This window comes from Anopheles marshallii, chromosome 2 (genome assembly GCF_943734725.1).
Source record: "Anopheles marshallii chromosome 2, idAnoMarsDA_429_01, whole genome shotgun sequence".
In the NCBI taxonomy this organism is placed as follows: Eukaryota; Metazoa; Arthropoda; class Insecta; order Diptera; family Culicidae; genus Anopheles; species Anopheles marshallii.
The window spans coordinates 64,954,087-65,068,356 of NC_071326.1; the positions used below are offsets into that span (position 1 = coordinate 64,954,087).

General features: G+C 40.3%; 9 protein-coding genes across 9 annotated transcripts in view; 3 read left to right on the top strand and 6 right to left on the bottom strand.

Moving 5' to 3' along the window:
- The window catches only part of LOC128710345 (neuromedin-K receptor-like), a 2,781-nt gene extending 1,989 nt beyond the window's left edge, over window positions 1-792 (top strand). Inside the window, exon 7 of the mRNA XM_053805399.1 lies at window positions 64-792. Within this exon, the coding sequence (XP_053661374.1) occupies window positions 64-792 (729 nt within the window). The remainder of the gene's footprint in view (window positions 1-63) is intronic.
- A 3,018-nt stretch (window positions 793-3,810) lies between these two features.
- Window positions 3,811-7,877, bottom strand: LOC128719818 (fatty acyl-CoA reductase wat-like). Its single transcript, XM_053813456.1, has 7 exons — window positions 7,635-7,877; window positions 7,115-7,477; window positions 6,810-6,966; window positions 6,397-6,754; window positions 4,423-4,542; window positions 4,035-4,304; window positions 3,811-3,922 (listed from the first exon to the last, which is right to left on the bottom strand). The coding sequence occupies exons 1-7, from the start codon at window positions 7,875-7,877 to the stop codon at window positions 3,811-3,813; spliced, it is 1,623 nt and encodes a 540-aa protein (XP_053669431.1).
- Window positions 7,878-11,820: 3,943 nt separating this feature from the next.
- Window positions 11,821-15,047, bottom strand: LOC128708335 (prisilkin-39-like). Its single transcript, XM_053803309.1, has 4 exons — window positions 15,021-15,047; window positions 12,377-12,602; window positions 12,159-12,292; window positions 11,821-12,081 (listed from the first exon to the last, which is right to left on the bottom strand). Exons 1-4 carry the CDS (start codon window positions 15,045-15,047, stop codon window positions 11,821-11,823), a joined length of 648 nt encoding a protein of 215 aa, XP_053659284.1.
- A 7,885-nt stretch (window positions 15,048-22,932) lies between these two features.
- LOC128708909 (proteoglycan 4-like) lies at window positions 22,933-28,600 on the bottom strand. The gene is made up of 4 exons (XM_053803888.1): window positions 28,580-28,600; window positions 25,972-26,303; window positions 23,309-23,958; window positions 22,933-23,225 (listed from the first exon to the last, which is right to left on the bottom strand). The coding sequence occupies exons 1-4, from the start codon at window positions 28,598-28,600 to the stop codon at window positions 22,933-22,935; spliced, it is 1,296 nt and encodes a 431-aa protein (XP_053659863.1).
- Window positions 28,601-41,387: 12,787 nt separating this feature from the next.
- On the top strand, window positions 41,388-44,984 carry LOC128718405 (ras-associated and pleckstrin homology domains-containing protein 1-like). The gene is made up of 3 exons (XM_053812031.1): window positions 41,388-41,408; window positions 43,902-44,233; window positions 44,303-44,984. The coding sequence occupies exons 1-3, from the start codon at window positions 41,388-41,390 to the stop codon at window positions 44,982-44,984; spliced, it is 1,035 nt and encodes a 344-aa protein (XP_053668006.1).
- A 4,163-nt stretch (window positions 44,985-49,147) lies between these two features.
- On the bottom strand, window positions 49,148-51,063 carry LOC128707909 (uncharacterized). Its single transcript, XM_053802865.1, has 3 exons — window positions 51,043-51,063; window positions 49,752-50,083; window positions 49,148-49,673 (listed from the first exon to the last, which is right to left on the bottom strand). Exons 1-3 carry the CDS (start codon window positions 51,061-51,063, stop codon window positions 49,148-49,150), a joined length of 879 nt encoding a protein of 292 aa, XP_053658840.1.
- A 15,059-nt stretch (window positions 51,064-66,122) lies between these two features.
- LOC128718406 (leucine-rich repeat-containing protein 70-like) lies at window positions 66,123-67,193 on the top strand. The gene has a single exon (XM_053812032.1). The coding sequence runs from the start codon at window positions 66,123-66,125 to the stop codon at window positions 67,191-67,193; it is 1,071 nt and encodes a 356-aa protein (XP_053668007.1).
- Window positions 67,194-68,672: 1,479 nt separating this feature from the next.
- LOC128706983 (microtubule-associated protein futsch-like) lies at window positions 68,673-78,461 on the bottom strand. The gene is made up of 6 exons (XM_053801928.1): window positions 78,441-78,461; window positions 74,452-74,512; window positions 74,170-74,380; window positions 72,786-74,064; window positions 71,004-72,575; window positions 68,673-70,793 (listed from the first exon to the last, which is right to left on the bottom strand). The coding sequence occupies exons 1-6, from the start codon at window positions 78,459-78,461 to the stop codon at window positions 68,673-68,675; spliced, it is 5,265 nt and encodes a 1,754-aa protein (XP_053657903.1).
- A 5,612-nt stretch (window positions 78,462-84,073) lies between these two features.
- On the bottom strand, window positions 84,074-109,933 carry LOC128718407 (repetin-like). The gene is made up of 13 exons (XM_053812033.1): window positions 109,922-109,933; window positions 88,871-88,973; window positions 88,587-88,800; window positions 88,362-88,504; window positions 88,199-88,240; window positions 87,365-88,135; window positions 87,209-87,292; window positions 87,101-87,154; window positions 86,256-87,058; window positions 85,824-86,196; window positions 85,446-85,517; window positions 84,865-85,344; window positions 84,074-84,687 (listed from the first exon to the last, which is right to left on the bottom strand). The coding sequence occupies exons 1-13, from the start codon at window positions 109,931-109,933 to the stop codon at window positions 84,074-84,076; spliced, it is 3,765 nt and encodes a 1,254-aa protein (XP_053668008.1).
- Window positions 109,934-114,270: the final 4,337 nt, after the last annotated feature.

Consider the following 114,270-nt stretch of genomic DNA (forward strand, 5'->3'; position numbering starts at 1 on the left):
TTGATATTTTCTCTTTGATTTTATCAAAAAAATGCATACTGTCGGGCAACGCAATTCGGATAGGAGAAGTTTAAGCGCGAATTTCGCAAACGTTATCCATTTAAGCGTGATCAAACCTACAACCATGCCCATGAATCGGACAAAACGTCATCCATTTTCACGCGCGTCAGTTCTATTCGCTCCAGCTACGCTACATCGTCCATACGGAACAAGCTAAGTACCAACCGCTATTCAGCATCCAAGCAGCTTCCAGCTCAGTTCAAATTTCCACCATCCAATCAACATTTCCACCAACCTCCTTCCACCCACAATAACACGGCCCATATGCACGAGCTAACGTTTGGAACGAAAAAATGCCCCTTGAACTTTGACGGCACTTCAACGACCACCTTCGCTCAAGGGCGGCCGATAAGCTGGGAGCAAAAGATGGAGCAGCAGTTGGTCGAGCACGATAAATTGATTGGATCCATTACGGATCCACACCAGCAACAGATACTTGTGAGTTCCAGCATAGGCGACATTGAGGATCACCAGCTACGGACGAAAGAACCGATCTCTTTAACTTCCAACCGCACCGAAGCAGCAAGGCAGCGAAATGGTACGTCTCGGGAATCCACCCTAACCACCAACTATGTTGACCAGGTGGCACTGAAACATCCGCATCCGGACAGTGGAGGTGAGGGTGGTGATGGTGAACCAGAACCCGGAATACGCTCCATCCACGAAGGTTTGGACTCTGGAGGCCACCTGTATTGTAACGATTTAGAAGAACTTGGGCCATACTTTGACTAAGGACCCGAGTGACAGTTCCACGATGTTTTATAACCTTTTAGCACAAACGTCACCCAATGCGTGAAAGGCTGAAATGTACATATTTAGCTGCTTTTTATTAAGTACATAATGAGCAATGTATATTCACTGAAAGCTGTTTGCATTTAATGAGTTTAAATAAAGCTAAGGCCACAGCTAAAATATGTTTTAGTATTGCAGATCACTCATTTTTTTTTTTTATTTTGTGCGTAGTATCAACGATAAGTTTCAGGAGACACTAACCCCAAACAGATACGAAAATCACTTGATATAATAACTTAATGCTCTATATTGAATCACAAATATATAGTCCGGATTACGCTTTCATATGTCGTCATGACGTCATGACGTTACAGGTAAGCATATTTGAATCAAATTAATAAATTAATCATGACGTCATGACGTTACAGGTAAGCATATTTGAATCAAATTAATAAATTCTGCATCATTGCAAGTTAGTTCTACAACTTTTTGCCGTTTCATTTATTCTGTTATTGTTGTTGTTGTACGAAACTTTAGATGATTTAAGTTTTAATTGGAAAAGCAAAATACAATCAAGACTGGTAGACGATTAACGTTTACCAATTTACCAGTTTTTGTGGGGCGTACTTTTTGGAAACCTTTTCAATGTTCCGTGAACGTAATCGATTGGCTAACTTTCAATTTATGATTGATTTTATTTCTTTTCAAACATTTTTCACTATGATTTAATTCAACATTGCTATGAACACTGACGGCGCTTCTGAACTTCTGCTCTTTGTTGGCTAAGAGGGAACAATGGATTAATTACCATCGTTGTTTTACCAAAGAAGTTAAACATGTTTTACAACTTGCTCAGAGCCCAAATGCTTAGAAATGCACTTATGAATGAGTAAACAGGTAGCAGTTTACATTTTAATATATTCCATCATATATTATACAGAATGTATGCATCGGATTTTTAATTTATATTTTTTTGTAATATTATTAATAATATTTAATGGGGTGGCCCGGTGGCATGATGGTTGTGGAGCCGGTCTTCACACAAACGGACCGGACCATAATCCCATCCGGACCAATCCCTCGTACGCAAGACTGACTGTCCAGCTACAGGTAAACAAAGCCGCAGAATGCCAGAAATGGCAGACTTGGACCCCTTGAGGTTGTTGTGCCGATAAAGAAAAATGAAGAAATTTATTATATAATGGATGTAGGATGTATATTAAAGAGGCCAAGTCGGGCAAATAGATTTACAAAACATCACTTAGTTCTTAGTACTGCATGTAAAAACTGGCAATAAATAAATTTTACCAACGCTTCTAATATCCTAAGGAAGTCATTTAAACAACTGCATTAGTAGTAAAAAATGTCGTTCCTGTAAATACACATTGTGACAAATTATTAAAACATTGCTCCAAAACTAATTTTCCAATTAGTAAATCGCAAAGGAGAACTACTTTTGCTTCGAATCTTGTTTTTGTTCTACTTTTTTAATAAAACTACCGAGTCTACCTTGTTGGCCCACCGTCATTTATATTTAACTGTTTGTAACATTATGCAGATTTTGTAAGACGCAATGAAGAAAAACATCTTTATCTTAAGCTTAGAAATGACAGGAAAATCACTAAAATAATATGAAGTATTCTCGAAAATGTTAAATAATTGTGGATTTTTGCAAATATGCGAGCTTTGATTGTAATTTGATCATACGGAAAAGTGTAAGTGATAGAGTGATGAATAAAAAAAAAATAGAATATATGAAAATTTCAATATGAATTTTCTGTTCTATACACGGAAAACCTCGCGAAATGGAAGATTTTTAATTTTTAATTTACAAGATGTGATGTGTTGTTGCAAGTGTTTTTAAGTTTAAAAAGTATTTATTTTTTTCAACAGTTTTATGTGTTGTGTGATGTGTTGTTGCAAGTGTTTTTAAGTTTAAAAAGTATTTATTTTTTTCAACAGTTTTATTTTTTTCCTTTTCTTATTGTTTTATTCTATGTACATGGTTCAATTTACTTTGAACTGATTTAAATAGACTACACAAAAAGCACCCAAATTATAATTCTTATACAGCCTTTAAAATGAACAATCTCATGATAGAGGTGAGTAGCGCTACCGTCATAAAGTATAAAATGTTATACACATTTTACTTTATCCAAGCTAGACTCATGTAATCAATAATTTTAAACCACAAATCTTCCTTGTTGTTATTGGTTATGTTTCTACAATGCGTGTATAGTACCAAATCTCTACCTGAAAAGGACTTATCGAATGTTCCGAAATCAAATAAAAAGGGTTGGTTTATTGCATCAAGTACTAATCAAACTGTACGAAATGAAACGACGCGTATGATTGCATGGACCCTTTCCTTTTATTTTCCAACCGAATCTATCCACATCGATCGCTTTTCTCTTGTCAGTTAAATTCCAGAAATCATATCTCGATTGTCGACTTGCTCAATCGAGACAACTGACTGCCGGTGTAAATGCTTGTCATCTACCACATCGAGAGCATTTTTCTATTCCATTACCCATCGCTGGATTCATTACTGGACTGCTGAACAATTTCATTTTTGCTATTCTGATGAGATAATTTATTATATTGCCAATTTCGATGATTTTGATGAACCATGATACATTCGAAAATCGTTTCTGTAAAGTTCATCGATTTCGAAATTTTTAACTTAACAGGGTGCACCTTTTGCAAGGGTAATAATTCTTTATAGTACTCTGAATACACTACAAGCGAATTGTAAGTTGTTAGTCTAAATCAAGTGTTCAAATCGAATAAAAATCAAATGCGTCACAATTTTCCAAACACATATTGTATTTATTATTGACATAAAAAATACCCTACTTAGTATCGCTCTTTATTGAATTTATTTACTTCGTTCAAATTTTCTATTTCGTACATTCATCCTTTTTTGGTGCATTCACTGGACATATATCACTGGTCCATGCTTTTCCATCACTAACAAGACAACCTCACCCTAATACGAGTGCCACGTGTGTCAAATATTTACGAGATCAAAATGAAAAATAAATTTCGCACCACGTACAGCCGGTGGCCCAGCTTTAAGCAGAAATAAACCCATATCAGCTTGTTAAACAGTTGACAGAAAAACTGTATCCTATCGTGGCACAATGAGAAAGACAGAAAATAAAGAAAAAAATGTATAGATATTAATTCCTTTGCAAAAGAGGATCAATCCCAAACGGCTACTCCCAGTAAATCGGTCTCACCTCCGATGCCACGTTGTGCTTTTCACCTTCGATGGTCGATCCTTGAGACCGGGCTCGGCCAGCACGTATCGTCGTATGCCGGGAATGTAGGACTGAAAGTACTCGTCCCAGTTGACGGTGGACAAATCGAATTCAAGCATCGATACTTCGGTGGGCGTAAGCAGCGTCCGCAAACGGACCACGTTTTCGTTCGCAATGTGCCACTCTCGCAGTCCGAAATATGCCATCAATTCCAGGAATCGGTTCGTCTTCGATACCATTCGCCGATAGCTAGCGTAAGATTGAACATGAGGCAGGACGTAATTGTTTGCAAAAGCAACCGGCAGCTGTACGATGGTCGCCAGATTTCAAAATACAACAAATGTGCGACACGATTTTATGTACTTACAGGGGACGTTTGCCTTGAATCTGGCGCACGAGATCTAGCAGCCAGGCCGGAACTGTGTGACAGCAGAGGGAAAGGACTCGGAACAGTACTCTGTTCGATACAATCGCATACGCGTGATACCTAGAGACGGAATAGACCGGAAGAGAATGAGAAGAAGGAGTGAGCCACAACGAAGAATTGGTGCGTCTTATAGAACGTGTCCGTCATGTTGGACTAACGAGTGGGCGATTGAATATACGAAACATACACACAATTTTGCCTCGGTCTATTTCGGTTTCTCTTTTTCCTCCATAACATCCATCGCGAACGATGTCGTGCGCAGAATAATATATCATTCATTGGGCCCGCTGAGGGCCAAGCGGATCTTTGGTAAATGTTCTTTATCATTCTCTGCACAAAGTACTCGGTAAAACGATTAAGCACGCAGACACTGAGATTTCCTGCCATATCAACTAATTGTGCATACAATTAACATCCATAATTATATTATTAAAAAGCACCCTTTTTGCTCCGATGTTTGCTAAAGCGCTAAATGATTGTGAGCAATTAGTAACACAAGTAAACTTTAAAAAATGTCGAACTCAAAGGATAAGCTTTGAACCATTGCATATCTTTTTTTCAAATTGAATTGATTTTTTTTTAGATAAATCCATTTCGCTTTCGATATCACTTTGAAACATCCTGCAAAATCTCGAGCAAATTAGATATATTTTGCAACTTTCTTTATGAAAATCGAACGCCTGCCTCGGATATCAGCACGTAAATCAATAGTAAAACTAATTAGAAATTCACAAACTTGTTCGGCATTTGTTTTGATGCGCAATTCTAGCACAACACATATCGGTCATAAAACATCTCCTGTGTCCGGAAGCCATAGGATTATGTGTGGATCAACCAGTATGTGAATGTAAAAAATAACTCAGGAAACCCCAGGAAGCTGGATCCCTCTATCGTAAGATGAAATGCCTAACCAGATAAGAAAAATAAATTATTTTCTTCGAATTTCTGATCAAAGACAGAGCATAACAGTTGTTAGACAAGGGTAAAAAATACTACTTCATGCTCGTATTGCAGGATAGGAACGTTAGACACTGATAACGTCAAATAAAAATGAAATACTATACTCCCTAACAATCAGAAAATAAAAACCCTATAATTATACCACACTATATTTACCACAGATCAACAATTAAAAAAAATCGTTTTCAGAAAAAATCGAAACTCCTGTAACGACGAAGAAACCTGGTGTAAACTTTTAGAACTCACATACGCCTTAGAGACATGAAGGTTTGTCAAATGCAAACGACACCCTCTTGAGGGTTAGAGACAAAGATTTTCAGAAGGAGGACCACCTATCATGACAAACTGTACCAGTCAGTAAATCGATGACGTACGATGAATGAAACTCCCCAAACTCCTTTAACACTCCGGTGGTAATTATCCAATTAAGAATGCCATCGGACGACGTAAACTCCTTTTAAGTAGTCCACATGGACAGCGGCACGTAATGTCAACCAATAGTAGTAGTAGTAGCACTATTGTTGGAGAGTTTTATAAAAAAGTTAGTACAGTTTTTTCAGCTACATCATCAAAAAAAACCAATGAAATTGTTTTTTTGTAGATATGCTGTAAGTAAACATTGTTTGCATAAATAAATAAATGGTTTTGAACGCATGAAATATGGATAAAACTTATTCTGATACCGGGAAGGCACAAACAAATGTAGTGCCTCGTTTTGTTAATAGCATGGTGCAATTATTTCAAACGGTTTAACAATAGTTTAATAGCTCTCCACTACCATATTATTAATGTATCTCAAATAAAATCAATAGAAAGGACTGATGTTAAATCAGCAGTTAATAAAAGAAGACAAAAAACACCGCGGCAATCAACTCCCTTTGGTTTGGCTCGAAAAGTCCGTACGTACGTCCACCGGTAAGGTTCACAATTCTCGATATTGATTTTATAACTTACCAGAACAGCCGCTTGATCCACCCGTCGAATCCCATCGATACCGTACTCATGTAGCGTCCCCACGTAAGGCTTGATTGCGAGTACATGTAGTTGTACACCGGCACCAATTGTTGCGATTCCCAAGCACCAGATTCAGCCGGTTCCGGTTTGTGCTGCCGACCTATCGATCGGTCCGCCACATCAAAGCCCGCCACCAGCATTGCGTTCACGCAGTAATCCACCGGCACTAGGCTTGCCTTCTTTCGCCCATTGCCATGAATCACACGCACATAGCCCTTGACCGTCCACAGGCACAGTCCGGCCGGTCCGTTGAGATTATCCGTCCAGCCAGCGATCGGTTCCCGGTAAGTCGAAAGAACTGCAATAATACGGCATGATCAGAACCTCAATGTTGACATTCATGTAGAGCTTACCTATTGGTGGTCGGAAGATGCCTATCGGAAGGTCGGAAAATTGTTCCTGAATTAGTGATTCGGCACACTTTTTGCTGAACGTGTACGTATTGGGTAGGTCACCGACCAGACAGTGCTGCAACTGACTCATCTCATTGGCCGACAAGAGATTTGAAAGCTGGATGCCGCAAAATAGAAATAAGTATGAAAATAATCCTACTATGTTTAACGAATTTCGTATAAGCCAACAAGTTAACACCCAAAAATTTAGACAACTCATTCATTCCACATCAAACCAAAACACTCCATCATTGTACCATCCTTACCTGTAGCACACTGTCGGGGCTGAGCCACCGGTCCGTATACACCTTCTCCTGTATGTGTGTTCGATCACAGTTCGAGTAAAGCGTGGAAACGTGCACTATAGCTTTCAGCCGATGCATACGCCGAGCAAGTTGCAGAATTCGCCGCGTTCCTCCCACATTAGTGTCGATAGCATTTTTGATGCTTTCGTTAAACTTCACCGACGCCAGCACATTGAATACAAGCTCAGTGTCTTGTAGCAGCAGAGCTTCTTTGGAACCATCCATTCCTAAACCGGTGTCGTTTGCTTCCAGCGATATCTCAACCGCTTCGATGCGTTCAAGCAGCTGCTCGATGGAAGAGATCATCCGTAGCCTATCGAAAATCTGTCCACGAATTGCCGGCCACAAAGAACACACCAAACCCCACACGCAAACAAAAGGAGATCAGATTAATTCGATTCCTTGATGCTGATGCACTGTGGTCGACGAAGAGTTATCGAGGTCCAACTCGCTTCGCTTGTTTTTTTTTCGTATTACTTACCGCATCCTTAAGCAGGTCCTGCACACGTTCGGTAGGTTTCCGTCCATTCTTGGTACGCACGGCTAAAAACACCTTCCGAACGTTCAAACAACGCAGAATTTTCTCCAGCAGTACCTTACCGAGAAAGCCTGTTCCACCCGTAATCAGGATAGTAGCGTTACGGTAAAAATCCATCACCCGATCCGGTGAGGATTGTTCCGCATCGAACCCGTTTCGCTTAGTTTCCATACTACACGCGGCCATCACGGTGCGAAGCGTGTGACGATACCATCCGGAGCACCAGCTAGTGACTGACGGGAAGTTGGTGCCAGGAAATGTAATCAGGTTAGCGGATTATGGAGCCCACATACACGGTTGCCTTCAAGGAAGGAAGTGAATGTGCGTGAGTCATACTAACCCTTACGGCAGGAAGCTACATTGAAGCAACCATACAATATTGATCATGTCGGCTGGGAAATTTCACCAGCTGCTCCGCACAATGCCAGACAGACGGTGTGCCGTTGTTCAACTATTTTCTAGCTGTTGCCTTTGGCCAAAAAGCACACTACAAAATGCCTAATTTCTCTCACCCGTCCTGGTCTAGTTTAACTTACCGTGCGATGCTGTGTATAAAGCGAGCAAAAACTAATAGTGTCTATGGCTTAACTTTGCCTACTAGCAGCAAACTTCCTCCGTTAGTGGATCAATTCATTAGTCTGTGTGCAACGTAAGGTTAATTGAAATGGAATAAACCGGATGACGGATTTCCTTCGCTCACTATACTGTGCCGTAGGACCGGTTGGCGATTTGTTTACAATGCAAAACGTTCACCATGTTTACTAAATGTTAACGTTATTACGCTTAATGATGCTTTTGAAGGATAATCGAATTATAATAATTGATCATGTTTACTGATGTACCAACAATGTAGACCACATTTTTCTACACTCAAAATATTTATTTATGGTAGGAAACAAAGCGTAACCCTACAATGGATGGATTTATATGATAAAGCAGCTTAACTATACTGTACACGCTGATTGTGTAGTTCAGGTGAAACGGTTGTCGTTATTTTACCGGGCACAATTATCAGAATTCCTGTTTTCCTTTTAAAAAACATTGGTTTGAAAAGTCCTTAACAAATCACGAATGGTGTGTATTTCTTATACATGTTTTCGAATGCGTAACCGTTTGTTTTGACAGTGAAAAAGTGTCCTAGCTTGGCAAATCAGTTTTTCAAATCTTAATTCGCCTTGCAAAAGTCAACGGGTTCTCGCGAGATCTCGAAAAAAGAATTTAACGTTTTTTTTTATAATTTTTTGATCAATCTTTAAAGTTTGCTGGTTCATAAAAGTTCGCGTTTGCAAAAATATATACGGCATTATAGTAAACAAAACTTTAATTCATCGTTCTGACTCGAATTGACGATGACTGAAATTTTATAATAATTGCTCAACCCATTTTCTTCAAATCCTACGTATATTAAGTCTACTTCGTAGTAATCACTAGAAATCCACGGCTTTACGTCAACTCGTTCTTTGAAGACGAGAATGAAAAGCTAAACTTCAGCAAATGTATAAACTATTTCTTGTCTTTGTCGATCAACTACTCTACCGCCAAGACCGCAACATAAATGGAGTAGATCCTCCATTTGAAGTTCGGCCTTTCTTGTATTGATCGAATCTTTCAGAGGTTAACGATCTTCAACCGAACCATCAGCTTCAAAAATGCCTTCACCATAATGGGTTGAGCTCAGTTCCAATAACCAGGTTTTAATTCCCGCAAATGATTGCTTACCATGATGCAATAGACGATAACGTCTACTCGAGAGATGTATCAGTTTGATATATTAAAAAATCACAACTGAGTGTCTAACTGCCAGTACCTACCCTACCCACCACCTAAGTTATTTCTAATGGTTTTGGAGTTTTGGTGTTATTCTCATGAAATTTTGATTCAAAGTAGTTTAGAGTGTGTTGTTTACTATGTTTTTTAATCGAATCTGGTTTTCTTTCAGAATATTGGAAGAAAGTCGTGAAAACATTATATGCAAACACGTTGAAAATGGCCTCAGCACCAGATCCTGACGAAACCTAATTGTCTCTTCATGGATCCGGGTATATTGTTCTTTACCTTCAAGTGACATGTTTGATGCTACGGAGGAAATAAAAATGCAAAATCGTTAAAAGTTTTTCAAGAAATACATGATTTGACAATCGATCCGCTCATGTGCAAAACGAAGTTCATCGTTCGTTATTAAACATACGCAACTGAAAACCTCCAGATTTACCACAAGTAGTGTTAACAGAAGCGCCTGCTGATGGCCGCCGGGTTACCAGTTGATGGTCGCCGATTGACAGGCCGCCGAGTTTCTGGCCGTACCTATCTAGCTAAGTGCTTCTATTGCCACATGCAACTTAGCCAAGATAGTTTTTCTAGTATCCACAGACATGAATTCTCCGAACACCCAGTCTGTTGACGGACGCATATCGAAAAATGTTGGGCTATTATGAATCATGAACTACGGAAGTATCCCAAGCGGATCGAATCTTAGGTAAACATGAAGAAATGTTTGCAGAAGAAGCTGGCTGCAGATGTTGTACAAAGCCTAATGAGCGGATTGAGCGTACGGTTATGGTATTGAAGTAGAGTGAAATGAAAAACATGAAAATATCTTACCTACGCATTGTTTAGACTCCTTCTCTACTTTCTTTTAAAATATCAAAGAAAAGATTTGTTTTTAATTTAGTTGAATTACGTGCGATTTATTAATAAAAAGTTTTCAATTCATCATAACCATCAGTACAGACTGTTGATGAAAGAGAGGAAAGTTTTAGCGGTAATTTTGGCTGCATTCTTTGTTTATGCCATACTTTTAAAACACTGGCGCTGTGGAAATAAAAAAACAATATAAAACAAAATGTACACATTAATTTACGCTGATCATATCTTTCATCATCCACAACGTCCTACTTGAACAAAGTACTACAAGGAACAGAAAATCCACTCAACACAATGCGGAACGACGCTTTCCCATAACACTTAAAACATCTTGCACTATACGCAAACATACAAAACGAAGCAAAAATCAAGTTGCTTCTAAAGCGTTAGAGTATGAAACCAAGCGGACGATTAAATTTGCCATTTAAATGTGATGGCTTGCGAAGAGCGGAACAAGGCAAATGTGTCGATTCAAATGCCTTGCCAGCCCGGTACACAGCAGCAACAAAGATGCGACACCAGAGCAAGAGCATCCGAACGAAGGCGTGTGGAAAGCGCACCGAAACAGAAGGAAGTAACGCTTGAAGAGTTTCGTCTCGAAGCGCAAAATCTGTTCCGATCGAGAGCTTCCAACGGCGAAGCTTGCATTCTGCATCGGAACGACAGCGTTGATACGCATACGCTGCAGCAATCGCAAACAATGGCTGTGAAATTTCACATCATCCAACGTCAGTGCACTTTTGCTGCCAACTGGTGGAGAAAGAGCATTCCGAGAGTTTACCATCAGCGTTACTTCTAAAATTAAGCGTGCATCACCCACCATCTTACATAACGCCACGCTCAAACACAAACACGGATGACACGGGGTGCGCAAAAGCCATTCTGAAGCAAATCGAAAGCGACTTAACGAAGCGATTAATGGATGAATGCAGGGATGGAATTGGAACTAGGCGGCAAAACGACACATAGCAATGGGGTGAAGTAGCTTTTTCTTCCGACTCTGGACACGCAGTTTGTTTTCCATTTCACTCGATGGTGAATCTAGTTCTTCGAACGACATCTTTATTTACTCGAGCAAATACATCTCCCCGCCCCAAAAGCTGGGCTACAACCCTATGGGAGCGAGGTACCGTTCTTGCGTATGGCAAGGGTATGAAGGTGTTAAAAATATAAATAACTATCAGCGCCACCAGACCAGGGCGGAACGTTTTATCTACGCGCACTAGGGAGATAGACCTGACGCAATAGGACTGTTTGGAGATTTTTTTTCATTTTTGATTCGTTTCGTTTTTGGTTTCAAGCAGCGCAGCATTTTTGTATTGTATGGTATTGTATTGTATGGTTGTGCATTTTTCACCCCATCAACTACACATGCACACGCCATTTTTGGACATTCACTACAACGCCACATCACACACACACACGAAGCACGAGCACAAGTCAAACGATACAATGCGGGACATGCTCACGGGGTCGAAGTCAACTGTCAGTTATAGCCACGGAAACCGCTGACGAGGGTTGAGCCTACGTAGCCAGACGGTGAGGTACCGGTGTAGTAGCCGTAGCCCAGGTTGCGGTTACCGTAGTAGTTGTCGTTGTTATAGCCATAGTATGACTGCAGTCCACCATTACCTCCGAACCCGCCGTAACCTCCGTATCCACCATAGACGCCCCCACCGTACGTTGTCGAGCCGACACCGAGCGTGTTCGTTCCGGGGTAGTAACCAGCACCGCCATAACCGCCCGACTGTGGATACACGGAAGAGTGTCGTGCGTAAGTTTCGCCAATCAACACGCCGCTGGATCGCTGGTGAAATTACGTACCGGATAGTAGCCTCCCTGCGGTAGATAACCTCCTTGTGGGTAGTATCCACTCTGCGGGTAGTAGCCTCCGGATGGATAATATCCCCGATTGCCTGAATAGTATCCGGGCCGGCTCAGCAGCCCCAGATCGAACACTGACGCAACAGCATGCACGAAATTAAACGATAAGAAGGGTGTTGCTTTATACGGCAATATTCAACACCTCCGCAGCTACTTACATCGTTCGCTCGAACCTCCACCATAGTAGCTGCGCTGCGTCCTTGTCGAAGCTGCCGGACGCAACAACTCGTCTGCACTGCCACCGACCGGCTTGACATCTTCATTCGTCCCAATGCTCGCCGGTACCCGCACATCCGTGGACAATGGTTTGGAAGTTTCGCGGCGACTACGCCCCAACCGCTGACAGTGAACCACTTGCGACAGAATCGAGGTCAGCAGCAGCATCTGCAATGAATGGACACCAATCAAGGGTGAGAGAGTTCGCTCGGTTTATGTTCCTGTACCGCCCTCGCTGGGTCACTGGATCACTCCGGGCGGAATGTGATTTATTATTGGGAGCTTTATTTACATCGGTTTGCACTTATTGTACTTGGCGATTGATGCTTTGCAGTCTGTTGATTGAATTCCGAGCATGTAATGTACATACCATTACATCGGGTAACTCTTGTCAAAGACTGGCTGATTACATGAGTGTCACGGGTATCATTAGTAGCAATTAGTGCGTATTTGTACATTGCAGTGTGTTGGTATTCATTGACCGGCTTTATTAACATGTGTTCTATTTCCGTTTCAAATAATATACTTTATCAATTAACATGTGCTAAACCACTCATCGCTTATCTTATTTAAATAATAACCTTGTTGTGCACTTTACTATGTGCAGCTTTAACGTTTTCCCGATAGCTTTGAATATTTTCGAGTGAGAATGTAAAGAAAATTTATGTACATTTCTTCTCGGACATGTTCACTAAATGCAGCTAATTTTCCTAATTACGGGATGAATCCGATTTTTGATAATGCAATCGAAATTAACAGAAAATTTAATTTCGTCTTGATATAAAACGTGGTTAAGATAAATGGATTTAGCTATTTTTTTTTCATTTCTCCATTTTTCATTTTCCATTTTCCAAATTTATTTCAAATGGACCAAAATTAAATAAAAATTAGTGGCAATTCTTGCAATTCAAAATACCAAAATTCTGCCAAGTCTGTTTCTAACAGGTTGCTTATCGAAAAGTTAATTTGAAAAACAGTATTAACTTTGCCAGCAATTTATGGTATAGCTCTCAAATCACCAACAACCAAGTTAACAAAAAAAACTTCAAACTCTTAATTTCACACGGCATTCAGAAATTCACGGAGATCTGAGGAATTCATTGAAAAAATCATCGTTATTCTTTATGCCATTTACTAGTACTTATCGTATGCTGTTCTATTTAAAATGGTTCCTTATGACCAAAATGGTGAACCAAAAAACGGTTCCAATAGTAACCATAAATCAAGTATTCTTCTTCAAACATCAGCCATCCTTCAAGATATTACGAATTAACGCAACACATCGTGATACAAGCGGTAAATCCTGATGGATTTTTTTCAAATCGGCAAAAATGGGCATCGAGTTAACGGTTGTGTTAAGCAACGCTGCGAAGAAAGTCCTGTTAAAACTCCAATTGTTTCTGAAATGTTTTTGTATGTATTTTTTTTTATTTTCTGAAATAAATCTCTATTTAGTTGAGACTCTTCCAAACCAATACTAAAGGTATGTTTTTCTGTTAAAAATCTCTGAAATTTACTTTCCTCCAGCTTCAACCGGGTTGAATTTTCCAGACCAATAAAACGATGATGTATAAACTGAAGCAACGCAAATCAATCAATCATTTTCAAATATGTAAGCTTAAGTTAACTTAAGTTTTTTATTGTTGGTAAATCCTCAAACTTACAGTACTATTTGCGTACTGTGTAGATTTACCGAAATTGTGTAATTGATTCATTGTTCCGAATAACGCTACATGAAGTCACAACTTATTCTAAGCAACACAAATATCTTGTTCAATTGCTCATATTAATGTTGGAAAGAAGTCCCAGCGGAACTGAATTTGTCATGTAAGGTAATGTAAAAAAAATTAATGGAATTAAATTTGCAATGAAGAATGCAATAATCAACTTAAGTTGACCTCATTATTTCATATTCATAGTACAAACAAACATAATTAAAAGTGTAAACATTAATAATTTAAAACCCAATAATATAAAACAATGAAATATAACTTAATTTAACGTTTTGTGCACTCTGAACGAAAAACAATAGGCTACCCATAAGCAAATTAAACTAACAAACAAATAAGTATTTTTTCGTTTTGAACGGCCAGAAGGTAGCGATTTATTTTACCTCGTTGCCGAGGTACGGGTAAACGGATCGGATGGAATTTTCCTTCCGTTCCGTCGGTTGAAGACCAGTTCCGACTTAAAAGCTTTACAATCTCACGAATTTCTAAACGTGCTATTGATGTGGTTTCTTTTCACACTAGTCGAAAAGTAGACCAACGTTCTCGAAAACCAATGCGCTCCTCATGTTCGGAAACGATAAACAACATGTGTACTTAATGGCGACACTGTTTCTACAGGTTTCTGATTATTCACATTGTACTACAACCATCATGAATGTTTTACGAAATGACGAAAGAATCCATCTTCAAAGGGAGAGTTTAAACTTTACACGGAACACAGAACACGTGTATCCATACACCGTCAAAAAATCCTAGTGCATTGTGAAATAGTGTTTTAACTTTACTGCCCACTTCCATTCAAACACGTACACCCACTGAAAACGCTTAACGCTAACTAGAATACTCTATAACTCACCTTAAATAGCACGCTCGTAGTAAGCATTTTGCATCCAAAAGATATTTCCCTTGCAAAACAGCACAACACGTTACCCTGGAAATATAGCGAATCGTTTACTTTCCACTCGACTTTCCGGGGCACGGTATGATTAATAGCCGGAAAATGTCGAGCCCCGAAAATGGGCGGCACGGCACTTCACGACTTCGGTCGTGCGAACGTTGAACTAGTTGCTTTGCAAAAGACAGTCTTTGGCCCTTGAACTTGTTGGTGAATTTTGAATATTTGGTGAAAGGCACAAGAAAAGGCCGAGAGAAAAAAAACAATACAATCGATGTTATCCTACTTCTTGTTATGGTCGTTTGTACTAACAAAAAAAAAACAACCGACAAACCGCGCGATAGATGCTTCCTTTCACTATTTTTCACTTATTCGGCGCATCTTTCGCTTTGATGGATAAGCTTTTATGGTTTGTCTTGTGCTCAATGGATACAGCTTTCCGTGCTGTTTATCGTGAAACGTTTTGCTTCGATGTGCAACCACAGATACATATTTTCTTTTGCCTACTGTTCCAAATTAGTTAGATTTTCCTTGTTCTGATTATACACATGCACCATCACACACACACACACACACTCAAGCACTATCACTATCAGAACGGAAAACATTTCCATGGATGCATTTTCCATGGACTTTGCACAACATCACCTCACGCTGCCGGTCGGAAACAAACTTACTGATTAAAGCCACTTAAATCTGCCCCAAAGCTGAAGCTGTTGCGCGCTGAAACGTTCGGTTGGAAGTAATGGTTTTTCCCAGCGCCGGCATGATTTTATAGTCACCGTACTTTTTTTTCGGTGCGTCACCACAGCGAACGATCGTCGAGCTGTACGCACCCCGAAAGAAGTTTTGCAGCCAAAGGGTAGGCACACAATGGTTTCCGAATGTTTCGTCGCGAATGTAGCTTGTGGAAGCGAAGAAATAAGCAGGTTCGAGCTCGCGTTCGACCATAGCACGAGCGGGTGTGTACGAGATTAGGTCCAACGGGGGTATTTTCCATCCCCGGAGTGGTTCCAGGGATGGTAAGCGCGGGACGCTTTGTTCCGGTGCGATAGGTGGTGCGGGTACGAGCACCATCAAATGGCACGATGGTGCGATCGCTATTGATCAGCTTGCGTACAAACATTTGCGTACCGGTGACCGAGGCGATAAGAAGCCCATCATCGCACACGATTCGGGGATTGGTTGTGAGGTTAGGGAGTGGTTCTTCGGTTGAACTTGAACGTGCGTATCCATCCCAGGGGAAGAAGCATCGGTTTTGTTGATTTTTTTTCTTTTTTGGTGATGGAAATGATCCGTAAGGCTTGCGAACTTTCTGCACTCCCGTAGGTTTCTTTACGTAGCACATCGCACGAACACCAAATGTTGCCAAGCGGCCAGTCCTTTATTTGTCAACCGTGACAAACACAGCTTCCAATGTTACAGTGTTAAGGTCACTGGAGTGGAAAAAACCATGGTCGTTCATTACAACGGACAGTTTACGTTATTATCATGCCGGTTGTTTCGAAAATCGATACATTCTTTGTTTGCATAACGGCATTTCGAAATGAATTGTTCATCTAAATAGAACTGTGTGCAGAAAATATTCTTAAAGTTTATTCTAAATGGACCCAAACAATGATGTCTCCGACAGAACCATTTTTTGTAAGTTCAGAAAGTAGGTCATCGGGTTATAGTGGCATTTGAAGTTAGGTTGATAATTTTAACGCGTATTTCCGAAAATTTTAACAACATTTTTAAATTGTAATAAATGAATGTTATTTAAAGAAGTATATTCGTATCGTAGTAAATCAAAAATAACATAAATAACGCATCAATTATCAAAATAAAGCACTAATGCCACGGTAAAAGATCGACGTCACTACCTCACCTATTCGCCATTGAATATCAATATCATTGCTGGTCAAATGTTTAGATAGTTTCAAATTGTTTAGTTGAAAAACAACAACAGCTTTGCTAAAGCAATTCATTATGCTCAAGTTGTTGTTCGTTTCTAACAATTTAAGTTAATGAATTGTTATGACATTTTCCAAGATGAAAACAAGTCGTAATGTGACGCTTTGGAAAAACCCTGCAATTTGAAAACATACATTATTCAAGTTCTTTACTGATTGCAGAAGATCAAGTCATTTTGAGCATAATTCCCATTTCTACTTTACCTTTTCTTGTGTTCTTCGTTTCAAATTACGCAAGATCGTTTGTCTATTTTCATGTTTCTGCCAATTTGCTAATGGCCGGAATGTTTGGGGGTGTATAAAATTCTTTGTCTCTTTTGAATTACAGTACGTGACGAGAAACTATAAAGACCATTGACATCGTTTGGTGCGATGCTCATCATTTATCTCCCCGAACTTCATTTTCTCAGTCTACAACATTAGCCCGCCCCATGTACGATTGCAGCACATGAAGGAACCTTCTTGCTATTGGAAAATAACTCCCTGCACGAGGCCTGAAATGGGCCCATTGTACGTGCAACCTGTTTGATTCTGAAATTACCATCGGACAACGCAAATGGTCCGCTTGTCACACATTTCCGACCGATTGTGTAATTAGTGGGTGGTGAAGGATAATTTTCGGGGTGTATATTTAGCTTGGGTAAATAACCGCAACCAACCGGCCAAAGTGCACACGGGGTTTTCGTGCGCACCGGAAGATATGCTGACGGGAAGCGACCACAACGAGAAGCCAGAACGGTGAATCACATTTGCCTAGCCCTCTCGCCTCTCGATGTTTGCTATGCTTTATCGCTCTTCTGTCTGTTGTGTGGTGATTATTGTAAAACTGAAGGGTAAACCTCACCCGTAACCTTATTCTTGCAACCCCGTTCGTTAGGTATCATTGTAGAAACACCACTCCAAGGACACTGGGAATATCCAACGCAAAACGTATCTTGCGTAAAAGCGATGCATAACAACTTATAAGATATAATATGAAAGGTTTAATATTATTGTTGGTTATTTTGCGAAGACTCTGAACCGAGCGACTACATTTTTGCCCTGAAAAACGATTAATTCGAACAGAAACTACCGGTTCTGTCATTGTTACATTTAAGTACTGTTTAACTGTGATGATGGCTCAGATGTCGCGCAATCTGAGACCTGACCAGCAGGGATGGGCTTTTGGTCCAGTCCGTTCGTGTGAAGACCGGCGCCGCTACCATCATGACACCGGGTCGCGATTTGTGTATGGTCTATAAATAAATGAACGGTAGCTACAATTATATTTACGAATCTACCATTTCCACAGTGACACTCCTGATAAATCGACACGTTGCAAAAAACGAATGCCTTTTTTGTGCTGCACGCGAGCATAAATTTCATCTCAATGAACTATCGATGCCTTAGAACGGCTATGTAGCTTTTGGTGTACATACCTACCGACATCAACACTAAATCCCTTAGTCAATTGATTATTGTCAAACTTCCGTGTGCAAGTTTACCTGCCGTAAACTGGTGATGGGTTGGGAAAGAACATCACCAACCACCAACTGTCATCGGCAGGTTCACGTAGTACTTGTTGGCGAACATCACGATAATAAACGGATTACTAATCCAGAAAATGAAACGAGAATTCTCAGCTGGCTCAGTATGCTCCCAAGTGGCATACTTTCGCAAAGTGCTCTAGGGTATCTTATCCTTGGAGCGCACTGGTCCAGGGAATAGCAGTAATCGTTTTCCGTTATTCCCTAAACTTCCTTTTCCGCTTCTTACCTATAATAAGTAACATTAGTGCAACTAAGAGGAATCTAATCCTACGTTTGTTTGCAAATTACATCGTCCACATTGCTGGAAACAACAATCCCATGATTTCTCTTATAATCCTTAAATGTTCTTAGTAATCACTGTTCATCATTACTACATGTTTCGCATTCTGTTTGTATACTAGTATGTAAGTTTTGTTTGCAATAAGCACGTTGAGCACGAATTATTTAATAAACATTAAACATTAAACGCCACACTAAACCGGTTTCCCGTCTGTTTTTCCACTTAAACTCTCACAAGTGGAAGTTTGTCACAAAGAACATCGTGTTCGTAATGATAAACGTGAAAAATTATTGTTGTGTAAGTATTACGCAAAACTTATTGTAAAGAAAGTTGTTTTGAAACGAAGACCAAAAAAAAACAAAAAACCAAAACAAAGAATATAATTAATGATGGGGTATAATAATAACATCCTTCATCAAGTCTTTCCAGGATGCCGGGCTGCTGGTCAAATAATTCCTTTGGTTGGCAAAAAACAAAAATTTTAAAAAACTTATACAAAACCTGTGTATCCTACACATCATGGGGTCGGATTCAGTAAATGTTTCATATGCTAAGAACTTATGCTGAAATTGGATTTGAGTGAAGAGTGAAGATAGGTTGAAATATTTAATAATTTCGACCCCAATTCTCATCGATACTATTATTCATACATTGTATGTATTTTCATGGCGAAGAAAACCGCAATCAATATTTATCATGAATATTACATCAAGCTTCCTCGTTCATTGTATGGCTGAGAACAAGACACATTTAATAACTCGATATTAGTTTGTCTTATATTGTCATGATATTGATATATTGATAAGTTCATATCATATTGTACCGAATTCTATGCAATTTTAACAGTATTTTTGACTTGATAATATACGATCCATTTTTTTTCGAATCCTTATAGCATATCTCAGCATTGATTTCCCTCTAGCAACCCTCATAAATAATAACACCTGTTATGCTACAGCAATCGGCAATTAAATCCCCAAGCTACCATAAAACATCTGCAAATAATCCCACTGGAACCTGATACCACAGCAAACCGATGATTGTTGTGAAACAATTAAACGCTCATCACTTGCCCATCACGTCGATGTTTATCGGTCACTTTGTTTTCCACCATTTTACAACAACCAACCGCTCGAATGTCTCTTCCAATGCATCGCACGGTTCACACCCTTGGGCGAGTGAGTTCATCCAACGGTTCATAAACTGGTGGAGGAGAGCGATTTTTGACACAAAGAATCTAACACCCACATAACACACTCAGGCACCCAAGACACCTGCCGTGGGTGGGAAAACACACATCGTCATGCTTTGTATGCAAAAGAAAACTTACACCACGCGGACAACCACATACAATTAGCACGATACAAGCGTGTTTTCCTTTACTAATTTCGTCAAAGTAAGGAGTGCTGTAAAGTTTAACCACAAAACACACGCGACATTCATTTGGGCAGCGTGCGCACGATTAGTGGCGCAAGGAATGGCTTCATGGCGTTGCAGTTAAGACAAAACAGCAGAGTTTGGTGGGAAAACATCTTTGTAAAATTTATTGCCATCGCAATTGCGTGAGCAAGTGCGGGTTTGCTTATTTTTTTTTAAGTATTGTAAAGGAATTCTTTGGGTTTTAACATTCATTACATTTTTAGATCCATTTTCTAATTCTTACATTGTTACTAACCCCTTTAAATACTTATTTTGTTCGATTAATAAATACCTTTTTAAAGTCAATGCTACAAGCAAATTTATCAAAGACGAAAAAATCTATTGAAAATCAAAATAAACTACAAATTAGTTGGAAAACACAAAAAAAAAACCGTGCCCTGAGCGATGATATGACACATGTCTCAGTGCTCAGTGCTGTTGCCATGAGCTACAAAGCGTTTGCTGTTATGTAATCTTACTTACCCACGACACTGGCACACTCGAAGACCACACACGCCAAACGTTGACGACTGTGGAGACACCTGATAGACACTAATGGGCAGGTACAGCGGGAAATGTTGTGCTAATGCTCTGTCAAACCACAAACGAGTGCAAATGTGCAACATGAACGCATGAGGTACGACTACCGGCCCGGGCGATCAAACGATCGCTGTGAATCGACCAATGTCATGGATTTTCTCAATTGTTGCTATTGTGTTTGTAGCCGAGCGCCAAAGCTGGAGGTCATCCCAAGACGGAAAAATATATGACCGTTCCCTTGGCCGCAGTGTGCTTTTCGAAACTAGTACCAGTGGTCCGGGCCACAGTTACGAACCCCCGGCTACAGCGACACAGTTTTGAAACGAGCAGCCCTTTGGTTGTACTTCTGCTAATCAAGGGTGCAATTGTGGAGCATTATGATAAGTAGGTACCAACTTGTTCATTGTGCGTTGGTGCCATCTTTCGCCTTTCATCAGTTGGTAATGGGAAAATTACCAACGCACTTGGAAAGTTACCTAGATAATCTTGTACGATAAAGTTTTAGTTATCTCCAGGCTGTACTGCGAACTGCCAAGAACTAGACTTTAAAGAATTAAATATGCAACGGTTGTGCTAAATCACAATCAGAATCAGACTAAAAGGGCTTGGTAAGACTGGTCCTCAACTGCTTAATGACGTCATCCTCTCTTTTCATAGTTGCACCATCGCAAATACAATGATCATAATAATTGCAAGTTGAAGCCTGTAGGGCAAAAATTCCTTCAACTAGTAATGAGAGTATGCTCAGCTGCTAGGTTTTACTTTTACCCATTTCAAATGTTTTTCTTTGCCTACAGAATTAACCTAATTACAATCTCTTTGTGCATTTGCTTGCTATGGGCTTAAGATGTTTACAATTGTATTCTCTGTTTCATATTATTTAACTTGTTTATTGCTCAACCAAGTTGCGTTGCTGGCCAACACAATATTTATGCCATCACAAATATTATTCGCATACCGGCACAAAATATGTGATTCTGTTAAAATAGAGGGTACAATTTTTAGGAAAGTACTACTTAAATGTTTACATTTTCCTAACAAAAAGCTCTATCGCGTTGAACTCAACGTTAACGTTTTACAATAACGAATGCACCTAAAGGTTCTATTTCTAATTGTTAATTAAAATATATGTTTTATTCAAAATTATTAGTATTGAGTATTTTCAAACCCAAAAATGAATATTACCAGAAAATCAGCTCGATCGTTTGCAACAGTGCTAATATTTATCCCATCTGTAAAAAAAAACTTAATTCAGAAGCCAAAAGAATAAATATAAGCCTTAAATTACGATCCTAACCTCGAGACTTCGCTCGACAATACGGCACAGACCGTAATACATGAAATAAAAAAAACATGATTCTATAAGGATATTATCGGAATCTTTGAGGGTTCTTAAATTTTTTGAGAGTCGGTTAATGATTTGAATAGCTGCTCACTAAAAATTTATAAGAATGGCTCTTATATGGCTTAAGAGCTAAGAGCTTCTTGCAGCACAACACTAAATTACTGTATAGATTTTTGAAAATGCATCATGGTATATAGTTTGACAATGATTGGTCTAAATTGTTCTGCATAACAATTTTGCTGGGTTTTACATACTACAGTATGATACAGTCTACTAAAAAACGTGGTAATTATTTTCCCTCTTTCCAAATTGCACAGTGCCCGTCTTATGTACAGAACACCTGAAAGTATGCAATCCACTTATTGATTTTTACTAACAGAACGTAGTACTAAAGCAAGGGTAGAAGCAGATGGTGGAAGACGAGGAGAGGTATCCACTGGTAGTACAAAATATGATTACTTCCATATAAAAATCCACAAAAAATAATCTTTTTTGTAATCAAATTCATAGCAACAATATTTATGCTATTTATTACCGATTAAATGTGTCTTTCGATAATTCCCGGAAAATGAAATTCTCATGAATCCATCCCCCTAATTTACTCAACCCATCTTCAGAAAACAAACTTAACTGATTGTTTAACTAATTACTAAAGAAAACCAACGATTTTCCGCAATCATCTGGTGTTCCACCCTCATCCCGCATCCCCTTCATACCGCACACGATTTTACACAGTGTATTTTCCATTTATTTATTTAAAAAAAAACTTAAAAATACAATCGACAATACAGTTTCCTCTGTCTGGTTAACCGCAGGTATTACACCGTGACCCACCGTAACCAATCGAGGGAATGGCAAATTGACTGCCAGCGGGTAGACCACCAGTTGCTCCCTGCATCACTGGACCCCTGACTCCCGGCAGCGTATCCACAATGACCAGTGGAAGGAACACCTGCTTGGCGTTGGAATTGACCGGGCCCAGTGAACCGGTATCGTCACAGTCAGGTGCCGCCTTCGGTGAACTGTTGAGCGACTTCAGCAGCATCTGTAGCAGCAGCTTCAGTTCGGAAATATCCTGACCGACCGCTTGCAGGTCCTCTGAAGAAGGAATCAAAGGATAAAGTAGAAAAATGTTATCCTACTCTACGCATTCAAACCACTTAATTACGGTGAATACTTACGGGGTGGTTTCAGGGTTTCCGCGGTGTTGGTGGCTGGTGAGCCGATGAAGTTGTCCCGGTTAGTGCCGAATTTGTTACCGCTAGGTTTTTCAGATGGGGACGGAAGGCTGTCTGGTTTGAAGCTGTTCTTCGGTGCCGTTCTGGCTTGTGTCGTTTGGGCCGGTGCTGGTGAACGCGGGGTTGGCGCTTGCTGTTGCTGACGGGGCGAGGCAGTGTTTGGACGGAGAGTAACGGTACGTGCAGTGGTCGGTTTAGGCTTTGGTTTAGCGGTCGTTGGTGCTGCTGGAGTCGTTTTGGGAGGTGCAGCTTTGGGTGTTGGTGGTGTGGTTGCGGCACGTCGAGTAGCGGAGAGAGTCGCTCGCGGTGCGGCGCGAGTAGGAGATGCCTTCGCCGGGGTGGGACGTCCCGTCGTTGGCCGTTGTGGTGATCGTGTGGCAGCCGATGGTGCCGCAGTGCGTCGGGTTGTTGGTGCGGATGGTTTTGGTTTTTGTGTCGTTTGTGTAACCGTACCATCATCGTTCACTTGGAATCCTTTCGGGATAGACAGCTCGTTACGTTCCTCTTTGCTCTTTTGCAGTACCCGACAAACATCGGGGAAGTAGAGTTTTTCCCAGTCGTACGTTTCACCGACGGAATCGTAAATATTGGCCCTGAAATGGTAGTAAAACGAGTGCAGTGGGATGAGATAAGTTTACCTGTGCGATAGACGGGATATTCGAAAGGTATTACATTTAATGCTTTATAGCGTTTGATGCATTTCAATTGAAAACAACTTTCATGTAATAAAACTAGTTAAATCTCTGTACTTCCGAGGTATAATCAAAACAAACTTTACGTATAAATGACGTTCTGCTAGACTAATTAGATTATTCTGCTAGCAGTAATAGCGATGCGAATGCAACTAGCACAATGAAGCACTAACTCCTTAATCTCAATCATCTCAAGACCTACTAACTGAATGCACTTATTCATAAACCATGCCTTGTTTCGTAAGTGCCATTCATAAGACAGTAAAAAAAGTATTTATAGAATGTCATTTTTAACTCGGTTTAAACAACCGATCAACTATTTGACAGATAATATTTGCGGCTCTAAGTATTCGAAAAACTCAGGATTGTACTTCGTTCCGGAAAAAAACTAATGGCCAATAAAGAAGTGGTTTCATGTTACACTCAATTGTTTTGTCGACAATAAACCCCAATAATTTTACTTTAATTCATGAACTTACCATATTAATGGCAAAAGACTATTACTAACAATGGCCAAAACATTTAAATTCCACCTTAATAGAAATAAAAAAAAATCTTTGTAAAAATAAATAGCAAAGCGTGAATTTTATCTAGACGACCAAGATATTCAATCTACTAAAAGCAAAACTTATGGTTCAATTCTTTTTATATCTGATTAAGAAAGGTTCAACTGATTAGTGGTAGAGATGCTTATCTTTACATGTTAAGTTCTACACTTAATCCAATTCGGGCCGCTAACCTACAGCCAAAAGAGACTATAAGGTTATTTAAAACATAACTCCAGTAAGGATGTTATGACCTTGCAGGAAGGTAAGTAATTTTATATTTACAAACACGATCAATTCGTTAAATTTGCAAAACTTGTTAAATTTGTGCAGATAAAAATTTTGAAAATTTGATTGGATTATGTTCAAAAGAAACTTTATGCTTTCAACATAATTGTTTACGTGATTAAGATTCACGGTTTCGTTGGTGGTTAGTATAAAATGCTTTATCTTAATTAAGGCTAGAGTATATTATTTTACATTTTGGTCTTTGTTTTGCATAACAAACCTCATGATTTCTTTTGTAATTCTACCACCCCTGTCCATATACTTTACAGTAGCTTTACAAATCTACTAATGCTAACCCTCAAGGTGGATCGTTTCTGATACATTTTAAAAAAGTTAAAGTATTTGACACCTTACAATGATTACATTTTGCATTCAGTGTCCAATTTTCATGTTTTATCATCAATATTTGGTTGAATTAGAAGTACGGTCAAGCCGTTCTGAATAAATTAAACAAATTGCCTAAGTCGCATTCTGATATAATTCGCATCATTTATATTTTCTCAAGCTCTATTCCTTGAAGCCTTGGTACGGTTTTAATTCTTTTAAATACCTTGCCTTATTCTTCACGCATATCACGAGGGCATGCCATTGTGTCTTCCAGCATTTTCATGTGTGGCTGTTCTAATGGCGTCATCTATTCTAAGCTCATTGTTTACGATGTTTTCGGCATTTATGCCTTCTTTAACTAATTTATCTCTGTTTTCGTTGCCACTCGTCGCTAAGTGGCCTGGGATTCACATAATTTCTGTTTCAGTATATTTGCATTTCAATAGTATGTTGTCTATTAGCCACACGGCCATACTGTCCTTTTTGAAGTAAAAAAAATGTTTTGTTGCCTATTGATGTGATGAAATTCCTAAATGGAAACACAAATTGGAACAGTTGTTGAATTCAAAGATTTAACTCGGATGATTTGATTATTGATTGGGTTATTTGAAACAGGTCTTACACATACTTGTTCGACCGATCTATTTTATGTGCTTTGCGACGTCAATGCTTATCCCCAACCCAAGCCGGTAGTCATAAATTGGAAAAGTTATCAATATCTAAATAAGATTCCTAAAAAATAGACTCTACTTACACGCTGTTAGCCACCCGGTCGGTGTATACCTTGGTCGGTTGGTTCGGTGGCACCACCCGGTACCCCTTCAGATCGGACACATAGTGGTAAAGATGCGTTCCGTTCGTTGGATCGACGAAGCCGTAGCATCCGTACGTTACACCGTCCGGTCCCTTTACCTTGTGCTGGTACTGGTTGTAGTTCCGCCGGGGCACATTGTAGCCGTAGTTAAACGAACCCTCCACCGTCTTGCCCTGATGGTACAGCTTCGAGTCCGTGTCGACCTTGATGTCGATGTCGATGTTATCGTTCAGTGCAGCCCCAAACACGCTGCACACGCCACATAGGGCAATCTGGGTGGGAGAGGTGCAAGCAATAGGCAACAAAATGAAACGAACCGCCGATAACACATATTTCGGATGAGCTAGGCGACCAGGAATGCCATCAAATAGATTTCAATTTATCGATAACCCGACGACGGTTCATCGATGCTGAATTCGTTACAAATCGACATCAACGAAGAATCCCAGAGGCCTCGGTTGGGCCTCTAACCTAATCCCACGCACCGAACGAGATCTGCCTACGCATGGTAGCATCTCCAAATGTGCTATGCATACGATCAAATGCCATGGTTATGATACAGTATTTGTCACCCCCTTGCGTGGAACCTCCACCGGCCGACCGGGTATGCATAATTGAGCAGGAGCAAGAATTTTTAATGCTCGCGATGACACCTGGTGACATCAGTTGGTGGCCACGGCCGACCGACACCAACACCGTCGAGATACAGATACCGGTTCCGTGCCGTGGATGAAAAACGCAATCCGTCATCAAGGCCGTACCATGTAAAGTAATGTGAACGAATTTCGAATGCTGCTGGCCAGCTGGCGCACGGCTGTAGCTCATTAGAGCTGGAAAGCATTGCTAATGCTAACCTCCATCGTAAAACCCAAGCGAATAACATCTTCCCGTGTCAAACAGACGATGTGCGCGCGCTATCATATGCGGAAGTGAATCGCGGTGGTGCGTTTCGGTATCATTCCGGCAATAAATAATCTATTGTGCATAAATTAAGCTCCATTACAACCATACCTCGTGTGTGGCTGAGAGAACCTGTAATCCGTAGCAAATTCGTTACAATTCTTTGATGTTAATCTAGAAAAAAGATCTTCAAGTGATGAATGCTATTGGAAAACTTTCCATTTCCCTGCCGGGTTTAGTCCTTCCTACCGTGCGGATTTCCAAGGAAAGTGTTAACGCAGGTCATGTGTACATGATTGATTTGCTCCATAATTAATTGTAGCTCTATGCCTACATTGCCGTGCAGAGCGCATTTTTGGAATATCAGTTTCAGACAAAAGTCCAATTCATAGTGTTGGAATTTTTGATATAAAATGTTGTGTATGTTTATTAAAATTTAACTACAATCAGTTTAAATAGGGCGATTAATCCATACCTTTTATTATAAAACCCTTGAAATCAAACGAATTTTTCACTTCTCCTGAAAGCGTTTACAAACTTATCTACCATCGAATAAATCCCTTTTACCCCTTTTATTTCAATAGCAAATTGTGGAATGCTTCAAATGAATTTTTAATAGCTCAATAGAAAACACGTATTGTTGCGCTACATTCCTCAATAAAACCTCATTATAAAAATAAATGATTTCCACTAATAAAGCACGGTAGACCTATCGATAAAAAAATGCATGAAACCAACCATAAGGGAACGAGGGCCTACAAGGTTGAACGAAGAACTAGAGCTCTTCTGGTGCATCGCTCAGTTGTACTTTGGCTGAACTAACGTCTAATATAATCAAACGCAATGCAAGTAATGAAAATGTGATTTAAATTCAGTACATCCTCGAACCCATTTAAAAATCCATTACATTTCGAACTAAAAAAAGAATTCCCAAAAATGGTTTTCCTTGAATAGGCAGATATACTTATAGGTAAACTATTTTGTTTAAAAACAGAAGAGGATTGTGCAATAGATTTTATTTGGTTAAGTCCTTTTATTACGCACCAGAGTGAACATATAGCTCTACTGTAAGGTCATAAAACATAATTAATAAATTCTAACTAAGTCCAAGGACCGTTTTGAATGAATAACACACAGTACAAAGTGTGATTAAGTCTTAACTGAACCGGAAATTCCTCTGTCACAACACCTAACTAATCAATAACTATTTCCCATAACCTATCAGAAGATTGAGATATTTTTTTCTAAAATATAGTAAGTTCCACTAACAGGGAGGAATATACTATCAACAAAATATGGTGTTACATTTTTATGGTTTATACTTTGTCGCTATCTAATATGACTTTCTAAAACTAAAAATGCAACCATATTTTTAAGACACTCATCCTGTATTGAAATTAGAGTTATAACAACTAAATGCGTTTAAGAAAATTTTATTCCTTCCTTTGATCTAATAAATAACATTAACATAACATTGATTATAACATTTCAAAAAATACTATTTACACCCAGGAAAAAAGATAAGGATTATACAATTGGATTTTTTTAAATTAATGTTTTTTTGCAACATGTATCCATTCGAAGGATATCTAGGTTATCTATTTTGCAATTAATTAAACCTTAACAGGTTCTCCCATCATTCACTTACCACAATATTAAAGCTCCACATTGTCACTGATTTAAAAACTGATAAATTAGGTGCTTCACTTTGAACCGCTTCGCGAAACAAAAACGGTGTGTATAAATAATATTTTCCGCAAAAAAAACTCTTCCTTTGAAACGACCTCCACGTCCGTTATTAATGTCCAGCAATTTGCAATGGCAGCGCAACAAACGAAAATGGTCTCTAATGTCCACTGGGTGGTGCTCGTAACTATTCACCTTATCCTTCGAACACACGGCACGATGGTGAAAAACGACAGTTGTATTATTTATACGCTATATACACTGACAAACGTCTGGTCGACAGTACTGTTCCGGTTCCGCACAGACCGTCCGTGTAAGGCTCGGCAAACTTTCGACGGGGCGCGCTCCACACAACGTTCTCAATCCACCAGCCGGTGTCCGACTAAAGTTCGGGCTGTGGTTTGAAGCACTTTTAAATAGGTGACAAAAAAAGCTCCTCAACCCCTCCGAGCATGGATGGGTCTCACTCGCGCCGCAGAACACGCTCGATTCAAGATCCTAGGATGCTACCGTAGCAGGAAGATGCGAACGCTTTTTTTAACGAAAGAACGAGACACTGAAGAAACACACGTTTCTACACACATACACGCCGCTACACATGCTGTGTCATATCGTGACCGTTTTATATCGTCGTTTTTGCATTTTTGATGAGCACCAGAACGCGTCTGGGGCGCCCCAAGAGTGCGACTTATGGCCGAGGCTTACGACCATCCAAAAACCAGATCTTTCGTGTTTCGGCGATACGGCGCAGGGGAGTGACCCGGGGTTGAAAGAGATGTGGGTATCGCCCGCTGATGGTGGTTTGAACGATGATTTCCAATTATTTTTGAAGCTCATCTGCTAATAGAACTGTCTTCCGTCATCTTCCGGCGCGTTTATGCAAGCCGTACATCACACGGGTCGAGGTTGGTTTGCTCGAATTACTAATTTATGAGACAAATTGTCTCCTCCCTCGGTGTTTTCAGTATTTCGAATCGGGCCCTTTTGGGGTGGGAAGTCCTAATGGTCGTTCAATGTGTGTCAGAGGGCTCGCGGTTGGAGGTAATCGAAAAACCGGGCCAAGATTTACATCCCAAGGTATTTAATTAGCAACTTGTGGATATGGATTTGAAATGTTTGTCAGAAGAAGGACTGCATTGCAAAGCTGGAATTGAATTGCTGGTTGCTGATCTTACTTCCACCATAAGCGCACAAATGTTTACTATGCGCAAATGAACTAAACAAACGACACATAAAATCAATTATCAGACATAGACACCATCAATACCTGGTGACTGTAGGAATACACTCAAGTCAGCATTAACTGAACGTTATATTCTGTGTGTGGCATTAAACATGAAACATTCTTTAAGTTTCCTAAATCATATATATTATTTTTAGGGTGCCACTATTGACTATAAATCATATTTTCATGGCGAATAAAACCATGAAAATATAGTAAGGCTTCAATCTGATGATCTGTAGATTCCGAAGATAGGGGGAAAAGACTAAAGTTATGAATTTTATTGCAAACATCGTTGTATGATGATTCATGCAAGGAAACGATTTGCCTAATAATAACAGCATGCTACTAACGGTTGGTTGTTCCTTTCTCTGACGCCATCAAGCGCCGTCCTATGGCATTCGTTTATATTCGAAATTCTGAAGCACGTTTTCACATTTTCACGTTAGTACAGTTTTAACCTAGCACAGCTTCTTCCTGTTCCTGAACTATAGAAACGGAATATTGCTATTGAGCAGGCCTTTAAGTTTGGAATGGCCTTTAATGCGTGATCAGACCTCCAACGAACGAACTCTAAGTGACAATTTTATTGTCCATCATTTCCTCCTATCGTATTCTAGAACATGGACACTAGGATTCTATTAGTTTGAAACAGAGACTATTTCTTAAAGCATGAGAAAACCATGCCTAAGAGCTTAACTACAACACCTGGATAATGTTCGTGACAAATTTTACCATGGCTTGTTGGTCGATAGCAATTGTTACCTCATATTATACTATCATAATATGATTACCTTTACAATATCTACGCAATCAGACATAAAAACTATCTAGAATACATTTATTACGGACCATTGGCTCTAATGCTTTTTAAATAGTTTAGGAAAACATCTTAATAATGAAGCAAAACTAGCTTTCTAAATCTAGATTTCTAAGACACTCATTTTGAGGCTACATGAAAGATTATCTCGACAATCAGAACTTCCTCGGCAAAAAAAAACTAGAAAAAGCTTCAGTTCAGATGAACTCATCAACGAAACAAGGAACGATTAAAATGTCTAGCTCTTTTTACCTAATGTCAACACGATGTCGTATTGCTGTCCAATAAATTCAGCAACATACAAGACATACCAATCAAAGAAGATCTATCAATAATCGCACTGTTCCAACCTCATCGCGCTATCGTAAAATAGTTAAAGTCGATTGTTCTATTTCTTGATATGCTTTAATTTATGTGCCTCCCTCACCTTCATCAATATGCTAATGGGTTGCTTTGCAACATCATATCCACCCGCCACATCAACATCCCTGTCATCTATTCCAGATCGTTTCATTTCTCGCATGCTTCATTCTAAACACTCTCCTTCGGTGTAGTGTTATTTGCATAGCGCAGGCCAACCAGCCACCAGGAAACTATATTCGGTTGCCTGAACTGATGACATTTAACCATCAGCGGGCAGGTTAAGGCCAGTACGAACAACCTACGATCTTTGCAACGTGATCGGTCAGTTGCGAATTTTACCGATGCTCGATAATTATGAGCGAAGGATGAGCAGGCGGTTCTATCGGACCGGATGGTGCAGCATCACATATCAGACAGCTGAGTCATAGCTATTTTGCAAAACCGCCTAGCACGCCAAACATTTGAGCCTATAACCAATTGAAGCCAGGAGAAAGATAAAGTTCATCAAAGAAAACAACATTTCACTGTTAATAACCTGTAATGCTTTCATTTGTTATCGTTTTGGTTAAATCTTTATTGCCCGTACTAACCACTCCAGACCAGCCGAAGGTCAATTATTCATGCACGTTCCGCTGCATGAAACACATGCGACACGATTTAGCTGCTCATTTTCTATTCATGCTAAAACCGAACGCGTAAACAACTCATTCCCCCGAAACCGGTACTAGCACCGACTGCTCTCATTTAGCACGGCTCCAAATATATCGTATCTTAATTCGTTGCTCAAATTTCACGACGACAACCTTCACCCTGTGGCAGCCCTAAGTCACCGGCAGTGTCCGTCCTTGCCACTCCGGTGTTATCGCGAGCGTCACGAAATTCCTCTAAACAGTGCTCATTAACACTACCTTAAGTGAGCTACCAGCCTTTACGCACCGGTTACCTTGCTGAATTCGGAGTCCAACCCCCGGGTGGCAACGCCGATTTGTGGATGGAAGTTGAAACGCATCTCACATCCATCCGATGACGGAATACCGCTTACATACCGAGCATAGCAGAACGGATGCTGGGTCTCGCGAATGCGTGGGATGAAGCTGTTGGCTGTGGTTAACCGATTGACTCATCCATACCATTAGAAGCGAAATGGTCGCATGTTTGCCGGTGAAATAACGAACAGGCCCCAGAACATTGAACCGGATCTACTTATGCAGGTCCCGTGTCGCGTTTCCAGTTCTGATCCGATTCGTTAAATAATTCTTCTCCGGGCCGGAGGCAAACCGCATCCTGACGGGCTACGCAATAGCAAGGGAAGGCGCCGAACTGAGGGAAATGGAAACCGGCAACATATACAACCTCGCATCCAACCGTGCTGTAGAGTGAGAGAAAATTAAAAAGATACATAAATAAAGCTTCCACCAGAAATAAGGTTGCCCGGTTTGTTTTGAAATTTGGGTTTTTTTTTATTTCGCTTTAGCACTCGATCCGGCCCCAAGAACATGCCATCACAGAGGAAACTCATTTGCGAAAAGAATGCGATACGGTCGCGCATTTTTGCTCGCAACGTGCTGAACCGGGCCATATTCTTTATTTTGTTGTTCTCTTCTTTTATCCTACTAAACTACGGCGACCCATTCGCAGCAGAAATTAGCCGTAACCCATATCAAGATGAAGCACGGGAAGCGTATTGGTTCGATTTTAGAACTTCTCGTAAAAAAAACCTAGCTGCTAACGATGATAAGATACGTACCGGGGTGAAAAACATTGGACGGAAAGCTGAAATTCTAACCGTAACCAATGGACAGGGTCGACTTAGGCCATGGTGTGAATATGTAGTAAATATACTTTGTTGCACGGTATTATATTCGCAAAAATTCGCATGAAAGTTAAACTGCACTAGCATTTCAATCGTCTCAATATTATATATTATATTTTATATTTTATTTTTTAAGGTTAACGTTATGGCAAATCATGAAATTTTATTAAATATAAAGGCTCTTCGCCGTATTATCAGTACCATGTCTCAAAGCACCATGATACTTTTTCGTTGGTGGTCAGTTCTTAGTACGAGTAGTACGAGTCCGAAGTCTAGAATATGGTTTAAAAAAATGATTTATCGCTCCACTGAACCAGTGCCGTGTGTTGAAAGCCTGTGTAATATCGGCTTGTACCAACGAAAACGTTTTTACTGCAAGTGAACGCATGGTCCAATGTTCTCAAACGCATCACCTGTCTGCTGGTGCAATATGCTGTACTTTCCGTTTCGATTCACATCCATCCTTACAGAAACTCTAACAACACGTGAGGATAGACTAGATACGTCTAGTGGGTATGCTTGAAATACGTACAGATTGCAAAAATCCTACAAAAAACACGTTCAACATTTGTCATTCGAAAGGTAACGTTCTGAAAATCCACTAATACCTGATGACAACCCACTAGAACTCGCAAAAACTAACTGTTTGATGTTGGATGGAACTATTGCCTGCGTCCAACAAGAAGGTCTCATGCATGCCACAAAACTCGATTTACCTTGGCTTTATTGCATGAATGACCGTACGGGCAGTTACGTTTACGTTATGATGGTGTTACCTGACGATAAAACTCCGCTGTATCTTTTCACAGCGAAACCATTACACTATTGGTGGTCAAAAAGCGTCGGAAGTTCTAGAAATGGATTCTAGAATGCTAGTTCTAGAACTAATCCATTTTAAATGCTTTCAAATTCTGGGTACTGTAGGTTTGTACTGGCACTATAACGTTTAAATATAACATTTCATTCTTTCAGTCGTGAATTTCAAATAGATTTTTTCGGTTCGTTTAATTTAAGGTAGTTTCAAACTCTTTAAATTGCTTGCACAGACCACCATCTCATCGGAAGACACCGTTAATGGCCACTGTGCGACCTATGTTGCCGGTATGGGGTCAGATTGGGATCGAAGATTTGCAACGTTCGATACGCGTCAGATCCGCGTTCCTAAAGCCTTCTGCCGAAACCGGTCGTCATAAGAATTTTTGTAGTCCTGCGGAAACCCTCCACCGGTTGTTTTCTTCATTTGCAGGCCAAACTCCAAAACAAAAAACCTGAGCGACAAATGGGGGGACCATAAAAGTTGCAGTTAAGATGGAATTATCGACGATATCGCACGGTGACGAAAAAACACAATTAATTTCAGTCACTTTTACACGGTTTAGCCATTGTGTGTGCGGACAGTTCTAACGCCGATCCGGTATCGTGGGATATGCTCAATTAATTTGTTTCTATTTTTTTTTTCCTTGTTTCGTTTCCTAATCAGAACAATCATAATCATAATTTAAGATTCTTTTCTACGCGCAGAACTTGTTAGGCAAACGAGAATCAAATTAATCCCATCAAATGCTATTCATGCGAGCAACAAAAGCATTCTTATGCTCAGATAAAAACGGTGAACGTATGGGACAGTACAGCAATATGAATGAAATGAACCAATCGAGAACAAACGGAAATAGAGCCCTAGGGTCATTTCTCGTACGCGGGCAGAAGTTTGCCGAAAAATAGGTTAATTACAAACGAGCATCCATGTGAAAAAAATTTATTCTCTGTTTAGCAATGAATTAAAAATTCATAAATTGAATAATTAATCGTTTATTTAAATATCATTCTGATATTTAAATTTTAATCATTGCTTATAACTTGAAAACATTCCTTCCTTCCTTTCACCTACGCCCGAGATAAAAATTAAGAAGAATTAATCATAATCACAATTAACTTCCAAAAATATCATTTTGATTGTCCTTCCAAGAACTAAATGCTCATAAAAATCGTTCATTCGAAAGCTTAAAAATATTCTAGATAAACGTCGTCACAAATTGACAATAATCTCGCTCCGAGGAACTTTTCTACCCACCATTATATTTTTCTATTACTATTAATAGAATCAAGTTCGTTAGAAGCTTGATCACTTTTGGAAGGATAATTAATTTTACTGTTTCTAACGGTGTAGTAAAAACTAAATAAAAAATTGCCTAAAATAAAACCACAATGTAGTAGCATTCAATATCACCGGATCAATACGGATATGAGTGCAATATGTTTGAAAATTGCATCGCTGAAACAAATAGTCCTAGTGAACGTGCGATCTACACTTGACAACAACGAAAAATACATCTTTTGTATGTTTTTATAATCATTTTTGGATGAGCGTATTTTTTCAATCAAGTTGTGGAAACCCCGTCACAATTCAATCAATCGTGATGCAACAAATAAGTAAAGTTTATAATGCTTAACATTTGGATTTGTTTATTCAATGAGTAAAGATTCTAGATAAACTAATTGGTTCCCATTGCTATTTGCGGATTTTGCTAATCCGAAACCGAGTCGTGAAGGATTCTTGTGAAGTGGCATGTATGTTCCACCCGATTAGTGCAGGTTGTGGTGTACTTCAATTATCGAAAAAATTTCAAGAATGCACTAATTGGAGCAATCCATAATATTTATTAATTTCAAGAATTTCTTCAACTCGAAAAAATCGCAAACGATGTTCGAGTATCCACTCTGGTGAATGAGCACTTTTTCTTTACTCTGTGTATTATGGTAGTAAAAATCTGTTAAAATTGGCAGGAATGACGAAACTGAAAACCTTGGGTAAGGATTATTCAGTGTAATTTTAAATCTCAATATTGAACAAGAACAATAGTAAGAATGGAATTGTATACGGTTCAAATATTACTCTATTCAAATAAAACTTGCATAGTTGCTTAGGCAACGCAACTCAATAGTACAATCGTTTCTAACAATGGTCAGAGAAGGTTTTTTATTAGGTAACAGCGTTACTTTTGTTTACGTTCATTAAGTTTTGTTAAACATGAGGATGCCGAAGCATATTGCTTGGACGATCGAAGTAATTTAATCATTACCCTGTTAGTACACTGTTGCGAAACTACTTGAAGAAAGAAAACAACATTTTCCGAACAAAAACGACCGCAATTTTTCCAGGTATCATATTCACCAGACTGTAGCTCTCTGCATGGTAATTTCGTAGAAATCCCACCAATTGAAATATGGCTTTTCACAACATGTATTCCTGGAAACATAACCATGCATTGCCGATATAACCTTACCAATAGCAAACATGTGTGGGATCCATGGACAGTCCCAACAAACATTGCCCAATTACAGTGAAACCTCACTAGTAGCGATGTTTATGTGTGCCGACTAATGAGTTTGCACTCGATAGTTGCGTTGTTTGACATCCATCAATCAATTTCCATTGGTCCCGCAAAATTAGCATATAAATCAAGGAAACAACCGAATAACCACACAAAGTGTGCACGTAACTATCACACAGCTTTCGCACATATTCATAAAACATGACAACCTCGTTGGGATTTGCATTGGATCCTACTGTTGCGGTGCCAACAAAGGTATAACCCAACTAATATAGACTCAACTAGTGTGGTTCAACTGTGCGTTCATATTCCAGCGAAGAAGCAATCATGAATGTATCGATTGGTACAACAACGTCGATAAGGATTTGATCAATTATACAATCCCATGATAGTAGTGGAAAAGGTTTTCAATTTTTCGTTTAATCCTGATTTTGATAAAAGGTATTGGAATTCTTTTTTTAGTATACCACCATGTACTAATGTAGAATGACCCCCCCTTTGTCAAAATGACAGATATGAAGTGACATAATGGTTTTCGTCAAGAAAGAAAAAGAGAAGAAAGAGATTGAGGAAGAACGTCGCGATACCATATACGAAGTGTGCGAAAATTCGCACTAATGAAGTAAGTAAGTTGTAAGTAAAACTATTTTAATTTTCAATTTCATTATTATAGCTATTGTATATATAGCACTAACAAAATTGAAAATTCCTACGTGTACCTTCGCAAAGAACAACAAAGGAACGGACCAATAAAGAAGATTACACAATTTCGTAACCCACCCAAGACATTAGAATAGTCAAAATAAAGCATGCAGCTTAACGAAGAAAAATCTGTAGATTTGCAAAATGAAAATATCAACCAAGCGAATTGCTTCGAACTCTGTTTCGTGAACCTTTACGACGACTAACACGTAAATTGCGAACCTAATCGAACGAAGGTACATAACTCACCCTTCGCGACCGTATCGTTCGTATGTCATTAGAGGAAAACGTATTTTATTGTTATACCATACCCCGAAACATTACGATGCTAATATATCTTTTTGCTCCCCCCGCGCGTTCCGTTCTCAAGGATGCGGGTCTAATAGGTTGTCAAACATTAACCCACCATTCCGCTGACCGAAGCTAGAATGTAGCCGCGTATGGCTCCAAAAACAAGCGATCATTGGAAGCTGCCAAAACGTAAACCATCAACAAGATAGCAACAGGGGAAACCCGGTGCCTTTTTCTGTTCTGTGGCCCATCTTCCACACGAGCCAGAACACGCCGCACAGTAGTACACAATCGTCCATGTCAAGCCAAATTAGCCACAAGCGCAGGCTCAAACCCCTCGGCGTCGCCGTTAGAAATGAATATTAATAAAGGCCTTCGGCAGCTTCGACCGTGCAGGATGGACGGCTTTCCGGTTATAAGCTCGTCGCACAACCAGACACCTAACACCCCGTTCTGCAATCGAACTAGTTTAAATTGATAACATATCGTAAAGTGAGAGATGTTCGGTAGGGAAATAAAAAGCCAAACAACAACCAAAAAAATAACACATTCATTCTGATTTAGAACCGAGAACGAGACAAATGGCCCCAGTAAGAAGGGTAGCATCCTTTTCCACTCGCAATCGTTCACTTTTTCTCAAACGCTTGTGTATCCTGCCGTTGGTGCCTGGTAAGCTGATAAGCTGGTTTATATGATATCAGCGCACAGCTCGACGAAAATAGAATTTCGCTTTGATGATTTTAAGGAGGAAAAATCTGTTTTCTCTTTCTCCATCCCTCTCTCTCTCTCTCTCTCTCTCTCTCTCTCTCTTTCTCTCTTTCTCTCTCACTCTCTCTATCTCTCTCTCTCTCTCTCTCTCTCTCTCTCTGCTAAACCGATCGACATGTGCAAGGGATGCGGGCGTTTGCTCAAGAATCAAACAAGCAAGCCTAAATAACTGGTTCGAGCTGGTGCAAAAAAAATCGGAACCGGAATCTAGAACAACATAACAAGGCTATAACGAACTACATCACAGAGCTGAAGGCTCTAGCGTGTCGCACATATGTGAAAACATGTTCCTGTTCTGATGGAGAAAATTGACACAAATGCCTCTAGCGAACTCAAGACACAAGGAATGACACACGAACTACTACATTGTCTGTCTGTGAACCACTTTTGCAATAATATTGTTCGATGTTTTACTAATTAGCAATGAGAAGAGCTTGATTAGTTAATTTTTACATTTTTTGCTAATATCTTTTTGTCGGGAAGTTTCTAAGCTTAACTGCTGCATATATTTATTATACACATGATTATCAATTTCCTATCGTTCAAAAATATCTAATATTGATTTTAGATCGATTTCCGCAGCACAAAACAAAAAACGCCAATTTATGCAATTCGCAACACATCCCACGAGAATTTAGTTGTGCTCGATCAGTCAGGTTGGCTTGCTCTTCGAAAGCTTTTTTAATTAGATTTTAATTAGTATGAAGAAAAAAAACAGGTATTAAAATTAAATCAAAACGATACAATTTTTTGAGTATAACGAATCAGTTTTCTGTCCCAAGCATTTTTTTAATCAGTAGAACGACCAGGCTAGAATCAACTTATAGTCAGAAATAGTCGGAAAGTCAGATCTAGATACAGGGTGACGGTCTGGATGGGTTTTCGGCATTTGGCGCCGGCGCCACTACCAACTATACCACCACACCGCTCCGATTAAAAGATCCATTTCTGTTAATTATCTTAAATAAATTTCTACAATTGAACAATTTGCAAGTAATTATATTAAGAAAATACTACTACATTTACTATTTTTTTAAAGTTTTTTGTTTTAATTTTTTTTGCTTATAAGTAACTAGACATAATTTGAATCCAATTCACTAATTTATAGTACCACAATGAAAATGAGTGTTACTTGACTTCAAACATTAGTTTTTAATTGCACAAGCACGCTCTCATGGATTTGATTAAAGATCTGATGGTCGCCTTTTTAAATGAACTAATGGGTGTTGATGATTTTCGGCGAAACGTTTATTTTTAAATAATCCATCTTCTTCAGTGATTTCTGTGCTACGCACTGCTACTACATACGTAGTTTGCAATTACGATCGTTTGAAGGTAGCTAAACTACCTCGGTATCATCACCATCAACTGATATTCTGCGTTTCAGGCACCTACCATTACGATCAGAGCTTCCGACAGGCAAACAATTCGTCATCTTTGCAGTGATCCGCAACCCAATCCTTAAAACTCGGTATTTTGTCCAATGTGAGTTTCGTATACAATTGCACATGGATGTGTACATGCTGTCGAAAAAAAGTAATTGGAATGGGCAGGCGAAAATCGTGTCCCCCTGAATGGGATAACAGGCAAGCAGTGTCCCCCTTGATAGATAGTAAACAGGAGAGCTTGGGCAAACAGGAGAGATCCTGGAGAGATTCGATCAGTTTCGACCGCATCAACAACAACCATTACTCTGCACTCCATCCATTATAGCTCTGACCAGCCGCACTAGTTGCCCAAAGAATTTCCACTGCAGCATGTTCTTTCTTATACAATGCGGCGATAAACCGTATTCGTCAAAAATAAAACAAAGTTTCTTCCATTCCTCTGTCCGATACCATCGTCTACACTGTTGCCTGCTCCAACAACACCATATGTGTTTCGTTCAGATGATCATCGCAGCAATACTTTCGACTGTTGATCACTTCTCGCTCATCCGCATTATAACACATGGCGAATTCGAGAGTGTCTCGTTTCGTTTTCGTAATCAACATGTTGTAGAACTTCTCCGTATTAAGAAGAAGAAAGAGTTTACTCCTATTAACATAAGTGATGTATCAGTTGCACGTTCAAGCGATACTTTTTATCCAGGGGGGGTTATGTTTGCTGCCTTGCCAGTCATGTATAGTGCGACAAGCTGGAGTATTCATATTTAATTTGAAAATATGTCTACTGTGGTCATCTCCCTGGCAACGAGGTTAAAATCGATCCGAACTTCGTTATGAATCCTTAACGTTCTACAACGGCAAACCAAACACATCAATTCCCGTCATCACTTCGTTGTCACCTTCCAAAGAACTCACATTTATTTCATGCGAAATTGGAGACATCCGGTGTGTTTAATTTTCCGATCTTCGCTGCAAACTTCTCCTACCCGTTTTCCATTTCTTGACTGAAACAGTCGCAAGAATGAGAATTCGCGAAAGACAACGTACTCTGATGCATAATTCGTATTTTACGCTTTCCAGATTGTCGTCGTCCTGTTTCCGATGTGCCGCGATGGATGGAAAGCATAGAAAGATACCTTGCAAATCGGTTTTTTTAACACATTCAGCGAATATGCGACAGTTTGACGCCGGGGTTAACGCTGCCATTTCAAACAATCGAGATTCAAAGCATAAGAACCTGTCGAATCGTATTAGAATGCTAAATAAGGAAGGGTCAAAGCGAATGTAAAATAAAGATCGTTTAAAACAAAAACCAGAGGAAAAAAGCAACATCGAATAGCAAGTATAAGATGTAATAAAACAAAGCTTCATAAGACGAATGATGGAGATGGGATGAGAGGAGCTTTTATTTTACTTCTTTGCTTGATGATAAAAACAAGTTTTCGCTTTCATGCTTGTCTTCTTCCATTGGTTTGGTTTTACTTTGCGAATAGAAGGTGGGTTTAGTACTACGCGTCGGTCGTTCTAAATTAATAACATAAAGAAGATGGTCTTTGTCAGCGATAGATAACGCTCGAACTAACATATCAAGAGAACGAGAGTGGGATTGCAAATGCTATACGTTGAAACTGTGCCGCATGCAGTTCACCCGACCGGTCTCGTTTAAATAAGACCATCGGACACGGTACCAATCAGCAGCAGTTGTGTGCCAGAGGTTGAGTGACGCGGTTAAAGTTGAAAGGTGCCTTCTAACATCCAATCGTGCCGGGTCGCAGTTTCGCTTGACCACGACGACCGAACTGTGTGAAAGGATATTTGCTGCGCAATTCAGAAAGGAATTTACCTGGAAAATGATAGAAAAGTGATAGTGGAACCGATCTTGCTCGAGTCTAAGATCGTACAACGTATTTCTCCCAATCCAAGAGTGGAATAAATGTACATTTTAACGTGTAAAAAGTAGTGAAAGTTGCGAACAATCGCTAAGATTGTGTACAGTTAAGTGACCGAGCGATCTCTATGGTGTAGTATAACCTTTCAGTGATTATACATTATTTTACGAAAGAACATCAAAATGGTGAAATATTTTGTGATGGTAAGTAAAATTACCAACTTTAAGTGATCTGGTGATTCCTATGGTGGCAGTGCTGGGTTTTCATACAACAACATAAATACATCAAATAAATTCCGCCAAACTTTAGCTTAAAGTGCATCCCAAGCCCAAGAAGCCAAGCCTAACAGTAACAGTAGATATTCTACATGTGCTCGGTGCTATTATTTTTCGTGCTTCGTTTATTATTTGTGTTGCATCCCCCTTCAAGCGATCCTCAACTGCGTTCTGCAACAAAGAGCTTTTCCGTCATAATTGTTACGGTTCCTCCATGGTTGTTCCGCACACAAGGAGACAAGAATTCTTCTAAGCATTTTTCCTTTAGAACCCGGCTAAGACCGTTTCGTTAGACCCTTGGTGGTAGCAAAGGGCTCTGAATGTTTTCCATCCACCATCCCCTGGCATGTGACTTGATCGTGCTTGCCAGGTAAGTTTGACCGGGATTCTAACAGAGCTAATTGCGTTGTACAGTTTAAACCTAGAAGTGCGGTCTTGAAGTTGGTGAAGCTGCTCCAAGATCGGCAACATGGTGATTATTTGATCAGTGATTGATTTTCCGATTCGATATCCCTTCTGACAGTTTCTTGCTATCTCTTCTACGATTACGACAAGATAATCTTGTAGTATGAGGGAGAATATCTTGCAGGCCTCATTCAACACCGTAATACTACTGCTATTACTGCACCATAGCTTATCTTCCTTCTTGTACATGGGTGAGATGATACCAAGATTTTAATCACGAGGCATCGATTCACTATACCCACCTCAGTAATAATTGCAAGAATTTCGACTTCTAGTGCTGTACCTCCATTTTTGATCCGTTCGGCTACTATTCCGTCGGTGCCTGGTACTTTATTATTCTTGAGCCGACCTATGGCCTTTCGTGTTTAGTCAAGGTATGGTAAGGTGGCAGTAGCATGATGCCTACTGCTAGTGGATAGATTTGTAAATTTTCAATAATTCTAGATCCTTTAAAGAATCGTAGAAAGATCGTAACTGTTTAGATATTTATGAATCCAAAGGGTTTTATAAATCTTCAGAAATTCATGAATGGTCAGATACTTAGAGAGTCGAAACGTAACTCGAATGATTCTTCATTGAATTTCATTTATAAAAACTCCGTTAAATACAACCCTGGTTTATAGTCAAAGTTATGAAAACGTTTTTTTTTATTTTTAGGTTTTCGATAATTTAGTTTTAGTTTTAATTTTTTCAATAACATGATAATGAACTTGCGCACTATATTCGAAAGATATAATAAAGTCACAGAGCGCGACTGTGGTAATACAAAGAATGAAGTTAATGAGAAGTCACGCAAGAAAATGTGAATTTCCAATGCCCTGGAAAAAAAGAAGATAATCTGTTCTACTACAATGATAATTTGTAGATGCAGCTGACGTGAAGTTTGATGAGTTTGACAACGAAGCTCGGCAACAATGTTTGATTTTTGTAATTTATTGACTTGCTGTAAATAGTTGTAAAATTAAAATACGCACTGTACTCACAAAAAATCGTAGTACTAGCGCTAGCCACATAAAAAAGTTTGTAATATTGTTCAAAATGCCAAAGTACTTTTTTAAATATTAAATTATAATTCATATGAAGAAAATGTTGTTATCATGCAATATTGACAATTTTAATGATTAACAACCCTGTAGCAAAAATCATCATGCCTTCTCACTCTTACAAACTAACAACTAAATCTAACAAAGCAAAAAAATTTGCTGTTTTTTCCGCCGGAAATTAAAAGAGTGTAAAGATTGTAAAGAACACTCTAATGCTGAATGAGTCGAAATCGTGAGTATTCTACAAACTACTGGGCACCTCCATCGATCCCAGTTCTGTATACGCCTGCAATGATGAAGCATGACACCTTCTGGGTCTGGGACACCTTCTCCAGTCGATGGATGCAGCATGCGATGCAAAATGCCGTGTTGCTTGTGAATTTCAAGAGTTGATCAAGACTGCCTGTTGCATTACCGCAACAGACTTTTAGAATATTCGATTTAAGTATGCGCCTTCGACACCACAAGTTCTGTTAACACGTTTATTATCCTTTCACGAGGGTACACGAGGGTTAAAAAATTCACTTATGTTCAATTAGGAAAAAAAAGAGTTCGAATGAGCGCCGGCACGTGCTTATATCTTGTCGATCCTCGGTTGTCAACCCTGCCGCTCCAGTCATCGCTCCAACGCTGCTTCGGTCTCCTTCACGTTCTGCGAATCGACTGCGGTGCCCTCTGTGGAGAAATACCGCAACCTCGATCGGCTGGGTATAATAATCTCGGTCGGACTGTTTATAATTGTTAACCCTTTTCATTATCTGCAATATATCAAGTAACAGAATTTTCATTTTATTTTCCCACCACTAATCACTCAAATTAAACAAATCAAACGACGACACACAAATTACAACATGCATTGTAACCAATTATTTTGTTATAAACATTCTAATTGATGTATACCCCTATTTATCAGATGGCAACGGTTGTTGCAATCGCGCAAGCTCTAGACTCCGGGGAAGCGGGGATCGATGTGAAGATCAACGTGGAGAAGAATTCCAACTCGTACCTGAGTGGACGGCTATCACAAGGATCGTTCGTGTATGGGCTGAACGTGGATAAGCAGAAAGACAACCATTTCCAGCACAAAGTCAAGGGCCCGGATGATGTGACGTACGGTTGCTACGGGTTCGTCGATCCGGACGGTAAACCACATCTCGTGCACTACGTATCCGATCTCAAAGGATACCGTGTCGTACAACCGGACTCCGCCACCAAGATTTACGTCGCGCGTCTCGAGAGCAGCATGTAAGTAGATGATCAGTCCAGTGAATAGACCTGGATTATCTTAAAACATTTCTTCCATTCTTTTCTCAGAAACAACGTATATCAGGCACCACAGGAGAAGAACGTCCAGTGGAAGGATCTGTTCTTCCCGCCAGCCTGTAAGCAAGCGTTAAATGAAACGGAGCTAGACATCACATCGGCACCCACTACCACAACCACCACACCTCGTCCATTTGTGCCTAAAGAACGCGTGACACCAACCCCATCGCCTCCAACACCTGCCCCTGAAGAGGATACACCTCCCACCACCCCACGTCGTCCACCTGTAAAACCATCACCAACCCCGACGACCACAACACCTTCACCCTCAACACCTGAAGAGGAAATAGCACCCTCCACACGTCGTCCATCTTTGCCAAAATACCCCTTGACACCTAGACCATCGAAACCGCTGCCACCACCAAACGTGATAACAAACGATCCAGAGCCCAAGCCCAGCGATATGTGTTCGTCGGTTGTGCAGGCCCCACCGACCCAGCCCGCCTGCTCGAAGGTATGCGACGAGCTCAAGAACGAACTAGAGGACATTAAGGGGAAACTTAATACCCTGCTAGATACGTTGGCGGAGAAACCGAAAAGTGGAGCAGATGGTAGTGGTACCAAGTTTGCCTACTTCCCGGTCATGCTAAGTGATGGACTGCCAGATGGAGTGGATGCCAGCTCTTCCAAGTTTGTGTTCCCAGCGGCTCCACAACAGTGCGGTAATCAGTAACGCAGTAACATGTTCCCATTGGTTTTGTTAAACAAGGCATCATCTGCGTAAAAACCAAGTCATATGCCTATATGACTTAACTATCTGTCGTGTTTTGTTTGATATTTGGCAATAAAGCAGAAGCATTACGTTTCGTAACATTTGTCGTAAATTATTCATACTTAAATTATGACCGTTTGAATCAGCAAACGGTGCAGCAGAACATATGACAATTTCGTCCAAATATTTTTCGTCCTAGCTCTAAAGACGTCCTATTGCTTTGTGTTGGTTTTTGCAAACCGGTGCTATTGATTTTATTGATTGTAGTTAATGGTGTCAACAGTATTTCCCATGTTATAGTTATTGTTTACGATGAGGATATGTGGTGTGTGGCGGAATTATGCCATTTCTTCTCTGGAAAAAAAACCTTCTTTGGACTCTAACTGGACTGTTTACTATTCGTTAGATCGTTCAGTTCATGAGTTCAATTCTATTCCATTACATCAAATTACCATTTACTGAACATTGGTCCAACAGAATCGATCCAACGTTGATTTACCAGGGAAGCATTGCGGAACCTACGATAGCTGAATTTAAGTATACAGTGGAGTGCCAATTATCCGTGCTCATCGGGACTCGATGATTTCCGGATAATCGGATAACACGGAACAGGCACATCTCTTTTTTTGATAAGAAATAGTGTGTAATGTATCATGGGTAGGTCTTTTGTGGTGTATAATTTAATTATCTTGCCTGTTTTATTGTTAAAGAATCTGTAGTTGCTTTTTTGAGAATTTATTCTCTTTTTGGTTATCAAAATTTGGTCTTTCATTTCTCCTGTCATCGATGTTGAATAGAATATGTCAAATTTCCTTAGGAACTCTCATACGCAAGCTGCACGGATAATCAGACGCCCGGGTAAATGACACAAGGGTAATCGGCGCTTCACTGTATTATAAGCTGCTACTGGAGATGTTCCGCGCAAGGAACGAGAGATAATTCAAGGTCAGGATATGAACATGCGTTCAAAAGAGCTGTGCTTTAATAACTTTCAGTCTTCAGTCCCTCACGGGTATACGGGGGCCACTAGAAAAGCTTGTAGTGTGCGCTAATGGATGATACATTAATAAATAAATAAACACACATCAATTGCATTGAAGAGAGAGAGATCGAGAAAAACAATTGACTTAATTCATCCACTTCCCACATGCTCTACCATCATGACAGATAAAGTTACTGCGAGAAACTTGAAAAATCTTAGGATAATTCTGGAGATGCATAACAATGGAGACGCTAGGGATGATTCTGAAGGTGTATGCCTGAAAAACACATTCTGCCTTCGCATTATCAGTAATTACGGAATGACTAGTGAGCAATAGCTTTCTAAATGTTTTCTAAATGTCTTTGTTTATGCAAAATAACACCGCAATATACATCAACTGCGAGGCCGGTTATTATTGCTGAGAAAGAAAACTTATCCGGAATCCGCAAATACGTTCAGTCTTGTACCAAAATTATAAAACCTTAAGGGCAATCATTGAAATTTGCCAGAGTTTTACTGATCGAAGTACATGGCAGTACAGCAGCGCTGCAAGAAAAGTATCGTTATGCAACAATAAAAACAGTCCTGTTCAACGAATTTGAGTTGACGATCTATAAACGAGACACTGAAACGCGCTACTGCACGCATTCTGTATAGCAAAACATTCATGTGTTGGATTTGCAAACATCGAACATCAACAACTGCCCCAACCCAAGCTTAGATAAGAAAGCTGCAAAACTTAATTCGCCTAAATGTAGGCTTACTGATTACACTCCACCGAACACAGTTTCTATCGACACTACCGCACCATTGGTATTCAGCACGGCGGTACCCAAGGGACAAAAAGCAAAGATATTATAACGACTTCTCGCTTTTTCTTCGCCATCTCTCGCTCTATCTGAAAGTATATTGCCGTTCGTGTTCTGCGATGAGCAACTTTATTGATGGGATGGTGTCAGTGTAGGCCGAGGAAGGAAAACCGAGAAAGAGTTTAATTTATCGTAGCGACAAAGTGACATTCGCAACGATCATAGAAACAGCTAATATTCTAACAGTGTGGCAGATTCAAGAAAATTAACAATGGTTCCTAAGAAGTGAATAAAAATGTTCGGGAATGTTAGGGTTAATCTTGTTCCAAGGAATATTGTAAAGCTTGTCTTTCACCATTTTATGAATTAAGATAAAGTAATTACAATATTGTTTGACTGTTTAATCAATTTTGAATAAGCTGTATTAAAAATTAATGAAATTTTTCACTCTCATTTTTTCAAATATTTTTTTTCCGAAATTTGTACACTGCAAAACACTACATAAACAATCAAAATTCCTGGCACTAAAAACACTGTTTTAATTATCATCTAATTCCATTAAAAAAAGATAGGCCATGTGGCTTAAGAATTGTAGCATTTTAAAAAGAAAAGTGTATTTTTGTGTATGAAATTTCATGCGCTGCGATTCGTACAATCGGTTAAGACGAATGTTCAAGAAATGAAAGCGACGACGTGATTATAAAAATCAACCAATCCAACAGATCTGAACTACTTTAAACTACTGCTTTCAAACACTTTTTGAACAAAACACTCTGAAACACTGAAACACTTTTTGTCTGAAACACTTTTTCAGACTTTAAAAACAAAACAAAATCGAAATTTGTCTCAATCTGCACCAGAGTCAAAACAACTGCAACATGCACCCGTTGCTGTCTATGGGGCAAAACATACTTTATGTTAGAAAGCTTAAACTTTAATACGGTATCTGTTGAATAATCCTGGTAACATGTTTGATAATACTAAAGAGATTCATATTTTGACATAGTATTTTGACATAAAGAATGATAATAGTATCATTCTTGCAGAACTAAAGTTAAAGCAAAATCTTTTAAAGTTTAATAATTTAATTGTGAATTCAAATCATTTAAAACAATATCCAAACATAGTTGTTAAAATGATCCAATACTAAATTTTCGTAAATTCGGACATCAAAATGTTAAAAGCATGTGTAACTTATCCTCGAAATGTTAATTTTAATCGTTGTTTCAAGATGTAAAACAAATCAAATCAGTACACACTTTCACATTCACTCAGCGACTGCGATCAAAGTAAAAGAAAATAACGAAAAAGAACCATTGCATAAAGACGGGTTTTTATAAATTGAATATTTTACATGTTATTCGAAATACACAAACATATTAAGCTTATGCGATACTTTTCTTAAATTTTTGAATACATTTTTTTTTGCATGCGGGAAATATGGTCTAACATTCAGTTCAGGCCTGGTAGAAAACTGCTTTGTTTTGATATTCTTCGAACAGCTGATCAAAGCTCTCATTAGAAAATCAAACTAACCCTCTATTCGTAGAATAACTTGGATTGCCAGTTTGTTTGAGAAGCTGACAGCGGATAAATTTCCAAACGTCAAAACGGATATAGAAAAACTAGCTTAAAGTATGAACTGGCTCTATGATTTTGAGCTCCTGAGTTTTTTAGGTCTTGGGATGGGTGGAGTTCCAAATTTCAACTCAGAATTCTGATTTCTGTACTGATCACGGTGTGTTCGAAAATTAACTGGGTAGAACACCTTAAGTTACGTAGGAAAGAGTCAATCAGTAGTCTTTGGAGTTCAGGTATGATTTATGTAAGAATATCGTCACCGATTTCTTACTCATCAGCCCTTGAAACAAATCCATTTATGATGCCATTTAAGACAAGCATAACCACCTGAACTTGTGTATAAAGTAATTAAAAAGGAGAATCTCCTTATGCTTGTGGCTTTTATTTGTAACTCCTTTGTTTTGAACAATCATGAAAATATGATAAACCATGCTGCATATTCGGTTCAATATGAGTATGCTTTAAAAGCTTTGTCATAAAGAAAACTAAAATTTAGCTTTAAAACTAACAAATTATTACTTTACAAAGCATTTAACCAAAACAAAAAGACTTTTCCAATATTCAACCGAAAAAATAACTAAGCATCAACGGTTCAAAAGTATACATTCTTCTTTATTATCAAATATCTTACAAAGCAAAACTCGCACAACTTAACGCTAAGCCCTAACATATAATCATATGACTCGAATTCACACAGACAACTAACACCTTTATGCCTCGCTTAACAAAACAAAAGGTAACACCTTACTGACTTACTGATTGCCGCACTGTTGCGGAACCGCTGGGAACACAAACTTGGAAGAGCTGGCATCCACTCCGTCCGGCAGTCCATCACTCAACATGACCGGGAAGTAGGCAAACTTGGTACCGTCACCACCTGCCTTACCCTTCGGCTTTTCCGCCAGCGTATCGAGCAGCTTATTCAGCTTCGCCTTAATGTCCTCTAGTTCGCCCTTCAGATCGTCACACACCTTAGAGCAGGCGGGCTGTGGTGCAAGATCTGCCGGTGGGGCCTGTACAACCGACGGACACAAATTGCTGGAAGCGGTGAACTCTGGCTCTGGAGCAGCTGGTGGTGGTGGCGGCGGCAGGGCAGGTGTAACGCGGCGTGGTGTCGGTGGTGGACGACGTGTGGTGGATGGAGCACGGGGTGCCGGTCGTGGTGTGGTTGGTGGAGCAGATACCTTCGTTTCGGTGTACAGCTGCTTGCAGGCCGGCGGGAAGAACAGATCCTTCCACTGGACGTTCTTCTCCTGCGATGCCTGATACACGTTGTTTCTGTGGATGTTGGCCGATATTATAAGATCATGCGAGGTCTTCAAACGGAATAAAGACAAAATCGTTGCAAATACTTACATGCTACGCTCAAGACGCGAGATGTAGATCTTGGTGGCAGATTCCGGAGGTACAATGCGGTATCCTTTGAGATCCGATACGTAGTGCACGAGATGTGGTTTACCGTCCGGATCGACGAACCCGTAGCAACCGTACGTCACATCATCCGGGCCCTTGACTTTGTGCTGGAAATGGTTATCTTTCTGCTTCACCACGTCCAATCCATACTCGAACGATCCTTGTGGTAGCCGTCCACTCAGGTACGAGTTGGAGTTCTTCTCCACGTTGATCTTCACATCGATGCCCTCGTCACCGTAGTGAAGTGCTTGCGCGACTGCAACAACCGTTGCCAACTGCGTAACGGAGATACATCAAAGAAAAAGTTTATGAGAAATCACTTTACTGCAACATTCATTTTGAAAAATTATATTGAAAAGTTAGTTCAAAAAACAAGATAGACATTAAAACACATTGGGAAAAAACTATCGCCTTGCTGTCACTGCACAACCTTGATCCAATTCTAGCAACATTCCGATCGGTGCAACGGTTGCGCTGTTTCACCAACCTTGACAAGCAGCTTTGGATATCTTATCTGCTTCAAACGACCGTTTAAGGTGTCCCACACGCGACATTCCACACCACATTGGCCATGTTTTGTGGAAGCTAATCTCACCACGTCATGGTGATGCGTAAAGTGAGTTATGTAATCTCTTTCCCACTACTTCTACACGCTCTTCCACCATTCTCACGGAACCTTACGCGAACACGAGTAAAGATATCCTTCGATACCACATGATGCAGATCGATGCGATGGGAAATGGATGGTTTATCGTTCCGTTTTATCGCATTAGAAGATTATATTCTCGTTAATATGATTTACATCTAAATCGGATCTTTAAACGGTGCTTGTGGTGCTACGTCGTTGCATGTGTGTACAGCACTGGGGTCGTGTTTCGCAATGGAAGCGATGGAGGTGCCCAGTAGCTTGTAGAATGTGCATGATTTCAATTCACTAAGCATCACAGCTTACTTTATCAAAAAATGTTCAAAAATGACAAGATAACAGAAAACCCTTCATATAAAAAAAACCGTAAAAACATCCGTTTAAAAATTTTGAATACTCCTATTTCTTGTCGTCAAATGTTTCAAATGTATGAAATTATTTCTATTTAGTAAAGGCTTCCTTAATTTCCTGAACTCGATTAAATAGATTCTTCCACAGTTCAATCCTATCAAAGAATTTATACAATCTGTCGAACAATTTATCACAAAAAAGAATGTCAAATTATCAATAGTACTTTGCTGTACTTACCAGCACGAAATATTTCATCATTTTTTATAAATTATTATAAAACAATGTTATCACAAAAAACAACTATTGCACTAAACCAAACCAGCCGACGCTTCACTTAACTTCCTGAACTTCCTTATTGTGCACAACTTAACCCTGCTTCTTCACCGATTAGATTTTTGTTTATTCCACTCGTGCAACGATTTGCAACAAAACGTTACTCAATCTTTGACTCGTATAGGATCAATTTTCGCGATAAGTTCGTGGTTTTCCTTTTTTTTTCTTCGGTTTCTCTGTAAATATCCTTTCACAGATCTGCTCGTCGTGTTCAATCAAAACTACGCCCCGGTACGATCGGACGTTGGACTGCGCGTTTTGACTTTAACCGCGTTACTCAACTTCTGGCACACAACTGCTGCTGATCGGTACCGCGTCCGATGGTCTTATTTAAACGACTCCGCATCCACCTTCGGTAACCGGGTGGACAGCATCCGGCATCGTTTCGACGCAAAACATATGCAATCCCACTCTCGCCCCTCTCTTCAGTGCGTCCGAGCGTTATCTATCGCTGACAAAACCCACCTTCTACTCGCAAAACAAAATCAAACACACGAAAGCAGAATCGACGGAGCAAAATAAAAAATAAACAAACCAACCCGAATATCACCAAAACCGGAGCGAACCAGCGAATCAGGCATGAAAGCGAAAACCTGTTTTCATCTCTCACGAAAAAAGAGCAACAACCAAAAGCTCATCCCATCCCATTTCTACCATTGCGCGGGCGAAAGATCTTCCTCGCCTGTCTTTTGGCGCATTGTTTTTGTTTACATCTTTCCCTTCGCATATTATTTCCATGCTTTTTTTTAATTCACTTTTTGTTTTGCACAATCTTCATTTCGCGTTTGTTTTTACCTGCTCCTCACTTAACATACCGATACAATTCAACGGATTCTTATGATTTGAGTCTGGAGTTTTTTTGTTTTTGGTTTTTGAAAGGCAAGTCAACCACGGCGTCGAACTGTCGCATATTCCCGGAACGCTACAATCGATTTGCAAGTTTTCCTTTTTTAGTCATTTCGTACCGCGCTTTCGCGGCACATCGGAAACCGGACCAAAACAAATCCGGGAAACCTTAGAATAACAATTTGGCAAATACGCACGCGTTTTCTTTCGCCCATTCTTATTCCTACCGACGGTGTCTAAAAATGGACAACAGGCAGAAACGATCGGGGTAGAGAAAACCTACGGAAAGTCCACGATTGCGATCGCTGCTGCGGCACTCCGGATGTTTCCAATTTCGCACGAAACAAATGTGAACTCTTTGGACCGCGGACGGTGATAAATAAACGATGACGGGGATCAAGTTTGCTTTCCCGTTCTAGAACATTACGGCACTGTTTGGCAGTTTATGTGTGTTTGAAAAACACCAATCCTGGTAAACAAAATTCCAAAAGCATATCAACGCTTTATTGAATACGTCAATGTTTTCTTCAGAGGTGGGATAAATATTTGAATTAATTCGGCAATTGGGACATATATAGAATTGTGATTCATCGATTTCTCTTCATTTCGTATCTCTGATATACTGCCAATATTGAAATACTATAGCATAATTAAATTATTCTAGGAATGAAATAGTTGTAGGTTGACTAAAAGCTTCGTTATATGAAACATGTTTTCGATACTTTCTCCATATCTAGAATAGTTATAATTTTGCGTCTAGAATTATTTATGCATTGGTAACGCGCCTAGTATTATCGAATTATAAACCAAAATGTAAGAGAAAATTATGTTGGAATAACTAATTTTCATGTGAATTGGTTTGTATTAAACCCAATCAGAATCGAATTCTTCAAAAATTTTGGGATAAACTAAAACAACATAAAGTAGACGAAATAACTGAATTTTAACGCAAATATACGCGAATAATTCATAATCCTAGTGATAGTCACCAATAGTAAATAAAACTCTAAACCATTCATTATTGTGAATTTTTAATAAGTCTTCGAATTTTCAAGCTATCGACGATTAACCATTCCTATTTTTTGGAAACCCAGATCTGATTGTTCTATCAACTGATAATAAGTTGATAAAAAAATTATAACAATTTAATATCTTAAATAATGAATACCAACTATTCCACTACAAACATATACTGTTAGCAACTGTCACAACTGTTTCCTATTTAACAGTGTACCATTGGTAAAGCATTTTGGAGTATGGCTCAATATTGGTCTCAACTTAACGCCTGATATAAGAATTATCATGGGGAATGACTTCTGCCGTCTGGAATTCTACCTTTCACCTTCCGTATTTCGTTCCAAATTCAAATCATCTCTTTATTCTTAACTACTGTCTCAGTCAACTTTGCTTAGTTTTAATCTTAATTTTTAAATAGCAATCTAACGGATAAATAAGTTTGCTTATCAAGATGTTTGGCAGATATTTTTTATTCTTTCAGCTGTTCTTCCCATAAATAAAAAACAAAAAACGTCAAAGTATCCTTACAGTTATAAGTAACACAATCTGTGGTACAATCCACATTAATTTAGATATATTTCCTTCTCCGATCAATGGAAAGGCAACTTCTGACGGATTTACTCAAACGAGTCATTAAACAGACATGTACTAATCAACACGAATAATATTAATAACAATAATAATAACAATAAAGTGTGCGAACTGTCTCAACAAGCGGAACTGTACTGCAAATAATAAATCCTTGAAGCAAAATTGCATAATTCCAGGCGCAATGAACTCTAGGTACATTTTAAAGCAGACATTCTTAAAAACTGCAGTTATTTGCGATAGTATGTTTAGTTTAAACTTGTTTCATCTACTTCTTTTTCATTACCGTCACAACAGCTTTGGTAAGTTTAGGTTTCATATTTCTGGTTTGGCAATATTTATTATTTATTATATTGTTAAGATCTAAACTCGCTTTAAAATTCACGGTTTTAGACCACAATGTAATAGAAAGCGAATTAAATTATTGTTTCCTATAAGTTTCCGGTTGCTAATCAGTTTACCTGCTCCTACACACATCAATCATCGTACCGTTTAAGAAAACCACTCTATTAACCTATCAAACTGGATAATAATCACCCCCTCTAATGACCGCTAATGATGCAGACAAGAACTTCAACCGGGGACGATGTCGCCGAAAAAGGCGTTTGGTTTGTGAACCAATAAAATACATTATCATTATGTAGCATCTCGATCGCCCCGAAAGGTCGTGCTAGCGTGGTTTTGCGCCTATAAACTTTACGTTTATTAGCACGCTGCTGTTGTTTTGAGGCACTGATTAGTATACACATTTCGTTCCCAAGTACCGACGGACTCAACCCTGACACCTTCGAACGTGGTATCCCGGTGCAAGGACGAAAGAATTTTATGGTGAAAATTATGAGCTTGCCGCGAAAGCTCTCACGGCGCACCATCCGTTGACATTTTGCAACCATCTCAAGGATAGTAAATCTTCGTACTAGCATCACTAACGACCTGTACAAGTTCAAATCTAGCATGTGCGTTATAAGTAACGACATGTCGTTCGCAACTCAAGCGACAGTTCGAAATCCTTCGCCAATACAAATCGTTTGATAGCCAAATCGATTCGGACATTTATTTGTCTGCATTTTATTCAACAGCACAAGATTTGGTGCGTTGGTGTTTTTGAAACACGAAAACTTCTTCTGTGACTCAGTTTTGGGTACGATTTCCGAGTTCGATGGAGGATCCGAAATTGACACAAAAACAACAGCTCCACCTGCATTCATTCCTGATTACTCACCCTCAACCGGAGGATGCAATCGGGGTTCTAAAACGGATTACGACGTCCAGTTTTGACATTTAAGATGGTTTCCACTCTCGATTAGGTTTCGTTTTGGCAACTCTATCAACGTGTTCTCATAAAATAAATCCTCCCATAGACGCTACTTAGCCTAAACTGGCGTTAAATCTCAGGCTCGTTCTCGCCCGACCAGACAACTGCTTGTATGAAACGATGAGCCAAAGCGGTGATTTTACGATCAAACATCATTTACAACCCTGTGTTGAAAGTGTGAAACGAACGAGGTAGTGGAACGGACGAACGAACGGACATCTAAATCATATAATCCGTTGTAGCATTTGAATGCTGACTGCTGGTGCTAGAGCCTGAAATATAATCGACAAGCTGCATCTTGGAGATTCTCGAGATCACACTGAGTTAGAGACTATTAAATGTCAGCCCATTCATCTTCCCAGCAGCTCTCATCAGTTGGCTTTGTCCGTTGTTGATGTCCCAGGAAGTCATTACAGTACCCTCCCGATGCGTGAGGTTCAGACCAGCAGCAATAATTAAACGTTTTCAACCTTTTGGTGACCGCAACCAAAGAACAAAAAAGTACCAAGATCATTTTAACCATCCCGAGTAATATTTCTTCGCTTTTAAAAAGATTTCAGTTACTTCGGCACTCGAGTTTCGGGAACATTCACTTGGAAAATTTGGCTGCCATAAAATCAACTTGTTCTTTACGATTCCTATTCCGGTTTTTATTTTCTGAGTCGTGTGATCTGTTTTTAGCAACTGCGGTGAGTGTGGCGCCATGATAACAGACGATTCGACTACCTTTAATTTCTCTTCTTTCGGTTTCGGCAACCGATTGGCGTCACGGGAGCAATAAAATCGTGCCGATACCGACCACAACCACCGCACCGTCATGGTTGCACCCGTAACGGCGAGTTAATTGGGTCCATCGCAAGGATAGTTTATGGCCCGTATGGGCGACAGACAAACATGGTCCAAGACGGAACTCACTAATCTTGCCTGGGGGCGTCACTGTTGATAACAGAATTTGCCAGAAGGAAGATGGTTATTTAGACGATCGTTTGGACAGTGCTTTGCATTCTGATGAGAAGTTTTGCTCTTCCTAGACCCTGGGGCTACCATTAGGGAAGTTTGCAAGCGGCATTACGGTAACATTTAGCATCGTTCCACGATGGAAGTTGTTTGACAATGTGCCGCCATTTCTAGGAACATAGAAATGCTAACATTCACACCCATTCCACTAGTTCGACACATCGTTCAATCTTAATTCAGTTTAAGTGCAAGGTCTCATGCCACATGTTGAAACATTAAGCAACAAAAGCCCTTTAGTTCGTATCCATTCGTTGCACCATTATTGCAACAATCTTGTGTAAAAAAAAGCCCTGACCATCGGAGGAGCATCAGTTGGACCCTTTACCTCCACAAAGGGCCGTGTACCGGAGATGCAGTTGCATAACGCGAATGACTTCTAGCGCATCAAGGGCAGCAACATTAGCATAAGCGCTTCCTACGGATCATCCAATGTGCGATCAACACCAGCATCACTGCATCCCTAGTGACGTGGCCGGTAAGCATCCCATAGACCAGAAAACCGGAGGATTGCTGTAAGGGAGGTAGTTTATCGTTTCGTTTCGTTTTCTATTCGTTCACCAAACCGGTTGCATCCAACAAAAAGTTAAAGCATCGAAGAAGCTCCCGATTACGGCCGTTGACAACGACGACGACCTTGTGACGGCATTTCTCGGTCAATATTCGCTTTTCGGCAAAGCGCTGAAACGAGAAAGATGCCTTGTTCGGGGAAATAGATCGCACCATTAACATGGAGTCCATTTGTACAGCTGTCGGATAGTTGGGAACTGTATCGCATAGCTTGATTTTGACAGGACTGTTTGATCGCGGACAGGTTCATTTGTTTGTTAACGTTCTAGTGATTTCATGTAATAATAATGACTCATCACGACACATTTTGTTGTTCTTTTTTTATATACTTAGATGGTTTCGTTTTCAATTGAATGTGTTGTTCTCGTTTTAATTACATCACAAAATGACTTTAAGAAAAAACTTCTTTATTTCAAATGACCATATATATTTGTCGACTTACATATACTACAGTCATTGTGAGATTGGGAATCCTTAAAGAGTTAATACAGATAAATAACAGTCAAATAACATCAAATTCAGAATTGATAGCCGTTACTAAACTTGACAAAAAAGAAAAAAAAATTAACAAAAACTGCAAATAGGACAAACAATTTCACACTGTTGAGGAAAATTATACCTTTTCATATATGTGTATGTGTATATATGTATATATGTGTATAGTGCTGTGGACCGTCAACTTTAGAAGGAAAATGTGGAACTATTTTTTGCCGAATTATTAAAGATTGTGAAATTAAAATGTCAACAATTATCCAGCTAACTGAACCAGAGGCAAGGTTCAATAATAAAAAAAATACGTTCAGTGTGTCTTCAACAATGAAATAGATCAGAACTGTCAAAAAGATAATCTAAAACAGCTGATCGTATAACAACGGCATGGTGTGTTAGGACCAATTTGTAAATTAATTATGTAAGCTGAAGAATTGTTTTATATATGTATATAAAAAAAAATTGCCGTATGTCCCATGAAATGAAATCAAGTGTAGTAAAAATTAAAACACTAATGAAACTGCTAGCAACTGTTCCTACAGGTTTGGCATATTTCATATTCAATAATTCTTTAATTATTTCGTTAAGTAAATCTATTCCTTCCTCCCTCACAGCTTAGCAATGTTGTGTAATTTCTGTCATACCTACTTTCTTAATCAAACTTCAGCGGAATCATTGGCATTTTGTTTTAAATCTACCATGTTACATAAGGTTAGCTGGATTGAAATAAATGCTTTTGAGGGCAAACTTTATAATCATTCATTATAATTTCAAGCATCTTTTTCATTCTCGATCTTAGAACTGGTTTTCCATCCATTAGATTGAAATTTTATTGTTCGCTGATTAGTCTCAAGTGTGGAGCCTATTGCTTGCACGTTTCTAATTCCTATACGATTATTGCTGCGAGGCGTCAAGCTACAGACAACATAGTGACGCCAAAGGTCTTCGATGTGAGCTTAAAGGTCCCCACTGTCCGGAAAACCGTATCTTCTGCACCATCGGCCAAACCAAATCGTCATCGATCGAGGCGCGAAAGAAAAGGAAAAGGAGCGCTCAAACGAAACGTGCCAGTAGCAAATGTGCAATAACAAATTCCAATGCAAATTCGATTGCCGACAACATTATCTTCACTGCGTAGCATCGTCGTCGAGATTGACCTCAGCGCATATAATCAATGCGGGGGAGGCAAAAGGGGAAGGGTTGAGGGGAGGAGTTCGATCGTCTGATATGCTATGAACACCCGCACATTGTCATGATAGGCCGCCAGCTGGGAAGGAAATTAACAACACACAAACAAACCAAAAACACGCTCCAAACTCAGCAAGTTCGAGGACCGCACTGACCGCGAAAGTGCATGGCCGTCAAGGATTTGCGACAGCAATACACCGTCCTGCTATCGAAATCAATCCAATGGCGGCCCAGCTTTGGCGAGGTCAATGGTTGAATAATTTATTGGCTCTGCCGGACCGGAAGATTCCTTCGGGAAAAAAGCGCCCCAAAAAAATTCATCAGTTCGACATCTCGGCCACTCTCACCCGCGCTTTATCTTTCGCCACCCTCGCAACACCACGCTTTAAATGCGGACGATTTGTGACGCAGCCATGTTTAGCGCCACATCGATTATGGTAACGGCCAGGCAAACAATGGCAATGCCAAATGCATTAAAATCGTTAATTTATCTGCACGGCTTTTCGGTAAACGGCCACGGTAGCGCCACTGCTGAGGTCGTGCAAGCGAGGTTACATTCCAATGGCGCATTCAGCGGAAGATTGAATCTTTTAATCTCAGTTTAAAGATGTTTCGAAGGAGCTTATATCTTCGAAGCTTGCCACTGATTGTAAGCTGTATTGTGCTTTGCCAGTAAAGCTTTGCGATAATAGCCTAGTTATCCTTCTTGATAAGCCCGAATATTAAGTATTAGCGCTAATTCGGATACAATTTGATCAACGATACATACAAACGCAAACTTCTTATCGGGTTTACATACAATTTGCCAAATAATAAATTATGTCGAAAATATAAATACACTTTATTCTAACTAAAACTAAACTTTGCTTATTCAGATAAAAACTAGCTAATGAGAGAGCAAAACAGAACAGAAAATATTGAATGGAAGGAGATATGCGAGAACGATCAGAGAAAAGGTAGATGTGGAAGTCAAAGAGCTGAGAAGATAAGTTAATGGTTTGGATAGCGGAATTTACTGCCTCGGGTAAATTAACTCGAACACGAAAACAAAAATCCTCGTGGTAACGTGCTCAGCTGTAGAATGTTACACAGCCAAATTTTGTACTTCTCAACGTTATTGGATGATGATATGCGAGGACATTAGGTGGGATTGGATAAGAGGGGAGCGATGAGGGATTACATTTCTCCTATTTTAATTTCCTCCTGAAGGCCATCATCGTTATTGAAATCGTTATGCTCATTCATCATCGTTATTGAAACTTCTCACTAAACATAAAATGAAACCTCGTAACCAGATGTACACCTCTAGACACCTCCATCCATATCTTCCTATCTATAAATCTGTTTCAAAAACTCAGCTTTCTGGCTAATTAACATGCAAACATGTAGTTTGCTATAAAATATGCTCAATGCGTACAGCAGTATGCGGAGATCACCAGCCTAGCTATCATAACCAGTTACTTTGTGTGGTATGTTTCTAATACCTCCAGGCAATTCTTGTCTACAGAGTAAAACTGCTATCAAAACTAGAAGCGAGTAATCTTTGTTCTACAAGAGGACACAGTTAACAAAGTATATCAAACATGTCCCTGTGTTAAAAAAAAAATGCTTAACACGTGCATTTATCTTTGCTGATAACCCATTCAGGTTGCGATCTGTCAATTTTCCCATTTGAGCAGTCTAGAAATTGGCCTCAAAGATTTTTTTTAGATGTATTCATGAAATCGTGTATGCCAAGTAAAAGAATTTCTCTTAAAATGCACAATAATTAAAACCCACTGTTTTACATTGAATAAACGGAAAATTATTAGCTGCTACCCATGTCAACGAATGAAAATATTGACGAGTGCTATTCTGCTCTGGATTTACCCTTAAATCACTCCGCATATTGGGAGTGCTAATTTAAAAATTCTCAAAATTCTTTTCGTATAACCACGCAATGCGGCGCAACGGTCAATTTGCGAGTGAAAGGTGTTTTTCGTTACCGCGACGAATCGGATGGGATAGAAATTCCGTAAAACGCAACACCGTACAGGGTGTTATTTTTCTTTCCTTTCAGGCCCAGAACATTGCCACGGGACAAAACACTTATTATCGTAACAGGTGACAGGCAGAAAAGGTTTGTACTTACCGTGTTGGCATTTTTATCGATTTTCTGAAAACTATTTTTAGCCTTCCGCGTTAAAGCAAGGCCCGCTGATGCTGTCAATGTACTTTCATCGCAAACCTGCCCGGCGAATTCTTGCTTTGGCGCTGTTCTCAAGTGGAGTTTTCGATTCAATCGCCAGTATTTAAAATGGCTATTGCCTTTTTCATCCTAACGCATGGTGAACCCCTCCGTTTGATTGCCATACATAAAGGATTCCTCGGCATTGAAAGTCCGAAAAATAAAGTAAGCAAATCGTTGACGAACGTAATGGAAAGTTATCATTCTGCGATGAGACACAAAACAAGATTTTGTTGTCTGAATATAATAACAGTTTTTTTAACAAACATCAAACCAGCAATCTGTTTTCTTTCGGGTTTTATTTGTTGTTTTCATACCAGTATTGTTTGCTAAGCTTAAGGTAACAGTAATATCCAATTAAAATGAAACGCTGCGACTTTTTGAACGAAAAAAAATAAATTTGCTAGATGAATTGCATGATACAATTATGTATGGATAGCTTTGACTCCCAACACAGGTTTCAATGTTTATCGCCCAATCGATATTTTGTTGGCAGATAAACAAGGGGTTTCTTCAGATGTGTTCTATCAATCTTGTTAAGGCGTAAGGATATAGCTTTCTTTTCTTTTTGGAAGCTGAGCCATCCAAATGAGTTCCACGTATCCTCGATACGTGACATCCGGGCTTTTTGGAACGTAGAGTAAGAAGCTTATTTTCCACTTTGCCCCCAAAAACCAACCCTAATCCCTTCATTTTTTATCCTGGTTTTCCTTTTTTTATTTGCTTCCTTCCAATGCCTCATTTGTCAAAAGTTGTATTATCATTTTCCTTGTTGTTGTCTTCCGACACACCGTGGGAACAAAACATCACCTTTAAGAAATTTTGATTATTATTATTTGATTATTTGCAACTAAAAATAGCGAAACTCTACCAGGTACTTTGAGTATAACATAGGGTATGACAAACAAACAATTGATCCATGGTTGAATAAATTAACTGCCCAACAAAAAAATACATAACATTAATAATAAATATTTAACACCAGTGAAAAACGTGTACAAGAACACCATTTTCTCAGCCCCTTCCAACTTAAACCGCTGATAAATTGATTTGTTTAGCGACGAACGGTCCACACTTTGGCTTGTCGTCATCTTCAATATCTGTCATCTTTACGATGGCCATAAAACATAATTAATTATAGTTCGCCACAGTGACAAATCCCCAAACTTCGTCTTGTAAATTATCCCAAAAAAAAAGTCCACCGACCATCAACCGCCACGCAGTGCCACTTCGGGGAAATTTTAATTATGCAAAACCGTACAGAGCAACTCAAGCATATCATGCAATATCGCGTTTGTTTAATCAGATAATGCGCCTCCGCCGAACAGCTAATTCACCAATGATCACTCAATTTCCTTTATTCGCTTTGTCTTTGAAGTAAACGCACAGTAAGAAATCTATGAAAATTCATTAATCATTGCAAGCTTAAGTTGAATAAGTCGATAATAGGTTTACTGGAATTTGAATTCAACCGAGTTGTTCAACAAAATGGCACACTAATACTAGCTAAACACTTCCCCTAGTGTGTCACAGTGCGATAAATCAAGCGGGGTCGCTTGGTGTCGTGAATAAATCTTGCTAAAATAATAAACATCTTCCATATCGTATTCCTGCGTATTTGCTCAGCGCAAATGCGTATGGTTCCGATGCACGATTTATAGCAGCAAGCAGCAGCTTCACGTTCGCACCAGCTCTAAATCAATCGAAACCACTTCGACATCTAACAAAGAGGCAAAAGGATTGTCAATGGAAAGATTCACCACGCGCAAAGGTGAACGGTCTTGGGTGGCGCAAGAACCCGATAGCTTTCTCGACGAAAACGCCGCGTAGGAGGGTTAAAAATGCTCGAAATATCACGCCATCTTACCATGATACGCGTCCGAAAGCATCGTTTGAAATCCCGGATGCACGGCATCTGATGTCACCCAACAGCCTTTTGCTGGGAAAAAAAATCCTCTGAACCACAACATTCCACAACTGTGCGCATTCTCGTTGGCGCCAGTGAAAGACCCAACTACGATGGAGTTCAAATGATTCGCCTCTCCCGAAAACAAAGCAAACGAAGACATAACAAAACGTCACACGGTTCTCATTTCTTGCGTAATCGAACTGTGGCATCCTTCGCATTCGAATCCGTTCCATGGCCTGATTACGGTGTGACAGCACGTACGCGAATGTTGTAGCAGCATGGCGCAGCCACCTTGAAGACACGTCATAAACATATGCATAGGACCGGCGTTACGGCACACTGGCCAAAAACTCCCCCGATAGACTTTTGGGGGTAATTAAAAGTTAATTTGAAAATTTAAAACACTAGACCGAAGCGTGGTCGACCGCAAAACCAGATGTCACCACGCGCATCATAAGCAACCAATTTCGCTAACTCTCGACGACACGAAAAAAGGACAATCAATTCCTGCGCCCGGTACCCGAAGGAGGAACTACCGCACAGGTGTCGCAAATGTCGAGGTCACATTTGCGGTCACCACCATCGGTCAGAAACTGGTTCACTTTGCCGGCGAGAGCACTCTCAGGCACAGACCACTGCCGTGTTGCGTGTGTCATCTTCACACACGATCTGTCCAAAAACGGAACTCGCTCTGCCCGATCTGCGGCGCTTTTTTTTCGGACCACCACCAAACACGCCGCACAGCGCGCCTAATCGTTGCGGTGGGGATTTGTTTGTACGATCAGGTAAGGAAGGAAATGGTAGAAACGCTAATATTTACATAGAATGAAAAACGGAACCCGGGTAGGATGGATCGTTGCAGGCTTTGAAATATGGATGATCCAAGGCGGAATAGGTGTTCGTTTCGATTAATTTATCGCATTAATACATCGGTGATACCGAAAACCGTGCTTACCAGCTGGACGGCAGAAGGTGATGATATGGCGGTGCTGCTCATTGTATGCAAAACCATTCCTGCCTAATGATGTATATTTATCGCACCGCGGACCCTTGGCACACTGCTTGGTGCCAGTTAGCGTTGCATTTGTTACGCAGAACGTAGCTCGTGGAACTACATCGTAAGTCACTTCTTTAATCTGATTAATGAATTGGCTACGTTAAAGCAAAACCAGATTTACCTGATAAACGTGGCTACCAACAGCACCAGCTCCTGATGGCTGATAGATGCGATTCATATGATACGTAGGATTAGATTACTAGTAAATTGGATTCAGTATAGGATTGTATTCGATACCTTTGTTACATAATATATCTTTTCGGAAGGTAGTCAAGTTATTTATCAACTTCAACCTTTGATAACAATAAAATAGGAATAATATCCTACCGAGTTTAAAAAAAAAATGCTCTAAACTATGTTAATACCAGTATAACACGTAATCGTTGTTTCACTGTTATACTTTACATATTTCAAATATATGCGCCTAAATGCAGGCAATATGAAGCACACTTTTAATATTCCGTGCGAGTGATCAGTTATGTTCACGGATCATTGGCAAATTAATTGTTTCTCTTTGTGTATTACTTAACTCCAAATGAACTTTTTTCCATAAACCGCTAAGTATAAACATCATAATATTAGATGATTATTAGATATGATTAGATAAATATGAGTTTATTATTCGCTTGCATTTAATTAGCTCATTAAAACAATTGTCTATATATTTTCGTTTCACCTTGCTTAGGATGTTTGTTAAAATTATGTATTTTAACACATTTCATATGAAGAGTCTTGTAAAAATAAAACAAAGCACATTTGCTTACTAATTTACTATAACAACATACAGCATGTGATATTGATGAACTTCTCACTAGTTAGATAAATTTTGAGGTATAACTATTATTTCACAATGGCTGACACATTTTACACATGCACATTACACATGTACATTACATTAAATAATGCAATAAAAACTACAATAAAATAGAAGTGAGTTATTATTTCATACAGCAACCGAAAAAAGTGTGTAGTATTTATTTACTTACCTCTCCGGCGTTACAACCCCTTCGCAGTCTTGGCCTACATCAGGAGCCTTCTAGATCACCCACTGTCGAGCGCCGTCGTCAGCCAATCCATGTAGACAATCTAAAAGAACTTTACTAGCAGGGTAGCCCTGTGTCTTTTTCATGACCTGACATTCATCGCATGCCAAGCTCGCTAAAAACTAAAATATTACCAAAATCGTACCTTCAACTGCGACATTATTGAAATTTTCTTTCATAATAAAGAGACTTTAGAATCTTTCTATATCCATCGAGTTCAGATGTCTCGGTTACCTCATTAGTTTTTTTTATAGAATGCTGGAAACAACATTATCGATCGAATATAAACAGCATAACTTATCGTTTATTTTTCAAATATATCGTACTCTCATAAGGCTTAACAAAAGGGAAACTTATAGTTTAATCTCAAATTTAAAAAAGGGGGGAATTGGAAACGGGAATTAAACTGAACACAAATAAAATCCTTGTAATCCTTTTTATAATCCATGATTATACGGGCCCGCAAAACAGGTAGCGAAGTGTTATAGTCAAAAAGGTAAGCAAAGCAGTTGAATGATTGCATCGCTCGCAGAAATTGACCATTTTGGCAGTAAGAGGTTATATGTGCCGGAATGAGCAGAAGAAAATGGGATCGGAGATGACGACAAGAAACATATAGTTTAAAAAAGTATAACAAAGATGGGGAATCAACACACTTGAATAGAATCTTAGCGAAGAAAATAGCTTGTGCATGTTGAGGTGGAGGTGTCATACAACATCCTCAATTCCCAACATTCTACAACGGATAGAGTACGGAGGCAGCGAGACATTAGAATGTCGAATTAAATATCCGATTGCTATTCGAGTTAACTTTTATTGTATATTAACTATTCGTTGAAGGGCGGTAACGCCGGCTGGAGCCCAAATCTCATTGGTATATAAAATTGTAGATCTAACCCAGCAGCAATACAGCGCCTTTAGACAAAAAGGGTCTCGAATATCTGCTGAAAGCCGACATAAAAGTCCTTTTTTTAGCTTTAGCCCGTTCCTCAAAAGACAATGATTCATCAAGCCATACGCCAAGGTCTTTAAAAAGAGACACTCGTTGTATGGTAGAGTTGAGTAGTGCATAGTTTGTGATTATTTTCCTTGCGTTGGGACGTCCAAAAGATAATTAGTAGCATTTTTGCGCCTAAAATTCTAGACCATTAGATAACACGACGAATGTTAATTTAGTAATGTCGGATAGTTTTTTTATATTGTGAAGGGTCACATTTCTATATTTCTATGATGTCGTTACGATAAACGAAGCGTTCAACATGCATAGCAAGAATGATTTGTTAGATGTTTTCACACGCATATATAGTGATCTATACATTAACATTTTAGAAAATTATTTGAATCATTAGCTGGTTCTTTTCAACCATCAGCAATTTTGTCCATCAAGATAATGTTACCGTTTTCGTTCATATCGAGTCTCATTGCAACATAGTACATGTATATTTTCATGATATTTGGCTGTTTGCTCCCAGAAGTTTGCCGACCACTGTCATAGACACCTGTCTATGAGTTATTGCTGATTGCGATCGTTGCTGTCAGAGTGGTTGAAATTGTTAGACGCAAATTAATTTGTTATTAAAAATCAATTATTAATTTCAATAGATTATTGCAGATAAAACTCCAATTTGAGTACTGAATTGCCGCACACTTGTAACCGTATAGTACAATCACAAACCCTATTAAAGTGATTACCCCACTATGAACTCACATGTGTAAGCGAAATGTTACTGAAACGGTATAACATATTGGAGCAGAACATTAATACATACGTTTACTCGATTATTTCCAGTGTTACCATTCTGCTACTTGCACTCTGCACAAAAGCGTACGAGTTCGTTTGCTCATACGGTGCGTGCACCGTATCCAATATAGACATTTCCTACGATGGATTGTACGTATTTACCTTCATCGCCAACGCATCAGAAACACTGATTTTAAGAGGCGCTACCGGAAAGCTTGTGAATCTCACCATTCTCCAGAACGTCGCAACGCTCAAGCAAATTATAATAGAAGATTGTAAATTCATGGAAATTATCATACCCCAATTTCAAATACCCTTCTCGCTCGTATTGCGGCGCGTATTCCTAAAAGCAATTTTAATCCACCAGACTGCTAATATGCTCACCGACATCAGGATGCGTAATGTGCCTTTCAAAGTGTTCCCACCATCGCTGCTGCAATTACAGCATCTGGTAAGCCTGGAACAGTGTCGATCTCACATGAGATATCTACATTTCGGTGATTTGAAGAACATGCACAGCCTTACAAATCTTGATTTATCCTACAATAAGATACAGTCGGTAATAATGGACCGTAACGGCCAGTGCTGTGGACAATTAAAGTATTTAAATTTGAAAGGGAATTTGTTGAAGCGCTTCGATTTCGGAGCGTTAGTCTATCTGTCGCAACTCAAGTGTGCATTCCTCGGATACAATCAAATCTCATCCATAAACACACGCATCGAACAACATTATAATCGCAATAGGAAATTCTGCTCGTGGAAAACATTTTACGTGATGCGAATCAAAGCAAACATTCCCGTTCCAAGGCCTGCGTGTACCGATTATTTTGCCAACCTTAGTACGATTACACTTGATCATAATAGACTAACCGAAGTCAATATGAATGAGTTAGAACACATGAGTGTGCTGACAGATCTGGACTTAGCATTTAACCCAATTGAAAATGTAAAGATATCAAATGACAGAATACCAGTATCGTTGAACATGAGTTTACTTAACGGTAATCGCGGGTATTTACATGCTTTAGCTCCGGATGTATTTTCCAATTAATATAAAACATTTGACTTTTAACTTTTGATTTTCATGTTTGTGTACGAAATCGAAAGAATAGCAACGTATCGAAAGCAAATGTCACACAATGTAGCAGTTTGATTGCTATTTGATTCTATTTCGAACAAATACATAACTTATCAAAGTGAAGAACATACAGGAGAATAAGAAATACAATACTACAATAATAAACAACAACGTTAATTACTTACTCTCTGTTGTCAAGCAATAAGGGAATATTTGAAGTAAATAATTATTTTTAAGCGATTATTTACACTACAAAAGGACTACTACAATCCAGACATATCTCGACCTACAAAAATGATAACATCCACCAGGGTTCCCTTGCTACTACTAAGTTTACCATCGTCAAGATAGACGCTTCACTACACAGTTTAGTATAACACCCTGGTGCGTTTTTCCCCCTACTGCATGATTTAATTTAAGCAAACCCGACAGATCATCACGATCATGATACAGGCAGTGCTCGAGATACACTATTATAATGGCCCGCTATAACCCGGGAAAAATCGGCGTATCTCGAAATTGCGAATCCGGGAGTAAAATCGTTAATACTTCAAAGTTAGATAGTTGACTGCCTTCTCTGCACTTAATTTATTCAGCAAACCAGACTGCTTTTTGATAGAATACATTAAAATAAACTACAAACATATGGTTTATATGACAAAGAAGCTAGTTTGAACCAATTTTGCACCTTTTTAATTAGATTTTGTGCTATAAACTAACTCAGTTGTCAAATCTCCACATCCGTGTGTAAGAGGAACCGCGTATCTCGGGAACTGTCTGTATATTCATAACCCGATTTGCATAAGTATATCTATTCATTCGATAAACAACAACGTCAGGATTCTTCACGGAATTAGTGTACGTGAGATCCAGTTTAACAGTTAATTGGACGTGAAAAAAAATCTTAGAACCGAAGCCGCATACGTTTTTTTAAATCATGAATCATTCAAAAATGTTCAGAAAACCTCAAAGGTTGGCCGTTCAAACGATTGATCAAATGTTTTATCAACTAACTGTTTACTAACTAGCCCGGAATGATTCAAGCGCAACAATAAAAATGTCTTCATGCTTTCAGCGCTTGTACATCTTACAAACAACCCGAGTAAGGCGGAGGCATATAATTTTGTTTAAAGCAATACGGAGATTCGTTTATCAAAAAGTGTAGCTAAACAGTAAGAAATTAAATTTTACTTTTACATCATTACTTACCATCAGTACTTCACCAACATACTATCCAGCTGTGAAATAATATATCGTTTCTCATCAGGTTCATCATGTTACTCAAACAAATGCTAGTTGTTTATTTTCCATTGTAGCATCCTCCCTTCATTTGTGATTCTTCTTTATATACTAATGCACGAATGACCTCGTTACCATAATTTCTCCTGCAAATTCTGTCGATGTATTTCCCTTTCCCTGCCAGTCTTCAACCTCAATTTCAAACGTTCATTTTCAACCTCGTCGTCCCATTGCCATGAATCTATCCGGAATACGACGCTGATTGGATGGCTTATTTTCATCCCTAGCCGATTTTTCCTGCTTCTCATCAGTACCGCCGACACGCGATCGGGTGTTACCAACCTTCGGAAGGTATGCATTTGTGCTATCTTCCGGCACCCTTGCTTTAGACACAGAATTTCTTGGTTTCTGCACCAGCTCATCATAGTTGAATGCCTTTCCTAGATTCTTCGGTGTTTCCGGTTCTGCTTCAGATGAGGATTTATCGTACTTTTCAAACACTACCTTATCAAACTTGGCCAACTGGACATCGTAGACACCAGGTCCAATTTTGTTTACCAACTCGTTCAGCGAAGCACCATCTTGCGTTTTAAACTTTGGGTTTTCGGTCCGCACAATCACATGCCTGGCGTCTGTAGGTACCCGCAATATGATTTCGATGCAACTGCCTGTATCCGTTGGCTCCGGTGTTGTTTGGCTCGGTTTCTCCGGTTCGTTTTCTTGTTGCTTCTCTGGTGTACCTGCATCAACCGAGTCGGTATCCTCTTCATCATCTACCTCATCGTACACATCGCCGTCGGTAGCAGATGGTTCGGCCGTCTTTGGAGTCATCGAAGGTTTATCTCCAGAAAAACGACTAGACAAAGGCGCTCCTATATCACGAATCACCGGCAACACTCTGCTAATGGCGGCCAAAACGTCTTTGGAGTCACTGGGTTTAGATGCAGGTTGTTCAGATCCCATCCTTGGTTCCTTTCCTGACTTCGGCGATTGCTTGGGATCATTGGAATCATCGTCCTCGGGCTCCTCCGCGCTCGAGTCGTCTTGTTGATCTTCAGGCTTGTCAGATTCCTTTGCATCGTCGTTGGGCTTTTTGTTCTTACTTGCAGGTTTGTCAGATCCCTTCTTGGGTTGAGACTTCGAGGGCTCTTTGTCGGCCTTACTTGGCTCCTTTCCTGACTTCGGCGATTGCTTGGGATCATTGGAATCATCGTCCTCGGGTTTCTCCGCGCTCGAGTCGTCTTGTTGATCTTCAGGCTTGTCAGATTCCTTTGCATCGTCGTTGGGCTTTTTGTTCTTATTTGCAGGTTTGTCAGATCCCTTCTTGGGTTGAGACTTCGAGGGCTCTTTGTCGGCCTTACTTGGCTCCTTTCCTGACTTCGGCGATTGCTTGGGATCATTGGAATCATCGTCCTCGGGCTTCTCCGCGCTCGAGTCGTCTTGTTGATCTTCAGGCTTGTCAGATTCCTTTGCATCGTCGTTGGGCTTTTTGTTCTTACTTGCAGGTTTGTCAGATCCCTTCTTGGGTTGAGACTTTGAGGGCTCTTTGTCGGCCTTACTTGGCTCCTTTCCTGACTTCGGCGATTGCTTGGGATCATTGGAATCATCGTCCTCGGGTTTCTCCGCGCTCGAGTCGTCTTGTTGATCTTCAGGCTTGTCAGATTCCTTTGCATCGTCGTTGGGCTTTTTGTTCTTATTTGCAGGTTTGTCAGATCCCTTCTTGGGTTGAGACTTCGAGGGCTCTTTTTCGGCCTTACTTGACTCCTTTCCTGACTTCGGCGATTGCTTGGGATCATTGGAATCATCGTCCTCGGGCTCCTCCGCGCTCGAGTCGTCTTGTTGATCTTCAGGCTTGTCAGATTCCTTTGCATCGTCGTTGGGCTTTTTGTTCTTACTTGCAGGTTTGTCAGATCCCTTCTTGGGTTGAGACTTCGAGGGCTCTTTGTCGGCCTTACTTGGCTCCTTTCCTGACTTCGGCGATTGCTTGGGATCATTGGAATCATCGTCCTCGGGCTCCTCCGCGCTCGAGTCGTCTTGTTGATCTTCAGGCTTGTCAGATTCCTTTGCATCGTCGTTGGGCTTTTTGTTCTTACTTGCAGGTATGTCAGATCCCTTTTTGGGTTGAGACTTCGAGGGCTCTTTGTCGGCCTTACTTGGCTCCTTTCCTGACTTCGGCGATTGCTTGGGATCATTGGAATCATCGTCCTCGGGCTTCTCCGCGCTCGAGTCGTCTTGTTGATCTTCAGGCTTGTCAGATTCCTTTGCATCGTCGTTGGGCTTTTTGTTCTTACTTGCAGGTTTGTCAGATCCCTTCTTGGGTTGAGACTTCGAGGGCTCTTTGTCGGCCTTACTTGGCTCCTTTCCTGACTTCAGCGATTGCTTGGGATCATTGGAATCGTCGTCCTCGGGCTTCTCCGCGCTCGAGTCGTCTTGTTGATCATCAGGCTTGTCAGATTCCTTTGCATCGTCGTTGGGCTTTTTGTTCTTATTTGCAGGTTTGTCAGATCCCTTCTTGGGTTGAGACTTCGAGGGCTCTTTGTCGGCCTTACTTGGCTCCTTTCCTGACTTCGGCGATTGCTTGGGATCATTGGAATCATCGTCCTCGGGCTTCTCCGCGCTCGAGTCGTCTTGTTGATCTTCAGGCTTGTCAGATTCCTTTGCATCGTCGTTGGGCTTTTTGTTCTTACTTGCAGGTTTGTCAGATCCCTTCTTGGGTTGAGACTTCGAGGGCTCTTTGTCGGCCTTACTTGGCTCCTTTCCTGACTTCGGCGATTGCTTGGGATCATTGGAATCGTCGTCCTCGGGCTTCTCCGCGCTCGAGTCGTCTTGTTGATCATCAGGCTTGTCAGATTCCTTTGCATCGTCGTTGGGCTTTTTGTTCTTATTTGCAGGTTTGTCAGATCCCTTCTTGGGTTGAGACTTCGAGGGCTCTTTGTCGGCCTTACTTGGCTCCTTTCCTGACTTCGGCGATTGCTTGGGATCATTGGAATCATCGTCCTCGGGCTTCTCCGCGCTCGAGTCGTCTTGTTGATCTTCAGGTTTGTCAGATTCCTTTGCATCGTCGTTGGGCTTTTTGTTCTTACTTGCAGGTTTGTCAGATCCCTTCTTGGGTTGAGACTTCGAGGGCTCTTTGTCGGCCTTACTTGGCTCCTTTCCTGACTTCGGCGATTGCTTGGGATCATTGGAATCATCGTCCTCGGGTTTCTCCGCGCTCGAGTCGTCTTGTTGATCTTCAGGCTTGTCAGATTCTTTTGCACCGTTGTTGGGCTTTTTGTTCTTACTTGCAGGTTTGTCAGATCCCTTCTTGGGTTGAGACTTCGAGGGCTCTTTGTCGGCCTTACTTGACTCCTTTCCTGACTTCGGCGATTGCTTGGGATCATTGGAATCATCGTCCTCGGGCTCCTCCGCGCTCGAGTCGTCTTGTTGATCTTCAGGCTTGTCAGATTCCTTTGCATCGTCGTTGGGCTTTTTGTTCTTACTTGCAGGTTTGTCAGATCCCTTCTTGGGTTGAGACTTCGAGGGCTCTTTGTCGGCCTTACTTGGCTCCTTTCCTGACTTCGGCGATTGCTTGGGATCATTGGAATCATCGTCCTCGGGCTTCTCCGCGCTCGAGTCGTCTTGTTGATCTTCAGGCTTGTCAGATTCCTTTGCATCGTCGTTGGGCTTTTTGTTCTTACTTGCAGGTTTGTCAGATCCCTTCTTGGGTTGAGACTTCGAGGGCTCTTTGTCGGCCTTACTTGGCTCCTTTCCTGACTTCGGCGATTGCTTGGGATCATTGGAATCATCGTTCTCGGGCTTCTCCGCGCTCGAGTCGTCTTGTTGATCTTCAGGCTTGTCAGATTCCTTTGCATCGTCGTTGGGCTTTTTGTTCTTACTTGCAGGTTTGTCAGATCCCTTCTTGGGTTGAGACTTCGAGGGCTCTTTGTCGGCCTTACTTGGCTCCTTTCCTGACTTCGGCGATTGCTTGGGATCATTGGAATCATCGTCCTCGGGCTTCTCCGCGCTCGAGTCGTCTTGTTGATCTTCAGGTTTGTCAGATTCCTTTGCATCGTCGTTGGGCTTTTTGTTCTTACTTGCAGGTTGGTCAGATCCCTTCTTGGGTTGAGACTTCGAGGGCTCTTTGTCGGCCTTACTTGGCTCCTTTCCTGACTTCGGCGATTGCTTGGGATCATTGGAATCGTCGTCCTCGGGCTTCTCCGCGCTCGAGTCGTCTTGTTGATCTTCAGGCTTGTCAGATTCCTTTGCATCGTCGTTGGGCTTTTTGTTCTTACTTGTAGGTTTGTCAGATCCCTTCTTAGGTTGAGACTTCGAGGGCTCTTTGTCGGCCTTACTTGGCTCCTTTCCTGACTTCGGCGATTGCTTGGGATCATTGGAATCATCGTCCTCGGGTTTCTCCGCGCTCGAGTCGTCTTGTTGATCTTCAGGCTTGTCAGATTCCTTTGCATCGTCGTTGGGCTTTTTGTTCTTACTTGCAGGTTTGTCTGATCCCTTCTTGGGTTGAGACTTCGAGGGCTCTTTGTCGGCCTTACTTGGCTCCTTTCCTGACTTCGGCGATTGCTTGGGATCATTGGAATCATCGTCCTCGGGCTTCTCCGCGCTCGAGTCGTCTTGTTGATCTTCAGGCTTGTCAGATTCCTTTGCATCGTCGTTGGGCTTTTTGTTCTTACTTGCAGGTTTGTCAGATCCCTTCTTGGGTTGAGACTTCGAGGGCTCTTTGTCGGCCTTACTTGGCTCCTTTCCTGACTTCGGCGATTGCTTGGGATCATTGGAATCATCGTCCTCGGGCTTCTCCGCGCTCGAGTCGTCTTGTTGATCTTCAGGCTTGTCAGATTCCTTTGCATCGTCGTTGGGCTTTTTGTTCTTACTTGCAGGTTTGTCAGATCCCTTTTTGGGATGAGACTTCGAGGGCTCTTTGTCGGCCTTACTTGGTGTCTGCCCTGTTTTCGGCGATAGATTTTTATCAGTTGGTTCTTTATTTAGTTCATCCTTAGGCTTCCCAACTGATGAATCATCGTTTACTGTTTTGGAATCATCAGATATTCTAAGAGTTACATCTGGCTTTACGAACGGATCCTGATTATTTTCTGAAGGTTTTTCTAATCCTTTTTTAGATTGCGGTAGGTCTTGGTTCGGTTGGTTCGATGACTTCGGATATTGCTTTTTCTGTGAATCATCTGATTTTACTGGATCCATTTTAGCTTCGTTTCCGTCTGGTTTCGTTGGTGATTTTCTAAACGGAGATTTTAAGCTTTCTGCTAGTTTCTGCAACGGTTTTCCGAACGTACTAGGATCCCTAACGTTTATCAATCGAACATTTTGTTTTTCGTTTGGTGTCTCACTGGCTTTTGTATCTGACGGTTCTTTTTTCGCTTTTGGACTATCGTTAGATGCATCGCTAGTTTTTGGAGCATTACCACTTTCACTTGGATTGGTTGGATCTTCTTTTTTGTCGTAAGCGGGGGATTTCCTTTGTGGTTCGTCATCATCTGTACCGCTCTCAAAATCCTTCTTTATCTTATCAGCCATCAGCTTCAATTTCCCGAAATCTCCTTGCTCTGTACAGTCAACCGGAAATAGATCTGCTACTGGACCATCTTCACCGTTTCTAAAATGATATAGTTTCCGTTGTTGATTTGTATCGTTTAATTCGCGCACCCGTTTTAAGACTCATAGCAAGCACCGATTACATGCAGAGTTAGTTTGGCCTTACCTCAGCAATTTGAGACGGTCCTGGGTAATTTTATCTGGTGCAGACAAGCTAACGCTCCGATATCCCGCAACATCGGCCAAGTAGTGAGTGACATACATTTTTCCCTGCCCATCAACGTATCCGAAGCATCCCAGTACGGCTCCATCGATAGTTTTCTGATGTTGAAACTGGGTTTCGCCTTTACGATCCGCTTTCATATATTCTGCCTTGCCTGTAAACAAATCCAACATCATTACATCATTTACGATAGTTTATCATGGTCTGCCTCAGTATTTATATTACCTCCACGGTATGCTCGTGCATCTCTCGCTTCGACGAAAAGTGCCAGCATTGGCAGCAGGATCTGTACGGACGTAAAATGTGCAAAAGTGGCAATTAAATGGAATAATTTCTCTTTCAGCTTGCTTTTAGTTTGTGTTCGCGCGGCTATTTAATTAAAACACAATGATACGGTCATTAATTAAATATGTCTCAACTACTCCAGCGCTATGAATTATGAGGATTTTAATTTTGAGATCCGATTAGATTGTTTAAATTCATCATAGCTAGCGGCATTACATGATTTGCATACGCGAATTTAAAACCTACACGCTACCGAACTGCTCAAAAACTCAAATCTGATTCTCAACCATGTACTCTTGGACTTAAAATATAGGAAAGCTCCGATTTTTTCGAAACAGGACGGTATGAGGATCTTTTATTGAAGGAACGGAGCGAATATTTAAATAAACTTCTTGACTGATTTTAACAGATTCATAACCATTGTCAAATTTATCAGTATTGCAGACAGATCATGTACAGATTTTGTATACTAGTGATGATTTTGTTCCGAACCTACTTGGCTCAATCCATTCCTTCTGTGGAACTATCGAACCTAGGTTTGAAAAAAACCAGCAGAAGGGTTTTGTTCATACATGATGCTCGTTCTTCAAAAACTATGAAGTTAGTGTTTATTTCTATTTCTTTTGCTCAAAGTTACTTCATAAAGGAAAATAAGCAACACTCAAAGTAGCAAGAACATTTTGAAGGTAGAGGTTGTTGTGCCCAAGAAGAAGAAGAAAAAGAATAATTTAATCCCTAAATATTTTTCTGCACTATATAATCCTGTTGTTGACGACAGCACCACATGAATGGGTCAACACGGCCTGGTAACTGACCGACGGAACAAAATACAAGCAAGTCAACTTTATATTATAAACGATATCAAGCAGGATAAAAATGCTGACCGCGATTCGATCAGCATGAAGTGATAAGTAATATTGAAACATTATAAAAATGCTAACTGCGATCGATCAGCATAAAATTAGTATACAAGCTGAAATAAATCTTTATTAAAACTTTCAAAGCAGAACTCAACAAGAACTAGCGTTTGACTGTTCTCGCCAAGTCGGACGGTCTTGGTCCTTCCCAATGAGTTTAAATTCGTTGTGGAAACTTTACCAGTTAAAAGTGTTGTTTAATTTACGAACAGTTCCGTGATATAAAATATCTAGGTTTTTAAATAATATGATATACCTACCAGGTGGTACATAATGCTAATGAATCTCTAAAAATGTTGTATACTTGTGAAAGTAGGTACAACGAACCTGATAATTTCATTTGGGTCCATCCAGGTTCTGTTACGTTATAAAAAAAAAATCTTTCCTATCACTAGCCATTACCCATCGAGGACGAATTTCATGTAGCAACAAAAAACCTGCTTTGTACATTTCTTTAACGTAGGTTCAAACGTTCCACAGAAGGAACGAAACGAACCTTGTAGGTTTGCAACAAATTTCTATTAACTATTAACTATTGAACATATTTTGAATGTTTACAAGTCATCCACGGCGTCAACGGTAACCTTAAATCCGGCTTGGTCATTTTATTTTTATTCGCATTACTCTTTGGGATACCAAAACGGACAGTGAAATGCTCCAAAAGCTTTATCAACATCATCCACATTCAGTGATTTCAAAAGCGTAAAGTCGAAGTGGTGCTACCGAACGACTTCTGGAGGAATGCCTGGGGAAATATTCACAATGAACACCAAAAGACACCTACAATGCTCCACTCTGTACTTGCTGGTCAGGCATGCATTGTGTTAGACACATTGGAACGCAAGTTAGCCTTGTGACAAGGAGCAAACGGAACCCTAGGCAATTCTTCAGTTCGTCGTGTTCCGGCGCAACGCGTTCATTCTCTAGCATTTATTGTCGCCAGTAATCGCTAGTTTATTGTTTTGGAACTGGTTTAAGTCATAATACTATGTATCATTTATATCACTAACAATAATGATATTGCGATAATGACGCGAATATGAAACGTCCTCAATATAGTTTAATACAACTTGTAAAATTGTATTATTGTTTGAATCTGTTAATCATACTCATGTCACACACATGTTATTGTTATTGTCATACTTATGATTATTTTGTTTTTTTTTGTAATACTTTGCACAAAATTGAATTGAAAAATACCAATAATTTGAGGCGGTCCGGTGGCATGATGGTAACGGCGCCGGTCTTCACACGAACGGACCGGTCCAAAATCCCATCTCAAAAGCCAATCCCCCGTAGCAAGGACTGACTATCCGGCTACGTGGTATAATAAGTCGTTACGGCCAGGCCGTTCTAACGAAAAAATAATAATAATAATAATAATAATAACAATAAACTTAACAATCGAAAAAGGAAAATGAACAGATTGCGTAACTAAAATGACATCCAAAAAGTAGTAATTAAACAACGTTAGGCTTCCAGACAGTGATACGTCTCTCCATAAGGATAGCTCCATAAGGTTAACAATTTTTCATTAATAAAAAATGCCTAAAAAGATTTCAGTTTCAATGTTACTATGATAACATAAGAGTTGTGGCTAAACAATGTATCTAGCTTTCTCAAGCTAGAATTAGTTGATTGTTGTCTAATTTGATCACAATTTTCATGAAATAGGTTGTAAATTCTTGAAGGAAGAAGGAAGTTTCTAAAAATAAATTTTTACGACCCATTTCAAACGATCTACGCAGGTCATTCGCATGCAAGCCCTAACCATGAAATATTTCAAACAAACCTCGATACATTTTCGTGCGACACAAACTGGTTTGACCGACCCGAAATACAAACCCTCAGCGTGCTAATAAACAAATTAATGCTTTTCATTTTTACCGGTTAAATTTTCCAACCGATGTATTTTAATGTCGTACGAGAATGCAAAACTGGAAGAAATATAATTAATTATTGTATTAATTTTATTAAATAATATTGCACAAAATGAATACACAAAGTATTCTATAAACTTAAAAGGCAATCTTCTTGAAACCACAGAGTAGGAAATTTAGTGACATAAGGATTTTATTTAATCATTAACATCGCTAGCAGTAATAGAAGCAGCATTTCTTATTCAATTCAACATTCATTTATTATCTAACTCTAATAAAATAAGCTCTTGCTTGCATTGTATAATCACAAACAGATACAATACATATTAAAACATTGATTCGTCAAATAGCAGCCACATGTAGTTATATTATATTTTGTAAAAAAATCGTTGCGAGGAGCAAACGCAGGTAATGGGGACCAAAATACCAAATCTCTGTTCATTAGCATAAGTTCGCGAAATGAGAACATTCGCATCTTCCTGTCTAAACTTTACCTTCCTTAATTAGATGCAATAAATAACTGACGTAGAATCTTCTTCAAAAATCTCCCAGATTCATCAATTCTGCATTTTTTTTTACATCTTCATTCGTGCTGCGCATTCATTTCGGAAAACAAAACACCTTACGCGAGTCAACTCTTGTCATAAAAGAAGATGGTACAGGATCTTCGACCGAAAGGTCACGATAAAGCGCAGTATTCTAGCGAGAATTCAAAGTGGTGTGCTGTTCAAAACGAATAAAGCGATGCTAAACTGCCTGTGTGCTGTTGTACGATCTTATTCAAGGATGCGCCGAAGCGTCTTAATTGCCTGAATGATAGATGAAGCGTCGAGATTATTCGCTGCACCTTGCATCATGTGACAAGTCTTGATTGTATAGATTTAAAATTTTAAAATTCAAACAAAAAATATCCGAATGTAAAAGAGTTTTATCCTTAAGAATGTAAAAACTGTTAACTCAATCTTTACGGACGATTTGGACGCACACTTTAATCACACATTCCTACATCCGTTCATCATCACGTTTCACAATCCGCAAGCACACTATTTTGGGCGGTTCCAAGTGTTGCTTAACGGCATCACCTCAATTCATAACGTGCCACCAAACGAGCGTAGGATTTACACAAACTTACCCATCTGCAGTCCAGCCGCATCTTGACTCACGCACCGATCCGCGGTAACGCGCTTCTCGATCGATATTGAATTCACACACAACCACACAAAACTGGCTCCAATCAGACACGATCGGATTAAATATGATATGTTACGGATTGGTCCCAAAACACTGCACCAATAGCACACCTTCACCTACACCAACCTACACACTGCAGCACCAACACCGAATTCCACCAGGAACTGCCTAGGGTGTTCCTTATCGTTCGAGCGCTTCTGCCGAACTGACGGCCGGCCGGCAGGATCAGCAACATTTTGATAAATCCCGATTGCGCATGCAGTTCCCCCACTACCAGGAGACACAAACCTGCTTCTAAACGATCGCTTCTTTCACCCATTATCTTTCGCGTCTTACTGCCAAAAAGCAACAACTAACAAAATAGCATAATTTAGAGCCAAACAACAACAACACGCCAGCAGAATGAAGCGCGGGCTTTTCCATTTTATGTATCCTTTTTCCTGCCACGATCTTCCCTTTTAGCCGAGGCACAATGTATTCTAATGACCTTACCAACCCGCATTTCTTGGCCCTGAACCCGGACCGTACACTTGATGCTGTCGGTGCCGTGCTTTCGCGACCGGACAGTGAAGCAAAGCGAAATTCTCCAAAATTCTCAAAACCCCAATAATGCGGCCTGGTACGCGAACCGACACGCCACGATGTATCTACCCCGTCCGATCAGTACGGTGGACCGTCTGAGCATTGGACCTGCTGTAAACGACCGATCGCCAAATGGATGGACCAGTTTTTCCGCCACTCTTCTTCACCAGGATCCTCCGGCAGACCGCTGCGTCGGCCACCCATCTTGCATCTTTACCGCATCGGAGGATCTTCTTTACGCCGGCCCGGACAGTTTATGGTACAGTAATTTATGAACAGTCATTTACCGTAGTCCGCCTCACAATCAACGCAATTTGGAGGGTCGCAAAACGGATTAAAATTCGTATCTTCGTAAAAATTCGTATTCGTAAAAATGTATCTTTCTCTATTCTATGCAGGCTAGATCTAGATCGATCAATAATCACCCGCGTTCTAAACGACGCTTCACAACAGTTTGCTAGACAATTTTACAACCCAGCGGGGTCGTAGCGCCAACACGATCACGCTCGCTAACTGGACCTGCTTTTTGCCAAGGCTTGAAGGAAAGATTTATTAGCATTATTCATAAAGCACCTGTTTTTATATCGCACAGTGTCCTGTTACACCGAACCATACACTGTGGTTTAGTTTGGTGCTTATGAGCTCGGTTTTACCCCTAACCGGGCCGCGATGAATGCATCAGCTGGTTTCTGACGAGCTTGCTTTATCACGCATGCTGTTTGCACGCGTTTGTGAGCGCATCTTCATGACACATGGTGGTTCGAAAGGTTTAAATAAAAATGGGATCTACTTATTTATTTGTTTTTTTTTTCATTCCTGAAAAACGGCCAGGACGGAGACAGCTGGGGTATATTTATATAATAATTTATTCTGACACAGACTTTTTTTTAATAAGGGTAGGTGACCTCCAGTTATGGTAACGATTCATCGTCAATATAAAGTTTTACTGTTTTCAAAATTAAGCTGGTATGAGATTATGTGAGGAGCTTGCAAGAACTGGATCAACGAAGTTAAGGGTAATCATGGGCTTCTTTTTACGTTTACTTCAGTGGGGTACCACCCTCTAAGGCGACGGAACTCTAACCTGCTATGCCAAATTCAAGAATACAGCCGCTTTGGCTGGTTATCTGGTTTTTAGCTACTAGAGTCGTATACCCTGGGTATAGAAATAAAGACCACTCTTTTTAAATGATATATGTTCAACAATGTAATGTGGAATAATAAAAACCATACTGATTTACGTTTTAAAGATATTCTGCTTTTAGTAACACAGTAAGAACTGTGTGTCATTTTGGCGACATATGTTAAAACAGAATAGTTTCAATTTTGCAAATAATCTTCGTCTTCATGTCTTCTAGGTTATCCTCCTGCACTACTAGGGTATTAAGTTCCTAGACCTGCCCTAAATACTCCGTTAGCTAGACCATTTGATGGTGAACTACCACTACTTAACATAGGACCAGTAGCTCGTGCCGATTTGTCTGTATTTATAAACCATATTTACAAACATTCTGTACAATCTAAATAATCAATATAGTCATTTCCCGAGTTACGCAAATAATGCGCGCCAGGGAAATTTGTGTAACTCGAAGATTCGCGTTAGTTGAATCCCCGTTACACTATCGTTTATATTTAGTATTAATGGATCGAATTCTTCTTTTCGCGTTACGAACTACATTCATGATATTTCGACGATTATTTCGACAACTAGAGTAAAATTTGTTCAAAAGATATGTTTAAAATAATCAAATGTAACGCGTTTTTGAAAAAAATAAGTTATATTTATAACATGACTTAAACTGTCAATATTTTAAGATTCGCGAACCACGGGAAATGACTGTACAAAAAATCTCTTTGAAATTTTACATAATTTGACATAATTTCAACATAATTTCTGTTATTGCCATAACTGGGTCAGCTTCGTTGGAAATAATTACATGCCATTTATTCTATCCATGTCATGAAGTGAATAAAGGTAACAAAAGGGAAAAGGAATTAGGAACGGAAATAAGAAAAAGGGACGTTGAAATCGAATAGATGATATGCGTCGTTAATTAATTCCTAAATGGCAGTATGTGTATGATGATGTAGAACACTTCAATATAAACCGCAGGTAGATAACCTATAGTTCTACTTCCCAGATCCTGTTGACACTAATCTAAACTAGGCAGCGTGTTAGGCGTGTTCGTCTGAAACGTTGTACTTGCACGCCTTTAATTAGTTATCAATTATACTCATTTTATTATTAACTGTTAGCAATACGTCAGGAATAATTAAGCAGAATAACAACGTGAACATTCAGTATAAAACTGTGCTTGTTTGGTGTTTGTACAGCTTTGCTGTAGGAAAAACAATCAAATACCATTACTTCTACCATAACCTACCCTTTAGCTTAAGCTGATGCGTCTTTCACGCGTAAGCTTGTGTGAAGTGGTCCTTGACTGGTTGTCTTTCGTTTAACCGCACTTCCAAAGTTGCAGTATACCTTTTTTCCCTAGAGAATAGAAGCGGAACAAATTTATGATTTATAACTATGCAAAAAGTTTTTAGATCGATTTTCTTTCTATTTTCACAAGCTATTCGGCAGATGATGATAAAGCGGTTCTGGTTTCGCTTTAGTTTGTGCCACCCTGTGCTATTGACGGAACCCGCTCGTTTGTGTGTTTTTGCATATCGCGTTTCGCTTTTTACTTCGCTCTTTCGCTTTTATCGCCTCGCTTTCTGCTCATTATGCATTCGACTTTTTCTTACCATCCAAGTTCTGCTGCTCTGTTGTGCGAGATTTAGAAAGAACACGTTCAACTTTTCTCGGCATCTCTCCCGCTGCATTAGCATATTAGCTTCGCTTACTTTTGTTACCCCTGTTCACTGGCTATGCGTGTAAGAATTTTCAGCGACATCTTTCGCTGCGTATCGTTCTTCGTGTGTTTTTGCCAGCGATAGGCATTTTAGGGAGCGACTGTTTCTGTTTCTTACTGTATCCTCGCGTGAATCGATCGTATAACCTCGTCGTTGTCACTATAAATTTTGTATCCACGGTTTGACCTGATCCTTTGACATTTCGTCTGCTGGCCCATGTTCAAACTGGTTGGCAAAGTGTATACCTCTTATCTTACTATCAACAAAATTTACGCATCACATTGTTCCTTCCGAAGAGATGCCTCCCGAAAGCAAAATGGATGAAAAGGGTAAAAAACAATTCTTGCTAAGAGAGAAACAAACAACGAAACTGCGAACCCATCAACGGTATAAACCGTAAAATGCAGCATCACTAATTTGCTTTCAGCCGACTTATTGTATTGCTTTTCTTTCTTTTCAAACATTCCTGTTGGATTAATCCTATAATCGGGTTTTAGTGGATAACAATTAATAAATCTTAATAAAGTGCATCTGTATTCATAATGGGCTTTAATGAGCAGCAATTTGTGACTAATTTCATGAATACATACCACATTTGTATACTTCACTCTTGCTCGTCCATCGTTCCTGTATTGCTTTTATCGATCGTTAACACCTGTTTGGGAAAAATTTTATCTAAGGTAACACGGTAAACGCAAAGCTATGCATTTTATAATGTTGCGAAATTGGACGATCAGTGTTTCATCACACCTTAAATTAAACCGATCACTCCTCCACTCCCTCATGATATCTAGCCGAATGTAAAATAGAAATTATAAAAATATCCGTTTATTACCATCATCATTGGTTGTATTGACCGGTCTTCACTCGGTTGGTCACAGCGTTGATCACATTGGTGGCAGCGCCGGATAAAATCCCATTCGGACCAATTTCCCGTATGCAGAACTGCCTAGCTAGCTACGGGTGAATAAAGTCAAAGATAGCCAGGCCCTGACCTCCTAAGATGGTTGTGCCATGAAAGGAGGAGTTTGTCATCATATTTTATTTCTTTTGAAAATTATTCAGTATGTTAAACCTGTATAAACAATTAACATTCAGTACATCAAATTCACAAGATTGTTCAGATGTACATAAAAATCGAGACATTGAGATGTAATTAAATTACTATCTGAAAAATGAACCAGTATCTACGAGAACGAATTTCAAAGCGCCTGAAGATATGCAATCCTCATTACACTACAGTGATGAGAAAACCAATTTCGACGCGTAACAATCTTGTCTTGAATAATTTTTTTTAATCATTTGGGTTTTCCAAATTTCTGTTGCCGTTCAATTATTTCCTTATTTATACATAAGAAGATATTTTTTAAATGACCCAAGTTACCAAGGCAGTTACTTTTTTTCGGGAGTATTTCAAATATGTGCCAATATACGAAATCAGTTAAGTATTGGTATCAAAATCAAATTAAATTATCAAAATTCAGCATTCTGTAAGTATCAAACATCAAGTATCCAAATTAGTAAAGTATAAGACGAAAAGCCTTCAACATTGCATCGAATCAATTTTATTTATTTGTGCTGATGATACCATCTCTTGTTACTTAAATAAGTTACGATAATCTGCAAGCATGAGGAAACCGATTTTACTATACGTTTTGCACCAAACTACTGCTGCTGCTTTAGGTCTTTTCCTTGTTTGTTACTGAGCCACGATCCGTTCTTTTCACACTACATGACTCATCACGGCAAGAATTAATTATGTTTTTTAAGATATCCGCCGGAGAGCATCGTTACAACAACCTTTGTTGTTCAATTATGCTTTTATGTGCATGCTTTTCGAGTTGTTTGATGAATAAATCTAATCACAGTGGCAAGAGGAAAATGAATCCTTAAATGAAACCCTGTCTATAAATATCTTCACTACCGGCATACGGTCCTTACTACAGTCCAATACAGTCACGTCCATTACGTCGTTCGATAGGTCATTGCTTCTTTTAGCCACCATCTTGTCTTTGCAAAGTAAGTGTAATATACTAAACCAGATAAAACTAAATATTAAATGAGTATTTTTCCACATACACTGCTTCTCGTTGCTTCGTGGCGTATGCCACTAACTGCTCGTTCGCTCGAATTTTACTTCTTGCCTGGATTCTCCTGCTCGGTGTAAAATCGCCTAGCTGCCGGACGACGGGCACGAAGTCTACGCGAGCGATTGCGTGCACGCTGCAGTACCCAGCTTCCGTCAGGTTTCTGAAACAACCTTTGCGCCGGTAGTTCGTCCAATGACCGACCGAATCCTTCCGGTGGAGGTGGTGCCGGCCAATTAAAGTTCGCCGGCAAACCACTTTTCTGAGCGTGACAGTTCGGGATATAGAGTACCGGTATGAAACCCAAGTAACCGGCCGGTTGCTGTTGACCTTGTTGATTTTGCTGGTCCGCCGGGCAGTTGCAGGGTGCCTGAGGCACATTCGGTGGAGGATAAGGATAAGGAACGAAGAAATACGGATACTGCGATACGGCTATCTGATAATTCGGAGGTGGGGTATAGTTGTCACCACCGGATGACGATGGTGGAGATGAAGGTGACGAGGGTGGTGGCGAAGATGAGGATGATGATGAGGCAGGTGGTGAGCTAGTATCGATCGGCTTCGTCGGTGGATACACTCCAATTGCAGTACCCGGTGATCCCGGAACGGGCGTACTCGAGGTAGGCTGCATTTCTTCCGGAGGAGGCACGGTTGTTGGTCCTGTGGGAAAACAATAACCGTCAATACCTGCACGGACAGTTTCCAGCGGAAATTTTACATGCACTACTATTTTCTACACCCTTACTCCATCCCAAAGGCTAAAACACTATCAGGCTCCCAACACCAGCAAACGTTTCGGATGCAAAAAAGATGGTGTAAGTCATGGTGGCATACTACCTGGAGCGACGGTTGGAATCGAAATACTGGCGTTGTGCGTTAGCTGTGCACCTACTCCGACCGCTGTGTGATTAGCCTCGATTCCTGCGCCAACCGTCGTGGCGCTACTTACGTCGATACCACCGACCGAAACGTGCCCGGTATGATTAAGAGAGGTATCTATCAAACCTGCTTCGACGCCAACCGCTACACCGACCGTTCCTGCTACAGTCACCTGCTGCGTATCGATCATGTTCTGGCCACCATGCGACACATGTACGCCCTCTCCTGTCACCGTGACGTTTGACGTGTGCGTATGATCAATCATCGCACCCAGGATAGAAGCGGATGCATTCGCACCTGCAGTCGCCTGCACGCCGCTCGTCGAACCTATGGAACCGCCGATCGTGCCCGCTACACTATGGTTCGGTCCGGTATGGGAAGAACTCGCCATGCCACTAATGCCGGCTGTTGATATGCCCGCCCCTAAAGATATGCCACCTGCCATCGGATCGTGAACCGATCGATGGAAGATCATTCGTTAGTAGTAGTAAGTAGCGCAACAGGTGCAGTATGCAGTATACTCATCGGCAGGTATTTACCGTGCGATCCACCCAGGCCCAGCGATGTATGTAGTCCCCCATTGCCCGGCTTAAACCCAATCCCAATGTGTACTGGGTGTGTGCGGTGCGTGTGATGTGCATGTTTGTTGATCAGAGGTGATATGCATGTCGTAATGCATGTGCGTGTGTGAAAGGGTGTATGTTGGCGTGTGACGATCGTTTAAGAAAACGTGTAAAATGTTTGTGTATGATTAGTCACAATATCATTAGAATAAGGCATATAGGTAATATTCATGTTTTCCGCTATGACCCTACAACTGCCACCGAGCATTATAATGTATTTCATATTAAATTTTGTCGAATAGAAACTATACGTCGTAAGTGAAGGATCGTCCTTCCGGTTGTAACACACTTTACCTCCTTGTGGTGGACGTTGTCCCTGCCCTTGAGATTGGCCTTGCTGTCCTTGAGATTGGCCTTGAGATTGACCTTGTTGCCCTTGAGATTGACCTTGAGATTGGCCTTGAGTTTGGCCCTGCTGTCCTTGGGTTTGACCTTGCTGTCCTTGGGTTTGGCCTTGCTGGCCTTGGGATTGACCTTGCTGTTCTTGTCCCCAAGAAACTTGCACCTGTAAATTGTGCTCTTCCTTGTTACCGCTGATCGGTTTCTGGTGCTGTCCTTGATGTTGACCCTGGAACTCTCCTTGCGATATGCCTTGATGACTTCCTTGATGGCTGGTCTGATGCTGATTGTCTACTACCGGACCCTGATGCTGATGCTGATGCTCTCCCTGAATGATACATTTGTGGGAATATAGCAAAGTCCTTTCCCTTATTGCGTATCCCATACCTGATTTTGGCCGCTGTGTATTCCTTGATGACTTCCCTGATGTTGTCCCTGGTGTTGTCCGGAACTAATAGGTCCTTGATGTGATCCTTGATGTTGCCCCTGATGCTCTCCACTGGAGCCTTGATGGCTTCCTTGATGCTGACCCTGATGCTGACCAGAACTGATAGGACCCTCATGTGATCCTTGATGCTGGCCTTGATGCGCCCCGCCTTGAACGCCTTGATGGTTTCCTTGATGCTGTCCTTGATGCTGTCCAGAATTGACAGGACCTTGATGCGATCCTTGGTGTTGACCCTGATGCTCTCCACTAGAGCCTTGATGGTTGCCTTGATGCTGGCCCTGATGTTGTCCGGAGCTAATAGGGCCTTGATGTGATCCTTGATGTTGTCCTTGATGTCCACCACTAGAGCCTTGATGACCACCTTGATGTTGACCCTGATGTTGCCCAGAGCTTATGGGTCCTTGATGTGAACCCTGATGTTGCCCCTGATGTTGACCCTGCCCATGACCTTGACCTTGTCCTTGTTGTTGTTCTTGACCTTGACCCTGTTGTTGTCCTTGACCTTGACCCTGTTGTTGTCCTTGACCTTGATGTTGTCCTTGGCCTTGACCTTGTTGTTGTCCTTGTCCTTGACCCTGTTGTTGTCCTTGTTCTTGACTTTGGCCTGGACGTTGTCCTTGCCCTTGCCACTGACCCTGTCCTTGTCCTTGAACTTGTCCTTGATTTTGACCTGGACGTTGCCCTTGGCCTTGTATTTGTCCTTGTCCTTGAGATTGTCCTGGACGTTGCCCCTGTCCTTGCCCTTGCGCTTGACCTTGTGTCTGACCTTGCCCTGGTCGTTGACCTTGCCCTTGACCTTGTCCTTGAGCTTGACCTTGTCCTGGGCGATGTCCCTGACCTTGCCATTGGCCCTGATTTTGTCCTTGGTTTTGTCCAGAACCGGATCCTTGACCTTGTGCTTGCCCTTGTCCTTGCCCTTGCCACTGGCCTTGGCCTTGTCCTTGTCCTTGTCCTTGCCCTTGACCTTGACCCTGTCCTTGCCATTGTCCTTGGTTTTGTCCTTGCCCTTGCCACTGATTTTGCCCTTGATTTTGTCCTGATTGTTGACCTTGCCCTTGTCCCTGCCCTTGTCCCTGCCCCTGTCCTTGCCATTGTCCCTGTCCTTGTCCCTGTCCTTGCCCCTGTACTTGCCCCTGTCCTTGACCCTGTACTTGCCCCTGCCCTTGCCCTTGTCCTTGTCCCTGTCCCTGTCCTTGTCCTTGCCATTGAGTCTGGCCTTGTCCTTGACCTTGTCCCTGTCCTTGTCCCTGTCCCTGTCCCTGTCCCTGTCCCTGTCCCTGGCCCTGGCCCTGTCCATGCCCTTGTCCTTGACCTTGCCCTTGGCTTTGCCATTGCCCTTGCCCTTGGCCCTGTCCCTGCCCTTGTCCTTGTACCTGCCCTTGTCCCTGCCCCTGTCCTTGTCCTTGTACCTGCCCTTGTCCCTGCCCTTGTCCTTGTCCCTGACCCTGTCCCTGCCCTTGTCCCTGTCCCTGTCCCTGTCCCTGTCCCTGTCCCTGTCCCTGTCCCTGTCCATGTCCCTGTCCCTGTCCCTGTCCCTGTCCCTGTCCCTGTCCCTGCCCCTGCCCCTGTCCCTGCCCATTTCCCTGTCCCTGTCCTTGTCCTTGTACCTGCCCTTGTCCCTGTCCCTGACCCTGACCCTGACCCTGTCCCTGCCCTTGTCCCTGTCCCTGACCCTGTCCCTGTCCCTGTCCCTGTCCCTGTCCCTGTCCCTGCCCCTGCCCTTGCCCCTGTCCCTGCCCATGTCCTTGCCCTTGTCCTTGTCCCTGACCTTGTACCTGGCCTTGACCCTGGCCTTGACCCTGGTTAGATGGTTTATTTCCTATAATACAATTTGTTTACGTGAATATCTAGAATACAGAATGATCAATTACTTCAATTATACCTTGTGAACTGCCACTTCCACCGGTGCTTGGATATGTAGGTGCTACAAAATTTTGTGCAGAACAAAAATAAACGTGGTGCTATGACTATGTGCTTGCTATTTCGTGATACTAAACCTGCCGTGGTTCATTGCATCAATAAAACCAAACCACAAACATACTTACCCGTCGGTGTCGGTGTGCTACCACCTGATCCATCCGGACGCATCCCACCCGGAAACATGCCGCATCCCTTGGGAAGGTACAATTCCGTCCACGGGCGCAACTCACCCCGCCGTCTTTCCTGTGGTTCATCTTCCGAAATCGAACTACAAAAGAAAGTGGAACAAAGCAAGTTATTTGATCTACTGTTCGAAAACCATTTGTCGTTACCTATTCGAGAACACTTACTTGCTGTACTGTGTGGGAGCATCGACGAAAATTTCGACGGGTCGATTAGGTTCCACTACTCGGTAGCCATGTGTATCCGCCACGTAGTGTGTTACACGTAACTGTCCGTTGGGATCAATATACCCATAGCAACCGTAAGTGACACCGTCAGGACCGCGCGTTTCGTGATGAAATTGACCATTCGGTCCTACTTCGTAACCATACTGATATGAACCTGCAATAGAATGAAATTCAATAAGCAAATCTCTCGATATCAATCGTTCCTACTTTCAACTCCTACTTACTTGTATTGAAGTTTGCTTCATGATATTGGGTTTTGCCGGGTTCATCAATCGCCACTATAACTTCTTGCTCGGCGCTAATTATGGTGACAAGGACCATTACAATCTGTAACCAAGATAGACACCGAGAAAAATCAATTTTTGTACATTTCGTAGATTAACGCATTGTTTTTCAAATTCAAATAATTTTCATCTTATTATTTTGAAATCTCCAATCTCCGATATATCTATGACTGAGGAAGGAAGTTGAAACGGCAATATTTAAACATTAAACCACCAAAAGTTGAACCAATGCAAATGATATCACTTGCACTTGATAAGCTTATGTCTTAACTATTCTATTGCGAATTATTTGAAACAAACTAAATGAAGCATACAGTAATGTTTAACCTATTTAATTCAACTATCAATTAACGTATTACTGACGGTGACTGACAAAAGACCACAGTGGCTTCGTTTCAGCAAACTCAGCCCATTCAAAGTCTCATTCGAGACCTAAGTATCGCGGCATGAAAGATGTCCTCCAGAAAGCGCACGCTTTTCAAATAGTTACAATCTCCACATTCCTGCTTCCCGGCTGTTCGCAAATCTTACAACCTGACATTTTCCCTTCTCTTTCGGAAGTGACAGTTGCCGGTGGCGGGTTGTGTGGGATGTCCCCCCCTCCCGGTTGACATACAATTGTTTTCCTTGCGATCGAATCGCAGCGATGTCCTCGCCCCACGTGCGTTAGGCGCCGGCGTTTGTCAAGCCGTTTGTTCTGACAGCAAGTAAACCATCGGCATCCCAACGCACCACAAAAAACGTTGAATTACATTGTTCATCAACGCTGGGTATCAATACGGGTGGTAAATGGATGGTCCACAGTGAAGCATTCTCCAGCTTGTCTTTCAGTTTTGCTCATACCAACCGATTGTGTGGATTTTTTTGTCATTCAGTGAACAAAAACGGGCATACGTAAGCTTCGGCTCAAAAATCTTCTAACAAACGCACCGTAGCGTGTTGAACGAATTGAAGGGTTTATTTGTCTGATGATCGATAAGGTGTTGACAGCGTGAATCGAAACCGAAACAGTCTTTTTTGTGCGACTTTGAGCTATTCGTTGCACGATGCATTTGATGCCGGTGACGAAAAGTAACATAAAGTGCTTAGATAAAACGAAACTGTCCCATTCTCGGTGTTTACTGCACTGAATATCAAGGTGGAGTTCGATTCGAGGTTGATTTAGGTGTGAGAAAAACAATGGTAACATAAATTTATGTTTCTATTTATAATTTCACACATATATTAATATTGAAATCGATAATTTATAATGATTGCATGAACCTCAATGTAGCCAATATCACTCACAACTATTATAAACGAATTCTCACGAATGGCGTCAAGACATTTGTATAAAGTTAGAGGGTTGGTTTTCAACGTGTCGTTAGAGCTACTGTGTAATAGGATGCATTAAAATTGCGAAACAAGGACAACAAGAGTTCTTAAGAGTAGTTGTATCACCTCCTAAAACCAACCCTTTTAGTGTTGGAGTATTAATATTAAATCTGGCCAACAGATATGAGTCAATGAGTCAATAACATACATTTTTATTTTGCAGGGAATATTCCAAGGAGCGTATATCTAGCTTCATCCACCGGGTACGGTATGGAGTTTTTTGAGATTTATTGAGTGTATTTGGGAAATAGTGGATCACTTAACTATTGAAATATACTAGGGTACAAACTTGGTAATAAAAAGACTTGAGCCAATAACGATCAACTGCCGAAGCTGAGTGATTGATAATGATTAAAGTAGTGATTCATATAGCGATAGGAGGGATCCTAGGTGACTATACGACATAGCTCGTCGAAACAAATAAGGATTGATAAAAAAAAAAATAAATCCATCAAAAGTTAATCAAGAAAATTTTCAGAAATTATATTTTACAGCCAGCTTTTAAAATCATTTTGTACGAAAATTGCTTTACTAGGAAAATGAAAACTATTTCCAGTTGTCACTCCATATGATACTGAACCAGTGACACATCGATCGACTAAGGACATCACTCAAAGCCAGACGTTTTAAACTCGTTTGAAGTGTTTGCTTTTGCCCCACATGATTCGGTCCGTGCGTCGTAACTCCATTGCAACAGTTTATCCAGTACCAATGTCTCAAATCAACTTTACCTTCATCCCATTCAGCATTTCGGGACTCCGTACTTCCAACCGAATACCGGCTACCCACTAAAAGCACCACTAAAAAAAACCTTCAATCCTTTCGATGTGGCCATTTCTCGGCAGGATTGTCTTTCAACTTTGTGCGCTACTACTGTGCCGCCTTCATATTCGACCGACAATCTGGCAGCACACTTCAGACCCGTTTCAAAGTTTACACTCCCAGCAAACCCACGTCAAACGAGTGGAAAACAAAGTGGAAAATAAATGCAAACGCAAGCAAAATTTCGTAACCACCCCAAACGCAAAACATCGTTTTCGTTAATCCTGATCCCACCGCCGAGAAAACGCTTGATAGCATAATCTACCGGATGACTCTAACACTCACGTAAAGTTCCTTGTTTGGGATTTGTGTTTTTTCCCCTACCATAATCAACAGCTAGGCTAGGATGCGATTTGATGTAACCATTTGTTTGGTACCATTTCCAGGAAGGCAACACAAAATACCCGTCCATGCCGGATAAAAGGAAGGTGAATGTAATATGCAGAAAAAGGGACCTCTTTTAAAGTAGCTTGGTGAGATAATATGGTTTCAAATTTGATTGCACGATGGGTGCCATCGTTGGTCTGTGGGCGCTGGCACATTCAGCCTATTGCCGTGTCGGGTTCAACACGGGTGGTAAAACGAGTGTTTCAGCTGTAAAATGTAATTGAAACTGTTGGCGTAAATAATGATAGCGTTGCTTGAAACTAAATGAGTTGCAATTGGTGCTTTTGCGTGAAGTTTGTGGATGAAATTAATCTCATAAAACTGTACGACCATCAAAGTTGTGAAATTTCACAAGACTGTTTTGAGCAAATGTCGAGAACGGAAAAAGTTTCAATGCGAGTAAACAAGGTCTATTTGTTCAAAAGTAAACCTGTTAAACCAGTGTAGCTGGTGTATGATAGATTAAGTCCAATTTGAATCGAATCCAATCGAATCCAATATCCGAAAAATTCCTTTCTCGAGATAGTCGTTAACCCAGCCGTTCTAACTTTTAGTCCATTTAAACAAAGTTTATTATTTAAACTGTAAAATAGTAAAAACAGTGTTGAACTATAATTATTCTTTTCTTCCTGTGATGTGAAATTCAAACAATTGCAGAATCTCATATAAATTATAGAATTGGGAATAAAAGCGTTACAATCATTTACATTCATTTTAACCATTCTAACCATTTCGAACCCCTTTTATAAACATGTCGTATTTACGATTGAAGTTCGCGTTTCAACAAAACTAGACAGGGAAGTTAAGCTTATAAAAGAGTATAGGAGGAATTATATTATTGATGAAGACAAGATACATATTCAAAATACATCATATATGTGCTAAGTGCATAAATTCATCATTTATATTAGAAAATAAAACAAAAATATTTCAAGCCATGAACGAATAGTTATACACATTTGAACTTTAAACGCAAAAATGTAACAGCCATGTTTTCGTAGTTGCAAAAGGTTCTACCCTTCTAGATTAGGCAGGTGAATAAGGGCTTTTCTCCATAACGGCTCACTATCGAGCAGTTCCGTAACACCAAAACGCCCAAAAGTATGCAATAACTATTTCAAAGTCCCATTTTTAAGGTCAACATAATTGTTTTATTTTGTTTTGATTAAACTGTTTTTTTAACTGATGGGCACGTTACAAACAATATATACACATATTACAAAGGTCATTTATCAGCAAATGTAGAATTGTGAAACCTCAACAATTAAAATTATTAAAAAAGTATCTTACAAAGCAAAAATGATTAACGTAAGCAGTTAGAGGAACACACGATAAGCTCATTATTTTCAATAAGCTAAATCGAACATCGAAATATCAATATTTATCTCATTTACACATCTCATGATTTTATGTATCAAATGATAACAATCCACAAATTGAAAAACGCTCGATCATCGTTATCGAACTATCGTTTGTAAGCATCAATATCAACCACAGTAAACAGGCGGATGGCTTTTACGCTAGATTTCCTTCACCAACGTATGCTAGCACAGCATAAATAGCGCAGTGTTCGTCGTATGTCTCCTCCTTCATTCAATTACAATTATTCCTTGCAAAAGCACACCCATACGAAAGGTACGGTAAGAAATGGATCCGCTTCCTATCCGCAATACCACACGGAACATTTTAATTCAATTAATGTCTTGCACTTATCTCGTCGCCTTCGCCGGCCGCGTCACGGAGTAGCGGAGCCGGATGCTACGTGCTGATCCCGGTACAATCGCACGTTGCCCTTTGAGCCTTGGCGTTCTGTGGCATTGTGGACCTCCGCAGCGCAACGAAGAAGCGTCTTGTAACATGATTATGCTGCTATTTCTTTATCACCTCCAACGCATATGTGCTCGCTGTTCAGCAAAGGAAGCAAAAATCGATTCTTCTCATGCAACACCGTTGCGTAGCTGGCGGATGGTTAAAAAAGCATGGAACGAGTAGGCTCACCAAGCGGAAGGGTAAACACGGGACTGCATTATTTTGCCTCCAAGTGGTAAATAGCAAACGTTTAATGGTTACACTGTGTACCGAAAGACTACGACATGGTCATGTTTAATGCAGGTCGTATGCACGTCCTAGCCCTAGCCGCTTCCGTGTAGCAGCACAAGCATACAACTATTGCCAACTAGAAATTCACTAGAACCGAAACGGTAAGCTTTTTAGCGACGCTTAATTTGCTGCATTTTTCCTTTGTCTTCCACTTCGGGTCGGCTTTCGATAGAACTTTTTGTGCGTCGGTTCCAATTGGACATTCCTGCAACTCACACTGTGTCAGCGATTTTCACTGCCACTTTTCCTTCGCACCATATCGTGTTTTGTTTGTTCCCGGCTGTACAGTCAATGTGTAACAGCCCTCTGCGAGATGAAGTAATTGAATGTTCCGGGGTCCAGGGTTTGAGATTCTTGCCACCCTTCTGATGCTTGTCATTTTGTCGCTGCCAGCTTGTTCACTGTAATGACTCCGAACCGATGCTGCTGTTGCATCGATGAACATTCTCGGCATATTTTTGCTTGAACATTGCGAATAAGGTGAACACAAAATAGTGCAACAATAATTCCCATCACGGAGCGAGATTTTTACTTCATTATGACATATTTGCAGCAGAATGCTTTCGATATTGTTCAATACCAAACACATAATTCCATTTCCCTTTCGGTTGGAAGTAATCTTAATTGCACGGAACAAGTATGAAAACAAATGTTTTAAGCAATTATCCATATAATGCTCATCGGTAAACAGATTAATCAAACTGGAATTTTGTTATAATATGAAGCAATTAATATAAACACGACCAAGAAAAAAAGCACAGCTACCGGATGACCTACTTTACATGCTGAGCACAAACATTATTTCACAATTGTCGGTCGGACCCGTCGACTTTGCACAATTAGATCGCTAATTAGATTCCCTGGGAGCAATGGTCGATTCGGTTATGCTACCCAAGTTAAATAGAGAAAAAAAATTAATTGCTTCACATTCAACACTCAACCATCCAAAGGAAAAAAAAGAAACTGTTTTTGTTTGCATCATCATTTAGTTGCTAAACGGTAAGTCAAAGTTTTATATCTTCGTTTGCATTTTTTCCTAGCTCGGGAACAACGTTTTTCTTATGCACCCTGGATAAGGATTATCTACCCATTACATTGACTGAGGGGGTACCCATTACACAAAGATCTGCGGTGAACTTCCCATCAAACAAGGTTGATGCGTATGTCTGTTCGTCTGCCTTTCAAACCCCGGGATGGTATTGGGCAACGGGATCGCCGCCAAAAAAATCCCGTTGACTAATATCCAAACAACGTCGCCTACCGCACCAAACAGACATTGGCTAGGCGGTTCCGATTCACCAACGCCACGGCGGTGATGTTACTTTTAAGGTGTTACGCTTTACATGACGTAATGTCCACCACCAAAATCGAAACGCCCCACACACTAGCGCGAGCGAAACGTATGCAAATCTTTGTTTTGGTAATGCTTAGAAGACGAAAACGCCGGTATACAATGATTTATTGCGTAATTTATTTCATTCTGTCGCTTCACTGTATGCGTGTGTGTCAATGTTTGTTATGATTAATGCTTGAGATTGAAGTGAGGATTCTTGATCCGGCACTGAATGACAAACGGAGTGTTTGTAAATTAATATTTGTTTTAATTGTGCTTATATGCTTATGTTTATATTCATAACAAAATATAACAAAAGTATTCTAGTTGTCTAGTTGAACAAGGTATTGAGGTATGTCTAGAATATGCGAAACTATCTTATTCATGAGAGGTTTGACCAAGAGATGGAGAGAGGAAGAGAAATTCGATAACTCAAACCTAATAAGTCTGAAAAACTTAAATGTTGCTTGTAAAACATTGAAATTAAGCTTATTTTTGGATATTTCGATTGGATTGTTTTAGAACAAAGAACATATATGAAATACTGATTGATGTTGACCGATTAGAACCCAAAATATTTAAATTATACTATTTATCCCTTCGCAATCACGACTTTTGGAAAAACTTGTCACCTGTTTTTATTTCTTTCTTATAAAAGGTTTCACTGTGAAATTACAGATAAAATTACGATTTACGCTAGTTTTCCTTTAATTTAAATTCTATAACATCAAGTAGTATAATAGTTTTTAGCGATTTTACCGTAATAAAGTACGATCAGCTACTCCCAGCACTGGTTGGGCTAGACTGTTGCTTTAACAGCAATCAGCAATTTTTAACTTAAAGTACGAACTGCAAATACCCTGTCGTGCGTCTAGTGTACACAACATGCGTCACAATATAATATCCCTTTTTTACTATGATAAGAAAGCACGGTACGTGCCAAAGGTTGCCAAAAGCTACCGTCTAATCTTGTTACGCTGCTGATGTGCAAAGTTTCCCTGCAGCACCCGTTCGCCTTTGTTTTTGTCCTATATGTTTGACACGTAAGTCAATTATGCCATCCTTCTTGTTATTGGGTACGGATAGTCAATCAACAAAGCATATACTCAGGGAAAATCCAGCATCAAATAGGATAACGTTTGCAAAAGGTACGAGATAAAAACACATCAAAGCGTATACCTTACTGTCTTGGTATGTGAGATAGCGAGCATACCGATTGGTTTTGAGCAAATACCACAACCATTTATCTCAGGATCAGGTGGGATACGATTGCTTATATTACTTTCAAGATTTAGGTCGTCGTTCGTTGGTTGAAAGACAGCTTGATGCGAAGATGAACTAGTCATCAGTTCACTAGCGAAGTTGCGAGTTCCATATTTTGTCCCATCTGCCGTCAGCACTTCACAAAATTACAGTATAATTACCGGCTGAGGAATGAATGAATAATATATCAACATATAAGTTCTCTTAACCAGGTGTGATCCTACCTGTTGTTCCGACAATCTAAAAGATTGTTCCATTCCTATTACTCCTGCTTATATAGAAAATTTTGTTTTGTTTTGTAATTACTTCATTTGCTTCATTCAACTATTAAGTTTTAGGGCCATTATTTCCATTAGTATTGTTTACTCGTTGGGTATTTGTATAACGTATTACTTATGATATTATAACAGCATAATTTTATATATTTTCAACATTTATTACTATTTCATTTCGTGGTAACTTTAACTTAACTTTATACTGTATGTACTTTCAATTTCAAAAAAATATGTGTTACAAAAATATGTGTCTTCTAACAGCTTATTTTACAATATTAATAGCATCAAAGCACTGTGTTAATGTTCACATAATTTGTTATTTGCTTTGTGCCGTACCTCGCAAGCTTTACAATGCCAACTTCCCTCGAAACACACCCACCGAAAGGCACACTGGCAAGCAGCATAACGCAACACCACCGATTCCGTTCGCCGGTCGGTCGGTTATCCTTCACATTTATCTATATCACCGCATCTCTATCCACACGTTAAGCATTTGAAGTGGTGTCGTTCCATGTGTCTTCCTTGACTCGCCATCAGCACCAGATGCTACGCCAGTGTGACTAAGCAGCACCACCAATGTCCATGGGACGAGCGAAACTATATCCATTTATGTTCCCGGCTTCACACTCAAATCATCGCATTTTTATTATAATTCGCGCAAACCACACAGCACACCCTAATATGGACGATGCGTCTGATTTGTATCACCCCCGTGGGCTAAGTACATCTTCAGCTCTAGTTGTTTATTTACCCTCGAAAATAAAGTTTTATCATTGCATTAGATTCTACCGCTTGTCCGCTTTGAAACGCCTGGTAGACCTTGAATAAGCATTGCTGAAGAAAGACGAAACACAACCAACAGCCGTTCACAGCACTCAACAGATTCCCCAGATGATGTGCGTTCGCGCACCTTTACAGCACCAGTGCTGGATATGGTGGATGGCATTTGGCAAAAGTGAAATGAAAAATTAAAAACATCACCAACACTTCAGCCCGCAGACTGTGAACGATTCTTCCTAAACACCTTCCGCAATATTCGTCAGTATGGAACACCCGAAAAAAAAACAACACTCAGTGACCGGTACCGGTTACCGTGGTAACGATCTTGATTAAGCATCATATAAATTTGAGTAATTTGTCCTAAAGGTGATGCGGATTTGTGATGGTCATTCGCCATTCATGTCAGACAATTGCGATGATTCTGTGCGGTTCATTCTGCCCAACTCGAGTGCAATTTACGCGTGCTACTTCAGTAATTAGTGCACCGAAGATTTACGCTTCAAATTATTGCTTTTTTGGTTTGTCCGCTCGTCTTGAAAGCTTTTTCGATTGTGTGATCATTCTTCCCAGGGTGGTTTGCGGGCTCGAGCGAGCTTGCTGCTTGATCAAATAAATGGGAACGCGCCAAACATTTCGCATCAGTTTGGAGTTTTCGTTGTAATCTAATGCGATTAGTAGCACTGCACCCACCAAAACCCGAAGCGCCATCTCGCGGCAATTTTTTCGCCATATTTACGTCCGTTTGATGGTGGAATGGGATTTTTGTGCGCTTTCGCAAAGACACACCACGTGAGCCGTCGTCACCACCGATTGGACAATGATTGTCTTCGTAACGGCCGTACCCCCTACCTGATCGTACTAGCCCGGAAAAGGTTGAGCGCGACCGTAAAGCTCTAACCATTGCCATAAACCGGCTTAACTCGATGCGTTGTTTCATCGCGCGAAGGTGGATGGAATACGATGGGACGAGCAGACACAACATAACGGAAGTATGTGGCCGCACAACGCCCACCGTGGCATGGGAAACAATGCGTGAAACGTGCGTAAACGCGCTCGTCATCACACCACGCTACGAAACGATGTGAATTTGACACATGCTGTCAAAACGGATCGGTGGCATGGTGGAGGACAGCTGATGATAATTACAAGCGCGGGCTCAGCGCGCTGGAGCCAATAATTTAAATAATTTTCAATAACGCCGGCAGGTCGTTTGTAAAGCATTTAACAAAAGCTTGCCAACGGTAAGTGACCCAAAAGCTGTTGGGGAAGGGTTTCTTTGGTTCGCATCGAACTCCACGCGTTCCACGGTTGGAAGTGAGTAGTACTTTTTGTTTGTTTTCGCAAGTAGCCGATTCCCATCGGTTTTCCTGCTAGATACCGGCCCCCGGCACAGTCAGCTGATGCAGCCGAGCAGCACGTGGAGTATCTCATGGCGCGGGTTTTTTTTTTCTTCACCACGAGTTTGTGTTTCTTTGATGCCAATGTCAATGGGTCGTTATTGGTTGATAACACAACAGACAAGCAATTCATTTTCAATGGCAAGAGTTAATTGCAAAAATACCTTAGACACTTTTTTGAAGGTGAGTGGATTTTATACAAGAAAGAACACATGTAAATCGCCAAACAAATATACTTTTCTTCCAACATCGCCATTCATATTCTGAACGATAATCTAAAACAACATGCAAACGGTTCGATCTCCGAATTGACATTTTATTTCAGTTTTTCATCAGATAGTGTCTCGAGATTTGCTCCAAATGCCATCAAACCGAAGCTTCTCGCCATCATCCTGCTTCTATTAACTTAATGTCACGCCGGTTCATAACATATGAAAAATAACTTTGGCTTTTAAATGTGAAGACGACAAATGCTCTTCCGCGTTCTATCAAATGACATTTTTGCAGCCAATTTTTTATACAGGCATATTTGGTATCAATTTGATATAACCATCATTTACAATACATAGCAATCAAAATATTTTATAGGTCATAAAATATGCAATTAGATTTTATAGTCAAAGTCCCAAATAGACAATGATTTTTTTTGTTTACAAACCAATTTGAGTTTAATGATAAATAATTAAAATAAAATATTTACAATACATCTGTCACATCATAATAGTTCTAAATGCTGTGCTAAAATAATTTCACTTGTAAAATAAAAGTTAATGAACAAAAGAAACAAAAACTTTAATAAATATAGATAAAAAAAAAAACAATATACAAAAATGCAATTAGACGGAATTAGAAATTGAAAGAAAAGATCAATTCACTCACAAAGAATTTAAAAAAAATGGATCTAGTTTTTAGTTTTTTCTTAGTCAGTTCGAAATTTATCACAGTTTAGAAATCATTTTAAATTTTTAATTACTTTTAAATGAAACATTCTAAGCTTTATTTGAATTCCAGAAATCCATTGCAATTTAATAAATTAATTAATACTTAATACATAAACATCAAAGCAGTGAATATACAAACATTTCTGAAGAGTGGAAACAAAAAACGAAAAAAAAATACACTTTACAAATTATTCTTGTTGTGTAGTTACTCATGCCAGAAATAACATAGAGAGTTAATTTGACCTTTCAAGCCAAAATATTACGCCATAAATACAGCAAAACAGATTTTTGCACATCTAATTCAGCACCACCTTCAAAGTTTGCAGAACATCACGCTAATTAGACCAACGGTGAGCTCCAACTATCGCACATCATTTCCCACGCCATTGCGGCATGACTTCATCCAACCGCTCAATGCCCAATCAGCAAGGTGTGATAGTAAAATCCTTTCTAAAATATTTGCTCACCGCGTTAGGATCTGTGCACTGTGCCGCAAAAGTGTGCACAAAACAAGCCCGGTGCAGTAATGCGTTCCGGATTTTCGACACCCATCGGATCGATCGATGCACAAGGGTACGCACCACGGTCTCGGATGCGCTAAAATTCATCCATGCCGATCCCAACCGGTTGCCGTGTCCGCACAACCCGAGCTGCCAAACAAACGCGACGCGCGACGTATTTGTTTCGATTGCATAATTGATTTTCACGCTGGCAGTGTGTGAGCGTGCCCAAAGCAGAGAGCTTGTTCACCACAAATCCCGCATCTTCCAAGCGGTAAAAGTACCGCAATAGATACCACCTTCAGATGCGTTTGAGCAGGGTAAGACAGATAGAGAGAGAGCTACATCCCAGCATAAAAAATATCCGAAGCAGAAGAATGAGAAGCTGAAAAAAAAGACTATCACAGTCCAATATCATCAGCCGCGACTTCGCCAACTGAGTGGCATCTTCGATGTTTCACCTACTGGCATTGCTTGTTTATCGTTCCGAACGCAAACCCCGCCGAAAAATTTGAATCTGACCTCGGTAACATCTTCAGGCGCTAGCTGAAGTGTCATCCTACCAAGTTTAATGTGCCAGCAGGCAGCAGCGCTGGTGTCGCTGGTTTGTTGAAACCCGGATCGAGCAAGATGCCAACCAGACCAGACCAAACACAAGGGGGAAAAAGGAAGGTCTAGCCAAATGTCGCACCGACCATGTTTTCGGCCTTTAGCCGTTAGCTCCCTTCTCTCACCGCCGGCGGGAATGGCGTAACGCCGAATGGCACACGCGGTCGCTTATCGAATCTCCCCCCAAAACACTTCCGTACGCATCACCGCATCACACTGCCCCCTCGGTTTTGTGTTTGGTGTATTTGATGTTTGTCATGCTTTATTACCGGTGGTCCAGGTAATATGTTGACCTTTTACCCCAAAAACAACACCAACACCACACCGATAACTGTGTTGCTTGCAGCTCTTGCGCCACTTCTATTGTCTGGAACACTAATTAGTAACCCTGCGCAGATCGAATCAGCTGATCCAACTAACCTTCAAGAAATCACTTACCAGCGCTGACGCTAAATAACGCCATCTACCGCACGGTGACATACTGACAGCAATCAATCAGCCACTGTTGTTACGCCCTTAGCTTGTCAACACACGTAGGGGTTCGGTGCACAAACAAAGCCGCAGCCTCAAACGACGATGCCGTTCTGGCGAGAATCAAGTGCACTACTTGCGTGAGCAGAAGCTACCGGATCTTGCGATTGCACGCTGCACGATCGTCACTTTCCACGAACCCGCTTTTCCCACACAAAACTGATCTGCCCTCCCTTGCTGCACACTTACACACTGATCTGTAGCGTTAGAGAAGAAATAAAAAAACGACTCTGGAAGCTTATATTTGTTGATCTACGCTAAAGGTGGGTGAGGCTCATGTATATGACGATCGGCTGAATGGCTGGAGGTTGGGTAGGCGGCCCACGGATTGCTTAGATTGAAGATTCGCACATTCTTTGCACTCACACCGCACTGAAAGGTCCGGGTATTACGGTCTCGTACATCATGTAACCCAACCACACTAGAGCACACCTAGATCGTTACCTATGCTTGGACGCGGTTTTTGGGTAGCTGTTGCCGTCGGATTTGCCACACCGAAGCTCTACACAAGCTGTGTATGTCGCACGCAAAGCACCACTTCACCACCGCACGCAACACGTCGGACGCCCTTGAAAAAGCAGGATGAGCCCCCCAAAATGGCAACCGAATCCCACGATCCGGCCGACTTAGGTTGCGAAAAACGACTGCATCCTATGCGCCCGGTAGCTGCGCTTTTTATATCCTACAGGAAGAACACCCCGAGTTCCAGAGTGAAACCCGTATCCCGTATCCTGTGTTCTGTCGCAAAGCAGATAACGAAAAAGCCAAGAACTCACACACATACGCGCGCGCTAAAGGAAAAGCTCCGAAGCCGCAACGCACGTACGGATGCTGCGCTGGGAAATGTGAGCACTCGCCGAGAAAAGATACGCGATCCGCACGACACGACCGTTACACCGTCACTGGCGGGAACATGGGCAACGTTTCGATTTTAAAACTGCCACTATGCGGTGTGCGGCCCACGTTTCGCGCTGCCAAGACGATCCAACGTAACGCACCGAGAACTCAACGGTTGGAGCAGACGGTGAAGCTCTCACGCACCTTAAACGCTGCAGCGTTATACCGTTGCGCTCGGAAGCGTTTCAGTTAGCGAATGAGTGCTTTTCGTTCGGATCGGTCACTCACGATCGCGTAAACGATGCATGCCTTATGTTGTGGAATGGATCCAGTAGGCGATGGTTCAATCTTGCAGAAGCTTGGTGTGGTCCTAGACCAGTCGTCGGTTTAGTAACGATCTTTGAGTGATCATTTAGGAGATAAAGAAAACAAGCCTAAGTTTATGTAAAACAATTCACTGAGCTTTAGTAATTGTCGGCAGTTATTAATTATTTTATTGACACGCGTTTAAAATTATTATAATGTGGAAATAATGGAGTTAGAAATTGTATCCCTCGAACACTTGTTACACAGGTACAGTTATTTGTTAGATAAATTTATTGTGCTTTTTAATATTTAAATTATGCCAGCTTTTAAAATTAAATATTTTAAATTAACTATTAACTCCATTAAACTTTGTTTGATACAAACGATTGACGCATGATTTCTTATCTCGGCATCAATTGATGACAGAGTTCATCAATATATGTCTCGTAGCAACGAAAAATTGACAGTGCGTGTCAATTTAAATCAATTTTTGTCTCATGATCACCAATTTTTGTTTCAAATAGTAAAATAAGAAGAAAATTCGAAATACCTCACATATATGGAATATTCGATAGAATTAGATCAGTAAAAACATGAAAAACAAATTAAAGTTGATGTTATGTTTAATTAAGCGTAAACGAACACAACTGAAATTCAAATTGAATCTCACGTGCTTAATTGAAAAACCGGCAGAAAAAAAAAACATTTTTTATTCAAGAAGAATGATCAGGCCGTAATGCAAACAACTAAAGGTAATTTACTCTAAGATACAATACGATTGAAGACATTTCCTTCTCCAAACAGAGATAGGTCACCTTATCCCGGGTTAAAAATATTTGATTAACAATAAAATTCAATGTTTTACTTAGATTCATAAAATAAAACATTTTATTCACAATATTTATTTCATTTATCAATTAAATAATAACACAGAAAATGTTGTTTGATATTGTGTACATACAAAAGATCATGAATAAGCGACAAAATTCGTGACTCAGAGACAAAAATTGGTGATCATGAGACAAAAATTGATGCCCACTGTCAAAAAATGATGATTGCTAGACAAAATTTACTGGCAACGACTGTATTATACTTCATCGATTCACAAGAAAAAGGATGAAATAAGGATGGTTTACAGTACCATTAACCACGATTAGTGTCGATAACAGCTTTGGAATCTGATACCACAGTTTCCCTGGGAAAGCTGGCCGCTCTCTAATTTACCACCTCTCGGTGGTAAAACTCTCTAATTTATTCAACTAACTGGACTCTCATGGTGCTGGAAGTTCAATTAGTATCCTTTTCAACTGCTCCCCATACTGTATAGTCCATCGGATGAAGGTCCGGGGAGTTGAGAGGTCTAACATTTGGATTAGTTTAGGACATAGTTTTAGAAATTCTTCGACAACCATTTTTGTTTTTTCCGTAGGTGTGACAAGGAGCGGAATCCTGCTAATACACGTAAAGTATTATCCATGGTTTAACTGTGATATTCAGCAACTCCAAGGCAACAGTCATTACTTTTTTATTCTGAATGGCCGGCGCATATCATTATGATACTAGTGATCCTTTCCATATTTAGGGGGAGGATTCGCTCGTCTCTCCTCTCTGGTATCTTCAATTAGATGTTTTTACACTATTTTAGATGTAAAAAACATTAAAATATTAAAATATTGCACTGTTTGGAGAAGGAAATGTCTTCAAACGAGTGTGAATTGTATCTTAGATTATGCTACCTTTAGTTGTAAGCAATACGGCCTGGCCGTTCTTGTTGAATAAAAAACAACATTAAAATATTGAAGATAGTACGTAGATACCACCAAACACTATAGGTAAACAAACGGAAATAAATATTTGCCCTAATTTAGCTCGAATATTCTATACGTAGTTACAAATCTTTCCGAATTTATCTGTTGAACGCGCAGGTTATAAAACATATAACGTCGTAGTCTGAAATCGATCACATTACGCAAATATTGGTAAGCATTTGTAATTTCGGTCGAGGGATCACTAGATTCAAAATGTATGGAACTAAGTTTTCTATTTAGAATGGCCCTAAGTCTGAAAATTATAATATTTGTCTGCCGTTTTAAGAATGGAATCAATTAAACTGCAAATAAGCTTATGTAATATACTGCATTCTTTTTATGTTGAAAAGATTCCAGTCTAAATCAAAAACACTCAAAAGGAAAAGAATGACTACAATAAAACATAATCAACAATATGTTATATTCTGATTCTAACATAACATAGTTTTTCATTTAACTCACTCACTGAGTCGTGCATCTTTGACATGATCTAGTTCCAACTTTTAAATCTGACACTAACTCATTGGCTGCCTCTATACAGCTCACAACACTTTATGGTCATACCTTCCCTTGGAGGATGGTTTCAACTCATAAGTAGGCGCTATTCACTGTCCAAATTACCGTCACTCAAATGATTAGCCGCAATCTTCACTTCACCCATTTGAAATCCATCCAACGTGCGAGAGACGCTTCCACCGGCATTTTCGGATCTTTCATTCAAATGTGCAGAGCTTGTTTGTGTATTAGCAAACGAAACGTTTACCTCTGGAGCCGCGATCACGCAGTTTTTATTACGGATTTTTGGAGGCGATTTTACGCGAGTGGGTGGCTACGGTAAGGTCAGTGGACAAATAAAAAAATATATATACTGGTTCGGCTTGCAACCATTTGAAGGAAATATGTATGCAGCCGGGATGTAAGCTGCACACACTGGACTGCTTAGTGGCGAATTTCATAACAAAACTGTCAATAAATTTCAAATGAGCCGGATCGCTTTCAAAGCGGCTGAGATGCTAAACAACAGAAGCGAATGAAGTTCCTGGAAAGTTCGATAAACTGTTAGATAAGCGATACAAAGTACTTTCTAACTTAATATTTGGAGTAGTCAGAGTGTACGTGTCTAAGTTTGCAACAAGTTTAGAGATAATCATTGGTGATGAAAAGATGCTTTAAGTTCCAAATTTCCCTTGTTCTGTATTCTCTTTTCGTTAGTTATACCTTTTTGTTTCATCATTATCTCCTTTATTTTCCAATTAAACTTTCAATACATGATTTATGTAGAGTAGTTTTTCCCTTTCTTCATTGATGCTTGCTCGTTTTGTTTTTTACTGTCAATATAGAGTTATAGGTGGTATAATTACATTATATGTAAGATAATGTAATGTCATACCCGAACCACACAACCTTGCCCAACTGACAGTTACGCCAATGTCAGTTGGATGAGCCGCGCAAGGCTCTAAAACAGACACTCCTCATCTGATCTCAAAGGAATAAAGAGCTAGTTTAATAAAAGGGACCCCCACGACTTATTATTATAGTAATCGTAAAAATAGATTTCCTTATTTATTATTGTGTTTAACTTTCGAATAAAGTAAATGTTGAGAAAACATAAACTAAACAAAAAGTAAACCAAAAGAAAGGAAGTTACATGAACTGGGGTAAAATTTACTCAAAAAAATACAAATAGCTCAAAACGCATAAAATAATAAAGCATAAACTAAAAGGACATAACAAAATTACAAAAGAAAATAGAAGATAACGCTAACATCATACAGATTCATCGTGTGCAAACAGTAAGTACACCAATTTCGCACTGTCACTCTTGCCTGGGCCAATTGGATCATTAAAAATAGCTTTTAATTTTATGATTAAACGGTGTTTAAGGCGACACGCACCCCCGCCATACCGTTTCACTGACCTGCGCATGTGGGTGGCTCCATTGGAGAACGATTTTCCCACACCCCGGCGTCAACATTTCGCGCTGCCGGTACCGTGACGCAATGAGTCATCGTCGCTTGAAAGATTTGGAATTCGTACATGAATGGCAAATCATTTGACGTGCCTATCTATGCATTAATTCTTACGCTACTTCTGCCACACCGAACCCTCCGCTACAACACACAAGAATACACATCCTCCCGGTAGCGCCCACGAACGAACGGGATGATGATACGACCGAATCGAAACCAAGCGTTGGCGTCCGTTGGCAGCGGTCATTAAAAAACGGTTTTCCAACGCGAGCGCACCATCGTTCTAGCGTGAGTATTTCTACTTTTACCACGGATGTTGTCGTTCAATCGCACGCTAACTATGCAATCTACGTCAATTAATATGACCACGAGTCGGATGCTGATCGTGGAACGCGCACAAGGACTCGCTCGTGGCCGCGGCCGTTCACGGTGACGCGCGGGGATTAAAATGTAGGCTCGCAATGCTTCTTTTAAATCCACATCCCTTGGGGCGTGTAATTATTCCTCTAAATTACCCCATTTAAAATCATATCGTCTTCGGCAGGTGCGCGTAGTGTGCGTTACGAAGTAACTTCCCTCGGCGTTGTGACGCTTCTGCTAGAATGGAAGTAAACAAAATAAAAATAATAAATAAACAACATGCGATACGCCGGGCTGCAGTTGCGTTAGTACTGGACTAGCTCGTTCTGGTACATCCTGAAGTTAAGCGACAACAGGCATTAATTAAATAATGTCTACAACATTCAGCCAACCGCTTGCAGTTAGACCTACCTTGGCAAACCCTTTACCAAAGCATAAAGCGATAACACGCACGATTCATTCGCTCAGAATGTTACTTTTCGACTGGTTTTTTGCGTTTACTTATATTTTACGGACCATTTTATTTTTCGTACCCTCTTACTGGGACTTCCCCAGGGAGATAGTAATGGTGGCAAATCTATAAATCAAGTCTCCTGCACTTACACCAAGCTCCGAACGATCGGATTATCCGCTCAATTAAACTACACCTAAAGGTTAGGAACGGCTTTAGCATCACTGGACGGTTACTCTAATCAGCAACTTCTAGCCGAACGGAAACCCGACTTCCCACTTTACAAGATTGAGCTGATCGGTAGCAGCCCATCTGTCCTGGGTGGATAGCAGGATAGAGAGACCCCCTCTATGCAACCAGTGCGCATCAGAACACTGCTACCAGATTGAACGCCCGATAAGCGGGCATCTGATTGACACCAAGCAAGCCATGCAAACGAGCGTGCAGAACTGCAGATCAGTTCCAACAACTGCACGCCAATCGAAAGTCCTCAGAATGGACAGAGATGGGCAGCGATCTTCGCGAAGATCCCGCGATCGAGCGTTCTGTCTACGGTACGCTACTTCCGTTTCAATCCGACCAACCCATCCCTGCACAGCCTTTGGGGAAGTGGACAGTTTCGGAACGAACCCCTTCACCGTTGCTGGTTGCTCAGGGACGTGTCGTTTCATATTTTCAACTGCCGACCTCCGTGATTGATGCAGCGCTTCATGAATCCATTACCATTCGCCAAAAAGTGGACGAGTCCAAACATTCACTTTGCGCCTACCATCCCGACGATCCGGTCCGGTCGGAGCATGCAAATGGAATCGGTTAACCTTCCTTTTGCTGTTTGGATAAGAACGAGCATTGGGTTAAAAGTGTTCAAACAGCTGTTTGCCTGGTCATTTATATGTATTCCTTAGGATGGAGATCATGAATCGATGTTTTACCTGGTTCAATAAACGATATTTCGCGAGTCATGGAAGCTCGGTACAATAGTTGTTGCTACATGCTTAACCTTTACCGTCGTTATTGAATTAGGCACTTGAATGTAAATTTTAATCCGGTTTGTGTTAACAAGGGCTCAATATAGCGCTGTATAATTAATGATCAATGTTTAGGCGAATGTGTTGTTTTTCCTCCCATTCCATCCCTTTATTTTTCCGTAATAGCAATCATTAATATATTTAATTTATACACACCTTTCGCACTAGAACTACCGGACCAGTCATTTTTACTGGAATGCTTCATTTTCATTTAATTAAATTTTGAGATAAAACCATTCTACCATAGCTGTTGCATGACTTTTACTTATCTTTTTTGTACTATAAACTCAAAAGCGTATTAAAAAATAATCCAGGACATGAGAATTGTGTATAAAATGACCATCAATGAAAAACGCTTAACACGCTGGGTAGCTCTAGTGTTAATTATACTCAAAAAAATTCTTTGAAAGAATTTTAAAGTTTTTCTACGAATTGAATCAATGAAGAAAATATTTTAGGTACACTTCGCTGTAAATCTATCAACAATCACTGCGGCGAGTAACATTTCACACTTAGTCACTGCTTCTTTTGACTGCTTCTACACATTCCGAAAATGTATTTGAGAAATAAATTGGCCATCTGTTAGGATGGAATGCTGACAGCATTTTTGTAATTGATTGCAATATGCAAATGATTTATAGAGACTTTTTTGTGGACTTACTTAGCTTACTCATTTAAGGACAATTTGCTGCAACGATACCCAACACAATTTTGGCCCTTAACACTCCATGAGATGAATTTAATAACTTTACACTAGAACGACCAAGCGCATTAAGCGTTTTTCATTGATTTATTGATCGTTTTCAAAAAAAAAATCAGAAACCTGCAATTAAAGATGTATGAAGACTTGGTTCATTTAGAAATGGGGCACTTTGTTGCAATGATTTTAAATCCCTCAGGTTGTCCAATTTCTGCACAATTTCGTTTTTAATCTACCGAAATGTTCGGCATGCAAGAGAAGAAGTCCATCAGCGTCTAAATCCAAAAATCCAAAATCCATCAGCGTCAACTCGGGAGTTGACAAAACGGTTCAGTTTGCCTTTATCGATTGTTGCGCGAGCGACTTAAAAGCGTAGACTTTGGCGGCTGCCCCCAACTAACTAAGCGACTAAGTGGAACTGTTAATCGTCAACTGCGAATGGAAATTCATCGGAAAATCAAGGCTAATCCTAACACCTGCACTGTACGACGAACCCGACGAACCCGAGTAGGAAGGTGCTGCAATTGTACAACGACAATGGAATAAAATTCACACCAAAACACCTGAATCTACCCAAGTGACCCATGTTCTGTACAATACAGGGATATTGCGCAATAATGAAACTGAAATTGAAGAAAAAGGGAATGGTAACTAAGGACATTGGATGAATGAAACATTGGTGGAGTTTAATGGGCAAAACAGTGACTGAAGCTGAACCAGATGGATGAGCAGTATCAACAGCAAAGTCCGAGAATTTTGACGCAAAAAAGATGAATATTTATTTATTTATTTATTTATTTATTTATTTATTCCATGACGGCGGCGTTTGCCGTATTATCAACAAAGTGTTGAGTTTATACAAATCTTTCAAATTTTACAAGGCAAAAAATTATGAATAATTTTCATAATAATTTTTGTAATATATTGTATAATAATAATAATAAATATATTTGCGTACGTTTGGTTACATACTAGTGTAGTTGCAATGTGGACACATTGTGCATGACTTGCGGTCTAAAGTGAATAATATATTATGTTATTACCTCTGTTTCATTCTTAGTCTCTGTTGCAATTGAAATAATGGTAAAAAAAGATACACGCGTTTCAAAGTGCCCCATTTCTAAATAAACCAACCTTTAAGCTCCTTGCAGGCCTTGAGCAAGTTGGGGGCCAATTGATAACTCGACAACCACGCTAGGCCGTACAATTCCTGACTTACCTTGACTATCATTTACATCAGGATAGTCAGTGCGAGGGCACTATCCAAATTGCATGTGTGCGGCGAAAGATGGTCACTTCTACCACTAAACCGTCTACCACCCTGAAAAGTCAAAGCTATGACGACGACGGTCTTTTATTAATAACTAACTCCTACAGCAAATGTATCTGCCTTAGCAAATTAAACAAAAAATACTTCATCCCAGAACATCTCTAGCAGCTCTAGCATAGAGAATTTACTGAACCTAAGTGATTGTTTATTCAAATCTTTAACAAATTTGTAACAAAATCAAAGTTTCACACTAAAATTCAACAAATAAGGGTCATTCCGCATTCTAGGTCATCCTTTGTGGATAAGATTCCTTAATATGAAACCTTTCTTCTGTTGTTATTAACCCATTGCATCTGTGCAAAAGCGGCATTTATCAAACTAAACTGTCCTGTAATCGTATGAAACAAGCAACCAAAATTTAAAAAAAAATTATGAACCAATTTTATGTTGCTTTAATTTGTGCTAAACACGCAAAAAAAAATCAAACAAAATAACAAATTGTGTCAGAAAAAAAAGAATTGTTATTCTTCTATCTTAACTTCTAAAAGATGTCTAAAAGCAAAGAATGTCCTAGTCCCTTCTTTTTGGATCATTCCTAACTTTCAGAATTTAGATTTCGTATCCCTGCTATGAGCTAACTAGCACTTATAGACAACAGCTTAGCTTATTTGCTAGCGTAAACTATTATAATTATCATCTAAACTGAATCTAACGAAACTGGGTAAATTCTAAGGCAAGGTTCCACCCCTTTGTACACCGACTACTGCAACTGTAATTCAACAGAGCAATCCAGTGAGCGCAAAATTTTAATGACCATCCCTCTTTACAGCGCTGTCAAACAAGCAGAACCGTTGGAATCATGGGACGTTTTTAAGTCTTTACAGTACAGCAGAACAGAAGCGTTTCATCAGTAGAAGCATCTTCAAACAATCAGGAAAATAGGTTACGCATGCGAACGAGAAACCCGGCGACGGGAACCAAAGGGAAATTAAAAGCTCAAACTTAGCACGTCATTGCCGGAGAATCATTTAATTCCACAAAAAATAACAACCTCTGCTGGCCGCTAGTGATCCTGGTTGCCCGCCTTTAGAAAGATTCTGAATGAAGGCTTCCGCTGACAAACTGCTCCCTGAAAGGTTCATCCAAAACCAATCAATAATAATGTGTTTACACATGATCTTTTCGCTGCATCTCCGTCACGATAGCCTCTTTTGTACAGGACCTGTTCCCAAATTCCCAAAACATCCCACGGAACCGTACAAACGTATCGATGAATCGAGGAATGATTTCGTTGGTCAGTCAGTTGGTCCTCGCTGAATGATTGTTTCTTCGCAAGAAATCTTATCCAACGCAAACCCATGAATTGGGCCGGTTCCCTTTCCCGATCAGTGTGGCTTTTGACTGCACGCCATCAATCCATCGTTCCGTCGCGTAACTTGTACAGTTACGATAATAGACCGAAACGGTAATCGATGGCAGTCGCCAAAATTACATATAATGAATATTTATTACTCCCTTACTTGCCCTGTCCGGTCAAGTGGGGGTCGGAATAGTAGCGAGTTTGTCCCTTTTTTGTTTGTTGGACCACCGTATAGTAGCATTCTTCAGTTGCTGGCCTGTGCTCCCGGTTTTTACTGGTGAATCTGTGCTGCGGATGAGTATGGACAAAGGAATGAAGATTTGTTGCGCTGGTAAAGAATCTGGCAGTGAATTTTTTCTCCCTTTATTGCCCGCCCCAGATTGCATGTTTGTGCGTTCGCGTTACGGTTGACGATGCATAACGAAATCCTTGTTGGCAGTGTTTTGGGGGTAAGGAACAGGTTGTTTGTTTCATCATAAATTTTTTCACACCACATGATATAATGGACTACTGGATTCGATTTTTCTTATCTTCTTCGGTTTGACAAATCAGCATCCATTATTCGTAGCACGTTTCCGTACATTTCACATATAAGTAATAAATTTTACATAAAAAATACAATGACAAGTTTTATTCTTTGCAAAACAACATCGATAATGCGGCAACATTATTAACTATAAACATAATGTTAAAAAAAACTTTACCCAACCATTTTTTTGTTTTGTTTCTCACAGTTTTCACTGCTTGAAGTTGGTTTCTCTATGCTATTTTATGGTTTTAATAATTTGTAGAATTTATCGATTGTTTTGAAATCATATAGCGACTTATGATTTATTGATAGAGTAAGAAACGATTTAAATTTGTATGAGAAAATTTAATTACATTAATTATCAATGATGGTCAATGGTTTTCATTCGTTTGTTCTTTACCTAAGTACAGAGACATATCTTTTGTGAATATCAGCAAAATTATATTTATTATTACACACCTTCAATTAAATTATTATTAAATAAAGCATTAAATACTGCGCTTCTGAGACATGGATTTTGTCCAAAACTACAAACAAACCCTCTGAGCCGTGTCGAGGAGAACAAGATGCTTAGACGAATTTTTGACCCCGTGTGTGTGGAAGGACAACGGAGGAGACGCTACAATGACTAGCTCTAAGAGCTGTACGGCGAGCTGACTGTCGTATAGCGAATTAGACTAGCCAAGGCAAGGGAATGACTCATGATGACCCAGCCTCAAAGTCCTTTTAGGTCGCCCACATGAACAAAGGAGACGTGGTAGGCCCGAATTGAGATGACATTGATGCGTCCGTCAGAAACGATAATGGATTGATACACGGCGGCTCTCGACCGTGAGCGCTTTAGAGAACTCCTGCAGCAGGCCAAGAGTGCGAAGCGGTTGTAGCACCTGATGAGTAAGTAAGTGAGTAAGTGCACTTCTCAATCTAATTAAACTTAAATTGTTATGATGAAGTTGTGGTTAGTGGATTTGACATTAATGAAAATTTTACGCGAAGCCTCAACGAAACAAATCTCAGTAAATATCTATAGACAACATCTAATAGAAAATACAATTTTATAATATAATGCAAAAAAACAGAAGAGTATGAGATTGCACAGAATCGAAACTCTCTTCTTTAGTGGCACTATAACTTCAAGAGGTCTGCTATTTCTGAATTTATACGAATATATTTACCCGCAGCTGAACAGTCAATCCTGCATACAGGGAATTGTACCAGACCTTTCTTGTGGCCTACCGGCACGCTCCAGATTTGCAGAATTGGGAGTTACAAAAACTGAGGCCTGGATAAAAATAGAGACGCGGAGCATTCATATGAACAATTCTGTACTGACAGGCAACCTGTGACTAAGTCAATATTTGAAAAAGTTGTCCTAGTGATATACATGTTCCATACATATTTTACATGAATACTTTAATTATTTCTAGATCTTTTAGTGCTGTGTGACTCTAACCAGCAACGATGTGGGCATCATGGAAGAAGTCCCACGACCCAAATGTTATTCTTTTAGAGTTGCAAGTTGCATTTCTAAGTTAACTGAACAAAACAAGCATCCTCAAATACCCTCTGCTGCAAACATACAGAATGGTTGCTGCTCCTCGTTTAGATGTTCAGAAATGTTTTGCAACCGTATTCCCCGGGGTGGGAACGAAAATTCAACCCATCTAGGAAGCATTTGATACAACCTCAAGCACAATAATCCCGTAGTTGTCAGTAAAAGTGTGCAAACCCAGCCTCCTTGCTGCCCACCGGGGGCATGTATGCCGACCTTAATTAAAGGGCCCAACGCCCTGTCCGCATCCTGACAGGTTTTGCGGGTATGAGCTGCTTTTCGGTAGGATTAATTTGAATCCATTCCGACCATTCCCACCGAACGGCAAACGGCATCAACAGCGATCAAGACGTGTGATAGCCTCGAGTGCAAGCGTTCTCTTACCGCCACCGAGTCTCATCGTTTCGTGATGCTTCTCGTACTTGCTCTTGCTTCTTTTGACGCAGATTTACCACCCGTAGAACGGTTGAGTGCAGTCAAGCGGTTTCACCAGCTAGGAAACCGTTTCGGTTCTGCGGCACAAATTAATACATTCTAGATTAATGGGAAATTTCATCACGTCATATTTCTGCACGTACAGCAGTCGGTGATGCGCTCTGCATGTTTTGCCTACAACCGACAGAAGAAGTTAGACGAGAATTAATGCCTAACCTAGCCGACCCTCCAGGAGTTTCAGGAGCTTTTGATGACATTGTACGCCGCAGTAAAGGCAAGTGACCTTTTCGCATCTTTCCTTGCCATGCAACGCTGGCAAGGAAAAATATCCGGAAGATTATCCATGCGCTAGATCTGTGGACAAACAAAGTAAATAATGCAGCTGATTACATCTGGGTGGAAGGGCATGCTCATCACAGTGG

Coding starts and splice junctions, on each gene's coding strand:
- LOC128718407 (XM_053812033.1), bottom strand. Junction 88,136..88,198: donor TGGAAGTGGCAGTTCACAAG/GTATAATTGAAG, acceptor ATTGTATTATAG/GAAATAAACCATCTAACCAG. Junction 87,059..87,100: donor AGGACAAGGTCAAGGGCAAG/GTCAACGACCAG, acceptor GTCAAGCGCAAG/GGCAAGGACAGGGGCAACGT.
- LOC128718405 (XM_053812031.1), top strand. CDS start 41,388: ATGGTGAAATATTTTGTGATG. Junction 41,409..43,901: donor TGGTGAAATATTTTGTGATG/GTAAGTAAAATT, acceptor CCTATTTATCAG/ATGGCAACGGTTGTTGCAAT. Junction 44,234..44,302: donor GCGCGTCTCGAGAGCAGCAT/GTAAGTAGATGA, acceptor TTCTTTTCTCAG/AAACAACGTATATCAGGCAC.
- LOC128719818 (XM_053813456.1), bottom strand. CDS start 7,877: ATGGCCGCGTGTAGTATGGAAACTAAGCGAAACGGGTTCGATGCGGAA. Junction 6,755..6,809: donor CATCTTCCGACCACCAATAG/GTAAGCTCTACA, acceptor GTATTATTGCAG/TTCTTTCGACTTACCGGGAA. Junction 4,305..4,422: donor ATTCAAGGCAAACGTCCCCT/GTAAGTACATAA, acceptor ATCTTACGCTAG/CTATCGGCGAATGGTATCGA.
- LOC128718406 (XM_053812032.1), top strand. CDS start 66,123: ATGTTACTGAAACGGTATAACATATTGGAGCAGAACATTAATACATAC.
- LOC128706983 (XM_053801928.1), bottom strand. CDS start 78,461: ATGCGGCTGGACTGCAGATGG. Junction 74,381..74,451: donor TGCACGAGCATACCGTGGAG/GTAATATAAATA, acceptor ATTTGTTTACAG/GCAAGGCAGAATATATGAAA. Junction 70,794..71,003: donor CAGGAAAGGAGCCAAGTAAG/GCCGACAAAGAG, acceptor GCCGACAAAGAG/CCCTCGAAGTCTCAACCCAA.
- LOC128707909 (XM_053802865.1), bottom strand. CDS start 51,063: ATGATGAAATATTTCGTGCTG. Junction 50,084..51,042: donor TGATGAAATATTTCGTGCTG/GTAAGTACAGCA, acceptor TCCGTTACGCAG/TTGGCAACGGTTGTTGCAGT. Junction 49,674..49,751: donor TCGCGTCTTGAGCGTAGCAT/GTAAGTATTTGC, acceptor CAACATCCACAG/AAACAACGTGTATCAGGCAT.
- LOC128708335 (XM_053803309.1), bottom strand. CDS start 15,047: ATGCTTACTACGAGCGTGCTATTTAAG. Junction 12,293..12,376: donor TGGAGGTTCGAGCGAACGAT/GTAAGTAGCTGC, acceptor CTGTTGCGTCAG/TGTTCGATCTGGGGCTGCTG. Junction 12,082..12,158: donor CGCAGGGAGGCTACTATCCG/GTACGTAATTTC, acceptor GTGTATCCACAG/TCGGGCGGTTATGGCGGTGC.
- LOC128708909 (XM_053803888.1), bottom strand. CDS start 28,600: ATGTGGAGCTTTAATATTGTG. Junction 26,304..28,579: donor TGTGGAGCTTTAATATTGTG/GTAAGTGAATGA, acceptor TCTCCCACCCAG/ATTGCCCTATGTGGCGTGTG. Junction 23,226..23,308: donor GGAAACCCTGAAACCACCCC/GTAAGTATTCAC, acceptor TTCCTTCTTCAG/AGGACCTGCAAGCGGTCGGT.